The sequence below is a fragment of the Emys orbicularis genome, chromosome 20 (assembly GCF_028017835.1).
Source record: "Emys orbicularis isolate rEmyOrb1 chromosome 20, rEmyOrb1.hap1, whole genome shotgun sequence".
Lineage (NCBI taxonomy): Eukaryota > Metazoa > Chordata > Testudines > Emydidae > Emys > Emys orbicularis.
This window is the reverse complement of record NC_088702.1, coordinates 11,765,585-11,905,886: the sequence shown is the minus strand read 5'-3', so window position 1 is coordinate 11,905,886 and position 140,302 is coordinate 11,765,585. Positions and strand designations below refer to the sequence as shown.

The 140,302-nt window shown below is 56.2% G+C and overlaps 3 protein-coding genes across 4 annotated transcripts; all 3 read left to right on the top strand.

The window, feature by feature from the left end:
* The first annotated feature begins 7,986 nt into the window (after positions 1-7,986).
* Positions 7,987-15,222, top strand: LOC135892542 (dual specificity protein phosphatase 23-like). 2 transcript variants are annotated; one of them, XM_065420342.1, is made up of 3 exons: positions 7,987-8,039; positions 12,271-12,545; positions 14,473-15,222. In XM_065420342.1, exons 2-3 carry the CDS (start codon positions 12,276-12,278, stop codon positions 14,656-14,658), a joined length of 456 nt encoding a protein of 151 aa, XP_065276414.1. In that variant the 5' UTR covers positions 7,987-8,039; positions 12,271-12,275; the 3' UTR covers positions 14,659-15,222. The 2 variants fall into 2 exon arrangements, with proteins under 2 accessions (XP_065276414.1, XP_065276415.1); XM_065420343.1 differs by lacking the exon at positions 7,987-8,039 and adding an exon at positions 9,156-9,210.
* Positions 15,223-38,815: 23,593 nt separating this feature from the next.
* IGSF9 (immunoglobulin superfamily member 9) lies at positions 38,816-88,775 on the top strand. Its single transcript, XM_065420345.1, has 21 exons — positions 38,816-38,873; positions 40,032-40,223; positions 53,642-53,794; positions 58,453-58,604; positions 61,642-61,759; positions 62,229-62,370; positions 65,854-65,999; positions 66,558-66,700; positions 66,793-66,933; positions 73,433-73,549; positions 74,544-74,694; positions 75,684-75,807; positions 76,137-76,312; positions 77,461-77,711; positions 78,537-78,621; positions 78,919-79,089; positions 80,070-80,115; positions 80,480-81,132; positions 81,247-82,111; positions 86,920-87,065; positions 88,546-88,775. Exons 1-21 carry the CDS (start codon positions 38,816-38,818, stop codon positions 88,773-88,775), a joined length of 4,260 nt encoding a protein of 1,419 aa, XP_065276417.1.
* Positions 88,776-113,865: 25,090 nt separating this feature from the next.
* TAGLN2 (transgelin 2) lies at positions 113,866-128,668 on the top strand. Its single transcript, XM_065419842.1, has 5 exons — positions 113,866-113,949; positions 125,369-125,561; positions 125,970-126,144; positions 126,826-126,928; positions 127,485-128,668. Exons 2-5 carry the CDS (start codon positions 125,385-125,387, stop codon positions 127,624-127,626), a joined length of 597 nt encoding a protein of 198 aa, XP_065275914.1. The 5' UTR covers positions 113,866-113,949; positions 125,369-125,384; the 3' UTR covers positions 127,627-128,668.
* Positions 128,669-140,302: the final 11,634 nt, after the last annotated feature.

Here is a 140,302-nt window from a genome sequence, read left to right as displayed (position 1 = left end):
GCAACTCCAGTGTGTGGCCACAATAATTTAGGCCAATCCAATGGATCAGAGCTAGCCACTCCTCTCTTCTGCCCAGTAAAGCTTACCAGATGGTGACAACCAGCAGTAAGGGCAACCTATATCATGGATGGACAGTACTGTGTAGTAACTAATTACAATAAAATTATATATGAAGGCCTCATTTGTGATGTCACTATTCCAAATTCCTGTTTTACTCCTCATGTACATAGAACTGTGGAATGTATTGTAATAGTGCCTATCCCAGTTTTTCACAATGAATTTAAAACTACAACCCTCAATCAAAATCCCAGAAATAACATTCCCAGGCCCACAATAGTGAGATCAACTGACTGAAGGAAACTGTCCACAGATCATATGAGGGAATTTGCAGACCATTGGACACATGGGGCATGAATGTATGGATGGGCAAAGCAAAATGGCCATAAAATAGTGTTTAGCCCACTGGATCATTTTCATGTATTATGCTTTACCAGATGATGGGTAAACATTCTCCCCATAAAAAGACAAAAATCTGTGGAATGTAGTAGAGAGAGAGAGGCTGGAGCACTGGGCCTGATGCAAGATCTGAGGCCTGAACCAGAGGTTGTGAACCAGAGTCAGGCCATGTATTAAAGCAGATGCTTACAAGTTCACTATCCGTACAAGAACTTGTCAAAGTTACTGCTAATGTACTAGGCACTAGATACTTACATAAATATATTCCAGCTAGTACAGATACATCCCAATCTAGTACACGATAAGACAGTTTGACCAACTAATGAATAGGGATGTTATGTTCAAGATATCAGGAACAAGGGGAGATAACAAACAGATGTCATGAAATACATACAGTGGTACGTAGGTTGTTTATTCCAGTTGTTTGTCTCAATCTATAAATGTTGGAGTACCTCGCCTTAACCCTTTGTCCAACTGAGGGGGCAGCAGAGAGTCCCATTGCTGACTGAACTGACTCCATTGTAACAAGCATACATGTGTTAGTGTACGTGTAGACATAGATCCAGGGAGCTGGTTCCATGCTTCATTGACAATAAACCTGGCCGAGCACCTTCTCTACCAAACCAAGTCTATGGTCTTTTTTTATGAGTAACATTGAGGTCTGCTGAATGAGCAGGCTGCCTTATCTGCCACTAGTAGTGATAACATTGGAGCTCCAAGGACCGAAGCACTGGGCAGCCTGAATGACGTTACTGAGGCAACAACATTCCAGACTTCAACACTTAACAACAGAGATGATGGTATGTGGGTAGAAGGACCACTTTTCTCTTCTCTTAGTTCTCACAGTGCTCATCTATCTGGATGGCAAGGTCCACAAGGGCATCTAGGCCCATAGGTGTCTCTGCACAGGCCAGTTCATCTTTGATTTCTTCCTGCAAGCCCCACCGGAATTGGTACAGCTGCACTGCTTCATTCCCCTGAGTATCCGCTGTGAGGCAGTGGAAGTGTGCCACATAGGAGGCCACTGTGCCTGTAGGGTGATCAGGTGTCTGGTTTTCGACTAGAACACCTGGTCGAAAAGGGATCCTGGCAGCTCTGGTCAGCACTGCCGACCGGGCTGTTAAAGGTCCGGTCGGCAGTGCTACGTGACTAAGGCAGGCTAGTCCCTACCTGTTCTGGCACCGCGCTGTACCCCGGAAGCAGCCAGCAGGTCCGGCACTATTGTGGGGGGGAGCAGGTGGCCCCGCGCACAGCCCCGGCCCCAAGCACCGGCTCCGACTCCCATTGGCCAGGAACCGGCCAATAGGAGCTGGGGGGGTGCCTGCGGGCGAGAGGAATGCGTGGATATTCCTGCCCCTCCCCCCCACTAGCACCGGACCCGCTGGCCGCTTTGGGGCATGTGCAACCTGGTGTCAGGACAGGCAGGCAGCCTGCCTTAGCCCCGCTGCGCTGCTGACCAGGAGCTGCCTGAGGTAAGCCCGCACCCCAACCCCGAGCCCCAACCCCCTGCCTCAGCCCTGAGGCCCCCCAAACCTGGAGCCCCATCCTGCACCCCAAACCCCTCATCCCCAGCCCCACCCCAGAGCCCGCACTCGCAGTCAGAGCCCTCACCCCCGCCCGCACCCCAATTCCCTGCCCCAGCCAGGAGCCCCCTCCTGCACCCTGAAACCCTCATTTCTGGCCCCACCCCAGAGCCCTCATCCTCTCCCACACCCCAACTCCCTGCCTCAACTTGCAGCCCCCTCCCACATTCCGAATCCCTCGGCCCCACCCCCCAGCCTGAAGCCCCCTCCTGTACCCCAAACCCCTCATCCCCAGCCCCACCCCAGAGCCCACACCCCCAGCCAGAGCCCTCACCCCCACCCGCACCCCAAGCCTCTACCCCAGCCCAGTGAAAGTGAATGAGGGTGGGGGAGAGCAAGCCACTGAGGGAGGGGAGTGGGGGCAGGGCCTCGGGGAAGGGGCAGGGCTATGGTTGTTTGGTTTTGTGCCATTAGAAAGTTGGCAACTCTTTGTGCCTGGCCCCTACTGGAGCCTCCTCATAGCAACTTCAGCCATTAGAGCTTGGTGCGGGGCAACAAAGATGATTGATATTGACTGGAGAAAAGCATCTCAGTTTGACAGCACCAGACTGTGGCCTTTCAGCTGGGGGAGGCCCAGTCTAATGCATCTCCTGTCAGCAGGCTGATTACTGGCCAGAGGCATAGATTCAGGCAGGCATCAGGAACAGAAGGCAGCTTTGGTTCACGAAGACCCGGAATCACCGGCGATTCCCATTTAACTGTTCAGGTGAGGGTATCGTAGGCCCCTGTTCAGGGCAAGGCACCACAGGCTGTGCTCACAGCATGGCATTCTCAGCACTGAGCTGCCTCACTTGCCCCTGCAGCTGCTGGTTGCTCCCGATCAGCTGCGTAACTTGGGCTTGCAGGGCTTGATTATCCGCCAAGACAGACAGTCCATTCGGACGAGTCCCATGCTTCTGATGGCTGTGGCAGTGCGGTTGGGTCCATTGTTCTCATGCTGGGTTCAGTGCTGTAGGGCAGGGGTAGTCAATTTTCTTTGTCAAGGTCCAAATGTCTTGGTCAAGAAATAGTCAAGGTCCAGGCTCCAGAGAAAACAATTAAAAAAAATAACAAAAATGTTAAGTAAATTAAAAGATTTCAGGATCCGTTCAAAAGCGTTTGGCGGTCCGGATTTGGCCCATGGCCCGCCTATTGACTACCCCTGCTATAGGGTTACTGTGGTCCAAAAAAGCTGTCATGGCCAGGTCCTGAGCAGCCAGACCTAGTGATCAGAGCTGGGTCCACAGTCCCATGACAGGATTCCAGAGTCAGCTGGGTCAGGTTACCAGGAGATCAGAAGCAGAGACAAATTTGAGATCAGAGCCACGAGTCAGTAACCAGAGTCAGGCCAAGTCAAGATACTGGAGGGTCAGAGGCAGGAGACAAACTAGAGATCAGACTCACAAGTCAGATGCCAGGAAGTCAAGCTGGGGGAGTGGAAGCGGGAAGCACAAGGCATACAGTCCAGGGTGGAGCCCAGTTGTTCAGACAGCTTCCTGTTCCTGCTGCTGGCTTTCCCCCTTAGTCGTCTCTTTTCTGAGCTGAACAGTCTAATCTTTTTCATTTCATACCTTTGATGATCTTAGTCACCCTTCTCTGAACCTTTCCCAGTTCCACTATATCTTTTTTGAGATGGGGAGACCAGAACTGCACACAGTATTCAAGGTGCGGGTGCATCATGGATTTATATAGTGCCATTATGATATTTGCTATCTTATTTCCATCCCTTTTCTAATGGTTCCTAACATTCTGTTAGTCTTTTTGACCATTGCTGTGGACTGAGCAGAAGTTTTCAGAGGACTATCCACAATGACTCCAAGATCTCTTTCTTGAGGGGTATCAGCTAATTTAAAACCCATCATTTTATATGTGCATTTGGGATTATTTTTTCCAATGTGCATTACTTTACACTTACCAATGTTGCATTTCATCTGCCATTTTGTTGCCCAGTTACCCAGTCTTGTGAGATTCCTCTGTAGCTCTTTGTAGTCAGCTTTGGACCAACTATCTCAAATAATTTTGTATCATCTGCAAACTTTGCCACTTCACTGTATGCCCCATTTTCCAGATCATAGAATCATAGAACTGTAGGACTGGAAAGGAACTCAATAAATCATCTAGTTCAGTCTCTTGCACTGAGGCAGGACTAAATATTATCTAGACCATCCCTGATAGGTGTTTGTGTAACCTGTTCTTAAAAACCTCCAATGACGGAGATTTCACAACCTCCCTAGGTAACTTGTTCCAGTGCTTAACCACCCTGATAGTTAGGAAGCTATTCCTAATGTCCAACCTAAATCTCTCTTGCTGCAATTTAAGACCATTACTTCTTGTCCTGGCCTCAGTGGATAAGAACAATTTATCACCCTCCTCCACATAACAACCTTTTACATACTTGAAGACTGTTATCATGTCCCCTCCTCAGTCTTCTCTTCTCCAGACTAAACAAACCCATTTTTTTCAATCTTTCCTCATAGGACATGTTTTTTAGACCTTTAATCTTTTTTTTTTTTTGCTCTTCTCTGGATTTTCTCCATTCTGTCCACACATTTCCTGAAGCGTGGTGCCCAGAACTGGACACAATACTCCAGTTGATGCCTTATCAGTACTGAGTAGAGTGGAAGAATTACTTATTCTGTCTTTCTTACAACACTGCTACTAATACATCCCAGAATGATGTTCACTTTTTTTGCAACTATTACTTTGTTGGCTCATATTTAGTTACTGATCCGCTATAATCCCCAGATCTTTTCCTGCAGTACTCCTTCCTAGGCAGTCATTTCCCATTTTGTATGTGTGCAACTGATTGTTCCTTCCTAAGTGGAGTACTTTGCATTTGTCCTTATTGAATTGCATCCTATTTATTTTAGACCATTTCTCCAGTTTGTCCAGATCATTTTGAATTCTAATCCTGTCCTCCAAAGTGCATGCAACCCAGCTTGGTATCATCCACAGATTTAAATGTACTCTCTGTGCCATTATCCAAATCATTTATGAAGCTATTGAATAGAGTAAGACCCAGGACAGATCTCTGTGGGACCTCAGCTTGACTGTGAACCATTGACAACTACTCTCTGAGTATGGTTTTCCAATCAGTTATGCATCCAGTCTATAGTAGGTTCGTCTAGGCTCTCTCCCTAGTTTGTTTATGAGAAGCTCATGCGAGACAGTATCAAAAGCCTTACTAAAATCAAGATATATCATATCTACTGCTTCCCCCCATCCACAAGGCTTGTTACCCTGTCAAAGAAGGTGTGACAGTCTGTACCCTTATGTTCACCACTTTTACAAGACTATGATACATTTTGTACAAAATATGACTTGTAGGTATCATTTGAAAACTCATAATTTGCTGGTCATTACTGTCCTGGTAAAATATGTGTGACAACATTGTATGTAAAGTCATAAGATTATACTGTTTGACACTGCTGAGACATGTTCCAAGTTTAGAAAAGCAGGCTCAAACCAGTTCCTCAGAGACAAAAGGCAAACTGATGTCTCGGCCAGGTGCCAACATAAACAAATGGACTATCACCTGATTAAGCGGACATTCTTTGGCAGGAAGAAGAGTGTGAGTGGGAAATTTACATCTTGGCAAAGGAACAGCTGGGGCTTCCCATGCAAACAGACTTTCTGCTCCCGAACCTCAGCTGGAGATGACTTTTAAAAAGGAAAATAACTATAAGAAATGAGAAGAGAGGACACAAATCATCTCTCCCTTCATCCCTACTCACTGACAACACTTGAAAGACAAAGGAAGCATTACTGGATGAGGGAGAGAGATCCTGGCTGGAAGATTCAGCCAGTAAGACTGTAAGGAAAAGAGAGAGAGTTTCGCTTTGAATTTGCTTAGCTTGTTAAGTTAGGTATTAGTTTGTTTTGCCCTTTATTTCTTTGTAACCAATTCTGACTTTTATGCCTTGTAATCACTTCAAATCTATCTTTTTGTAGTTAATAAACTTGTTTTATTGTTTTATTTACACCAGTGTGTTTGGATTTAAGTGCTTGGGAACTTCATTTGGGATAACAAGATTTGTGCATATCATTTTCTATTAATGAAATGACGGGCCGGTTATTCATTGTTTTGCAGGGATTTGGGAGGCTGTTCATTTATTGGTGAAAATGTTTTCAGATGTTCCTGAGGAAATTAGCCTGGGATTCCCGAAGAAGTCTGAGAGAGTTTCAGTCGCCTGTGAAAATCCCAGTGTGAATGCACAATATTTGCATATGCAAATTTAAAGTAATAAAATTGGTTCACACACTCTGCACAAGCAACCCTTGTGAATCCATCCGCGGTCCCCACAAATACACCAACCCTGCACACCAGAGTCCATCAGCACTTCCCAGTCACCACCACAGGAATTCTCCTCCCCCCACAGGATGAATTAGAGGCCAGGCATTTAGGCCTCTGCCTAGAGCCCTGTTCCTCATGGCCAGCAATCACAGCTTTCCTTGGAACAAAGGCAGTTACTAGCCTTCATGGCTGCAAAGAAAAGCATAAACCTCACTTGAGTGTAACCAACACAGCGACGCTGCCTGAGTCTGCAAAGAGCCTGGGCCTGTCACTGTGAGAGTGGTGAAGTGCTCTCTGCATCTCAGAGTGGTTTTAACATCAATATCAGATATTCAGGGGGCCCTGAGAGGACGCTGTGTGGCAGAAGAGTGCACCAGCCCCCTGTGTACAGAGGCAGATATTTACAGGGGTTAGATCATGGAAGGGGGGAGAGAGAGCAAGCACATGCTGGGTAACATTTCCAGTTTGAATTAATTTCATGGCAGCATGGAGGTGTGTCTTCCAGGCAGGAGCCCTTCAGTCAGGCTGCAGGGATCCCTTTACAGAGTTAACTGAATTACTGTACTTAGAAAACAGAAAAATAACTATAGAGTCATGCACACTACAAACAGTGCTAGCCTGATGGAGACAGCTCTGGCCTGGGACTCCAGAGAGGAAGGGTTCTTATCTGGCTCTGCCAGTGGCCTGCTATGTGACCTTGGGCAAGTCGCTTCCCCGCTCTGTGCCTCAGTTTCCCCATCTGTAAAGTGACAAGAATGATACTGACTCCTTTTGTAACATGCTCAGTGGCTGTTATTATGGTACCTTCCTTCTCCTCCTGCTTCAGCCTCGTAGCGGATTCATTTACATGGAGTTTCTGGGGGGCTTTTCTTGCTACAGCCATTGCTTGCTTACTGCCCCAGAACTCCGGCTGCTATGGCCCTGCGTGGGCGCAGCAGGGAGCGGTTCGCTGCTAGGAACAGTCTCGCCTGTCCCACTAGTTGCAGGCTAGATAACTGGGTTCTGATTTAATCATAATCAAGCCATTTTTCCAGCCTCTGTCGGAGCCTCCCCCTGGCGATCAGCGATACCGACCAGACCCCCAGCCAGGGCCGGCTCTACTGTTTTTGCCGCCCCAAGCAGCGCGCCGAATTGCCGCCACGGACGGCAGGGGCAGTCCGTGCGCCGTTAGGGCAGCACGCGCGTTTCCGCGGTGGCAATTCGGCGGCAGCTTCAACCAGAAGACAGAAGCTGCCACCAAATTGCCGCCGCGGGCAGCTGAACATAGAAGCTGCCGCCGCGGAAACGCGCGTGCCGCCCTAAGGGCGCAGGGACTGCCCCCGCCGTCCGCGGCGGCAATTCCGCGCGCTGCTTGGGGGCAAAACCACACGGCCTGCCGCCCCTTGCAGGTTGCCACACCAAGCCCCTGCTTGGAAGGCTGGTGCCTGGAGCCGGCCCTGCCCCCAGCGCTGGCAAGTCGCAGCCATTTCCCAGTTCCCACCTCCCCAGCCAGCGCCGCCGCGGGGCTCCGGGGCTCGCAGCAGCCTGACGCCTCCCCCGGTTCCCGGGAGCCAGACACCCGCGGCTCCCACCGCACGGCCCCAGGTCACGCGTTGGCGGCAGCGGGGGACGGATCGAGGCCGGCCCGGCCCCGGCTCTGGCCAGGCCCAGGCCCCGCGCGGCCGGGGCTCTCGCCGGATAGCTGCGGAGAACGCGTGCGCGGTGCGCACCAGCCGGGCCGCCTTCAGGTACTGGGCCCGGGCGGGCTGGGCCCCGAGAGCGGCCGCGGCCTCCGCCTGCTGCAGCCCGGCCTGGGAGGGTGAGACGCGGGGGGCCCGGGCCCGGGGGGCTGCGGGACTCAGGGGGTGCCAGGCTGGGGTTTGGGGGGTGCCAGGCTCAGGGGCCTATGGGTGCCAGGCTGGGATGCCAGCTGTGCTGGACTGGGGGAGCTGTGGGTCCTGGCTGGGGGGTGGATGCCAGTTTGGGGGGCTGTGCTAGCTTGGGGGTGCCAGCTGTACTTGGCTCAGCCCTTTGCCCTGCTCAGGGGGTGCTGGGCTAGGGGGGTGCAAGTGCCAGATGGAGGGTGTGTGGGTGCTAGGCTGGGAAATGCCAGCTGTGCCAGGCTCAGCCCTCCACTGTACGCTCGGGGGTACCCATCCCCCACTAGGCATCACCCCTAACAGCCTCCTGTCTCATTGGCCTGCATCAAACCGCTAGCCACCAGGTTCGCAATGCTGAGGGAGTGTCCCGGGCTGTCCTGATCCTTGCAGACACTGCATAGTTAAGAGCAGACTTTGAAACCCAGTGTGTCCCATTGCCCACCCAGCGCCAGGATCACTGCCTGGGGACGCCATTCCTGCATTGTCCAGGCATCGCCATGGGCTGCAGGTGCCAGAAGCTGAATTCTGTGGTCATAGAGCCAAGTCCAGAAGGGACCTTTGTGATCATCTAGTCTGACCCCCTGTATAACACAGGCCAGTGAACTGCCCCAAATAATTCCTAGAGCAGATCTGTGTTGGGTGGCATTGAGCAAGGAACAGTGGAAAACACCTCCTTCCCCAGCTGCTATGTATGTGAGTGAGTGGATGGTGCGATAGAGCCCTCCCCTGACCACTGCAGTTAGCACAGGCACAGAAAGTCCTGGCAGGGCTGTAGTGGTTAGAGCAGGGGTTCTCAAACTGGGGGTCATGACCCTTCAGGGGCTCGCAAGTTTATTACATGGGGGGGGGGTTGCGAGCTGGTAGCATCCACCCCCAAACCCTGCTTTGCCTCCAGCATTTATAATGGTGTTAAATGTAAAAAAAAGTGTTTTTAATTTATAAGGGGGGGTCACACTCCGAGGATTGCTGTGTGAAAGGGGTCATCGATACAAAAGTTTGAGAACCACTAGGCTAGAGGTTTTGTGGAGAGATTTGAAAGGTGAGCAGAGGGGACTGGTAAGTCTTCTCCTTATTCCCCTCCCATAATACAAAATAAGGCAGCAAACCCCTTTTACAGTTACCCTGCAGAACTCACCGACACATGATATTATTGCAGCAAGTAATTAGCAAGAGTTTTAAAGGGTTAAATGTCTGTTATAATGTTACCTGGGCAGGGCACAGCCATAGGGCTAAGATGACATTTTCTAAGATTTACCCAAAATGTACAGGCTAAATAATTATTATGAGAGCTTGATGAAAATGATACTCTCAGCAATTGTACTGTGAAAATGTTTGATATTGGGTCTGGGACTCGCTGCTGGCTTATCCGTGATACTCGGTGTGAAACAGATGCTCTGCTTGGCCTGAGGAGCTATAGTGCCAGAGTGTTATCGATTCACCAACACCTTCCCTTGTGATGTTAAGTGTGTGCAGGGTGCAGCCACCCAGGGAGCTCCCTGGAGGTCAGTGAAGGCCAGTTTATTGTGTGGCCCGGCCGGGGGTACTGGCGCTCTGAGGCAGGCAGAGATGTACCTGAGAGTCTGGTGCAGGGAGTCTGGGTGTCTTTTTCTCCCACTCCGCCCACCCTCAGGAACTGAACACTGAAATTGAAGCTCTCCCCGTGCACCGGCGGGCTGAAATGTGAACATTGTGCAGTTGTCAGGAAATGGCTAGTGACAGTTCTGTGGCACCTGTAGTTCAGGTGTGTCCTGGGGCTGTGTTCCAGGCTGCTAGATCCCTGGGGTGAGCGTCTTCTGTGGGGCAGCTAAAATGAGGGCCAGGGTGTTGCACTAAATTAGGGCTCTTCTCCCCCAATTTAATCTGACTCCAAAAAGCATCCATCATTTCCCTAGAGAAGAGACAATGAGCAGGGTTTAAAATGACCAGGGCTCCATTTCTGTGCCTCAGGACTAGACTGATGGGGTGGGGCAGGATAGCTTTCCTCTGGCCCTTGTCACTGCAGGATCTGAGCCCCAGACGCACACAAGGAGCAAACAGGAAAAAACAGGATGTCAAAGTGCCCGGGATCCATGGGTGCATGTGGGGAAGAGGTGAGGGGGGGAACTGCTGCATGGAGAGCGCTTTCAAAAATCTGTCTTCAGTGGGTCCTCCTCCCAACACCGCAGCCAGAAGCATGGTTTGATCCCCATTTCACCCAGGGTACCAAGATTCAGAGTGGTTGGGAACTAACCCTACAGAACTGCCCAGTGACTGTGGGTGCCTTGGGGACCCCGGGTGGCTGAGGCAGGAGTCTCCAGGTGCCCCTGCACTGCCTGGGTGAGGTGAGGGCAGCAGGAAGGAACGCAGAATTGCCAGCCACTTCCTCGAGGGAGAGCCAGGAGAGATCACGGCTCTGACAGGTGCTGGCATCTGCACAGTGCTGCCAGAGTGCCTGGGGACTGGTGCCGCCCAAGGACTGGGCACCTTGCTCCCCCTTGTCTGTGACCATCTGAACCCCGAGCAGATAATCCTGCTTTTTCTGGGGCCAGTCTGCGGTGGGAGCAGCTCTGATACACCCTGTCACCTTCTTCCACCTCCCAGAGATCACATGCCTCTGGGACAAGGGACGTCTCAGGCCTGGAAGGGCATCTAGCAATCCCACAATGCCCCAGGCCTGCCAGGGGACCCAACGCTTCAGCCTTAGCACCCCCTTAGCAGATGTGGGGATATGAATAGGGCCCTGAATTCACAGCGCACTCTGGTCTCTGGCCCAGGCCCTGGTCCCCAATGAAGAGGTGTTCATGGATCTTCCCAGCCCAAGGGGGAGGCCACAGGAATTTATCCCAACTCCTCTATGGAGCAGGATTCTTGTGGCTGCCAGGTGCATTCTGGGATTTGGGCTCTGCTTCATGGCCCTAGGGAGTTTGCTCTGGGGGCAGCTAGGCCCGACCTGGGTCAGTGAGCGGGGGGCACAGAAGGGCTCTGCAGTGGGCTGGGCCATGCCCTCTCCACTGATCTAGGGTGACCAGATGTCCCGATTTTATAGGGACAGTCCCAATATTTCTTATATAGGCGCCTATTACCCCCCACCTCCCGTCCCGATTTTTCACACTTTCTATCTGGTCACCCTACCCTGACCCCAAGCCCCTGGCACTCTGGGGACAGAGTATGTTAGGCCTGGGGCTGGTGGCTGCACTGTCTGGGCTCTGCACAGCCAGCTCCTCTTGACTCCAGTCTCGAAGGGATGGGGAGTGGCCAGTCCCATTTGGAGTCGTGCAGGAGTCGGCACTCAGCTCTCTGCCTCCAGAGCCCTCCCTCTCCTCCTGGCACTGCCGGGGCTGCCACGTGACTGAGAGAGTGGAACCCTTTTGTTCCATAGCTTCCCAGGCTAGAAGGGACCATGGTGATCATGTAGTCCGACCCCGTGGATAACACAGGCCAGAGACCTGGCCTGAAATAATTCCAATCATGATCTAAAAATGGCCAGTGATGTCAGTCATTCCCGTGGCTCTTCTCTGACCCCTCTCCAATTTATCAGCACTTGGCTCCTGTGCCCCTTAATCCTGCGCAAGCTTAGACAACGTAGTGACTGCAGGTGGATCTGCCAGGGAGGCCAGGAGCTGGGGTGATGGCAGCTCCCCACCCAGCCCCATAGAATGACAGGTCGACAAGCCCCAGACTGCAGCCTTGGGTCAGGCTGTGCTCTTCACTCGGCAGCCCTGGCTTGTGTCTCTAGCCCTCCCACTGCTGCCCCGCGTGTGTTGCGGCTGTGCCAGCTCCGGCAGCTGGAGCCAGTGTCGGACTCGTGGGGCAGGGCTGGTGCCACCATGTAAGTGTCTGGCCCCATTGTCAGGCAGTTAATGGATGGGCTGCAGAGCACGTGGAGTGAAAAGGGGAGTGGATGGTGCCACCTTCCCCCTCCCCTCTGCTGCCCTAGAGCAGAAGGGGTTGGAGCCTTTGGGGCTATGGGGATGAAGCTGTGAGGGCCAGGTTGGAACCAGGAATGGGGATGGAGGGAGGCCCTGGGCCAGGTTGGAGATGGGGGCACAGGGGCAGCAGGGTGCTAGGAACGTGTCTCCCCACAGTGCGCTTTCTAACATGCTTCTGTGTCTGCCTGCAGCACTGATGACGTCGGCCGTCCCTCCAAACTTCTCCTGGGTGGTGCCCGGCAAGCTGGCAGGGCTGGCCATGCCACGGCAGCCCGCACACTACCAGTACATGCTTGAGCATGGCATCCGGCACCTGGTGTCGCTGACCGACCGCAGCCCGCCCTACCATGACACCTGCCCTGGCATCAAGCTCCATCGCCTCCGCATCCAGGACTTCTGTGCCCCATCGCTGGAGCAGATCAAGCACTTCCTGCAGATCGTGGAGGACGCCAGCACCAAGGGCGAGGTATGGCCTGTCCGTAACCTCTCCCCGCACGCATACACACCCCTGCAGCCTGATTGGCTGTTGGTCTGAGAGCTCCATGTGGCTGTGATGCCCAGGAAGTGCCCACACTCTCCCTGTGTGCTTCCCTTCCTGCTAGAGCCCGGCAACCTGCTGGGACCCAACCAGGAGTTGGGCTCGGGTCTGAAAACAACCCGACCCTTTGGGGCTCAGATCAGCTCTTATCACCTCCCCCTGCCTATGGGGTTGGCACGACAGTGGCTGCGTGCGCTGCTCTCGCCGGCCGCCCCCTCGCCACGCTGCGTGCGCTGCTCTCACCGGCCGCCCCCTCGCCACGCTGCGTGCGCTGCTCTCGCCGGCCGCCCCCTCGCCGCGCTGCGTGCGCTGCTCTCGCCGGCCGCCCCCTCGCCGCGCTGCGTGCGCTGCTCTCGCCGGCCGCCCCCTCGCCGCGCTGCGTGCGCTGCTCTCGCCGGCCGCCCCCTCGCCGCGCTGCATGTGCTGAGGAGTGAGTGCACTGAGGAGATGCAGCAACTCCAAATAACACAGCTGTGGCCAGAGACGGGTTGTGGGCACAGGGCGTGGGGAGCTGGGAGCCCCCACAGGTTGAGCCCCAAGGACGAGGCTGTGGTGTTGGAACGGGGAGGAAGTGTCACGTTTGGGGCAGGTCTGAAAAGGACTGGACGCTGGGGGCGGGTTTGGGTCGGCTGTGCCTGGGGAGGGTTCAGGTTGGGCTTACCTCTGCTTCGAGCCCAAACTCTGCCCGGAGCAGCAGGAAGGGCTCTGGGCCTACGGGTGGGGATTGCTGCTCTGGGGCAGGGCCCAGGAATTCCCCCTTCCTGGTGGGGCTGCTCATGCATTGTGCTGTGACCCAGCTCAGGCGTGTCCCCTCTGGGCCTGCCCCCCACTCAGCGATGGGAACAGCCCTGGTCCCTAGAGCTGGGGTCGTTGTGCCTCCCACTGTGGCCATGGGAGCTTCCCAGTGCTGGCTGGTATGGGACCCAGCTCGAGGTCCAGGCCCTGGCCACCTGCGTTGTAGGCAGTGTTGGGCCAGAGACACATGGCTGTGCCATTCTGATTCCATCCAATAGAGGGCAAGGCTGAATGCTGGCTAGCTCCCAGGAGGAGGCGGGAGTTGGTGGTGTGGGTTCTGCCGTGGGGACAGTAACAGGACTTTCCATGGCCCCACAGGCCCACAAACACGAGGACTGGCATTGCCTGTGCCACAGCAAATCTCTGCCTGGGGGCACAGGGCTGGCATATAACAGCCCCCTGCAGCTCTCTGTGAGCAGCCACATGGCCCAGGCAGCCTGGAACCGCCTTGGAGGGCCCTGGCGCAGCAGGTTCTCAAACGTCACCAAGGGTGCGGGGGGATTTCCCAGAGTCACCCCAACTCTGAGGCTGGCCGGGGTGGGGCAGATCTTACAGCTCCTTACCCCTCCCCTCCCCACTCCAGTGGGGCAGGGCCAAGTGCTGTTCTGCACCAGTGCCCAGCATGGATTCTGAGGGCACTGCACCATTTCCACCCTGCCACGCCCTCTGGGGGCCTGTAGTCCAGACACCCAAGCAGCCGTCACTGTGAACGTGGCTTATGCTGAGAAAAATGCTAGGGCAGAAGAGGAGCCTGCCAGCCCCTGGGTATTTCCCACTGCTGCTGTCAACCCAGAGGAGTGCCTGCTGCTGGGTGAGCAGAGGGCAGTAATTCTCCTTCAGCCTCATGGCATCTTTTCCCGCAGCACAACCAGGGCTTCTGACTACCGGGCCAGCCAGGGCACTCACGCTGGGGACACCCAGCTCTGCCACTCAGTCCCGGAGATGGGGGCAGGCCTCTCCTGCTCTGTGCGGGGACATTTACCTGCTCCCAGGCGGCGAGATGTGAGTGGGGGTGAAGGTACCAGGCCTGGTCTAACCTTGCCGTGTGCTGTTCCCCCAGGCCGTGGCGGTGCACTGCATGCTGGGATTTGGCAGGACGGGAACCATGCTGGCCTGTTACCTGGTGAAGGCCCAGAAAATCACTGGGGTCGACGCCATCCACGAGATCCGGAGAATCCGGCCAGGAGCCATCGAGACCCATGACCAGGAGAAAGCCGTGATCCAGTTCCACCACCACGTCAAATAGCCACAGCCGGCGGCGCCCCCCTCTCCCTGCGCGGGGGCGGAGGGTAGAGGGAGAGGGCTGCTCAGCTACACAGACACCTGCAGGAGGACCCTACTGGGCCTGTGGCTGGGCGTTTCTGGACCCATGGAGGGGACCTTCCCAACGCCTCTCAGCAGGGAGTGCCTGGCTGCTGAGGGGAGCAGGGGCTGGGCTCAGAGCCTGGGGCCAGACCCCATTCTTGGCAGCGTCTGCCTGCACTGGGCACGGGTTGCCCCAGCCCCCTTTACTCGAGGCAGAGAGGATGAGCTCTGAATCGGGGAGGGGCAAGGGGCAGCGACATGGAAGGGGGAGCCCCGTAGGGCAGCGTCTCCTCCAGTCCCCTGTGATCCTTGCCTTGGGAGAGCCAGGCCCCTAGACGGAGTGGGGCTTTGCCCTGCAGGGAGGCTATGCGTGCCTGCAGGGTGTGTGGGCTGGAGCCTGTCCAGCCAAGGGCTGTAGATGAGGCTGGACGTGTTGGGGGGTTTATTCTTCTGAGCTGCTGCAAACGTGTCCGCCCCCCGCCCTGAATAAAAGAAGCTGGCGTTGGCTCCCCTTGTGGTCTCTGTGTGGGGCACCGTGTGCAGGTCGTAGGGCAGGGAGGGATTTACACCCTGTGCTTCCTGTGAGTGTGTCCAGTGCTGCACAGAAGTGAAGGGGGCTGGGGAGCAGCTGGGGCAGGTCACTTGCTGGCCATGGGGGTTGTGGCTACATGAGAGGTGTCTCCCTGCTGTGCAGCCAGTGTGGGATTCTCCGTGGGTGCAGAGGCTGCGGGTCCAGGGCAGCCAGCTGTGCCATGCTGCACCAGGCTCCGTCCTGGGCCCCTGGGCTCTCGGTGCGGCAGGCCAGGCAGTGAGGGCATCTGCTGCTGCAAACCAGCTTTCCCAGCACACGGCCTATCTTCTCCAAGGCCAGCAAGAGACTGGGAGCCTCAGGCCAGACTGGAGGGGCACTTCCCTCCTGGCACCTGCGTCACTCCCTCCCGCAAGCCACGCCTGCTGCTAAAGCTGGAAAGTACCTGCCACAGAGTTAGATCCAGAGGAATGGCTGGAAAGCGCCCAAGGTCCTTCCCTTGCTGTGCAGAGGGGGCCTGGCTGTTAGAGGGTTCTAGGCCATTCCTTCTGCCCCAGGGCCCCCACACCAGACATCACAGCCTTAAAGCCACTATGCTTAGTACAGCTGTCCCGAGTGGGAGCAGGGAGCGGCCGTGCAGCTGCAGGGCCCAGGAGCTGAGCTGCCCCCGTAGCTGTGCCTGGCTTGTGCCAGCCTGGAGCAATAGCTGTGTGCCAGGTTGTTTGGCTGACGGTGGGCCCTAAATACAAACCAATCAGCTGGGGGCAGTTTGGAGCCCTGTTTGTGCTCCTCCCAACTCCGCCTAGGCAGGCTGCAGGATTTGTCAGTGCGGCTGAGAAGGGGAATGAGGACTTCCCACTCCTAGAGAAGGGAGCAGGCCTGTGTAAGCCTTTGCCCTTTTACTCCAGAGCTGCATTTGCCTTCATCATAGCAGTGCCCACTAGCCTGGGTCCTGGCTGTTAGTTAGCTGTGGAGTTGCAGTGGCTCCTAGAGGCTGCAGTCCTAGGTGCTGTACAGGCACATGACTAGCCAGTGCCTCCCCCAAGGCACTTACAATCCAAATTTTACATGTTGGTTGCCTCAAAGGCCTCCCCTGTAGTGCCCCAGAACTCAGCGGTTAATCTGCAGATTCACTGGGCTGTTGGGAATCAGGATTCCTTGTTCTGTTCCCCTCCGAGCAGAGTGTAGCCTAGGTCAGAGGCAGCATAGCCAAGCACTTAGCGTGGCACATTCCTTCTGAAAGGCAGCGTGGCCAAGTGGCTCTGCCAGACTGAAGAGGGTTCTATTCCCAGCTGTGCCAGCAGTGACCTCGTGCAGCTACCCCTTCTGTGAAATAGATGCATGGCACTTTCCTCCTGCTGCGGTGGGGCTCTGACACCTTGGTTGATAAGGGCTGTAAAGTGCACAGAGATATTAATGGCAGTTGGAAGAGCTGGGGCTGCTAGTCTCCACAGGTAGCTCTAGGCCAGACGCTGCGTTATAGGGGCCTTTTGCTCTGTTTTTCTCAGGAATGCAGGGCTGACTGGATGCACCATGCAAGGCGCTTGGCAAGACTGAAAAGAGTTTGGGCTGCTTTCCTCCAGTAGAAACCCTCCTGGCCTTTGCCCAGCGGTGGCCCCTGAAACCATGGCTTCACCGGGCATCAGCTCTCTGCCTTCCCTTTGCTCTGTGCAGGGAGCGGAGGGAGCTGTGTCTTGGGAGCCAGGGGCAACAAGTAGCTCTCTGGGTGGAAGCATCTGTCTCCTCCCTCGTCTGTGGTCTGTTAGTTTGTTTGCTGTGCACCTGCTGGATTGACGTTTATAGTGTGGTCTGATTGGGGGCCACGTGTTGAGCCAAGCGGCCTGCTAGGCAAGGCTGAGAGCTTCCCATGTCCTCTGATTTCTCGTCCCTTTAGGGTCCCTTAACGAGGGGGAGGGGCTACTCAGGGAGAACAGGGCATTAAAAAGCCAGCTCCTAAGTGACTACAGGCATTTCGCCAGCGAGTTTAGGGAGGGAATGTGGGAGCCAGATACACCTGATTAACAATCTGAACTCAGGCCAATTAACACCCCCCTCCAAAAAATCCCTACCAAGCCTGCAGGAGTAATAGGAATGCAGGCAGAAGTCCAGCGGGGGGGCTGTCCAGTTTATTGCACTGAATGCAGCATGTACGATTACCTGCCTTGTGGGCCGGTGGCCTGTGTGCTGTCAGTGCAAGGAGCTCTTGGCCTGCAGAGTGCGTACGGGACCCTGAGACCAGAGTGGCTGAATTGGAGGAGCTAAGGGAGTCAGAGAGGTACAAAGAGGCTTTCTGGGACACAGAAGAGTAGTCCTACGCCCAGTCTGACAGCACCTGTGCAGCTGAGGAGGATGAAAGTCTCAGGGAAGGAGAACATCAGGCTGGAGCAGAGGGAAATGATCCCATAGTTGGGACTCTCCTTCCAGATGATGTCATGGTATCCTCTTGCACTGAGGATACCTCTCCGGGGGAGGGGAGCCCAGTTATCAGGAAGAGACAGGTAATAGTAATGGGGGACTGGATTTTTCGAAATACAGATAGCTGGGTTTGTCATAACAAGGAGAACTTCATGGTGAATTGCTTGTTGGGTATGATGGTTGCGGATCTCACAAGCCATCTAGACCAGAGGTTCCCAAAATTTCTTATTGCATATCCCCTTCCAAATCTACCAGCTGCCCGCGGACCCCCTTCCAGATCTACCAGCTGCCCACATACCCCCTACCAGATCTACCAGCTGCCCCTGTACCCCCTTCCAGATCTACCAGCTGCCCGCGTACCCCTACCAGAATACAGGTTTTATATTTTAAGTCTTTTAATATCCAAGCAGTGTACAAAAGGTACAAATTATAATACACAAACACACGATATAAAGGACTATAATACATATAATTTACGATTTTAGTTTTAATGTATGCGTACTTTTGACCAATGTAAAGAATGGCTTAGTAGTACCGCTCACCATTAACATGACAGACAAGGTTGTTTGAGCACAGGCGTATAATGTTTGCCATGATAGGTGATAGTTTGAATCGTAAGTTGTTTTCTACACAGAGGCACAGACGATACTTTGGTTTCATTTCTGTGTGTGATGAAAATCCACTTTCACACAGGTGCATTGTAGCAAATGGCATCAAAACCTTGAACAGCCCCTTCTGAGAATTTGGGGAATTCTGCTCACATCTGGATCCAAAACTCAGCCAACTGCTTTTGTTCCAGCTGCAGAGCAAAGTACTGGCTGCTCATGACACGGGTCAGTAATTGAGTTAGGACATCATTGGCCATGTCATCAATTCGATGTGTTGTTTGATAACGGCACTAACTGAATTAATTTTTTGGCCTTCTCTCCAAGCATAGTGCTTACCATGTCTGTAGCCGCAGGTCATGTTCATTCCTCTGCTACGGTGTGAGGTTTCCTGACTTCACAACTCTGTAACTCACTAGTGATGCTTCAAGGGCCTTAAGATTGTCACCAGGAGCAGCAGAGCGCAAAACTTCCTTGCTCGCCATTAGCTGCACCCATGTCCGCTTGAAAAACGCCGGTGGTTTGCCCCTTGTGTTGTTCATGTTTTGTTTCCAAGTGTCTGCATAGAAGAGATGGTTTTAGGCTGTTATTTGACAGGACTTCACCACAGGGCGCACACTGCAGCTGAGGGTATTCACTGTCTCCAGCCCAAGTAAAGCCCATTTCCATGGACTTTTCATCATATTTACGTCTCTTTGATATACATCCTGTTTTGTCCCTGGTGTCAATGTTTCGCTTCACAGGCTGAGATCCACATGTTGAGTCAGTAATGGTCATCTCACCAGCGATTTCAGCAAGTGCATTGGTACTGGCAGGACAAATTTCATCCCTTCGCTTCTCATCATTGATACTTTGTATGTTCTTAACACTACCTGTTGTGACGGGTTGGATCACAGAAACCCCCTTGGGAACTGCCAACTGATGTGCCAAGACTACTTCTGCCCTTGCTTTCCCTGCCAGCTTGGGACTCCAGCACCCTGTCTTGTTGAGCTAGACATGCCCGTCTGCTCCAACACAGACCCAGGGTCTGAACCACGTGCCCCAAAGCTGCAGACTTAACTGAAAGCAGCTTAAGAAGTGTCCCTGTCTTTAACATTCAGATGCCCAACTCCCAATGGGGTCGAAACCCCAAATCAATCCATTTTACCCTGTATAAAGCTTATACAGGGTAAACTCATAAATTGATCGCCCTCTATAACACTGATAGAGAGGTATGCACAGCTGTTTTGCCCCCTCCCACCCCAGGTATTAATACATACTCTGGGTTAATTAATAAGTAAAAAGTGATTTTATTAAATACAGAAAAGTAGGATTTAAGTGGTTCCAAGTAGTAACAGACAGAACAAATTGAATTACCAAGTAAAATAAAATAAAACACGCAAGTCTAAGCCTAATACAGTAAGAAAACTGAATACCGATAAAACCTCACCTTCAGAGGTGTTCCAGTAGTTCCTTTTACAGACTAGTCTCCTTCTAGTCTGGGTCCAGCAATGACTCACACCCCCTGTAGTTACTGTCCTTTGTTCCAGTTTCTCTCAGGTATCCTTGGGGGGTGGTGAGGCTATCTCTTGAGCCAGCTGAAGACCACATGGAGGGGTCTCCCACGGGCTTAAATAGACTTTCCCTTGTGGGTGGAGACCCCCTCCTCTCTCCTATGCAAAGTCCAGCTCCAAGATGGAGTTTTGGAGTCACTTGGGCAAGTCACATGTCCATGCATGACTCAGTTTTTACAGGCAGCAGCCATTGACCACATGGTATCTTGAATGTCTCCATGTAGACTTATGTGGATTGGAGCCTTCCAAGATCCATTGTCCGTTAAGTGCTTCTTGATTGGGCACTTAACTTGCAAATTCCTTTCTAAAGAAGCTGACCAAATGCCTTACTAAGGTTATTTAAAATCAAACAAGTATACAGCCAATATTCATAACTTCTAATACAACAATGACACATGCATACAAATAGGATGAATGTATTCAGTAGATCATAACCTTTACACAGATATGTTACATGGCATATGCAGCATAAAACATATTCCAGTTATGTCATATTTACATTCATAAGCATATTTCCATAAAGCCTTATAGGGTGCACCATCACACCTGTCTTTAGCCGTCTGTCCATATTGCACTGTTACGTACAGATATAGTTACAGTGCGACATATACAACCAAAACATAACCCTTGACTAAGTTCTGGGCTCAGTTAGACTGGACACTTGCTAGGCAACTGAACCCGCGCTCTATGGTGATTGGAAGTGTGGGCTCTGTACATCAGCATCTCACAAACAGGGAAGAATTAGTAGGGGAAGCAAAAGTGGATGGGAACCTGGGAGGCAGTGACCATGAGATGGTCGAGTTCAGGATCCTGACACAAGGAAGAAAGGAGAGCAGCAGAATATGGACCCTGGATTTCAGAAAAGCAGACTTTGACTCCCTCAGGGAACTGATGGGCAGGATCCCGTGGGAGAATAACATGAGGGGCAAAGGAGTCCAGGAGAGCTGGCTGTATTTTAAAGAAGCCTTATTGAGGTTGCAGGAACAAACCATCCCGATGTGTAGAAAGAATAGTAAATATGGCAGGCAACCAGCTTGGCTTAACAGTGAAATCCTTGCTTATCTTAAACACAAAAAAGAAGCTTACAAGAAGTGGAAGATTGGACAAATGACCAGGGAGGAGTATAAAAATATTGCTCAGGCATGCAGGAGTGAAACCAGGAAGACCAAATCACACTTGGAGTTGCAGCTAGCAGGGGATGTTAAGACTAACAAGAAGGGTTTCTACAGGTATGTTAGCAACAAGAAGAAGGTGAAGGAAAGTGTGGGCCCCTTACTGAATGGAGGAGGCGACCTAGTGACAGAAGATGTGGAAAAACCTAATGTACTCAATGCTTTTTTTGCCTCTGTCTTCACGAACAAGGTCAGCTCCCAGACTACTACACTGGGCAGCACAGTATGGGGAGGAAGAGACCAGCCCTCTGTGGAGAAAGAAGTGGTTCAGGACTATTTAGAAAAGCTGGACGAGCACAAGTCCATGGGGCCAGATGCACTGCATCCGAGGGTGCTAAAGGAGTTGGCGGATGTGATTGCAGAGCCATTGGCCATTATCTTTGAAAACTCATGGTGATCGGGGAAGGTCCCGGATGACTGGAAAAAGGCTAACGTAGTGCCCATCTTTAAAAAAGGGAAGAAAGAGGATCCGGGGAACTACAGGCCAGTCAGCCTCACCTCAGTCCCTGGAAAAATCATGGAGCAGGTCCTCAAGGAATCAATTTTGAAGCACTTCGAGGACAGGAAAGTGATCAGGAACAGTCAACATGGATTCACCAAGGGCAAGTCATGTCTGACTAACCTAATTGTCTTTGATGATGAGATAACTGGCTCTGTGGATGAGGGGAAAGCAGTGGATGTGTTATTCCTTGACTTTAGCACAGCTTTTGATACAGTCTCCCACAGTATTCCTGCCAGCAAGTTAAAGAAGTATGGGCTGGATGAATGGACTATAAGGTGGATAGAAAGCTGGCTAGATCATCGGGCTCAACGGGTAGTGATCAATGGCTCCATGTCTAGTCGGCAGCCGGTATCAAGTGGAGTGCTCCAAGGGTCGGTCCTGGAGCCAGTTTTGTTCAATATCTTCATTAATGATCTGGAGGATGTCGTGGACTGCACCCTCAGCAAGTTTGCAGATGACACTAAACTGGGAGGAGTGGTAGATACGCTGGAGGGTAGGGATAGGATACAGAGGGACCTAGACAAATTAGAGGATTGGACAAAAAGAAATCTGATGAGGTTCAACAAGGACAAGTGCAGAGTCCTGCACTTAGGACGGAAGAATCCCATGCACTGCTACAGACTAGGGACCGAACTGCTAGGCAACAGTTCTGCAGATAAGGACCTAGGGGTTACAGTGGGCGAGAAACTGCATATGAGTCAACAATGTGCCCTTGTTGCCAAGAAGGCTAACAGCATTTTGGGCTGTTTAAATTGGAGCATTGTCAGCAGATCGAGAGACGTGATCATTCCCCTCTATTCGGCATTGTTGAGGCCTCATCTGGAGTACTGTGTCCAGTTTTGGGCCCCACACTACAAAAAAGATGTGGAAAAATTGGAAAGAGTCCAGCGGAGGGCAACAAAAATGATTAGAGGGCTGGAAAACATGATTTATGAGGAGAGGCTGAGGGAACTGGGATTATTTAGTCTGCAGAAGAGAAGAATGAGGGGGGATTTGATAGCTGCTTTCAACTACCTGAAAGGGGGTTCCAAAGAGGATGGATCTAGACTGTTCTCAGTGGTAGCAGATGACAGAACAAAGAGTAATAGTCTCAAGTTGCAGTTGGGGAGGTTTAGGTTGGATATTAGGAAAATCTTTTTCACTAAAAAGCAACAGAGGGTCCTGTGGCACCTTTAAGACTAACAGATGTATTGGAGCACACGTCTGACGAAGTGGGCATTCACCCACGAAAGCTTATGTTAGTCTTAAAGGTGCCACAGGACCCTCTGTTGCTTTTTACAGATCCAGGCTAACACGGCTACCCCTCTGATACTTTTTCACTAAGAAGGTGGTGAAGCATTGGAATGGGTTACCTAGGGAGGTGGTGGGATCTCCTTCCTTAGAGGTTTTTAAGGTCAGGCTTGACAAAGCCCTGGCTGGGATGATTTAGTTGGGGATTGGTCCTGCTTTGAGCAGGGGGTTGGACTAGATGACCTCCCGAGGTCCCTTCCAACCGTGATATTCTATGATTCTATGATTCTATTATCTCTGTGTATCAGGGTACTCATTGGTACATCTTGAAGTAAATTAACTACTGTATTTTATATAACAAATTCCCACTGAGTTTTAAATCTTCATCTGAGTAGCTTCTTATGAAAATGCAATAAAGAAAATAATTAATAAAATCCACCATTACACAATTTCTCCTACATACCCCCAGAGATGTCTTGCATACCCCTAGGGCTACACATACCACAGTTTGGGAACCCCTGATCTAGACAGACTTATGTACAGTGCTGGGGAGGATCTGGAAATTGTGATACACATAGGTACCAGTGACATAGGAACAGGTAGGATAGAGGTCTTGGGGGCCAAATTTAGGCTGCTAGGTAATGGATTAAAGTCCAGGAACTCCCTTGGCGCATTCTCTGAAATGCTTACAGTTCCATGCACTGGGCGAATTTCAGGCAGAACTTCAGGGTCTTAGTGCATGGATGGTATGAGGAGGGTTTTAGGTTTACTAAGAACTGGGGAGCCTTTTGGGAAAGGAGGAGCCTATACAGAAAGGATGGGCTCCACCTAAACCAATACAAAACCAGATTGCTGGCATGGAAAATTGAAAATGCCATAGAGGAGTTTTTAAACTAAAGGATGGGGAAAAGCCCACAGGTATGGAGAAGCACACAGTTCGGCCAGAGACATCCCATAGGGAAGGATTTATTAAAGGGTATTCTCTATATCCTTGTAAAGAGGAGAGGATAGATGTTGATAAAATACAGGTAGGAACCAAAGAGAAACAGTCAAATGAAAAAGAGTCTCATTCAATTACATCACATGAAGGCAGACAACTAAATATTGACAAATTTTATAAGCGCTTGTGTATGAATGCTAGAAGTCTAAACACTAAGACGGGTGAACATGAGTGCCTAATATTAACGACAAAGAGTCCTGTTAAAGACTAACAGATGTTTTGGAGCATAAGCTTTCGTGGGTGAATTGACGAAGTGGGTATTCACCCACGAAAGCTTATGCTCCAATACATCTGTTAGTCTTTAAGGTGCCACAGGACTCTTTGTTGCTTTTTATAGAGCCAGACTAACATGGCTACCCCTCTGATACTTAATATTAACGAGGATATTGGTATAATAGGTGGAATGATGATAATCAGTGGGACACAGGAATATGAGGCTGCAAAATATAGAGGATTGACAGAGTAGATCATGCTGGTGGGGGAGTGGCACTAGGTATGAAAGAAAGCAAAGAATCAAATATAGTAAAAATCTGAAATGACTAACAGTACCATAGAATCTCTAGGGATAGAAATTCCATGCTTGAATAATAAGAACATAGCAATAGGACTGTATTACCGCTTGGTAATAGTGACCATAATGTAATTAAATTTAATATCCTTGGGGGGTGGGGGGAAGACCAAAGAAACACATCACAATAGCATTTAACTTCAGAAAGGGGAACTACACAAAAATGAGGAAGCTAGTTACATGGAAATTAAAAGGAACAGTCACGAGTGAAATGCCTGAAAACTATTTTAAAACACCATAATATCTGCAGCGTTGGTACGTTCCAAGCGGAGCGGGAGGGGACGAGTGGCAGTTGGCCGAGAGAGTGGGCGGAGGGAGGGGGCTGGGGGACGTGGCCTGAGCGCACCCTCTGGTGCTGGGCGGTGGGGGCGGGGTCCAGGCGCACGCGGGGGAGGGGCCGCCCGGGGCCCCACTGCAGAGTGCGGTCAGTGTGCGCGAGGCAGCGGTCGGGGCGGCTTGTTCCTTTTTTTTGATCCGGCTTTTTTTTGGCTCCCCCCCCCCCCCCCCCAGCGTCCCGATATTTCACTTCTGTCATCTGGTCACCCTAACAGTAGGGGGAAAAGCCTGGGGACACCCATGCAGACACTGAACCCCACATCTATCTCTGGTCTCCAGTGCACCCTCCCCACACACATCCCACCACCTAGGTTCCCCTCCCCTCCCCTCCCCTTCCCTTGTGGGGCTGCTCTGCACGCAGCGGGAGCTGGGCCTGGGTGCAGGGCTGCACAGAGGAGTGGTTGCGCAATGTGCTCTGGGCATGGCGAGACCTGTCCTGGGAGAAGGGAGTTCCCCAGCCCCTACCCATAGCACGTCACAGGGGCTGGTTGGCGTTTGCTCTCCAAGGCGTATGCTGCGTCTAGATGACCAGCTGGTAAGGATCTACCCAAGGGACCGGGTGCTGTGCTTTGGTGATCAGGAGATCACTCCCCACTGACTGGACAGCGCTGGCATCTGCCCACGCCAGCACGTGTGGGTGGAAGCACTGTGCTGGCAGAGCTATTTGCTGGCCTGCCTGGAGAATCGCTCCTGGGTTTGTGCTACACCTCCAACGGGCATTTAAGCAGCACTAGTGGCCTGGCTGGAGCCTATCTCCTGATGTGTATCATCCATGGCTCTGTGTCCCAGGCCAGCGTGTCTATGTGTACCCTCCCAGCAGACACATTACTCTGGGCCTCTGCTTTCATACAGTCCATGTAGTCGCTGTCTGGCCTCAGGGGGCTGCTCCCACGGCAGGAAACACAGCTGGCTCCATTGCGTGTACTTGCTTTTCAAGCTAAACAGGTGCCACTTGGAAGTAGCGGTGCCCAGCTTGTGGTGTCGCTCTCTGGGCTTGGCAGAGAAGAAGCTGGGCTGCCATGTATTGACTTGTGAGATAGAACCCTGCAGCGGGACTGGGATCCCACAGGTTTTCCAGGACCCGCTGCCATAATAGTGGGAGTGGGTAAAATTTGCTTTGTTACGGGAGGGACTGAGTGGGGGGAAAAAACAGACTCTGGGAGTTTGCAGGGAGAACACTAAATCGCTCGTCAGTGTGTCATAAACAGAATTTCATCAATATTAAGCAAGTTTTTTTTTTTTTAAATAAAGGTTTCATTACTTAAATTTAAGTGAGGGATAGAAAGAGCCGATGTCTTTTATAACAGGAGTTAAAGTATTTTTACATGGCTTAAGCAAGAGTTGTTTTATTCTTTTAGTGATAAAAATTGTGTCTGAATTCTGTTTATAGATATCGTATATTAACCAACCATTGGTTTGGGTGTTTTTAGTAGCACGGGGGAATCCGTCTCTCTTGCGGGATTTGCAGGATCTAAGGGTTTTGCAGGTGGGAGCAGGATAAAACTGCAAGAAATGATGCGGGAGGGGGTGGGAGTGGGTATTGTGGGGTGGGACAGGAGTGGGATTAAATAAACAGTCCCGCGCAGGGCTCTGCTGTGAGGGGTAGGGTGGCTGGATGTTGCTGAGCTGGGAGTATAGCCCATGACAGGCCCCCTCTGCTGGGCCAAAGCCACATGCTTTCCCATGGGGTTTCTCTGTTCCCAGGATGAGGCTCCTGGGCACAGACCCCACCCCTCGGTTCCGTGCCCTGGGCACACAGAGGCAGTGCCAATCCCTGCTTGGCACACGCATCTCCTGCCCCCAGAACCTTGTGGATGCCCTGCCATTCTCTGGCAGCAGGGAGCCAGCAGCCAGGTAACCTTCCCCCTTCCCCCACAGACTTCAGTGTCCCTCTCCCCCAGAGAGGACGCTGATCTTTTGAGGCTTGTTCCCTCCCATTTAGTGACATCATAATTAATCCTGTGTCCACTGCATCGCAGGCATTGCCATGGCAGTGGGCTGTGATGTCACAGCCCAGGAGCTGTGACCTGGCTGAATGGATCTGGCAGGATGGGGAGGCAGCTTGTTGGCAGAGGGGCTGCTTCTGTTTAACCCCAGTTCCCCAGGCCATGTGCCCCGGGGGACCGGGCTTAGGGAAGGTGGTGACCGGAGGGAAGGCCGTGGGAAGGGCAGGGCTGAGCCAGGAGTCATTCCACAAGCAGCCTCTAAGCCCGCAGAGCTGCCTGACTCACATGGGCCGGGAGATGCAGGAAAGCTGCTTACCCGCAGTATTAGTTACTCTTAACTCCTCTAACTGGAGCTCTGTCCTTAATAGTCTCCTGGGCTCAGAGTGATGGGCAGGACGGTGACGCAGGGAGGGCTGGGCAGGGGCTGCTGCCCACTGCCAGGGCAAGGCATGAGCCACTGTGTGATGCGCCCCTGGCTCCACTCTCAGACCCGCCTGGCTGAACGGGGTGACTGGCTGAACGGGGTGTGCGGCCGGAGCAGCGTTACAAACACGGCCCGTTGTCCTGGAGCAGCCAGTGCCCACAGTTCACAACAGCTTCCACATCAATTCAACCCCAGCACCAAGCAGCGCCCGGCCCACACACGAGCACAGCCTAGCTGCCCCCCACACACACACACACAAACACGCCCCCCCACCTCCATCCTGCATGCACATGGACACACAAAGATGTGCAAACCTTCTGCGCACACACACACAATAGCAGTTCTGTTCAGGACCAGATCCTTTCCCTGTAACAGCTCCATGAGCAGGCCCTTGCATTTGCTCCACTGGCTGGATCAGAGCCCAAGGCCACACTCCCTCCCAGAACTGGCGCAAGAACTCAGGAATCCTGACTCCCAGCTCTCCCCTCCCCCCACTCCAATCTGCAGACTGCCCTCCTGCCTTTTGGGAATCCCTTCCTTTTTGCATCTGATGGGAAAGAAAGAAAGAAAGAATTGGGGGTGGGGGCTGAGATCTCAGTCCATCAGCAGTGGGGCCATCACTCCCACTTCCAGCCTCGGAGCTTCCAGCCCACTCACAGCTCCCTGGAGCACTTTGAACCCAGGTGATTGGGTGCCAAACCTCCTAGCTCTGCACCAGCGCTGTGCCCAGGGAGCCACTGTCAGCACCTGTGCCCATCTGTCCTGGTTGCTAGGCCCAGCAGGGTGGGGTGGAGCAGGAGCAACAGTCCCCTTTCCCCGCAGAGCCATTTAAGAGGGGACTATCCAGGAACTTCCTTGGGACAGCAAAGAGCAGTGAACAGGGAGGTGCGGCAAAGGGCATCGCACAGCCATTCACAACCCTGGGGACAGAGCGGCACTCACAGCCCTAGGGATGGGGGGCACTCACCGCCTAGGGCAAAGAGCCACTCACAGCCCCAGAGTCGGGGGGAGGGGAGGAACAATCACAGGCCCAGGGATGGGGGGGCACTACCATCCCTGGGGACAGGAGGGCACTCACAGCCCCCAGGGGATGGGGGGAGCACTCACAGCACCGGGGGGCACTCCCATCCCTGGGAACATAAGAACGGCCATATTGGGTCAGACCAAAGGTCCAGCTAGCCCAGTATCCTGTCTTCCGACGGCGGCCAGTGCCAGGTGCCCCAGAGGGAATGAACAGAACAGGCAATTACCAAGTGATCAATCCCCTGCAAACAGAGGCTAGGGACACCATTGCCATTGATGGACCTATCCTCCAGGAACTTATCTAGTTCTTTTTGGTCCCCTGTTATAGTCTTGGCCTTCACAACATCTTCTGGCAAAGAGTTTCACAGGTTGACTGTGAGTTGTGTGAAGAAATACTTCCTTTTGTTTGTTTTAAACCCGCCTCCTATTAATTTCATTTGGTGGCCCCTAGTTCTGGTGTTATGAGAAGGAGTAAATAACACTTCCTTATTTACTTTCTCTACACCAGTCATGATTTTATCGACCTCTATCATATCCACCCTTAGTCATCTCTTTTCCAAGCTGAAAAGTCCCAGTCTTATTAATCTCTCCTCATATGGCAGCTGTTCCATACCCCTAAATCATTTTTATTGCTCTTTTCTGTACCTTTTCCAATTCCAATATACCTTTTTTGAGATGAGGCGACCACATCTGCACGCAGTATTCAAGATGTGGGCATACCATGGATTTATATAGAGGCAATATGATATTTTCTATCTTATTATCTATCCCTTTCTTAATGATTCCCAACATTCTGTTCGCTTTTTTGACTGCCGCTGCACACTGAGTGGATATTTTCAGAGAACTATCCACTTTGAGTCCAAGATCTCTTTCTTGAGTGGTAACAGCTAATTTAGACCAAATCATTTTATATGTAATGTTGGGATTATGTTTTCCAATGTGCATTATTTTACATTTATTAACATTGAATTTCATCTGCCATTTTGTTGCCCAGTCACCCAGTTTGTGAGATTCCTTTGTAGCTCTTCGCAGTCTGCTTTGGACCTAATGATCTTGTGTAGTTTTGTATCATCTGCAAATTTTGCCCCTCACTGTTTATCCCTTTTTCCAGATCAGGGGTTCTCAGGACAAATTTTTAAGTGGCCTGATAGTGCGGCCACCAACTCCTGCTGGTGGCCACTCTCATTTTTTTCCTCCTAAAATACTTGATTAGCTTTAGGAAAAACTAATAAATATGCACATATACATGTCCAAATGATTGTAATTTATTCATTGCTAGCTAGTAAGTCTGTTGTGAAAAGTGATATTAACAAACATACAAGTATCACTTTTCACAGCAGACTTACTCAACCCTAGCAAGCCTGGGGACAAATTAAACCCTAGATGGGGGGCACTCAGCCCCAGAGACAGGAGGTACTCCCAGCCCGAGGAGGGGGCGCTCCCATTCCTGGGGACAGGGGGCATTCACAGTTCCCAGGGGATGGGGGGAGCACTCACAGGCCCAGGGATGGGGAGGGGCACTCACAGCCCCAGGGGATGGGGCCGCTCACAGCCCCCAGGGGGGACACTCCCATCCCTGAGGATGGGGGGGCACTCACAGCCCCAGGGATAGAGGCTGCGGCAGGGTATCACAGCCCCAGGTGCCTGGAGATCCACAGGAGGCGATCCTGGCCCCAGGAGGAAGGCAGGCTGATAAGGGTTCTGTGCTTCCCTGGTGCGCAGGACCAGGTGGGATGTGAGTCTCAGGGGCTGTCTGAGGCATACAGCCCTCCCGAGGCTGCAGCGGGGGAGCCTGCTCCTGCGGGCCTTACAAAGTGCTCAGCAGAAATGGGCAGCACCTGTCTCTGGTCAGAAACCCAAAGCCCTCAGCTGCCCAAGCTCACTGCCCCCTGCCACTGCTGCTCGGTACATCACGGGCTCAGGCTGAAATTCTAAGGGAAGGGATGTGATCTTTGGGAGTGGGAGGAAGCCAGCTGCCCCCTGCCTCCCACCTCTCCCCCCAGCCCTGCATCTCCTGAGGTAAGCAGGGCAAACCCCACTCCAATGCACCAAAGTAACCAGGGAGGGCACCCACTGCTGCAGCTAGGGTGACGAGATGTCCCGATTTTACAGGGACAGTCCCGATATTTGGGGCTTTTTCTTATTTAGGCTCCTATTACCCCCCACCCCCGTCCCGATTTTTCACACTTGCCGTCTGGTCAGCCTAGCTGCTGCCCTTGGGAGGGCAATGGCCCTGTGCTGCACTCCCCACCCTGGCAGAGGCAAGGGGAGGGCTGACCTCTCTGCAGCATGCTGACTCAGGTAGATCCAACCTGCCGGGCTTTGCTGTGTTCTGCGCTGCCCCGCTGGGGAGATTTGGTCATGGAACTCACTTCCCCTGAGCAGCGGCTTCTGAAAATTGAATCTAGCCTCTGCTGCTTAGACAGGCTGGCAGTGCCAGGAAGGATGCTGCTCCCAAAGTCACCAGGCCACATTGAAACGTTCCACCCGGGCCTGGCCTCACCTGGCCATTGCAGCCAAACGGCTGCAGCTGTTCCAGAACCCCTCCAAGGCCCAGTCCTGCCAAGTGCATGGCATGTCACGTGCAACCTGACACATTGCTGCTATCTCCCATCTCTGCTCTGGGCAGGAAAACGGGTCAAGGCTCTGCTGAGCACAGCACCTAGATCTACACTGGGAACAGCTGCTAGGGAGCTGACATTGCTGGAATGGTAAAGTTGCAACTCTGGCACCCTACCCTCAAGAGCAAAGATTCATGGATTCCGAGGTCACAGAGGACCAGTGTGATCATCTTCTAGTCTGAACCCTGTATAACACAGGCCAGAGAACTGCCCCCAAATAATTCCTAGAGCAGAGCTGTTAGAAAAACATCCAATCTTGATTTAAAAATTGCCAGTGACAGAGAATCTACTACAACCCTCCCTAAATTGTTCCAATTGTTAATTACCCTCACAATTAACAATTTACACCTTATTTCAAGTCTGAATTTGTCTAGCTCCACTTCCAGCCATTGGATCATGTTAGACTTTTCTCTGCTACTTGAAGAGCCCATAATTAGTAAATATTTGTTCCCCATGTAGGTACTTACAGACTGTAACCAAGTCACCCTTCATCCTTCTTTTTTTTTTTTTTTTTTTTTTTTTTTTTTAAACTGGGGGGAGGGATAGCTCAGTGGTTTGAGCATTGGCCTGCTAAACCCAGGGTTGTGAGTTCAATCCTTGAGGGGGCCACTTGGGGATCTGGGGCAAAATCAGTACTTGGTCCTGCTAGTGAAGGCAGGGGGCTGGACTCGATGACCTTTCAAGGTCCCTTCCAGTTCTAGGAGATGGGATATCTCCATTTAAAAAAAAAAAAACAGATCGAGCTCCTTGAGTCTATCACTATCAGGACTGTTTTCTAATCCTTTGATCATTCTCATGACTCTTCTCTGAACCTTCTCCAACTGATCAACATCCTTCTTGAATTGTGAACACCAGAGCTGGACACAGGATTCCAGCAGTGGTCACACTACTGCCAAGTACAGAGGTAAAATAATCTCTCTAGCCCTACTTGAGATTCCCCTGTGTAGGCATCCCAGGATCACATTAGCACTTTTAGCCACAGCATCGCACTGGGTTCTCATGTTCAGCTGATTATCCACCACAACCCCCAAATCTTTTTCAGAGTCACTGCTTCCCAGGGTAGAGTCCCCATCCTGTAAGCATGGACTACATTCTTTGTTCCTAGATGCATACATTTACATGTAGCCATATTAAAATACATATTGTTTCCATGTGCCCAGTTTACCAATTGATTCAGATTGCTCTGTGTCAGTGACCTGTCCTCTTCATTATTTATCACTCCCCCAATTTTTGTGTCATCTGCAAACTTTATCAGTGATGATTGTAGGTTTTCCTCCAGGTCATGGATAAAAATGTTAAATAGTCTGGGGCCAAGAATCAATCCCTGTGGGACCCCACTGGAAACACACCCATTCAATGATAATTCCCTATTTACAGTTACATTTTGAGACCTATCCGTTACCAGCTTTTAATCCATTTCATGTGCGTAATGTTAATTTTATATCATTGTCATTTTTTAATCAAAATGTTGAGTGGTACCAAGTCAAACATCTTACAGAAGTCTATTACATCAACACTGTTACCTTTCTCAACCAAACTTGTAATCTCATCAGAAAAAGATATCCAGTTATATCCACAGGATCTATTTTCCATAAACCCATGTTGATTGGCATTAATTATATTACTCTCCTGTATCAGCTGCTCCATTATCTTGCCCTGCTCCCAGCCAGCGCATACCACTGGAGAGATGGCTGCTTAACTAAGCCTGAGCTCGGCTTCCAGGGCAGTGACCCTGCTTCATGAGTTGCCAGAGCGCAAAGCAGCCCCATGGGGATGGCTCCTGAGAGAGAAAGAGACAGAGACAATCCCTAGGCACCCATTGTCTCCTCTGCACCCCGAGCCCTTTCCATGTATGCAACCAACAAGGACAGCTCCAGGGAAACATGCATCACCTTGAATCCCAGGCAGGGCCTAATACAGGGCAGATAGGCACCTCCTGGCATCAGTTCATACAATAGTGATTCCTCAGATATGGACCTCTGGAGAATATCTATCACCAGACACCTTCACTATCTATCTATCCAACCATCTATCCCAGGGGCGGGCAAACTTTTTGGCCTGAGGGCCACATCGGGTTTCATAAATTGTATGGAGGGCCGGTTAGGGGAGGGGGTCGTGGCCCGGCCCCCACCTCCTATCTGCCCCCTCCGGGACTCCTGCCCCATCCAACCCCCCTAGTTCCTTGACAGCCCCTCTGGGACCCCTGCCCCATCCACACACCGCCACTTCCTGTCCCCTGACTTCCCCCGGACCCCTGCCGCCCCATCCAACCCCTCCTCTCATTCCTGATGGCCCCCCGGGACTCCTGCCCCATCCAACCACCCCTTCTCCCTGTCCCCTGACTGCCCCCAGAACCCCTGCCCCAACTGACCCTGCTGCCCCATCCAACCCTCCCCCCCTTCCTGACTACCCCCCCAGGACCCCTGCCCCCATTAAACCCCATTTCCCCCCTGACCACCATCCACTTCCCCCTGACCACCACCCCGAACTCCCCTGCCCTCTATCCAACCTCCCCTGCTCCCTGCCCCCTTGCTGCGCTGCCTGGAGCACTGGTGGCTGGCAGCACTCCTCGCAACACAGAGACTGGGTCAGGTCGGGCTCTGCAGCTGCGCTGCCCAAGGAGCTCACAACCCCACCGCCCAGAGCATTGTGCCGGCAGCGGAGCGAGCGAGCTGAGGCTGCGGGGGAGGGGAAACAGCGGGGGAGGGGCCGGGGCAAGCCTCCTGGGCCAGGAGCTCGGGGGCTGGGCAGGATGGTCCCGCGGGCCGGATGTGGCCCACGGGCCATAGTTTTCCCACCCCTGATCTATCCCCTACACACCCATCTATCTATCCCTATACACCTCCTCTATCTCTATACCTATCTATCCCCACACCCTCGCTCTATTGGTTTGGTACTGGAGCACATCACTGTGTGATCCGAGTGTCGGAGAATATTCACACAGCGGGAGTCTCTGGAGGGGGCTGCAGGGTCATTAACCCTCATCTGTACATCACTGCTGCATCTGGCCTTAGAGTGAGTCTTAGGGGTTGGAAACTCAGGATGGGGAATACAGATAAATTTCAGAAATGTTACACCCCCCTTCTGGGATGCCACCTAATGTACTGGGGTTTCACTGAGCCCCTCCTGCTCCACTAGCCTGGATTCCCTCTCCCTGGTTCGCTGAATTAGGATCTCCAGCCTCTTGCAACACACACACACACACACACACACACACACACACACACACACACACACACAGGTAGAGCCACAGCTAGCTGCAGACACAGACTGAAGTCAGCTCTGTGTGAGAGGATTTACCCAGCACTCACATGCACAGCCCCTTTGGGGAATAAACCCAAAATAATACTCTCTTAGGGCTGGTCCACACTACCCGCCTAATTCGGCGGGTAGAGATCGATCTTCTGGGATCGATTTATCACGTCTCATCTGGATGTGATAGATCGATCCCAGAAGCGCTCCCCTGTCGACTGCGGAACTCCTGCTCGCCGAGAGGAGGAAGCGCTGTCAACGGGGGAGCCTGCCTGCGCCGCGTGGACCCGAAGTAAGTATTTTTAGTTCGATATAGGAAACGTCGACTTCAGCTACGCTATTCTCGTAGCTGAAGTTGCGTTTCCTATATCGATCCCCCGCCCCAGTGTGGACCAGCCCTTAGGCTGCATAGAAAGATCTGCACAGTGCAAGCTCATAAAAATTCGCCCTCTCCCTCAATGTGGAGAGAGATGCGCATAGCTTCTTGCCTCCCCACTCCCAGTTAGAAATTGCACAAACTGGGTTTAATAATAAACAAAAAAAATTTATTAACTATAAAAGGCAGATTTTAAGAGATTATAAGGGATAGCAAACAGAACATAGCAGATTGCTGAGCAAATAAAATAAAACACGCATACTAAGCTTAAGATCTTAAAGAGACTAGTTTCAAGAAGCAATAGAGAGTCCTGTGGCACCTTTAAGACTAACAGATGTATTGGAGCATAAGCTTTCGTGGGTGAATACCCACTTCGTCGGATGCAAAGCTTATGCTCCAATACATCTGTTAGTCTTAAAGGTGCCACAGGACTCTCTGTTGCTTTTTACAGATCCAGACTAACACGGCTACCCCTCCGATAGTTTCAAGAAGTAATTTCTCACCCTAAATGTTATTTTAGGCAAGTTGCAGAGTTTCTGTAGCTTAGAGTTCCAGTTATTTCTTCTTACAGACTGGACCCCTGTCTCAGTCCGGACTCAACCCTGCCTGTCCTCTCAGGCTAGTTCCTTTGTCCCTTCAGGTACTTTCAGCAGTCTTTCTTCTTGGGTAGGCAATGGAGGAGAAAGTCCTGTTTTCCTACTCCCCAGCCTTAAATAAGATTTACATAAGGCAGGAATCTTTTGTTTCCCTGTCTTGACGTCCCCCTCCTTTTAGTGGAAAATTATTAGAAGTCCAAGATGGTGTTTAGTACCAAGTGACAGGACCACCTGACCTAGTAGTGTCACAGCTACGTCCCAGGACACCTCTCAGGAAGGAGAGAGTATCTTTAAAGAATTATTGTTTCTTCCTAATGGCCCATCAAAGCTGATGGCCTGTTGTCTGGTGGGTGTCTCCCAAATACAAACACAGTTTTGATTGTTACATAGTCAATATTCCTAACTTTAGATACATGCATGCAAAATGGATAATTGCATTCGGTAAATTATATCCATTTATAATTTCCAGATATAATTTCCAATTATATCTTACATGAGCCATCTTGCATAAAGTATATCTTAGTTATGCCATATTCATATTTAACTATATTTCTATAAAGAATATGTAGTGTAACATCACAACTACGACTAGCACAGGGCATGGAGGAGTGTGCCCACTCAGCATGACAAGATGAGTGTGTGCAGGCTTGTAGTTGTGTTGGTCTCAGGATATGAAAGAGACAAGATGGGTGAGATAATACCTGTTCCTGGACCAACTTCTATTGGTGGAAGAGATAGACACAAGCTACACAGAGTTCTTCAGGTCTGGGCTGTGTGGTATCTATGCAAGAATGCAAGGTGCCATGAGGCCTACTGGGCATCAGCTTGGAGCAGAGGAGGAGCCCGTTCAGGGCAGCTGGGGTAGGAGAATGGGAGAACCAGAATGACCCCGTCCCGGATGGTGACAGGCAGGATGAGGGGAGATAGACTGGTCCCTCCTAAGCTTCTGTGATTCTCATGGCTAGGCCCCGAGTAGCCCTTGGCTTACCTTGGGGGCAGCTGGGTTAGAACATCCCCAGGATGGCAAAGCCCAGCTGGCTCCTCCCGTCCCCGTTCCTAGCTAGGCGAAAGGAGAACTCGCTCCTAATCACCAGTGTCTGGTTCAGTCTAGTTTCAAATGTCCCAAAGCAATGAGGCAGGTGGATAGTCTCCCCGGCCAGTGGGTGATCTCTCTGCCGGGGGGCTGTTCAGGGGTGAGCCCCCTGCATGGGGCTGGACCATCTACTGGTAACTCCCCAGCGGACAATGCAGCACTCTGCGGCTGGGCTAGGGGAGGCCGTGGGGTTTGACTGGGAACGCAGTCCTGGTGTAGCTAAGACCCCACTGCCCAGTGCTAGCAGGAATGCCTTCAGCCGCACACGCTCACATCCTAGCTCCCTGCTACAGTTGGGGAAGCTGAGGCACAGAGAGAGGACGCGCTTCCCCCGAAGTGCCAGTGCTAGGGCCCGAAGCCAGGAGCCCTGATTGGTCCCAGCACCGGGTCAATGGCTTCCCACGCTTAGCCAGGGGGTCCCGGCTGGCCGCGCTGCCACCACCTGGCTCAGATCGGAGACAAGCGAACTTCACACGCCAGCCTCTGCGCTGCCAGGGCAGCGATGACCGAGACCCCGGCCCGCCCCGCGGTGCTGGCCCGTCGGGTCCCGTGCGCGGCGAGCTGCGCTGTGCGCACCGCCCCAGAGGCGGTTTGCGCCCCCGCGCTGTGCCAGCGGTCCCCTGGGACCGCCCTGGGCTCAGACCCCGGCCCCGCGGCCCGCGCAGGGCGGACGCGGACACCAGGCGGAGCCCGGGACCGACGTACCCCGCCCGCTCCCGGAGCAGCAGGCAGGCCGGGCGGGCCCGGCGATTGGAGACGCGGAGGGCGCCCGGAGCTCTCGCAGGGCATTGGCTGTCCCCGTGGCAACGGGCGGCTTGTGGGGGAGCGGAGGCACCGCCCCCTATTGTATTGCTGGTTCCAAGCGGGCTGGCGGGATCGGGGCCACGGGGGACCTGATGAGCTCCCTCCTGCGCGTCTCAGCGAAGCAGCCGGCCCGGGCTGGGGATGAGCGCCGGGGCCCCGGGAGCTCGCGCGGCGCCGACTCGCTGCCCGCCTGATGCGGGTGCCCGGGAGAGGCCCCTGCCGGTCCCGACGCGTGTCCGGGCGCAGGCCGGGGGGACTGGCGACCGGACCATGGCGCCGAGGCTGCGCTAGCGCTCGGGGCGCCGCGGTGCCAGCGGAGGAGCCTTGTGTGCCCATGGCGAGCGCGCGTGCAGGTACCCGGGGGGCGCAAGGCGGTTGTGCTGGGGCCGGACTCCTGGGTTCCATTCTGGGCCTCGCGGGGGGAGGGGGGTGTCTCTAGGTAGCAGGGATGAGGGTTGGGAGGACTCCTGGGTTCTGTCCCTCCCACTGCCCCCTCTGTGCTTCCGCTTCGCCGTCTGTGACCCAGCCTGGGGGGGAGGCGCTGAGATCCCGTGGGAAGGGTGAACACAGGGGGTGCGAGGGAAGAGGCTGCGGTGGGGGGCGAGCCTGGCCAATGGGGGCTGCCCGCGCCAGACGCCACAGTGTTTGTTTTTGAATGTTTTGCACCGGCGATGGCAGTGGGGCGGGGCGGGGGTGGTTGGGCGTAGGCAGAGGCTGGACTTTGCCGTTGGCTGCAGGCACATTCGATCCCCGCAGGAAAGTTGGTTTGTTTTCCGCATAAAAGCAGGGAAGGAAATCTCCCTTCGGGGCCCTGCATGGCAATCGGATCCGGGACCTAGAACAAAGGCAGCGGCCAGGTAGGAGCTCTGCTCAGCGCTGCTCCCATTGCATGTGCCCAGGAGCACTGGGCCCTGGCAATGGGGCTGGCAGAAAAATGTCCTGGTGGCAAAGGACAACGAGATTCTCCCCTGTCGGGATCTGCCAGGCTGTATGCCCAGATCCCAGCACGAGGGCAGTAGGTCCAATGCTGCACCAGGGCACTGAGCGGGCACTGCACAGGTTCCTGCTGGGCATGTGCTTCTTATTAATGGAGTCATCAGCTGGGAAGAGCCCCAGCAAAGCAGAATGCAAAGGCTCCCAGCCGCCAGAGGACTGGAGGAGCAAGGCTTTCCCCCCACCCCCATATCCAGGGGTCCCTGGGCTAGGGATAGGTAACGTACCCAAAGGGGCTGGCTGGCTGAGGGCTCTGTGCCTGTCCCTAAGGGGGCTTTTGCTGTATCCAGAAGGGCACAAACTCTGGGGGAACTGGGTGAGAGAGAAGTGATGAAAAGAGAAGAGCAAATGAAGGATGAAAGAAAGCACCGGAGGGGAGAGCTGGGATGGGAAGGGGGGGGGGGGCTGAAACAGCTGTAGGCAAGGATCTCCCTTTGCAGACCCCCTCCTGCTCCCCCACAGGCAGCTGGCTGATTGAGAGAGGGGCTGAGGGACTCTCTGGAAGTAAGGCTAGCAACTCCCTGCATCCCATGCTGCTATTAACAGAGCAGGGGGAGAAAGGGGTGCAAATGGGAGCAGATGCTTTCTGAGCGCTTGGCTATGCTGTGTCTAATTGAGGCCGGGACATGCTGGGATTCCTGGCCCCCCTGCTCAGTCCAGCTGGTGAGCTGCTCCCTAAGGGCTTTGTGCTGGTTTATTTCCTAGGTGTTTCTTCGAGCTTCCCATAGCCCGCAGGAGACCAAAGGGCAGCTGGGAGCTGAGACAAGCTGGATCTTGCCTGGACTGCAGCGCCCGGTCTGTGCTAGCCAAGGGCTCTTGGTTTGAGGAGCGGCACTTTCCCATCAGGCCACCAGAGCACAGAATCTAGGAACGGTGCCAAGGAGTCTCCTGCACTCCTGGCCCTAACGGGCCCCACCTGGGGGACACCAGACCCTTCTGTCCCATTGCACAGCCATTTGGTCCTTGCCCCCCACCCCCAGCCTGGTCTCTAATTGGGCAGTGCAGCGAGCCGGAGGACTTGGGACAGGTGGTGCGACGCGGCTGTCAGGGGAGCTGTGCTATGAATTGGTGTTTATGGATTGCCTACTTCAGCCTCTTCACCAACAACTTTGCTGAAGGTAAGCGAGTGCACATGGCATGCTGTATTGTGTATTGTCCACAGCTGTACGCACCAGGGACCTGACCCGGAGCCACTGAACCCAATGGAGCCTTTCTGTGGGTTTGAATTGGATTTGATCAGGCCCCAGAGCTTGGGGTGTGCAGTGGGGAAGGTGCAGGAGCTGCTGAAGTCATGATTAGAGCAGCAAAGAAGGCTAATGTTCCTCTGGGGGACCATGTTCATGGAGAGCAGAGACAGTGATGCTGCTGAATTGCCAAAGAGGAGGGGGTGGGAGGGAATCCCAGACGTTCACCCCTTGCCGGGGAGGTGGTGCCCTGCCCAGATGCTCAGGCAGCAGGTTACATTAAGGGAGCTCCACTGGGGATGTCCAATCTCACTGACCATGACGACTGGATCCCTGAGGGCCCCTGGCGCTGCCCCCACTCTAGAGTTCCAGCAAGCAGCCTGCAGGGCTGTTCGAGAGAGTTATTTCCTGCTGCAGGGGGTCTGGGGTGGGGGATGCAGTACCCCCACACACACACGTATTCCATTCCTTTCCCTTCGGCCCTGCATTCTGCAGCGATGTAGATGTGGATATCCACGGACCATGTTTGCAGATCAGATGCAGATACAAACTTTGTATCCATGCAGAGCTCTAAAAAGGGGGGCGAAGATGGTGCCCTTCCTCTGTGAATGGTGCTGGGATGTGGGGATGGAACGCACTGTGTTGTTGTGGCACACACAGCAAAGCCAGGGCCCCAGGCAAAGCCAGGCAGGATGCAGTGTTAGCTCTCACCTTCTCCTGCTTTTGGGAGCATGAGCTGCACCCCGTGGGGCTTCCTCGTCCTCAGCAGAGCAGTGTGAGGCGCTCTCCAGGAGTCACTTATGGCCCCAGGAGCTGTTCCCTCTCAGGGGTTTGGATCCTGCTCTGAGAGCACCATGCCCAGGGTGCTGGGTGTAATGGGCCCTGCCTCGCTGCAGGGTATTGGGCTGGGCAGGGCACACGGGCTCTCCTTGCATAACCTGGACACCTGTGGGGCTTGGCTGGCTGATGCGGGGCCCATTGGTGCTGTGTCTGAGCTCCAGGACATAGCAGGGGCTCCACTGGAGACCAAGGGCTGCAGCTCATGGGACATCCTCCCCATGAGCATGAAATCTCCCTGTGCTGACCCTGCAGGTAACGGCCAGGTGGAGTCTCAGGCTGTGGTTGGGCGTGTTGGAGAGAGCGTGATCCTGGGCTGTGACCTCCTGAATGCAGAGGAGGCGCGCCCCCATCTCTACGTGATCGAGTGGGTCCGCTTTGGCTTCCTTCTCCCCATCTTCATCAAGTTTGGGCTCTACTCCCCACGCGTCGATCCGGAGTACGTAGGTGAGTGCATGCTGGGACAGCAGTGGAAAGGTGAACCCGTTGGGAGGACCTGGGGGCTGGGACGTAGCAGAGGGGATGTTGGTGTATATTGGGGGTGGGGCTGGGAGGTAGTGGAGGGGACTCTGGTGTATATCAGGGTAGGAGAAGTCCGGGGGGGCTGGGACGTAGCAGAGGGGATGTTGGTGTATATCGGGGGTGGGGCTGGGAGGTAGCGGAGGGGACGCTGGTGTATATCAGGGTAGGAGAAGTCATGGGGGGCTGGGAGGTAGTGGAGGGGACGCTGGTGTATATCGGGGTAGGGGAAGTTGGGGGTGGGGCTGAGAGGTAGTGGAGGGGACGCTGGTGTATATCGGGGTAGGGGAAGTTGGGGGTGGGGCTGAGAGGTAGCGGAGGGGATGCTGGTGTATATCGGGGTAGGAGAAATCCGGGGGGGGGCTGGGTGTAGTGGTGGGGACACTGGTGTATATTGGGGTAGGGGAAGTCAGGGGTGGGGCTGGAACGTAGTGGAGGGGACGCTGGTGTATATCGGGGTGAGGAAGTCGGGGGGGGGGGCTGGGACGTAGCGATGGGGGCGCAGGTGTATATCGGGGCAGGAGAAGTCCGGTGGGGCTGGGACGTAGCGGAGGGGATGCTGATGTATATCCGGGTAGGGGTAGCTGGGGGTGGGGCTGGGACGTAGTGGAGGGGACGCTGGTGTATATCGGGGTGGGGAAGTTGGGGGTGGGGCTGGGACGTAATGGAGGGGACGCTGGTGTATATTGGGGTGGGGAAGTTGGGGGTGGGGCTGGGACGTAGCGGAGGGGATGCTGGTGTATATTGGGGCAGGAGAAGTCCGGGGAGGCTAGGAGGTAGTGGAGGGGACACTGGTGTATATCGGGGTGGGGAAGTTGGGGGTGGGGCTAGGATGTAATGGAGGGGACACTGGTGTATATCGGGGTAGGCGAAGTCGGGGGGGCGGGGGGGCTGGGATGTAGTGGAGGGGATGCTGGTGTATATGGAGGTAGGGGAAGTCCGGGGCCGCTAGGAGGTGGCTGAAGGGACACTGATGTATATGAAGGTAGGGGAAGTCGGGGGTGGGGCTGGGACGTAGTGAAGGGGACGCTGGTGTATATTAGGCTAAGAGAAGGCTGGGGGAGGAGGAAGGCTGGGACATAGCAGAGGGGACGCTAGTGTATATCGGGGCAGGAGAAGTCTGGTGGGGCTGGGACGTAGGAGAGGGGATGCTGGTGTATATTGGGGCAGGAGAAGTCGGGGGTGGGGCTGGGATGTAGCGGAGGGGATGCTGCTGTATATGGAGGTAGGGGAAGTCGGGGGCACTGGGAGGTGGCTGAGGGGACACTGGTGTATATTGGGGTAGACGTCTGGCAGGGTGAAATGTAGCAGAGGACATGCTGGCATGTCTCAGGGCTGGAAGCTCCCTAGGTGGGACACAGCGATGGGGGAGCAGTAGGGCAGTGGCTGGTTCTGTGGCATGTGATCCAGTGGCTGAGGTGCAGTCCGGGGGCTGGCCTTACACAGCTGCATGGTGTTTGCCTTCCCTGAGGCGAGCCGAGCCCATCCCACCCTGGGGCCCAGAGGAGTTTCCTGGCAGGAGCCCTGGGTTCCCTCCCGTGGACTTGCTCTGGGTCTTCCTGTATGTACAGCGCACTGGTGCTCTGCCTGCCGCAGGCTCCTCCCTGCCCCCCCAGCTGGGCCCCAGCCCAGGGCTGCTGCTGTCAGGCTGCATTAGTCACGCCCCCATGGGCTGCCTGGTGCAGCAGGCAGGGCTTTCCCCCTGCCCACAGCAGTTGAGGGAAGGGATGGCCATGGGGCAAGGCAGGGAGGTGAAGGGGTCCGTCCCTGCAGCTTGGACTGACTGGTTCGACCCTCTGCACTGGTAGGGATGGGAGTGTGGAGGAGGTGGGGGGAGGGTGTGTATGTGAGGGGCTGCATGGCACCAGGCAGGGTTCCCTCCCCCACCCTCTTATGTCTAAGGCTCTGTGCTGAGGGGGGTGGGGAGGCAAATCTGACCTCAGCCACACACAGCCCAGCCGATGGCTGAGTGTGGGGGAGGGGATGGGGCTGTGCACACAATAATGGGCACCTGCTGAGGCAGGAAACTCCCATAGCCTGACCCTCCCCTCTTGATGTGCTGGTGGCCTCTGCTTGCCAGGAGACTCTCCTCCCTCCAGCCTGGGAACAGGCCTGTCTGGGGCTGCGTGAGACAGGTGCACTGCCAGGCTCTGAGCACGCGTCCATGCACTGCGTCGTCTGCACTGGAGTGGGAGTGTTTCAGTGGCTCGGTGGTACATCTTTGCCTTGCATCGGAGTGTACTAGTCTCTCCTGGTCTGTCTTGCTGCCCAATGTGCATGCATCCTGCTCGGCACAGGGCAAGGGGGAACCAGGAGGAAGCGTCTTGCCCTGCCCTTCCCCAGCCAGAGCTGCCAAGGACCCACATTGTGGGAGCTCGGCTCCAGAACAGCGCAGTAGGCCACACGGGGAGCTGGACTACCTGCAGCACAGAACCTTGCGGGGGCATCGTGGGGCTGGGGCTGCTGGGAGAAGGGCAGGCAGCAGATGAAGGTCCAGGCCTGAACAAGCCGCTGGCCCCTTTGTGCTGTGCGCAGGAGCTGGGTGCCTCGGGCCTGGGCCACACAAAGGCTCTTTCTTGCTAGGGTCAGAGGTCAGATTGACGCTGCTCCTGGGATCTTTGTTCCATTCTAATCCCATAATCCTAACTGGGGCCTGCTGCTGCCGGGGGAAATTCATGCCTGGGAGCCAACTGCCACCTGGGCCTCCTGGAAGTTCCTGGGGATGAGCTGGGATCCCATGGGAGCCCTTGGCACAACCTTGAGCGTGGACTTGTGTGTGACGGTCACAGCCCCTTCCCTTCCCCAACTGCACTGCTCCTGCATCACAGCCCCCGGTCCCTGTGTTACCACCCTCCCCCCCCCCCCCCCCGCCTTCTCTTCACAGCCTCCTGGCTCCTGTTACAACCCCTGAGCTGCCCCATCCACAGTGCCCTGTGTCACAGCCCACCTCCCGAGTCACAGCCCCCCAACCCCATCTACACTATACCTGCATCACAGCCCCCGGCTCCTATTACCATCCCCACACCCCATCTGCGCTTCTCTTCACAGCTCCCCCATCCCTGGCTTCTGTTACAACGCCCCCCCCCACACACACTGCCCTGTGTTACAGCCCCCCCACCCCATCCACACTGCCCCTGTATCCCAGCCCCTGCCCCATGCGCACTGTCTGTGTCACACTCCTCCGCCCCATCCATGCTGCCTCATATCACAGTGCTGCCCATCAGCTGCACCTACCCTGTATATCCAATATGCCCTGCTCTCCACCCCACCCTTGTTACCCTGAGTACCAGACAGCTCCCCATACAGGAGAGGACTAAGTCCTACAACACCATGGAACTGGTCACTGTCCTGCCTGTTCAGCCCCAGCCAATCGCAGCTATGAGAGTCGCTCAGTATTTGGGGACAAACCGAACTAAAATCTCCTTGGGAGACACGGGGACAGACACACACACACCCCTCTCCCTCTCTCAGGCCAGCCCTGGGTTAGGATCTCTGTGTCTGAACGGTCCTCTAACACCCCCCCCCCCACACACACACACACACTCACTCACACTGGGGCTGAGCCAGCCTTTCTCCATACTTTTGTGGCTTGACTGCTGCTGGAGCCCTGGGGCTGTGTGCGCTGCCTACTCAGCCCTGCCTGGTGGGTCACTTGAAGGTTGAGCTTGGGGAGGGGATTTCGGCAAAGCTGCTAATTGGCAGTACTGGGCGGAGTGGGATTTGGAGCGAAGCTGCTGGAGAGGGGACAGTGGCGTGGGAGTGGGATGTTCTCCTACTCAGAGGGTATTTAAAGTGGAACAGTGGCAGATTTTCGGGGCTCTTTGCAAACGCAGAGGCGTGAGCAACAGGATCTTCTCTTAATGAAAGGGAAAGGATTGGTGCCTGTTGCAGGGAATGCTGAAAGCTTTGGCTTGGGGCGGAGTGGGAGGGCTGGCTATGGGGCTGGAGACTGACAGCCCTGCAGACCAGGGCAGAGACTGGTGATGCTAACACAAACCACATCCCAGTAAAGATCTGTTACAGCCAGGCTGCAGGGGGCAGGGTGGGACAGAGCTGGGGCACCCAAACTTTGCCCAGGCAAGGCTGCATTGGCAAGCTATAGCAGGAGGATCCCTCCAGCGTGAGCAGGGCTGGCTGCAAAAATATTGCTGGACTTTGTTTCAAAAGCAAAAATAAAAAAAAGTAAATCCCTCCTGTGCCCAAGCTGGCCAGTGAGAGCTAGTGTCTTGGACACCAAAATGCAGACCAAGAAAAGCCTGTGGCCAGCAGGGTGGCCCTGCACCCACAGTAATCGCAGCTTTCAACATGGGTTGAGGTGGGGAGGATTTAGGTGGAAAATGATCATTATATTTCAGCCAGCTGTAAGCGTGGGAGAGACACTGCGGTGGGGGTGGGGGGAGTTGATATAAACTATTTATCTGAAAAGCTTGGCCCAGCTCTGCTGCTCAGCTGACAAGTATGGAGTGCTGCCCCCAGGCTCCTGGGCGAGTCCCACTCAGATCACCCAGCAGGAAAGACTCTGCCTTCCCAATGGAGCTAATTCCACCTTTCTGTCTCCTAATGCTTTTAACCCCATCCCCACTGCCAGGATGAAGCACAAGCCAGACTGGAATCCAGCTCCTCTCCTGTGGCTGTGCTGACTCTGCAGGGCTAATGAGGGAGCTGATGGGACTCTGATGCCTGGATAAAGGGAGCGATTTGCCGAGTAGCAAGATACTACTTTGAATAGCCAATCTTCAGAGCAGGAGTGTGTGCACATTAATATTTAGGGGCTTGCTCCCATCATGCACTGCTCTGTCCTTGGTTTGGGTGGTTGAGCTGCCCTCTGGGCTGGGGCTGGGCTGTAGAGTCCCCGGGACAGGCTCTTTCCTGGCAGCAGGGACCACACATGGTTCAGCTTGCTCGTTCTGCACTGCTGGCCATGGGAGGGGAGCCTATGCCCTAGCTGTTCACAGTCCTGCTTCCCCACCAAGACCCTGGCTCACAGCAGCTGGCCAGGTTACTGCTGGGCAGGTGTGCACCTCCCCAGCCGGGGGGGGAGGGGGTGTCTCTGCCTCCTGGTGCTCACTTGTGGCTGGGAGATGGTCTCGCATTGCCTTTTCCCCTGCACTCTGGCCTAGTTTCTGTAGAGATCAACTATTTCCTCCCCACACCTCTCCAAGGCCTCTGGCTCCAAGTCTGCCCTGAGGTCTGGTTTCTGGGGATGTGGAAGGCATTCCTGGCTGGCCGGGCTCTGGGATCCAGAGGCACCACCAGCCCTGTTGGCTCCCTGGTTGGAGAGCTGCCCCAGCTGCTCCACTCAGCCTGTGGCTCGGAACTGGCTCCTTTCTCCCTGCAGCCGTGGCTGCTGTTCCTGGTATGTGAGCTGCTGAGGCCAGGGGTCTCGCCAGGGCCCTGGAAAGCAGGGTTCAGTGCTGCTCGTAGGCATCTCTACAGCAGTGAGGGGCTCCCCTGATGCTACCTACTGGCCAGGCCTGAAAGCACAGCAGCTTGTGGGGCCCCTCAGGGAGAGCCCAGCCAAGGCTCCCAGCATGCTACAGGCATGTTTGTCATTGGTTAAGAGCCTGGCTTGGCCTAGCTCCCTGGAACCATAATGCAATGCCAACCTGTCAATGCCTCATCCTCCCAGGGCACGGTCCTGGGCCTGTAGGTCTCTTGGAGGAGGATTTAAAAGCCTTGAGTTCTGTCTGCTTTGTATAGGCAGTTCAAGATCCCAGGCAATTCCTTTTGACACTAAATGTTTGCTGTGTTGACCAGTTGCCACCTCCCCAGAGGTGGCTGCACTTCAGTACTTCTGTGTGAATCAGCCCTAATGCAGGTGCAGTGCCATGCACGGAAGCGTGCTCCAGCGGCAGAGACCACGTGGGGGGGATGATGTATTTCTGGGTGGACTGGGATACTGACAGGGTGTCTCTGCTCCCAATAGTGACTGCAATAACAGCACATTTCCTCCCCGCCCCAGCAGCCCTGCATGCTCCAGGAGCCACTCCTGTGGGCGCAGTGGCAACGCAACTGGGGAGAAGTTGCAGTTGGCCACACTGGGGCAAAAGGGCCACCCAGGGGAGGACAGTGAGAGGTTTGCAGAGCCCCTCTCCTGGTACTGATGAGGGAAAGAGATGAGCCTGTTTTGACTCATAGAGTGCATGGAGGGAGCCTGGGGGCTGGCACATGGAAAAGCTGGTTGGCTGGATAGATACTGACCAGAGGGACCCAATTAAGGGCAGAGGGGGTGCAGCTGTGAGGTCACTGGCCAAGGCAAAGTTGCACTGGGAGTGTGTGTGGGGGGGGTGCTGCCAGAGGTGCTGGGCCCAGAGATGTGCTGGGGGGAGGGTGTTGGGCCCAGGGCTGAGCCATGCTGGCGGGAGGGGGCAGGGCTGGGGGCTGGACCCAGGGTAGAGCCAGGAGTTGGGAGGGGAGGGCTGGGCCCAGGGCAGAGCCATGCTGGGAAGAGGGGGACTGGGAGGGTGCTGGCCCAGGGCAGAGCTGTGCTGGTGGGTGGGGGCTGGGCCCAGGACAGAGCTGTGCTGATGGGAGGGGTGGGGAGGGCGCTGCGCCCAGGGCAGAGTCCTGGGGCTGCTCAATGACACCCTTGTTCCCATGGCAACAGGCTGCTTATTTTCAATCTTCCCTGGGGGATGGGGGTGAGTTAGGAGCGGGGTGGGGGCGGGGCCTGCCAAGGGGAAGCGCCTGTGGTTTCATCAGGGAGGTCAGGCTGGGATTTCAGTCCCGTTGCCACAGTTCCCATGTGGCGCTTTTCAAACAGCTCCAGCCGTTGGTGGGAGCAGCTGGACGGGGGCCAGGAAGAATCTCACATACACCCCCACATGTGGCATGCCCCCCTGGGCCCGTGAGCAGGGGAAGGCAATCGGTCAGGATGCGGCGGCTGCTGGTGAGGCCTGGGGCAGGCCATGACTCTTGCTGTCTCCTGGAAGGCTGCTTCCTCCATGCTCCCATGTGCTGCTAGTCAGGCTCCCTGTGAAACCAAGGTGGGGGCCTGGGGGCCGGGAGTCACTCTCCCTGCCCAGAGGCCCAAAGACACAGGATCTTACTCCTCCGTCCCTCAGCCACCCTGCTTTGCCCTCCTCTCCCAGCCCTGACCTGCCACTCCTGCTGCTAGACACAGAAGCAGCTAATGGGGGGGGGCTGCAGCCTCCCTTGTATCCCTTTGAACAGTGGTTGCTAAGCAATGGGAGGCTGGGGTTGCTAAAGTCAATGATGTTTTGTTGCCAATCCTCTTGGTGAATGAGGGGGAAGGAGTGGGCAGAGCCAGTGCAGGGGATTATGGAGGGTTGGGGGAAGGGATCGGGGAGGGGTCCCCACTGCAGTCTTTTTGCAGGGTTTAGTTCCTTCCAATGGGGCCTTTGTTTAGGAGCCTGGCTGCTGCTCTGGGGTGGGGGAGGGGATTCCCCTGGAGCTCCCCCCCCCCCCCGACTCTGCTACCCACCCCCACCTGGCCCTGCCCATGTGTGATACCCATCACCCCTCCGGCCTTTCAGCAGGCAGGCACAGAAAGGGCAGAGTGGGATGGGGAAGAAGGGGTCTCCTGGATTCCAGGCAGCCCTGGGCCTACATATGGGCAGTCCCAGGAGCTGCTCTAATTGACCCAGGCTGCAGACCAGAATTGCTGGAGCATGTTCCCCTTTGCCAGGCAGTTGCGAGGGGCTAGAAAAGGGGACACTGGGCCCGTGCTGCACCTGCACTGGGCACCGTTACAGCAGGGCTGGGATCTGGCCCCTTGTCCTCACTGGCAATTTGCCTCAGCTCCCCCAGGTGCAGCCCCTCTGGCAATCAGTCGCAGCTGGGGGAGCACTAGGCATATCAGTATGACCGACTCACCTGGGCCTGCTCTGAGCAGGGTTAGGCCATGTGGCAGTTAATGCGCTACTGGCTGGTCTACGCTGGTGCCCTTCGCCATAGCAAGTCCGGTCGTGGAGTTGAGTAAACTTGGGTAAACTGAGTTTACCCACCTCTCGTTTGGGGACTGTGGAGTTTAGTTTAAGTTAGGTTAGCCACTTCATTGTTTATCACTACAACCCTGCACAGGGGCTGGTGCAGGGACAGGGAATCCCAGCAAAATGCTGGTGTGTACCCAGCCTGAGAGGGGATTGTGAGCGTAAGGCTTGGGGCAGAGGGCTGGTGAGCACACACATGTTCATGAGAGTGCAGGCAAGTCTGGGGGGTGGGGGAAGCCAGGGGAGTATGTAGCAACCTGCCACCAGATCAGGAATGGGCACAAACCCCAAACCCAGCAGGACACCCTCCTGGTGCACATCTAAGCCCTGTGACTGGGGTCTCTGTGACATGCTGGCTGTGGCCACACTAGAAAGGGTTTGCCAGTCGAGGGTTAGAATCATAGGGTTAGAAGGGACTGCAAAGGTCATCTAGTCTAACCCCCTGCCAAGATGCAGGATTTGTTGTGTCTAAACCATCCCAGACAGATGGCTCCAGCCTCCTTTTGAAAACCTCCAGTGGAGGAGCTTCCAGAACCTCCTGAGGCAGTCTGCTCCATTGTCCTACTGTTCTTACCATTAGGAAGGTTTTCCGGAGATTTAATCTAAATCTCTATGCTCTAGTTTGAACTCACGGCCTTTGTCCTGCCCTCTCTGACAAAAGAGAACAACTTTTCTCCATCTTTTTTATGGCAGCCTTTCAAGTATTTGAAGACAGCTATCTTGTCCCCCCCTTAATCTCCTTTTCCAAACTAAACATACCCAGTTCCTTCAGCCTTTGTTCAGATGGTTTGCATTCCATCCCTTTGATCATCTTTGTCACTTGCCTCTGGATCCTTTCCAGTTTCTCTACATCCTTTATATACACTGGTGACCAAAATTGGACCCACTACTCTAGCTGAGGCCTAACCAGTGCTGAGTAGAGCAGTTCTATCACTTCCCGTGGCTTGCATGCTATGCTTCTGTTAATGCAACATAAAATTGCATTTGATTTTTTTGCAACAGTTTTGCATTGCTGACTCCTGTTGAGTTTGTGATCCACCACAACTCCCAGATCCTTCTCAGCAGTGCTGCTGCCAAGCCAGGTATCCCCCAGTCCGTATTTGTGCATTTGCTTTTTCTTCCCTACGTGTAGCACCTTACATTTATCTTTGTTTAATTTCATTTTGTTGTCTGTATCCCAGTTCCCCAATTTTATCAAGATCCTTCTGAATTTTAGCTCTATCCTCCAAAGTGTTGGCAACCCCCTCTAGCTTTGTGTCATCTGCAGATTTGATCAGTATGCTATCTAGTCTTACATCCAGGTCATTGGTAAAGAATTAAACAACACTGGACCCAGAACAGATCCCTGTGGAACCCCACTTGAGACCTCACTTCTCTCCAACATCATTCCATTAATGCGATTGTTTAACCCAGTGGTTCTCAAACTGTGGGTCGGGATCCCAAAGTGGGTCGCAACCCCCTTTGAATGGGGTCGCCAGAGCTGGCTTGGACTTGCTGAAGCCCGAGTCCCACTGCCCAGGGCCGAAGCCCTGTGTGGCAGAGTTCAGGTTGCAGGCCTCCTGCCTGGGGCTGAAGCCCTTGAGCTTTAGCTTTGGTCCCCTTTCCCGGAGTGGTGGGGCTCAGGCTTTGGCCCCCCACCTGGGGCAGTGGAGCTCGGGTAGGTTCAGGCTTCGGTCCCTTCTCCAGGGCTCGTGAAGTAATTTTTGTTGTCAGAAGGAGGTCACGATGCAATGAAGTTTGAGAACCCCTGGTTTAACCAATTATATATCCACTTAATGGTAGTTCTGCCAAGCCCGCATTTCTCCAGTTTACTTATCTATCAGAATGTCATGTGGGACTGTGTCAAAAGCCTTGCTGAAATCCAGGTATATTTTGTCCACCAAAGAGTTACCCTGTCAAGGTATATAGACCTTACCATGTCTATATGCATGGTATATAGACATTACCATGTCTATATGCATCCGAAGAAGTGGGCTGTAGCCCACGAAAGCTTATGCTCTAATAAATTTGTTAGTCTCTAAGGTGCCACAAGTACTCCTGTTTTTTTTTCCCTGTCAAGAAGGAAATCAAGTCAATTTGGCATGATTTGTTCTTGGTAAATCCATGCTGACTGCTAGTGATCACCCCTTCATTCTCCAGGTATTTGCAAATTGAATGTTTTTATGTTACTCTAGTAGCTTCCCAGGTATTGAGGTCAGTCTGACTGGTCTATAATTCCCTGGCTCCTCCTTTTCCCACTTTTTAAAGATGGGGACTACGTTAAATAAATTAAATTAATGGAGATATCCCATCTCCTAGAACTGGAAGGGACCTTGAAAGGTCATCGAGTCCAGCCCCCTGCCTTCACTAGCAGGACCAAGTACTGATTTTGCCCCAGATCCCCAAGTGGCCCCCTCAAGGATTGAACTCACAACCCTGGGTTTAGCAGGCCAATGCTCAAACCACTGAGCTAGCCCTTCTCCAGGCTTCCAGGACCTCTCTTGTCATCCATGAATTTGTGAACATTTTTACCATTGGCTCCAAGATTTCTTCAGCTAATTCCTTCAGTACCCTCGGGTGAATAGCATCTGTCCCCACTCGTTTGAATTCATTCAGATTGGTCAGAAGATCTCTGATATGTTCTTTACTTATCCAAATCTGCATCCCTTCCCCTTTTTTGTCTATGGTAACTTCGCTAGTCTCAGTTCCCCAAACCAAATGAACTACCCCATTGAAGGACTTTTTGGACAGTATAGCTCTGTCTACACAGGGGCTTTTGCCAGCACAGCTGTGTTGGTCAGAGGTGTAGGATGGTTTCCACCCCACACTCCTAACAGACACGGCTGTGCCAGCAAAACTTTGTAATGTGGACCTGACCTTTGATAGCTTTTTAGGCCAAGGGAGTCTTGTGGAGGGATTGTGCTGAGGTGGTGGAGAGTGTTTCTCCGTGAACTGTGCAGTGAGCCCATGTTGCAGAGTGTTCCTCACAACCCGCAGAGGCCTAGTACAGAGCCCACCTCCATGTAGGAGAGGGATTGGGTGATGACCTGTAGCGCTGGAAGCTTTGTGGGGCTCTGGGGTGTGCCCTGGCTTGGGGCAGGGGAGGGAGAGCTCAGTGGTTTGAGCATTGGCCTGCTAAACCCTGGGTTGTGAGTTCAATCCTTGAGGGGCCATTTAGGGATCTGGGGTAAAAATCTGTCTGGGGATTGGTCCTGCTTTGAGCAGGGGGTTGGACTAGATGACCTCCTGAGGTCCCTTCCAACCCTGATATTCTATGATTCTATGAACCCATGCAGCCCGAGTCAGCACCATCGTTCAAATGGACAAGCCTCAGAGACTGCAAGGGGGGGAGGCCAGTGTGGGTGTGAAATGAGGGATAGTTGAGCAGTGACCTATGTTGAGAGAAAGTGTGTGTGTGCTCATACATGTTTATATGGGTGTGTGCAGGTAGAGGTATATGTGTGTAGGGATCCTGGTGCGTACATAAAACATGGCTACCACTCTGATACTTGTGTAGCTTGCCATGCCAATGATGTATTATTGAGTTGTACTGTATGTGTGTGCATATCAGTGTGTGAGCATAAAGACACGGGTCTGTATAGGTGAACAAGGTGTGTGGTGTGTGTTAGTATGTGTGTTTTAGGGTGTGTGTGTATATGTCTGTACCTGTGCATGTGTGTGTGTTGGGTCGATGGATAAGATATTGGTGTGTGTGGGTATATGTATCGGGGTGCGTGTGTATCGGGAATGTAGCAGTGTGTATTGGGGTAACTATGAGGAGGGTGTAGCAGTGTGTATTTGTGGGGGGGGGGGAATGTAGCAGCGTGTAGTGGGGGTAGCTGTGTGAATTGGTGATGTGTAGCAGAGTCTAGCGGGGCGTGTTTAGCAGTATGTATTGGAGTAACTATGTATGGGAGGGTGTAGCAGTGTCCATATGTGTGTGCTGGGGGGTGTAGCAGTGTGTATTGGTGTGGGTGGCGAGTAGCAGCGGGGTAGCTATGTGTATTGCGGGGGGGGGTGTAGCCATACGTAGCAGGGTGTGTGTACACGCAGTGCATCACAGCCCCTGCGCTGAGCCAACTGCCCACTGCGCTCCTGAGCCGATTATGGCTCTGATAATAGCCCTGGGGATTAGGGGGTTGCATTTGCTGCTTCTTTAGGGTTCTTAGCCTCCTGCTCATGAAAGAGGCTGTGCACTGGGCCACCAGTTGGGCGCCCTGCAGCCCCAGACAGTGGGACTGGGGGCAGCCCCTGCACCTGGCTTGTTGACTCCTGCCAAAGGGCCCCCCCCCCAAGTCCCGCCCCAGCCTAGGGTGTGTATTCGGGGACAGGGAGGTTGGGACGCAATGCTTGAGGCCTGCAACCCCCACGGGGAGGCTGGGTGGGAGATGGGGTCGGGCTGGGAACCAGCAGCTCAGGTGGTTGGCAGGGGTGGGGACTGCTGGGGGAGGGGAGATCCTGGGGGAGGCAGAAGTTACTGTAGTGGAGAAGGGGAGGTTCAGACTCACAGGGGTTCAGTGAGGGCCCAGGGATATCGGGGGGGGGGGGGGCAGGGGAGAGTGGATTGGCCAGAGCTGAGGCAGGTCGAGGAGCAAGAGCTTGCTGGGGGGGCCCCTCAGGCTCACGGGGAGGTGGGGTTAGCAAGGACTGCGAGGGGGAGGAGCAGGCCGAGGATGGGAGGCGGGTTTTGGGGGGGGATGGCACTGGTGGTTAGTGGGGGAAGGGGGCTGGAGGGTGCTCCCTGAGGAGGCAGCAGCTGCTGGGGAGGGGGCACTCAGCAATCTGCAGGACTTGTGGCCGGGGTCTCCCATGCCATAGCAGGTAGAGAGGCCGGTACTAGGGGCGGGGGCAGGCCCAGGTGGGGATTATGGAGCTGGGGATGATTCTGGGGCCCCTCGTTAGACCCTCTGCCCCAAGCCCCCTTTCTGCATCTCCCCTCCCCCGCTACCTCGCCCCTCCTGCCCCGCTGGGCCAGCGGCGATGTGTCTAATGCTGGGTCTGTGTATCTGCCCTCCGACCCGGTCCCCAGCCAGGCATTTGTTTGCCTGGCAGTTCCCAGCTCCCCTACCCCAGCCGGGAGCAAGAGCAGGGCCGGGAGGCAGGGAGTTGAGCTGTAGGGCCTCAGCCGGGACCAGGAGCCAGCTGGCCCCTTTGGATGGGCTGGGGAAGAAGCTGGGGTGCTGTGCTGGGGGAGACCAGGATGTGTTGAGTGGGGATTGGATAGAGCTCACTGCTCCGGAGCCTAGGGGCTGTGAGATACTGCACAGAAGGGGTTGGCGCAGGCTGGGCATGTGCCCTCTAGCACACGGCTGGCCCAGGCAACTGCCCTCAGGTAGGGGGTGTTCCCCTGCTGGTGCCTGGCACTGCCCCCAAGCAGCTCGGTGGCTGAGTGACAGGCTGGCTCTGTGTTGGCAGGTCGTGTGGGGATCCAGGAAGGCGCCTCGCTGCGGATTGACCTCCTGCGTGCCAAGGACCAAGGCTGGTATGAGTGTCGCGTCCTCTTCCTAGATAGGCACAGCAATGACGACGAGTTCCAGAATGGCACCTGGATCCACCTCACTGTCAACTGTATGTGCCAGGCCAGGCGTCGGTGTGCTCTGGTGGGGAGGCCGGGCAGTGCCATAGGGAGACAGGGAGAGATAGAGGCAGTGCCAGCCGTGACCAGCCTCCCCCATGCAAGGACACTTGGGATCTTGGTGCCGGCTGTGACCAGCTCTCCCCTTGCAGGGGCGCTCTGGGTCCTGGTGCCAACCATGACTAGTCTCCGCCATGCAGGGACACTCTGGGTTCCGGTGCCAGCCGTGACCAGCCCCCTGCCCCTCATGCCAGACCTCTATGGGTCCTGGTGCCAGTGAAACCAAATCCCCCCCTTCCTGGGGCATGTTGGGTCCTGATGCCAGGCATGATCACCCCCTGTTCCTGTGCCAGGGCACTCTGGGTCCTAGTGCCAGTCGTGTCCAGCCCTTGCCTGTGTTGGGGGTCTCTGGGTTCTGGTTCCAGGCATGACCAGTCCCTCCCCTGTGACAGGGCACTCTAGGTCCCCATGCCAGGCGTGTCTAGCCTTCCTCCATGCAGGGGTGCCCTGGGGCGTGACCAGCGCTCCCTCCCCATGCTGGGCACAAAATTTGCCTGGCACCAGCAGCTATTACGGCATTGGTAGGTACCTGCACTGGCACTGGTCTCCCCAGCTCTGTGTGAAGGAGGCATTGCCTCCCCTACGTAGTGCTCTGGGTGCCTGCCTGCACTATGGCAGGGGGCAGTGCTGGGCAGGGCCTGCTGGGGCCATCGTGGCCCCATGCCGTGTCTCGGGCTGGGCCTTCTGGCATTCCAGGGGGATTGCGGGTGTTGGATCCCAGTTCTTGTATTGGAATGGGGTAGGGGGGGCTCCCAAACCCTGGGGCAGACTCGAAGCAGCTGTGACATGGTGTTCGATGCAGGTGGGGCCGGATGGGCAGCGTGCAGCGAGGGCTGAGTGTGCTGGGGACACTGGGGGTGCAGACTCCTCTACATTTGGACGGGGCTGGGCTTTAGACTTGACACCTCTCCCCACTTTGGCTGGTTTGGCAGCAAGGCGTGTCCTAATGGCAGTGGGGCTGGCATGGTTGGTGCCGACGTGTGTAGGGCTGCTGAGGAGCAGCGTGAGCTGGGCTGGGCCATGGCAGGGAGTCCTGGCGCTGCCCAGGGCTTGCTCTCTGCAGACCTTGGTCCCCTTTCCCCCCTGCTGTAAATCTCTCTTACCAGCCGTGTGTGACCCTCACCCTGAAGCCTACGCTGGGAGGGCAGGGGAGGCACCAGGCTGCTTACAGAGAAGCACAGCAGTGAGCTAGCCTCTAGCAGGGCAGGAAGGGTGCTTGCGTCTGCCCTTCCCTCCTTCAGCTCTTCCCTGACCTCACTTGTGCTGTCCCTTAGGGGCTTGTTCTGGGTCTGATTCTCCTCCCCCGGGTATACACTATGCTCGGGGTCTGATCTCCGCTCCCCAACCCCCGCTGCACTCTGGGTCTGATTCTCCTCCCCCGGGTATACACTATGCTCGGGGTCTGATCTCCACTCCCCAACTGAACTCTGGGTCTGATTCTCTTCCCCTGGGTACACACTATGCTCTGGGTCTGATCTCCGCTCCCCAACTGAACTCTGGGTCTGATTCTCCTCCCCCGGGTACACACTATGCTCTGGGTCTGATCTCCACTCCCCCACCCCCCACTCCCGCTGCACTCTGGGTCTGATTCTCCTCCCCCGGGTACACACTATGCTCTGGGTCTGATCCCCCCCCCCACCTCCCACCCCCGCTGCACTCTGGGTCTGATTCTCCTCCCCCGGGTACACACTATGCTCTAGGTCTGATCTCCGCTCCCCAACTGCAGTCTGGATCTGATTCTCCTCCCCTGGGTACACACTATGCTCTGGGACTGATCTCTGCTCCCCACCCCCCCGCTGCACTCTGGGTCTGATTCTCCTCCCCCGGGTACACACTATGCTCTGGGTCTGATCTCCGCTCCCCGCCCCCCCCCCTCCCCCCCCTGCACTCTGGGTCTGATTCTCCTCCCCCGGGTACACAGTATGCTCTGGGTCTGATCTCCGCTCCCCACACCCCTGCTGCACTCTGGGTCTGATTCTCCTCCCCAGGGTACACACTATGGTCTGGGTCTGATCTCCGCTCCCCAACTGCACTCTTGGTTTGATTCTCCTCCCCCGGGTACACACTATGCTCTGGGTCTGATCTCCGCTCCCCACCCCCCTGCTGCACTCTGGGTCTGATTCTCCTCCCCCGGGTACACACTACTCTCTGAGTCTGATCTCCGCTCCCCCCGCCCCCCCCCCCCCGCTACACTCTGGGTCTGATCCTCCCCCCCGATTCCCCAAGTATGCTCTGGGCCCAGTTTCCCCCCTCCTTCCTCCCAGTACACTATGGGCCAAATTCCTCCCCACACTGGGTGAACCCAACACTCTGGGTCCAGTTTTCCCTCCACCCCTCCCCCGGGTACGCTCTGGGCCTGATCCCCTCCCACGGATATGCCCTGGGCTCCTCATTTAGCCCTGAGCAGAATGAGCGCACGGTCAGGGTAAATGCAGCCGAGTAGAGTGAGACCATCACGGGGGTGGGGGGGGACAGCAGCAGTGCGAGGCAGGAAGCAGCCCAGGGATCCTGCTGTGCTTGGTCGGTTGCACCCAGCCCACCCCACCCCAGTTTGCGCTGCCCATGTGGTGTCCCCAGCCTCCTTACGTGAAAACACACAAACTCCTGGCCAGGGCTCAAGGCCAAAGTGCTCTGACATGGTCCCAGACTGGGGGGCCTCAGTTCTTAGGAGCCCAACTTGAGACTCTTCTGGGAACCCTCCGCAGCCCCCGTTAGTGGCCCCTGGTGGACGTGTGGGTGTAAATGTCCTGTGCCCACTGGCAGTGCTAGCCCTGGGGATGTGGCCATCACAGCCCTTGGCTTCAGTGTTCCACACTGGATCTGACCACGTGGGCCCCATGGCTGGGTTGCAGGGTCCCATTCCAGTTCTGTGCGGCCCAAGGAACTCAGCATAAGTGTGGGGGGGAGCTGCAGGGGATCATCCTGCCTTGGCCCGAGGATACTGTCCCTGGAGCAGACACAGCCTCTGCAGGGCCCTGACCTCCGCTCCCCTTCCCCATATGCCTTCCTGGAGAAGCCTGTAAAGGGACCCAAACCCGCCCTCCTGAGTAAACACTTGTAAAAGGCCCAGCCTAACTATTAAACCTCCAAGGGGGTGGGCCCTGACCCTTGGACCCCAGGCAGCACACAATAAGCCTTTGTGCTGAGCCTCCTCTCCGTTTATAGCATCAGGGGGTGGGGACTGGGAGGCCTGGATCCCCGGGCAGGACCCTCCCTGCCCTTGGCCTGCAGGAGCAACCATGACCCTGTACTTCATGCCTTGTGGGCTCTCCCATCCCATCCAGCTGGGGAGGCAGAGGAAGTACCCGAATGCCTCTTTTCCGGCTCAGCCCAGCAGCCCTGGCCTGGGGGCTGCAGGCACCCTGCCATCAGCACAGGCCCAAGGGAGCGAGCCCTGCTCTCCACGGGACGTTTCACAGTCTGTGCCTCCCCTCCCCTTTGCCACAGAAACCCAGCGGCTGTCCCAGGGGCCCAGCAATCCCGGACCCATCAGGACCAGCAGAGCTGTGCGCCTGGATGCAGGCTGGGCCTTGGGTGTAGTATGGACAGTGCCCTGGGCACTCTACAGCTGAGTGCAATGGACACAGGCCCTGCCCCAAGGAGTCTGCCATCTCCCTGCAGACAGGCCCTGCCCCGCAGCTGGTGCCACCAGCAACGGCTGTCCACCGCGTGTGTCAGTGTTCTGCACTCCCGCGGGAGGAGTGTTCAGCACCCACTGCGCACAGCAGGGGCAGGGCGTGTGTCTGCACCAGCTGCTCACTTTCCTGAGGGGCTGCCTGACCCCAGCTCCCCTCGCGGGGGTGGGATGAGCGCAGTGTTCCTGGAATTCAGGATCCCAGGGACTTAGAGGCTGGCTCATTCACTTCTTCAAGCTTGTGTGCACACATGCCCCTCCCCCCTCCTCCCCACACATCAGGGCCACTCAGGCTGCTCAAGGTTATAAGGGGCTGCTCCTCCTGTGGCCCTTCATTTGGGAATCTGGCCCTTCGTTTCCTTTGCTTTTATTTAAAAAAAAAATACTTTAAAACATCTGGGAACAAACAGTCTCATTCCATGTCGCACAACAGACTTTGTTAACTCTGAAACAAATCTGTCGACTTTTCCCATTCGCTGATGTTTCTCGGTGTTGACAGTTTCGGTTTGGGCTGAATCGAACTTTTTCCAGTTTATTTTTTTCAGCACTTCCAGTGAATCCCCCAGTGAAGCCCCCATTCTGCTCCTCACTTCCCCACATGCTCCCTGCACAGCACTGCACTGAGGCTGGCAGGGTTACTGGGGGGAGGGAGAGGAAGGAATTTGCCCAGCACCACAGACAGGATCAGACTCCAGATCTCCCGCCCCCTGTCCATACCCTCCCAGCACCCCTTCCCTGAGCCAGGAATGGAACCCAGGAGTCCTGGCTCCTAGCCCTTGGCTCTGACCCTCAGATCACACTCCCTGCCCTGTGCTGACGGCCCACCAGGACTAAGCAGAGCGAATGCCTGCGGGCTCTCTGCAGCAGAACCAGCTGGTGTGGCTGCATGAGGGAGCCCAGCTTGCCCTGGGGCCAGCAGCTTGGTTCTGAAGCACTGTTTCCGCGTCCTCTCCGCAGCTGCCCCCACCTTCGTAGGGACCCCGCCAGCTCTTGTCGAGGTGCCAGACAGAGAACCCCTGAGTCTCACCTGCTCAGCCGTCGGCAGCCCCCAGCCCGTCATTGTCTGGAAGAGAAACGACCTGGCCATTGAGAGTGGAGACAAGGTGCAGGTAAGGGAGGGGCAGCCCCAGAGAGGGAGGAGATCGGGGAGCTTTCCCAGGCTGTCTCCTGCATCTCCCCAAGTGCTGCTCACTTGGGGCTTCCTCCCCCAGCAAGCGCTAAGAGTGGGTTGGGGCTCATGCAGACAGAGGGGTGGCATTGTGTGGGGAGGAGAATCCTCCTGTCACCACTGCAGAGTTCTCCCAGCCCGGGGGGCGAAGCTTTCGGGGGGGGGGAGGTAAGTGCACCAAGGGCCTGCTTTGTTGGAGACCCAGGCCTGAGCTGAGCCCCTGAGGCATGGGCCCCTCTCTGCCTGCCCCGGAGCTGCCCAGCTCAGCACAGAAACCAGGGTGGGGCCAGTCCCCACAGGCCACCTGCCCCAGGCACTGGCCACAATCCCCTCTCCCCCCAGCAGGGCAGAGTAGGGAGAGCCATTCTGCGTTGCCAAGGCTCTCATGTCCTGACACCACACTGACCCCCAGTGGCCACTCCGCAACAGGCAAGAAATTCCTTCACCTTCTGCGGCTCCAGGCTGGGGCTGGCGAAGGAGGGACGGCAGGACTATTTTTTAATCCTGCTCCCATCCCGCCCTGCAATACCTTTATCTTGCTCCCACCTGCAAAAAACCTTAGATCCTGCAAATCCCCTCAAGAGAGACGGATTCCCCCGTGCTACTAAAAAACCCCAATGGTCAGTTAATATATGATATCTATATAAACAGAATTCAGACATAATTTTACCACTAAAAGAATAAAACAAATCTTGCTTAAACCATGGGGGGGGGAAACTTTAACTCCTGCTATAATAGATATCACATAGCTTTCTATCCCTTGCTTAAATTTAAGTATTAAAACCTTTATTTTAAAAAAAAGAAAGAAAGAAAAAAGAAAAACTTGCTTCACATTGCTGAAATTCTGTTTATGACACACTGATGAGAGATTTAGTGTTTTCCCGCAAATTCCCACAGTCTGTTTTTTTGCCCACCCAGTCTCGCCTGCAATAAAGTACATTTTACCCACTCCCCCTATTACGGCAGTGTGTCCTGCGGGACCCATGGGATCCTAGTCCCACTGCAGGGCTCTAAACCACAGTTCTCTGCTGGCGTTACCTGCTCCAGTCAGCAGGGCTGCATCACCAGGCACCCCCCGGGCTGAGCAAAGGGTCTTGTTTGTGCCAGGCAAGTGCAGCCTGAAGGGTGCAGGGGCCGGAAGTAGGGTTGCCAACGTTGTATTTAAAAAATAAGGGACGGTTTTCTTAGCACCCCCGCCCCACCCGTCTTCCCGATATTATTAGTATTAATACTAAGCAGTACTCACCTACATTCGCCAGGGGTATTTCTTGCTGCTTTTTTCAGTGCTCAGCAACTCCTGATCTTGTTGTACACAGATTTAAAAATAAGGGACGTCCCTTGTAATAAGGGACTGTTGGCAGCCTGGAAGGCACTACCTAGTTTGCATAAAAAGGAGAGATAGTTGCTGGCCTTATCGGTAGAAAGAGAACCTACAGGACCCAACATGCACTGCTCCATCTTGAGCCGCAGGATTATGACTACACCATTCAGTGTGGAGCATTGCATGCTGGGAACTGTAGAGTGTAGGCTGCTCTGCCAAAGGGGAGGTGAAGTGTTCTCAGGCCCCATTCCAGAGCTGGCAGGCTGCCTGCCACTACCACTGACCCTGCCTCTGCCACAGGGGCTTTGCAGCAGGTGCCCCGTGGTCAGTGCCTCCCTTAGCTGACAGGCTGAGCAGGCTCAGGTGTGAGGAGTGGGGTGGGGATCAGTAGGTGGCGCTGTCCCCTCTGAGTCAGCACCGACCCCGGGGTGCTGTAGTGAGGAAGCAGAGGCCCTGACCACCTGGGATCACTGGGGCCCCAGAGTGTTTATCCCAAGAGCTGGCTGGGAGCCATGCTGATCCACACGCATCCCAGCTTGTCCTGGCTGCTTCCTATCACAGATCCTCAGTCTGTTGGCAGAAACCCTTCGACGGGCCAGGCTCCCAAGGGTCTCACTGTTCCTTCAGGGTCACCTCCTGAAACTGACCCTCCGGGCTCCAGCACTCCTGCTTCACGCTGTGAGCTCTGCTCAGCATGTCGACTGAGCCGGACTCCTGGGAGAGATTTGTCCACTCTGCAGGGATTAATGCACCTCACCCAGCAATCCCAGTGACGCTCACACACCGTCTCCAAAACAGCCGGGTTTATCAGGCAGCTGGAACACAGCAGCGGGAGGCCGTAGGTCAGCACAGAGACAGGAAGCCATTCTGGTCAGTCCAGAGCCCAGCCACGCTGTAGTGAAGCCCATGTTCAGGCTGTCTCTGTCTCTGTCTGACCTCCCCAGTCAGTTCCCAGGTCAGAGAGCTCCCAGCTTCCTCCAGGAGCCAGCACTTATCCCCCCACCTCACACCTTCCAGTCATTTGTTCTCCAGTTGGGCTCTTTGCTCAGCTTCCCTGCTGGTCTCCTTGTTGATCTGGGTCGGTTTCAGCCATTTCCTTAACAGACTCTTCATTCCACCCGGACTGAGTTGTCTTAGCCTGTCCTGAGAGCAAACGTAGTCCTCTCCCCCCTCACCCCACTGGGTAGCCATGCCAAATATAGGGGAAACTGAGGCACACACAGGGGTCATACAAATAATTCCCATTTTGTCACACTTCCGTTCTGCCTCCCATTCTAACCCACACTGTAGATTCAGTTGAATACAGGAGTCTTCTTCATTTCTTGTCCTGAGCTGCTGTGTCATCTTGCTGTTAAACAGCCACCATGTTCTGTCCCAGAGGTGGCTGTGTTTTTGTGCTGGGCAACATAACTCTTCTGTATAGGACAGAATATCACCAGGGAAGGGGAGGTGAAATACTGGCCCCATCTTGCAGCACCGTGCTGGGGTTGGCACTGTGAGCCTAGGGAAGGCAAGAGATTCAGGAGCAGAATTCTCCTTGGGATGTTGAAATGGCCTGTACAGCTCATAAACCCGAGCCCTGGTCTGCTGCTAGGCTGGGGGTGCCTGAGGACATCCTTCCCTGCACTCCCGCCTGTACTGCCTTGTGCCTTCATAGGTGAGCAATGGGACGCTGAGGATCACCAGCGTGGAGCGGGCCAGCGCTGGCATCTACACTTGCCACGCCTCCAGTAAGGAGGGCTCTGTCACCCACACCACCCGGCTGCTCGTTCAAGGTAAGGGGGGAGCTATCTCTGGGGCTCCTGATTGATCAGGGGCGATCTCCATAGTCAGTGAGGTCCTGTCATCTGGGCACCTCTTACCTCCCACTGCAGAGACCAGCCTGTCAGAGCAGGAGCTGGGTACGTGTGCGTGTGTTTACACACCCGGACACACGCACATGCAGTGAGATGTGGGAGTCTGCTAGCAGAACGTGGCCTCTCTCTGCACACACTTGACCCAAAGAAGGATCTTGCTGGGGTAGTCCTCCCCCTTGCCCCTCCCCCTCAGGCCCTGTTAGCCCCCCACATCCCCCGCAGCCGGACCCTGCTCACTCCCCTCTCCGAGTCTCTGCAGAGGAATTGAAGCCTCTCTGGGAATCTGTTCCCCATGTCCCATTGGTCCAGTCAGCGCTTCCCCTCCCTGTCAGAACGAGCTGGCGCCCCCTTCTGCCCAGAGCCTCACTCTGTGCCCTGTGTGTGCCAGGGCCACCGGTCATCGTGGTGCCACCACAGAACATCACGGTCAACATCACCCAGGATGCCTTCCTGGCATGCCAAGCCGAGGCCTACCCTGGCAACCTCACCTACAGCTGGTTCCAGGGCAGCAGCAACGTCTATCACCTCAGGTACACAGCGCCGGGAGCCAAGGGGGTGGCACGGGGGCAGCAGGCAGGGGCAGAACGGCCTCTTGTGGGGATGGGCAGGAGCTGCGGCAGGGAACTGGAGGCTCCACATACACATACACATCCATACCTGCGCACTCACTGACACGCACACACCCATTGCACTCACATCACCACACGCACACACTGCATTCTCACACTGCCGCATGCACACACCCATTGCACTCACACTGCCGCACACGCACACACTGCACTCTCACACTGCCGCATGCACACACCGACACACACCTGCACACTCACACATTGCCACGTGTGCATACACCTGTGCACTCACATGCTGCCACATTCACACATATTGCACTCACACACTGCCACACGCCACACACCTATGCACTCACTGACACACACCCGTGCACTCTCACACTGTCACACAAGCACACACCTCATAGATGTTAAAGTCAGAAGGGACCAACATGCTCATCTAGACTGCACATTACAGGCCACCACTGCTTAATTTGTAATGAAAGAGTTTCCGGGGCTCAAGCAATTTTTTTACATTCATAACTGATGCAGCAAGCCCAGAGGCGCCGGGGCTCTGAACTGCCAGGCCCAGAGGCGCCGGGGCTCTGAACTGCCAGGCCCAGAGGCGCCGGGGCTCTGAACTGCCAGGCCCAGAGGCGCCGGGGCTCTGAACTGCCAGGCCCAGAGGCGCCGGGGCTAGGAACTGCCAAGCCCAGAGGCGCCGGGGCTCTGAACTGCCAGGCCCAGAGGTGCTGGGGCTCTGAACTGCTTGGCACAAATTAAGTACTGCAGGCCACAGAACCTCACCCACCCACTTCTGCAATAGGCCCATAACCTCTAGCTGAGTTACTGACGTCCTCAAATCATGGTTTAAAGGCTTCAAGTTACAAAGAATCCACCATTTACACTAGTTTAAACCTGCAAGTGACCCGTGTCCCACGCTGCAGAGGAAGGTGAAAACCCCCCAGGGTTTCTGCTAATCTGACGGGGGGGGGGGATTCCTTTCCGACCCCGAATATGGTGATTGGTTAGACCCTGAGCATGTGGGCAAGACCCAGCAGCCAGACACCTGGGAAAGAATTCTCTGTAGTAACTCAGAGCCCTCCCCATCGAGTGCCCCATCTCTGGCTATTGGAGAGATCTGCTGCTAGCAGTTGCAGATGGGCTACATGCCATTGTAGGCAGTCCCATCACACCGTCCCCTCCAGAAACTTATCAAGCTCAGGCTTGAAGCCAATTAGGTTTTTTGTCCCCACTGCTCCCCTTGGGAGGCTGTTCCAGAACTTCACTCCTCTGATGGTTCGAAACCTTTGTCTAATTTCTAGCCTAAACTTGTTGATGCCCCACACACACATCCACTGGCTCACCGCCACACACCTGTGCACTCACACACTGCCCCCCCCACACACACATCCATTGGCTCACCACCACACACCTGTGCACTCACACACTGCCCCCACACACACACCCATGCACTCACTGACCCACACCTGTGCACTCACACACTGCCCCCCCCACACACACATCCATTCGCTCACCGCCACATGCCTGTGCACTCACACACTGCCCCCCCCACAAACCCATGCACTCACTGACCCACACCTGTGCACTCACACACTGCCCCCCCCACACACACATCCATTCGCTCACCGCCACATACCTGTGCACTCACACACTGCCCCCCACACACACACATCCATTGGCTCACCGCCACATACCTGTGCACTCACACACTGCCCCCCCCCACAAACCCATACACTCACTGACCCACACCTGTGCACTCACACACTGCCCCCCCCCACACACACACATCCACTGGCTCACCGCCACACACTTGTGCACTCACACACTGCCCCCCCCACATATCCATTGGCTCACTGCCACACACCTGTGCACTCACACATTGCCCCCCACACACACCCATGCACTCACTGACCCACACCTGTGCACTCACACACTGCCCCCCCCCACAAACATCCATGCACTCACTGCCACACATCTGTGCACTCACACACTGCGCCCCCCCCACACACACACACATCCATTCGCTCACTGCCACACACCTAGGCATTCACACACTGCCCCCCCCCACACACACACACATCCATTCGCTCACTGCCACACACCTAGGCATTCACACACTGCCCCCCCACACACACATCCATGCACTCACTGACCCACACCTGAACTCCCCTCAGATACGCACACTTTGGCACATGCACGCACTCACCATACACAGACACACACGCACTGATTCATAGAGAAGTGTATACACCATGAGATATACACCTGTACACACACACACACACATAGACACTGACACACAAACACAACACAGAGGCGGAGGCACTGCTGCACGTGCACACACGGAATGTTGTGGAGATGTATGCATGCAAGCACACAGTGACACACTCAGATGCGCACACACACCTGAAGAGACGTGCGCACACAGGTGTATAGTTGCTGACACACATGACGACATCAGATACACACCAAGAGATGCAGGCATGCACACAGTCCTACAGCAAGGGAGATGCTCAGAGCCCCTAAGCACACGGATACATGGAAGAGGGTTACGTGCACACGGATACCAGCCCACGCACTGCTGTGTGGCAAGGCTGATGCACACAAGCAGAATGGTGCTGGCACTGGTGACAGGAGCGGTGGCCCCAGCTGGGCCCCTGTGATGTGCCAGTGCTGGTGGGAGTGTGGGGGCTCCCTGTTAGGCCTGGTGGTGCTGAAAAGGGGACTCAGATCCTCTGGTGGCCTGACAGCTCAGACACGGGTGGTGATGCACGGCCTGTGATGCTGACAGCGCTGGCAGCACATGGAGCCCGGGGCTGGAGTAGAGTAGGGGGAGGAGATTGGGGCAGGGACCCCCCCGCAGCACCATCCAGATCATACACACCTGGCCAAGGGCTTGCGTGGTGAGTGCTGAGGGGGTGATTTGATTGGCTGGTGGCGGGAGGGTAAAGTGGTGCTGCTGGAGTCATAGGAGTCAGCGGGACAGTCAGCAGTGACGAGAGTGTGGACAGGGCTGTGGTGATGGCAGCTGTAACGAAGCTATGGCGGCCATGGCAGAGCTGTGGGACTGTGGGGAGAGTGGTCGGGTCCCAGTGGCGGGGCCATGGCCTGGCTGGCCCCAGTGGCCATGGCTGGACCGTGGGGGTTTGGCTGGACAGTGGTGTGGCCGTGGTGGCAGTAGCCGGGCCCCAGTGTCAGGGCTGTGGAGGCAATGACTAGGTGCCAGTGGCAGGACCGTGGGGGCAGCGGGCAGGGCCCTGGGAGCTGGTCTTGGGGGTGCTGCTGAGCCGATGCGAGTGCTGGTTGTGATGTGTTGGGATCAAGTCGCTGTGGATGCGCCCTGAGCCCTGCAGTGGGGGCTGCCAGCAGTTTGGGTGCTGGCTCTTTGGGGCAGCTCCTGCTGGGCTCCTGACTCTGCCCCCCTCCTTCCCTTCCTTCCAGCCACCTGCAGTCTCGTGTTCGTGTCCTGGTGGACGGGAGCCTTTTGCTCCAGAAAACGACCCCAGACGACGCTGGCAAATACACCTGTGTTCCCAGCAATGGGCTGCGGAAACCACCCTCTGCCTCGGCTTTCCTCACGGTGCTGTGTAAGGTCCCACTGCCCCTGCCCTCCCTGTCCTATGTAAGAGCCACCCCTGCCCCACGCCGCCCTCTCTCAGGGACCCTGCTGTACCCAGACATCCTGGCTCCTGAGCTGAGCCCTGGTGGTCCCACTTGTTTGACGGGGGCAGGGAAATACTTCTGGCCTGTGACCTCCCCCTTTGTGGCCTGGAGCCTGGGAGAAAAGGGCCCATCCCCTGCTGTGGGCCTCAGCCGGCCTCCCCATCCGCCTGCCTCCCACCTGGCCCAGGTCTCTGAGCTGAGGAGCCCATGTGACCATGGCCCAGATGCACCCAGGGGAGCAGCGCTGAATTGCCAGGAGCTGGGCTTACTCCGCGGGCAGATCCAGGGTGTCCCTAGCTTTCCAGGGGCTCTGCCATGGACAAGCCCATCACATAGAGAAGGCACAGCCTCTGGTGCTGCTTGTCCCAGCCCCGCGGGCTGGCAGCATATTGTGCATATGGCTGCCGCACCCCACTCCTCAGCCCCTTCGCTGCGGAGCTCACCCAGGCCTTGACTACATCCTGCCTGTTGGTACCTTGCAGATCCAGCCCAGGTGACCACCATGCCACCGGAGACCCTCTTGCCCATGGGGATGCAGGGCATGATCCAGTGCCCCACCAAGGCCAACCCACCTCTTCTCTCCATCAGCTGGACCAAGGACGGGCATCCCCTGGAGCTTGATAAGGTACCGACTATGCCAGGCCTCCCTGGAAACTCAGCCTCTGCCACACACCCGCTGGCAGGGGGCCGCATTCTGACCTGTCTCTCCCTCTGCAGTTCCCTGGCTGGTCCATGGCACCCGATGGCTCCATTGTCATCACCACGGGGAACGACGACGCCTTGGGGCTTTACACCTGCACCCCCTACAACAGCTACGGCACGGCTGGTGCCTCAGCACCCACCCGCGTCTTGCTCAAGGTGAGAGGGGGGGCAGCCTGCCCTCCACACTGGCTGAGTAGGGGCATGGCTGGGGCTGGGGAGCCCTTCTCTGGTGCCCTCACACAAACATGCACCTGGATGTATTAATTCTGGTGTAACAAGTGGGCCCAGAGAGTCAAGGTGTGAACGTGGCCCTGTCATTTTACAACACTAAACATTCAAACGTGGTCGGGGCTTTTGAGTGCAGAGATCTCGGCCTGCTTATGGCAAATTCCCAGGAATATTTTTAACCATGTATTACAGATAGATAAGAAAATAAAAAAGAGTTACTTAATATTTCACATTTCAAATTATTAAGATTTTCATTTTAATAATAACTCTTGTACCCTTCCCATTTAGCTGTAGAGAATTTTTACCTGGAAAAACATCTTTGTTTGACATTAAAGATGGTGATAACTGTCCTTGGGGGAAGGAAAAGAAGTTAGCTGAGATGGGCTGGAGCTGTTGCTGCTGCTCTTAAAATCCGATCTTTCTTCCTTTAAGACAAAACAAGACAAGCGCACAAGAGGGGAGAGAAAAGACCAGCTTCTGTCTCTGGTGCTGACTCTCACTTGCAACCTCACTGCTGGAGAAACACAGGCCTAGCCCATCGTCTGATCAGCTACTCCAGGCCCTGGCAAACTTGTACGAAGCCATTGCTTTTAGATACCTCTCTGGTCATGGGCTTACAGCAGTGTTGCAAAAAATGCCATTGTCTTGGTCGGCTGAACCAGACTCTTGTTAGAAGGTGAAAGAGAGAGTGAGGGCTTATCTATATGAACACTTAGGTTTTCCAAGCCGTTGCCCCTATGGGTGCTCCATGTGAGGATACCCTGCCCATAAATTCTCGATCAGAGGTTTTTTTGCTAGTAGTGCCTGGTGCACCCTCTTCCCCGAGAAAGGGACCCTAGAAGGCAGCAGATGTTTGACCCAATAGCCCTGGCGAGACCACCCATGGGGTCTAGCACCTTTCCCTTATGCCCCTCCACAGTGGGCTTTCTGGAAACCTGGGCTTCTTTTGGGGACCAAGTCTACAGGGTACCCTCATGTGCAAGAGATCCTATCGGAGTCTCTTCCACCAACAACAGGGAGCCTCCTTACTCAAGAGGAGCCATCAGTGCATTAAGAGTTGAGAATTGATGGGGAGGTGCCATCATCCTCTTTCTCCCCAGATAAGGCAACTGTGCCCCCACTGCCATCCAATGTGGATGACGTCAGGGCCTTTCCAGGCTTGATGAAACGCATAGCAGAGGCTTTGCATAATCCCTTGGAGGAAATCCAGGAACAGCAGGACTCCCTGGGTGGACATCACACACGCCTCTACCCAGGGCAAGGTAGCCTTACCTATTAATTAAGTCCTCTTGCCAGCCCACACAGCGTGGCAAGACTTTAGCCAGCATCCCATCCACCTGTAAGAGGGTCGATAAAATGTATTGTGTCCAGCCAAGGGCCCAGAGTTCTTGTTTACTTATCCCACGCCCAACTCCCTGGTCATCAGTGCTGCCAACAAAAGGAGTAGGCAACATTGTTTCAAGGCAACAATATCTGACAAGGAACTCAAGTGTCTGGACCTTCTAGGACATAAGAGCTACAGTTCCAAGGCACTTGCTCCCAAGCCCTGATGGCGAATGTGACTTTACCAACTAGAGTAAATTTTCAAAACTGTATTGAATTTTTGCCTTAGGACAAGACAGGGCTGTTTCGTGCTCTTATTACAAAGGGCCAGACAATAGCCAAAGCCCTCCTGCAGCCTCCCTGGATATGGCCTCTGTTTAATGGCTACTGCCATAGTTGTGTGTTGGGCCTCCTGGCTACAATCCTCCAGCTTGCCCAGGGAAATGCAAAACACTGTGGAGGATTTGCCCTTTGAAGGGCCTCAGCTCTTCAGTGGCACTACGGATGGCTCTCTTCGCTCATTCAAGGATTCCAGGGTGACGTTGCGTGCTCTTGGTATCTACGCTCCAGCTACAAAGAGAAAATACAGCAAGTCTCAGACAGCACAACGCTGCCCCAGAGAACCGCTGAGCTACCTGGAAAGAGGATTAGGCCATACAAGAAAGGCCCATCCTCCACTGTCACCTCCCAGGTGGCTGCCTCATCCAAGCAACCATTTTGACTCCTTGGTTGAGGCCCACAAACCCTCCCTATTGGATCTTCAGCTACATCACTCCATTCACCCACCCTTTGGAGACCGTCTTGCCCATGTCTTCCCTTCTGCCCAAAGCCCTGGCTGGGATGATTTAGTTGGGGTTGGTCCTACTTTGAGCGGAGGGTTGGACTAAATGACCTCCTGAGGTCTCTTCCAACCCTAATCTTCTATGATTCTTGGGAGCGTATCACCTCAGACAAATGAGTACTGGCAGTAATCTTGACTGGCTATTCCATCCAGGTCAACTCCATTCCCCCTCCCTGTTCGTATTCAGGAACCCCTCTCAGGAGAGGCTCCTTAAACCAGGAGGTAGAATCCCTCCTGCTTCCAGGGGTGGTCAAATCCATTCCTTCAGACTTCATCAGTAAGGGTTTCTTCTCCTGGTACTTCCTGGTCCCAAAGAAAAAAGGAGGGTGGAGACCGAGTGCAGACCTTCCATCTCTAAACACTTTGATTCACATGCAGCACTTGCAGATGGCCACCCTAGCTGCATTCTTTCTGTTGTTAGATCTTCGTCACCCTTGACTTCCAGGATGCCTATTTCCATGTAGCCATATACCCAGCACCATGGTGTTTCCTCAGGTTTGTAGTGGGCACTGACCATCACCAGTACCGTGCCATGCCTTCTGGACTATCAGCTGCCCTGAGCGTCCTGACGAAAGTCCCCTCCATCATCACAGCCCACCTTTGGCATCTGGGAACAGTAACTTTTCCGTGTCTGGACGAATAGCTCTTCAAGGGCCATCCTTCCGTTGAAGGTCAGTCCGCCACCAAGAGGGACCTAGCTCTGTTCCACTCCTTAAGCCTTCGCTTCAACATAGATAAATCAACCCTGTGCAACACATAGACTTTATCGGGGCCGCCCTGGACTCTGGCAGCTAAAACCTACCTGCCTGTGGACAGGTTCACCTCAATGTCTCACCTGATCTCCGCATGACAGCAGAGCCACAAACCGCGGTGTGGGCTTGTCTTTAGCTCCTGGGATGCATGGCAGCCTGCACTTTCATAACCCCCCATGCAAGCCTGGCTTAGGACAGCCTACACTCCCCGCAAGCACAAGCTGTCCAGGGAGGCATCAGTCCCTTGGATGGCACCTGACTCCCTCGGTGGAAGGACCCTCAAAGAGTCTGCGTGGGAACCCCCCTCACATCCACCTTCCACATGTCATCCCCACGGACGCCTCCCTTCTAGGCTGGGGCGCTCACCTACAGAATCATACAGTGCAAGGCAGATGGACTCCTTGAGAGTTGTCACTGCACATCAACATCCTCAAACTTTGAGCCATCTGTGATGCCTGCCTTTGCTTTCTCCTCATGTGGGGCCAGTCAGTCAAAGTGAGGTTGGACAACCACCAGGAGGCCACGTACTATATAAACTCCCAAGGAGAAGCAAAATGCCAATTCTTAGGCGAAGGGTCACTGAGACTATGGAATTGGTGCATACCCCAGTGCACAGATATCGCCGTGATCTATCTGCCAGGATCACAGAACACCATCGCACATTCGCTGAGCAGAATTTTCCATCAAGACAATGAGTGGGAGCTGACCGATTTATTCGTTGAAGAGATCTGCTTTACCTGGGTTCTTCAACAGATAGACCTCTTTGCCACATCTTCTAACTCAAAATATCGCTACCTATTCTCGGGGGGGGCGGGGAGGGGGACATGGTCATGACTCCCTGGGAGATGCACTCCTTGCCTCTTGGCCCCAGGGTCTATTATATGCCTTCCATCGAACTCCACTGATCCACAAAGCCCTGCTTAAATTGAAACAAGAGAAAGCAGCGCTCATTTTTATGGCTCGGGTGTGTCCGAGACGGGTGGTTCCCGACCATGATCCATCTGGCAAAATATCTGCCTCTGCAGCGTCCTCTAATGACAGACCTCCTGACCCAGGAGTTGGGCTCCATAACCCACCCTAACCTATCATCCTTGCACCTCAAGGCCTGACTTCGCAATGGTTCTCGGGCCTAGAACAGGAATGTTCTCCTGAAGTTCAGTCAGTTTTACTGAACAGCAGGAAACTAACCACATGAAGGACTCACCTGCGGAAGTTGAAGCGCTTCCAGATCTGATGCACCCACCACTCTATATCCCCTGCTGATTTTTCCCTTGGCATCCATCCTCACCAGCCGACTAAATCTGAAATCTCTGGGACTGTCCCTGCGCTCTGTCAGGGTTCATTTAGCTGCCATCACAGTATTCCATTTGCCAATCAAGGGTTTCTCGGTCTTCACACATCCTATGACAGCAAGATTCCTTAATGGCCGCCTTAAATTGTTTCCTCCAGTACAGGACCCTACCCTACCCTGCAACCTCAATTTAGTGCTTAACGCATTAAGAGGACCTCTCTTTGAGCTCGTGGCAACCTACTCGCTACTCCATCTGTCCTTCACTTTGTCCTTGTGAAAGTCCCCTCAGCCAGAAGGGTAGGGGAACCAGCTGATCTGCTGTAGACAGTGCTTTATCTGGACAACATTATGCTGTGTCCTACCCTCACTTCCTCCCTAAAATGTCATCAGAGTTCCACATCAATCAGGACGTTCAGCTGCTGGTGTTTTATCCCAAGTCCCACTCATCCAGAGAATAGACCCACTCCATACACTGGGTGTAAGATGAGCCTTGGCTTTCTGTCTTCACGGAAATAAGCCCTTCAGGGTTTCCCCCGGACTTTTCATTTCCTCTGAGAGCACGGGGCTCACTCAGTCACCCACTGACATAGTCTGAGGAATCAGCCTGTATTTTGGCAAGCTACAAGTCCTCTTGGATGCATCCCCTCTGCTCACTCCACCAGGGCTCAATCCATTTTGTTGCCCTCCTTAGGAAGTTACCCATCAAGGACATTTTCAAGGCAACCACGTGGTCCTCTGGTCACACATTTTCACAACCTTACTCCACAGCCTTTGGTGAAACTGTTCTACACTCTGTACCAGATCTGCCCCTTCCACATTAAGGTACAGTTCTGGAGTCTCCACGCATGAAGCACTCAGAGGGACAGTAACTCTGTGCTAGGTAAGTAACCACAGTTCCTGGAGATGTTTTATCCCGATGGGTGCTCCAGTACCAGCTCTCCTCTTGCCTTGACTTGAAAGTTTTACCAAGCTCTGAGGCTGAGAAGGGACTGTGGTGGTGTGGGTCCACCCCTCCCTATATGCGCTCGTACTGGAGCATGAGAGGCGTAGCATGCAGGTGAGAAGCTCTGGGCACTGCTAGCAGAAAAATCGAGTGCATGGGCATACACATCCTCACTTGGAGCAGCCATGGGGACAAACCATCTCGAACTGCGGTTGCTGTGCAAGGTAAGTAGCCTGTCTTTTGTGGCAAGCTGGGGTGTAAGTCTGTCCTGCACTAGCCTGCAGGACACTAACTGGCTGTGTGGTCCCTGCTGCAGTGCACTAGAAGTTCCCGAGTGCACGTGGATCTACCCTGCTTTGAAACAGAAGTAGAGTAAAGCACACTAGGGAATCTTTAGTGCATGGCACCACGGTCCACATGGACACTTAATGCAGGGTAGAAGTATACCCCAGCCAGCCATGCATGACCTATGTGTTCGTATAGACAAGTCCTGAGAGATAGGAAAGTGAAGAAGTAAGGGGTGGAAGGGAAAGGGAGGGGGCGACAGCCAAAGGACTTGGAGCTGCCATGGTCAGGATTCAGGTAGAGGGGGTGATGCCCTCGCTCTGGCCTGCTCTGGTGAGGACATCTCAAGGTTAGAACAGTGAAGGCCCAGTGGAGTCACAGCAACTCCCAGGCTCCCCGGAGACGGTGGGAGTGGCAGCCACGATGGGGAACCTCGCTCCTGTTGGTCCATCTCCCAGCCAGCTGCTAATTTCATTTGAAGGACCTCAAGAGGGGGTTGGGTGGAATAGCTCATCCCCTCCTAATCCCCAACACACCCATTCTGGTGCATTGATTTTTGATCCCATGCTCCTCTTGTTTACCTCCAGCAGGAGGCCTTTTTACTTGTACTAATCCAGCCTGTCTGTCTCCCTCTTGTACCTTTCCCCATCAACACCCATGGTTACAGGTGACTGGGCCATTCTGTAACCTTGGATTAAGCTCACAATTGGGGTAGGCCTTCCAGGCCCCAGTTATTACAGTACCCACCCCATCTGTGCACCCCACAAAGCAAGTTGGGTAGCAATGCTCAGGCTGGTCTCTTCCCTGCCCTGAGTGCCACTGTGCAGGGCCCTCTGTCTGCTCTGCTCCCTGGGCCTGTCGGATCTCTCGCCCATGAGTCCAGGCCAGCGCCACCTCCCGCCTGAGCTGCCGAGCCCTGACCCCTTTGTCTGTCTGTCTCGCTCCCCCTGCGCCCAGAGTGGGGTGCTGAGCTACCCGTGTGTCTGTTCCAGGACCCTCCCGTGTTCACCCTGCGCCCCAAGGAGGAGTACTTCCAGGAGGTGGGCCGCGAGCTGGTGATCCCATGCGCCGCCCAAGGAGACCCCCCGCCCACGGTCACATGGGCAAAGGTAGGGGGGCTGCAGCTCTGGGTTCAGATGGGGGGAGGGACTGGGGAGCATGGGTTCCCCATGGCTCAGGGACTGTGGCTCCTTGGCATCACACCCTCACTTCCCCCAGCCTGTGGTTTGGTGCTGGCTCTGGCTGCCGCTGGCGGCAACGGAGCTGTGAGTGCCCAGTGCCCTGGGACTTGGTCCAGGGCTCTGCTGCTGGCCATCCACATGGCAGATTCCCCTTGGCAGTGGGGTGCAGCCCAGAGCTTCAGGGCTCCACAAGCAGGACCTACTCTGGCCCAGGACTCGGCTCTGTGCTGCGGGGGGAGCCAGCCCCACATGGCCCAGCTGCCCCATGCAGCTCCTGCCTTATGGACACATGCCCTGAGAGGCGGAGCCCTGGGGATGGGGGTCATTCCCTGGGTTATTCATTCCTCAGGCTCGCCCTGTGCAGAGACGCCCTGTGCAACAACCAGAGCCCTCGGGGGGGGGGGGGGGGTCTCCTTCCGGGCAGCCCCCTCCCTCTGAGAAAGTGATGATCCAGGACTCTGGGGTTTTGTTCCTGTTCTGCCCCTGGATCTCAGTGAGACCTCGGCCCAGTCGCTGCCCCTCCCTGTGCCTCACCTTTCTCACCCACCACTGGGGCGACAGGTTCAAGGCTCTTGGAGATGAATGCGGCCCTGCACTGGTGTGGTGGGAAGCAAGCTCAGCTTGGTCGCTGGCTGGATTGCTGCCTAGAGACTCTCCTCAGCCCCGATCTATGCTCCTGGCCCCCCTTTTCTCCCCAAGCTGCACTCACCCAACCCGGCGCCACCCAATCACCCCCCCAATCTGTGCACGCCTGCCGCCCGGCCCCCCACGGGCCCCCAGTCTGCACGGGCTGGGCCCTGCCCCCCTCAAATTTGTGCTCACAGCCCAGCCCACTTTAGTCTCTCCCCCGGTGGTAGACAATGGCAGTGGTGGGGGAGGGCTGGGCTGCCGGTGTCAGTGTGGCTGTGCCTTTGCTCTGCAGCTGGGAAGCACAGGGAGGAACGATGCCCAGGTGGATGGGAACAGCAGCCTTGTCTTCCGGCCACTGGTTAAGGAGCAGCATGGGGCCTGGGAGTGCACGGTCAGCAACCGGGTGGCCCAGATCAGCACCATCACCTCCGTCTACGTGCTGGGTGAGTTGGGCTACGCCAGCCCCACCACCAGCTGCCCATGGTGGGTGGGAGGCCTGATCCAGGGCCACTGGGCTCTGAGGGGGGAGCTCTGTGTGTGTATGTATGGGGGGATGCATTGGCAGTGTGTCTATGGGGCTCAGGGTGGGGGAGGGTGGTTGTGTGTGGCGGGGAATGGGGCTCAGGTTGGGGCTGGGCAGCTCTGTGTGTGTGTGTGAGGCTCGGGGTGGGTGTGGGTGGTTGCGTGTGTATAGGGTTCGGGGTGGAGGTGGGCGGCTGTGTGTCTGTGTGTATGAGGCTCGGGGTGGGGGTGAGTGGTTGTGTGTGTATGGGGTTCGGGGTGGAGGTGGGCGGCTGTGTGTCTGTGTGTATGAGGCTCGGGGTGGGGGTGAGTTCTTGTGTGTGTATGGGGTTCGGGGTGGAGGTGGGCGGCTGTGTGTCTGTGTGTATGAGGCTCGGGGTGGGGGTGAGTTCTTGTGTGTGTATGGGGTTCGGGGTGGAGGTGGGCGGCTGTGTGTGTGTGTGGGGGGCTGAGCTGCTGTGTGTCTGTGTTTGGGACTCAGGGTGGGGGGCTTTGTGCCTGCTGAGTGGTGTGTGTGCACTGGCTGTGCATGGGAATGCCTGGCAGAGTGTACATGAGACAAACACCCAATCTCCACGTCCCAGACCCCGTATTGCTCTGGAATCCATGTTGGATTCAGCCTGTGCCCAGCTCCATTGGGCACTGCCAGGGACCCTGCCATGTGAGGCCAGTGTGCCCAGGTGACCAGCATCCCAGCCGCTCTCCAGAGCACAGCAACTGCCCATTGGGAGCCCACAGATACAGGTGCCTCCCCTGTGGATGGTGCCTGCCCATTTCATCTGTGGGGAGGGGCGTTCGTGCTGGCCAGGTGGTGCTCTGCCCCCGGCAGCTCCCAGCCAGCACCTGAGCCCTGGGAGGGGCAGATCAGAGATGGCCCCTGACTCACGCCTCACCCGACTGTCTCCACCAGGCACCAGCCCTCACGCTGTCACCAACGTCTCGGTGCTGCCACTGCTCCTGGCAGCCAACGTCTCCTGGCAGCCGGGGTTCGACGGGGGATACTTCCAGAGGTTCAGCGTCTGGTACACGCCACTGTGAGTCCCATGCCGGGCAGGGCTCTCAACTCCCTGGGGCACCCCCTGTCTACCAGCTCTGGAAGTGGGCTGGCGCGGCCACGGGGGCACAGCCCATGGCCCAGGCTAGCCCTGGGTGTGAGCGCGGGATCCCTGCCCCATTGAAGACAGACACAACACGGGGAATTCCCAGCTCTCAGCACAGGTGGAGGCTGTGTCCCTGCGCCCTCATGAGGGGTGAATGGGGGGGCTCTCAGGCACAGGCCCTCACTGAGGGGGGCGTATGGGGAGGGCGTGGGGGGGGGTTGGGCCCCAGTGCTGGCTCCAGCTCACCTGCTCTGTCTCCTCAGGGTGAAGCACCTGAACCGGCCCCATCATGACTGGGTGTCACTGACGGTGCCTGTTGGGGCTGGGTACCTCCTGGTGGAGAACCTGCAGCCGGCCACTGGCTACCAGTTCAGCGTCCTGTCCCAGAACAAGCTGGGCAGCGGCCCCTTCAGTGAGATCATCACCTCCTTCCCCCTGGGTGAGAGAGCCTCTGGCACCCCCTCCCCATGAGTACCGCCCCCCCCCAGCACCTGGGAACTAAGTTTACCTCTTCCCCCGCCTGCACCCCTGAGAACTGGGCCCTCCATGCCAGCTGTGGGAATGGCCCCACCACCGCCAGCACTCTAGAGAACCACCCCGCCACCAGTCCCAGGAATGGCTCCCCCACTGCCAACACCCCGGGAGTGTCCCCCCCACCCACTGCCCACACCTCTGAGAACCAGGCTCCCCTCTCTCCACCCGCCAGCCCCAGGAATGGCCCCACCACCGCCAGCAACCCTGAGAATCAGCCCCACCACCACCAACCCCGGCAATGGGCCCCCACCAGCAGCACTCCCCCCCCCTTAGAGAACGGGGCTCCCCACTGCCCGCACCTCTGAGAACTGCCCCTCCCGAGCCCCGGGAATGGCACCCTCACTGCCAGCACCCTAGAGAACCGCCCTCCACCCCAGCCCCAGGAATGCCCCGCCCCCGCCAGCACTCCCTCCCTTCAAGAATGGGGCTCCCCCCCACCAGCCCTGGGAATGGCTCCCCCACTGCCAGCACCCTGCCTCCTGGAAATATTCTCCTCTACCTTCCCCCAGCCTCTGGGAACAGCTCCCCTACACCTGGGAAGAGCTCCTCCACCTACAAGAGGGACCTCACCTGTAGGGCTACCCTCACCTTTGCCGGCCCCCCAGAAGGGGCATTCCCAATGGCCACCTTTTGGGAGGGATCCCCACCCCCTGAACTCCTGGGAAAGGAACCCCCACCCTTCAAGTGATGCCTGGAAACCCCCCGGGCTCTGGGGCTGCCCCTTCCCATGTCCCCTCCCCAGAGCTGGTCCCACCCTGTCCCCCAGGGAGGTTTCAATCACGAAGGGAGGAGCATGCTTCCCAGCCACCCACCCGAGCTCACATGCCCTGAGTGGCTGCCCTGGGGCTCCCCCCAGCACCCCCCTGAATGGCTGTCCTGGGGCTCCCCCCCGAAAGGCTGCCTGGGTTTGCCCCTCTCCCTGAACGGCTGCCCTGGGGTTCCCCCCGGAAAGGCTGCCTGGGGCTGCTCCTCTCCCTGAATGGCTGCCCTGGGGCTTCCCCACTCCCCAAATGGCTGCCTGGTTCTTTTCCTCAGTGTCTCCTTTCCCTTCAGGTTTCCCGACGACCGAGGTGCCTCCCGAGCTGCCCACCACAGCCACACACGTCTTTCTGTCCCCTCCACAGTCCCTGACGGCCAATGAGACATCGCGTGGGGTCCTGCTGCAGTGGGAGCCCCCGTTGCAGTTCTCCGTGGCCCTGACAGGCTACGCGCTGGAGTTACGGCAGGACCAGGGCGGCTGGGAGGGGCTGGATGGCTCCATCCCCAGCACGAAGACCCAGGTCCTGGTGCCAGGACTCATCAAGGTTGGCAGGGGGTCGGGGGTTGAAATGCCAACCTCTGGGTCTTGCATTGGATGTTTCTGCACCAGGTCTCCGCCTGCTGCTGCTGAGATTGGCAGCCCGAGCACCTGGCACTGAGCTGTGAAGGATACAGCCCTAGGCTCGAGGAGCAGCCCCTCCCTGGCTGGGTGGCGCTAGCTAATGGCACGCTGGGCACGCTTCATGGCCTCCTCATTAGCGCTGTGGTGATGTACCCGCCCCCGGCTGGCTTTGTGGAGTTTGGAGACCCCCGCCAGGCGGGACCCCCGGGCAGGGAGGGGAGAGTGGCTCTGCACAAGCAGGGGGCTGGCAGCCCATGGGCCGAACAGTGGCTCCAGGCTGGTGCCTGGTGCTCCCTCAGGGTGGGAAGCCCTGGGCCCTGACTCACAGGGTTCGCTACGGAGCCTGTGCCCTGGCGCTGCAGGCTTCTGAGCTCTCAGGACAGCAGCAGGCCCCAAAAGGGCTAGAGGGGCCCAAACAGGCCAAGGTGGATCATGGGAGTGTTCTCTTGCCCAGCAGTCCACTGGGGGTGGAAATGGGGCTCTGCTCTGCTCCAGCGCTGGCCCCCTGGTGGTGAGTACTGCGTGGACGGTTCTGGCTGGAAGGGGCTCTGCTTGTCCCCAGGTGTCACTGCACCTTTCAGAGGTGCTTTGGGACAGGGTGCGTCTGGTGCTGGGATGGAAGCCCTTAGCTCACTGCACACATGGCTGCGGGTCCTTTGGCAGGAGCTGCCTCTGGTCTGCGCCCCACGTCATGGGGGAGAGCCGGCAGGCGCTGGCCGTAACGCTAACGCAGCCTCTGCTCTCCCAGGACGCCTGCTACGAGTTCCGCCTGGTGGCCTTTGCCGGGATCTACATGAGCGACCCCAGCAACACCGTGAACGTCTCCACGGCAGGTAAAGCTCTTTGCTGCCCCGGACAGCCAGCCACGCCCTGGCGGGGCCCTGGGTCTCCTTGGAGTGCAGGGGAGGGGGCCTGTACTGCCACAACTCCTGTGCTGCCCCCTCCATGCACCGAAGCCAGGCCAGCCTGGGTGTGACAGGGGCAGGAATGGAACTGGCCATTGTGCCCAAGCAGAGGGCCCCTCCCCACTGGTAGGTAAGTGTCTATGGGCTGGTTTCCCCCTAAGGGAGAAGCACGGTATCCCCTCACCCTGCTGGCTGTCTGAGGCCTCTCCCCATCACCTTGCCCAGGTATGGAGGTGTATCCATCCCGCACTCAGTTGCCTGAGCTCCTGCCACAGCCTGTGCTGGCTGGTGTCATCGGGGGCATCTGCTTCCTCAGCGTGGCTGTGATCTTCAGCACCATGGTAGCCTGCATCATGAACCGCCGGCGTGCCGCCCGCCTCCAGAAACGCAGGCAAGGTAGGGACCCAGCCCTGGCACGGACACGCAGCTGCCGAGGCCGGGAGCACAGCAAGGGGATGGGATCTTCGCTGGGCGGCCCAGAAACACAATGGAGGATGGGGTGAGGTCTCTCAGTGGGGTCAGGGGTCATTCCCTACATGGGGTAAGGGGTTGTAGCCCAGGTGGGGGGCACAGGAGGTTGTAACCCAGGTTGGGTGACAGCCCCCTCTGGGTTGGTTGGGTGGGACGAGCCCAGAGGAGCGGGGAGCTGAGGTCAGGCTGGCATGGGACACTCAGAACCCCAGGACTAGTGCAGCCAGAGGGTGAGTTCAAAGTGGTTCAGTTAACTGGGTGCCCTGTTCGTGGGGCTGCTCTGACTTTGGTTTGACCCAGGCTAGTGCAGGTTAGCTACAGCCATTAGGAACCAACGTAGGCTAAAAAGCAACCAGCCACCGTGGTGAGCCACAGTCCCCGGGGGCTGCCTCGAGGTCACTGAACTCCCAGGGTTACACCAGTGCCACTTTCCCCGGTCGACAAGGCCTGGGAATGATGAAGGTCCCTTGATCCCAGCCTCTCTGCCCCTCCCTTCATCTGCTGCTTGCTCCTGGAGGAGCAAAACCTGGCCAGGGCATGTCCCCCTGCTGGGAACGGGGCTGTGGGGAAGGGGAGCTGAGAAGCGCAACACCATTAGGTCAAGGCACTGGCTGGGTCAGCAGGGTGGGAAATGGGACACGGGGCCTTTCCTTTCTAGGGAGCACCGATTCTGATCCGGCCCCAGGGCAATAGGGACTATAACCCATCCCCCGATGGCTGTCTGGTGGCCCCTGAGTGCTGGTGGGTTTCATGCCGGTTGTCACAAGCAGGTGATCACCCCCCCAACCCGTGGGGGCCCTCAGGGCTCGGCTGGGGGCCAGGGGTGGGCGTGGGCCACTGCAGTCTCCTCATCTCACGTTGAGTTGCTCGCCATGTGATCCCCTTGTGTTCTCATGACCTTCCAGATCCACCAATCGTCTTCTCCCCCAACAAGAAGCTTCCACCTCCGCAGTAAGTCGCGCCATTCCACGACATCTTCCTGTCTCACCATGCTCTCTGTGCCATGCTGTTCTCCTTGCTTTCCCCATTCGCTCCCCGCTGGCTCAGGGTGGGGCTTCGAGTGGGAGGGAGGGGGGCTGGGTCCTGACCGCTGGGGTGAGGCTGTGGGAAACGGGCCACCCCTCCATTGGCCATGTTCTGGTGTGGGGCTAGCTCCCCAGCAGTGCACTTTGACCCTTCCCTTGGGGCTGGGGGGTTGTCCTCAGTTCTTGGAGTGAATGTGCAGGCCAGGGTGGATGGGGGGAACAAGTAGCAGGGGCTGCCCCGTGGCATGAGGCAGGGGGATCCCCCCATTAATTCCTCTCTTTCTCTGCAGAAATTCTCGCAGCTCTGGTAGCCCGGACAGCGCCATGAAGCTGAAGCTGCAGGCCTCCCCGTACCAGAGCTTGCGCCGGACCCTGCTGTGGGGGGAGAAGGCTGGCACCAGTCTGGGCCTCAGCATCGCTGGCGGCCCTAGGACCAGCTCCAAGTACACGGTGTACGAAAGCCACATTGGGGATATGATGCCCCTGGAGCGCATCTGCCGAGGCCCCGATGGGCGCTTTGTGGTGGAGACGGACAGGCTGCCCCGGGAGGCCTCCCCCTGCGCCCTCGAGACGGAGCTGTTCCCCGAGCTCCTGCAGCAGGATCCCTCCCCCACCCCGCCTGAGCCCAGCCCGCCAGCACCCTACCTGCAGGTGTATGCTCCCCCAGAGGCAGAGGAGCCCGTCTGGAAGAGGGGAGTGCCGCTGCGGCCCAAGGCCACAGGCCAGGCCCGCAGAGAAGCCAGATCCTCTGGCTACCGCCAGGGACGCTACTTCAGCTACTGCAGCAGCCCCACGGACGAAGCCAAGCCCTTGTGCAGCATCAACCTCAGCCCTGTGGCCTCCCCAATGCCGCTGCCCCTCAGCACAGTGGAGGAGCCGCGGGACGGCATGTGTTGCGAGGGGCACTGCCAAAGCACTGTCAGCACGCTGCGCAACTCCCCAGGCCCTGGGGGCTCCCCAATGCCGCTGCCCCTCAGCACAGTGGAGGAGCCGCGGGACGGCATGTGTTGCGAGGGGCACTGCCAAAGCACTGTCAGCACGCTGCGCAACTCCCCAGGCCCTGGGGGCTCCCCCGTGCTCAGCAGGCTGCTGAGCGCCCCAGCTCTGGCCAGCCCCAAGCCACTGGGCTCTGGGTCTCCGAGCAGCCAGCAGAGAGCCAGCTCCTCGGCCCAGAGTGGGATCCTCCAGTACCTGAGCCTGCCTTTCTTCAAGGAGATGAGCGTGGATGGGGACTGGCCACCCCAGGAGGAGCCCCGCGAGCTCCAGGCCCTGGGCAGCACGGAGCCCACCCTGCTGGGGGAGGAGGGTCCCATGCAGAGCACGGAGGGAGCGGCCTGCCTGGACTACATGGACACGCGTGGCACTGCAGAGTCTCCTCTGGAGCAAGCGCCCAGCAAGGCTCTCCTCAAACCACCAGAGCCACAGATGGGCCCTGCCAAGGCTGCCCTGCCTGGGAGCACGGTGTGGCCAGGCTACCTGGGCCCCAGCTCCGACCCACTCCTGGCCAAGGAGCAGGCCCCCTGGGGCCGGGGGCCATCGCCCACGGACAGCAGCAGGACCGAGCTGATGTACACAGCCGTCTCCTCAGACTCCAACTGGGCCTTGAGCCTGCCAGGGCAGCCGCTGCCTGCAGAGCTGCTGGAAGCTCAGGTGCCTGAGAAGCACCAGGCCCCAGGGACCCTCTGCCTGCAGGGGCCACCTGCTGAGAAGCTGCTGCGGGGCAGCCTGACCAGCCAGAGTAGCGGCCGGGGCAGCGTGTCCTTCCTGAGACCCCCCTCGTTGGTGCTGTCATTAGGGGGCACCTACCTCAGCTCCCCCCTAGGGGAAACAGCGGGCTGGCAAAGCGAAAGCGAGTCCCGGGGCTCCATGGCAGAGGAGGGCAGGCCAAGGAAGGAGCTGGTCGTCGCCACTGTCAGCAAGAGGTGAGCCACATGGGTTGGGATGTGGGGGGTGGAAGAAACCCCAGGACTCCTGGGTTCTATTCTGCTGACTCATGCGGTGACAGGGGGATAATAACCCCAGGGCCTGCTTTGCAGCGTGGATGCTGAGAGCCCAGGGCAGTGGCTATGGGGAGCTATTCGAGGGAAACCCAAATCTGGCATTACCAGCCTGGAAACCAGCTGCACTTACCCACCCAGACCCCGAACACCCTCAGCTCTGCCCTGCCCTGGCTCCTGGGGAGAAGGAGGGATGAAAAGCCCTTCTCTGTGTAATGGAATCGGGGATTGTAAAGTGCCCCCCTTGGCACTGCCAAATGCAGGGGCTGGAGATGGACCTAAGCTGCTATGAGCAGAGTTCCCACTGGCCTCTCCCCTCTTGTGAGTGATTCTTTTCTTCCTGATGTTCACATGAGCCGATGCCCAGCTGCTAGGCTGTTGTCCCCTGTGGCATGGAAGGGTGAGGGAGGTCCATGCTGCCATCGGCTTTGTTCTGGAGCAGGGCGTGGGAGCCTGCCAGACTCCTGCAGAGAGCAGCAGACAGTGCTGGTGACTGGTCCATGGGGTGAAGAGGGAGCTGAAAGGCTGTGAAATTCCTGGAGACCTGGCATGGGACAGTCTGCCCTAGACACTAAAAATAATGGACCTGGCAGAGATACTGGATTGATGGCTTATTACAACGATTTGTTTCCCACTAAGAACTCCCCCATCCCCAGCTGCTTTCCCCCGCACCTTCCTTTCCTCCCTAGGCTGGAGGGGGGTAACCAGCCACTTCACCTTGAATGGTCCCTTGATGTGTGTTAACCACTTATGCTAAACTCTCTGGTCCCCCTTGTATTTTGCTGTGACGCTGGGGGTACCTCTCCCAGCCCTGTGTAGCTCGAAAGCTTGTCTCTCTCACTAACAGAAGTTGGTCCAATAAAAGATATTACCTCACCCCCCAGATCTCTCGAACATCCCCAGAACAACCGGTTAGAGAGGACTGGGGGGGCAGCATAAGACCCGGGAGGGTAAGAGCCATCAGCCTGCAGCGTGGCCAGACAGACTGATGCTGGTTCTTAAAGTAGTTTCATGTTTGAGCTCCAGAATCTCTTCATCGCTATGGGAAATGTCTGAGCCTCCTGGCTACCAAGAGCCTTCAGGCTGGCCACTGTTGCTCTGCAGGCCGCCTGGACCGATAGCTCTGAGAGCAGGGGGACTGTTCTAGCTGCCTCAAGGTGGTGTTGACCCTGAACCCTAACAATGGCACGTCACTGCTGATTGCTTTAGCAGCAGCCCCCAGTTAGGGTGCATTCCCGAGACTGCTGAACGCAGTGTCAGATACCCAGCTGGGAGCAGCTTGTCAGTGTCAGGGATCGCGGGGAGGGGACTAAGGAATTCATATGTCCCTCCCCTGAAATCTCCAGGCCTCTTTGTCCTGATCCAAGCAGGCGAGGAAAGGAGGGGCTCTTCCCTTCCCCCTACCAGAGCTTCTGAAACCACTTCCCAAGCCCTCCAGCCCCTCCACCCCCACCCCCCAGCGGCTTTGCAGTTCCGGGGGCTGGGCATGGCCCGGCCCGCACCATGGGAGATGTACTGGGCCAGGGGAGCGAGCGGGAGGGAGCTCTGGGGGTCCTGGCTGCATGTCAGGACGTGCTTGTGGAGCTGGCACATGCCCAGACCTCGGGGCTGACGCCGTCCTAGCAGCCAGCTGCATTGCGGGCCTCACTGGGTGTGTCGGGGGAAGCCCCTCAGCAAATGGAGCAGAGCTTATATCCATGCCCTGCACGCCACCCCCCAGCACCGGTCCCCTGGCAGACCATGGCCTGCTCCCGCACAGCCAGCTCCCACCAATGCTGGAGGTCAGTGGGGCCATTGGGTGTGCAGGCCTGTGCTGGATTGTCACCAGAGCATCTGTCGCCCCCCAGTGGCCACTGTGTCAGCTGCTGCTGTGTGCCTAGCTTGCTCTGGGCTCCTGTCTTGTGCTACGGTTGCAGGGGAGCGGGTCAGGTCTGGCCCAGGACGCGCCAGGCCAGGCCAGGCCAGCGGTGGCACCGGGCTCAGGGACACTGTGCGGCCCCGTTTGGGGTGTGTAATGGGATCACACCTGAGCACCTTCTTGTGGCCAGAGGTGGCTCTACAGCCCCTGCCACAGCTTTCCCCTTTTTCAGGGCTCCTCAAACCCAACTCAGGCCAAAGGAAATTAAAATATTTCCCATTGGGCTCCACTTGACTCAGTCCTCAGCTGTGTCCTGGCCCTCCAGTGTGTCTCTCCCTTAGCTGGGGGGTTCCCAGAGCTGGGCACAATTCAGTGTCTCTGCAGGAGCCGGACGGGCTCCCTGTAGCCACTGCTTCAAGCCAGCTACAGCTCCTCAGGCTTCTGGCCCCTGAGCATCCCCCTCGCTGCAGCACCTGCTGCTCTCTGCTCACCCAGGTGCCCCTCCTTTGGGAAAGGGGGCTGGCTAGCCACAAGCCTCCAGCCCTGCAGGGGGGGCACTCCGTGCCCGGCTCGCTCCCCCAGGGCGCTGTGAGGGGGGGCACTCCGCGCCTGGCTCGGCTCACTCCCCCAGGGCGCTGTGGGGGGGGGCACTCCGCGTCCGACTCGGCTCGCTCCCCCAGGGCACTGGGGGGGGGGGGACGGACGACGACACTCTGCGCCCGGCTCGGCTCGCTCCCCCAGGGCGCTGTGGGGGGGGGGCACTCCATGCTCGGCTCGCTCCCCCAGGGCGCTGGGGGGGGGGGCGGGACACTCTGCGCCCGGCTCGGCTCGCTCCCCCAGGGCGCTGTGGGGGGGGGGCACTCCGCGCCCGGCTCGGCTCGCTCCCCCAGGGCGCTGGGGGGGGGGCACTCTGCGTCCGACTCGGCTCGCTCCCCCAGGGCGCTGTGAGGGGGGGTGCACTCCGCGCCTGGCTCGGCTCGCTCCCCCTGGGCACTGTGCTGCCAGTTGTCGAGTGTTATGGGCTCCGGCTCATCCCGGATACCTGGGGTTTTGTGGCTCAGAGTGGCAGATCTAGCTGTGGGGCAGTGAGTGACCCCTGTGTGGCCCACTGAGCAGCATGTGCACCCCATGGGGAAGGGAGGCTAGAGGTGACCCCAGCAGCCCAGGCAGAGTCACCGCCCCAGCCCTGGGGCTCTGCTATGTAGCCTTGTGCCGTTGCTGACGCCAGTGCACAGGAAGGCCCATCTCTCCCATGCTGGGGGGGATGCTCGCTCGCTGGCCTGGGGACCCGAGCAGCAGGGAGAGTCCAGACCAGTGAGCTGGGAGGAAGTGAGGAAGATGGTGGGCTACATCACAGAGCCAAGGTCAAGCCCAGCGGCAGGCTGTGCTTCTTGAGCCTGTCCATGAGGTGTTGCCCTGGGCCCAAGCCATGCCCTGGGTCTGGGATGGATGGGGCACTGGGACCTCGCTCCCATCCTGCACCGCATGGCCCCACCCTGCTGGACCCAGGGGCGGCCAGTCCCTGGGGGCCTGCTGGGTGCAATACCAGGCTCAGGGCCCTGGAGTTGGAAGGTCGCTTGCCACCCCCTGTGGGAAGCGTGAAGCTTCCCTGGGACAGAGAATCACAGAAGATTAGGCTTGGAAGGGTCCTCAGGAGGTCATCTAGTCCAACCCCCTGCTCAAAGCAGGACCAATCACGAACTAAATCATCCCAGCCAGGGCTTTGTCAAGCCGGGCCTTAAAAACCTCATGATGGAGATTCCACCAATCTCCATAGGGAACCCATTCCCGTGCTTCACCACCCTCCTAGTGAAATAGTGTTTCCTAATATCCAACCTAGACCTCTCTCACTGCAACTTGAGACCATTGCTCCTTATTCTGTCATCTGGTACCACTGAGAACAGTCTAGATCCGTCCTCTCTGGAACCCCCTTTCAGGTAGTTGAAAGCAGCTATCAAATCCCCCCTCACTCTTCTCTTCTGCAGACTAAATAATCCCAGTTCCCTCAGACTCTCCTTTTAAGTCATGTGCCCCAGCCCCCTAATCATTTTCATTGCCCTCCGCTGGACTCTCCAATTTGTCCACATCCTTTCTGTAGTGGGGGGACCAAAACTGGACACAGTACTCCAGCTGTGGCCTCACCAGTGCTGAATAGAGGGGAATAATCACTTTCTCGATCTGCTGGCAATGCCCCTACTTATACAGCCCAATATGCTGTTAGCCTTCTTGGCAACGAGGGCACACTGCTGACTCATAACCAGCTTCTCATCCACTGTAATCCCTGGGTCCTTTTCTGCAGAACTGCCGCTTAGCCAGTCGGTCCCCAGCCTGTAGCCGTGCCTGGGATTCTTCCGTCCTAAGTGCAGGACTCTGCAGTTATCCTGGTTGAACCTCATCAGATTTTTTTTGGCCCAATCCTCCAATTTGCCTAGGTCACTCTGGACCCTATCCCTACCCTCCAGCGTATCTACCTCTCCCCCCAGCTTAGTGTCATCTCCTACTAGGGTCACACCCTGTGTCCTGACAGCCTCAGTCAGAGCATTCGCAACCTGAGCCTGCTCCCCCCTCCCCCCCCACCAGCAGCCAGCCCCATGTCAGCATCCTCTCTGGTCTCCCTTCACCCTGTGCTGGGTATGGCACTGGGGCAGTGTCCCCCCTGCTCTTGTCTCCCTGACACTGAGCATGGCAGTGGGGTAGCCAGCCCTGTGTGTCAGCATCCCCCCTGCTTCCCCCCCCCCCCCCCAGTGGTGCTGGGGATGGCAGTGGGGCAGCCAGCCCCCCTGCTCTCCCTTTTACCCCTGCCGCCCCAGCACTGGGCATTGTCCCACATCAGTGCCCCAGCTCCTAACACCCGCTTTTGCCCTCTGCCTGGCAGGAGGAACACGTCTGTGGATGAGAATTACGAGTGGGACTCGGAGTTTGCGCTGGAGTCAGACATCCTGGATGCTCTGCAGCTGTACCGCAGCGGGGACCCCAAGAGACCCGTCTCCACCATCGCCGTGCAGGAGCTGGAGCGGCAGAGTGAGTGAGCAGGGCCTCGGGCGGTGCCATGCGGGGCTGCAGGGTGCTCCTGCCTGTGGGCTGGCCGCCCTAGTCCCAGAGTCCTGCCCCCCAAGCCCTCCCTGATGTTCCAGGTCCCTAACTCTCTGCCCTGGACTCCTGTACAGGGGCATGAGGGTGTGAGTATAAACAGCTGCCCCATCCTACTCCAGAGGTGGCTGCATCTCCATATGGGAGGTGAGCAGAATCTGTATTGTGTTTTGGGATCCAAGGGGTTGACACAAGCCCTCCCCTCCAGGATGAGGCATGCAGAGAAACAGAAAGTTATAGCATGGTCCATCTTGGCCAGCACAGAGACCTCTGACCCCTCTTTAGTCCCAGCCCAGGAGCGTCTGCTGCTTCCAGCAGCCCACACTTAACAGCCCCACCGGGCCTTTGTTCTCCAGCTGGTCACACCTGGCTGGCTTCCTGCAGAGGGTGGGCCATCCATGGTCGTTAGTTGCTAGGTGCCAAATGTCCAGGCAGTGGGAGAGGCCATTGTCTTCTCAGTCTCTCCATGGGCATGGGGCCCCAGGCCCCACACAGCCAGGCATCAGTCACACCTGGATCTCTGCCAAGTAAGTAGAGACCTGTCAGCTGAACAACCCTTTCCCACCTCCTAGTTAACCATGCACCACCTAGGGGAAATTGAGGCACATACAATATTAATACAAAATATTACAAAAAATTCCCACTCTGCCCCAGGGCTGGCTTCAGACCAAGCCTCCCATGTCCCTGCTCCAGGCCTAGCAGTGGGGCAGCTGGGCACAGTGTTGTATTCCCACCCCACCACACAGGAGGCCACCAGGCCCAGTCTAGCTCCTCCCCTATCCCCCGCTGGAGTCAGAGCCCCTCAACCCCACGGGGCTGCTGTTTGGTGCTGCTCAATCCCAGCCAGGGACCAGGCTCACCAGCTGTTACCCCAGCCACAAGCAGGCACCAAGACAGGTCTGTGAGCAGTAACTCTACATCCAGGAGGGACCCAACCCATGGGTGAGCCGTGCTGAGCCGGTGCCAGACGGGAGCCCCCATGGGCGGGCCTGTGTGAGCTGTGCTGAGCCGGTTCCAGCCAGGAGCCCCCGTGGGTGGGCCCGTGTGAGCCGTGCTGAGCCGGTCCCAGCCGGGAGCCCCCGTGGGCGGGCCCGTGTGAGCCGTGCTGAGCCGGTCCCAGCCGGGAGCCCCTGTGGGCGGGCCCGTGTGAGCTGTGCTGAGCCGGTGCCAGCCAGGAGCCCCCGTGGGCGGGCCCGTGTGAGCCGTGCTGAGCCAGTCCCAGCCGGGAGTCCCCGTGGGCGGGCCCGTGTGAGCCGTGCTGAGCCGGTCCCAGCCTGGAGTAATTCTTTGCTTCCCTTCCCCCAGCTCTGGAGCAGCCTCCTGGGGAGTACGGTGAGGGAGGGCAGGACTGGGGTGGGGGGTACTTTCTGCCCTCCCTTCCCTTGACACTGTCCCCTTTGCTGGCTTGCAGGTGCCAAAGCTCCCGGTGACGGCAGTGGCTCCCCGGGGAACTCCAAGTCAGTGGATGCCCTGGAGGCGTCGGGCTCACTGCAGCCCCTTGCCAGCCCAGAGGCTCGCTGCGTGGCCCTGAGGGAGGAGTTCCTGGCATACCGGCGCCGCAGGGAGGTTGCCCAGCGGCGCAGGCAGAGGATGAGCAGCCACGGCTACGATGAGCGCTTTGAGCAGGCCACGCTTCTGTGAGAGGACACACCCCCACTCTCCGGCACGGCCTGGCGCGGCTGGGCTGGCAAAGAGTCTGCCAGGTGCCAGGTGCCAGGGCATCCCTGCAGCGCCCTGGCTGGGCAGAAGCCACGCCCCACCATGGGCTCATCAGCGCACTGGGGACAGGACTCAGGAGGCCCCTGCAGTGGCTGGTCTGCCAGGCTGTCCTAGGGCCTGTGATGGGGGGAGTCCAGGCCTGGCACTCAGCCTGCCAGGTGCGGTTAGGCCTGGTCAGCCCTTCATACAGCACCTGGTTGGCCAGCTGTGGGGACCGAGCTGAGCCCAGGCTCCGCACCCACAGACAGCACTTGCCATAGGCTGCTTGTCCCTTCCTGCTGGCCCCAGGAGCTCCCATGGGCCAGGCCAGGGAGCACAGGGAGTGGGCCAAGGGGTCCTCGCAGGGGATGGGCGGAGGACAGAGGCATTTGTAACAGAATAAAAAGAGAATTGCACAGACTTTAGCCCCCATGTGCGTGACAGACCACGTCGGAAGGGGAGACGGGCCAATGCCAGGCGAGGGAGCCTCCACCCCATCTGCCAACTCCCCCCACCCCCCGTCTCCCGCCGTCGCCCCGCGCCCACCCCCATCTCCTGCCCCCTGGCCCTGCAGAGCACCCTCCCCCATCTGACCCAGGCACACACTTGGTATCAAGCCACTTTTTCTTGCAGGTCTGGCCTGTGGTTGCTTGGTCCTGCGGCAGACCCCGATCTAGTTGGCACTGCACCGAGTGCAGGAGGCACTATGTCCCCCCAGGGCCAGCCTGGCGCTGATGGATGAGCTTAGACCCTCCTGCCTTTGCCAGCTGTGCCATGCCTGATGCTGCCGGGGGGCACTAGGCTCCTGCATGGTGCTGGGGCAGCTGGGAGTTGATGAGAACCGATGACAGTGCAGGGCCCAGGCTCCCTGCCCATCAGCCTCACTCCTGGCCTGAGGCTGTGCCCACCGCAACCCTCCTGGGCTAGGTAATGTGCTGGCCAGGGGCCACGCAGCCTTTCACTTCCAGCTCCCTGCTGCTTCCAGCCGCTCTGGCTCCGGCTTGTCTCTGGTTGGCAGGCGCCCCCCTCCCCTGTGGCACTAGCTGCTGCAGGCCCTGTGGGCAGAGGGGCAGCAGGCTGACCGGGCCGTGGAGTCTGTGTAGCCCCCAGAGCCTGGCCGCGTGAAATCCAGCGAGGCGGCTGCTGCAGCAGCCAGCAGGGCCTGTTGGGGTGATCGCTGGCCAACACCCAAGTGAGGGGCAGGGCTGTGGTGCAGCCCCTGCCGTGGGGGCACAGGGGCTACAGCCGGCTCCGGAGCAGCGCCTGGCACGGGCAGGATTAACAGAGGCCACGCCTGGCTGCCGGGCGGATGGGCTGCACTTCCTCTTTCCCCAAATTTGGCCAGGCTCAGGCAGTCACTTGACTGGGGGAGGGGCTGGGGCTGGGCGCTCTAGAGACTGACTAAAACCCTGCCCCATGGACCCCTCCCTTCCCCATTCCGGCTGCCTCCCTCAGCCCTGCCCCATGGACTCCTCCCCCATGCTGGGTGCCTCCCCCGTCCTGCCCCACAGACCCCTCCCCCATGCTGGGTGCCTCCCCTGCCCCATGGAGCCCTCCCTCCCCCACACTGGCTGCCTCCCCTGGCCCTGCCCCATGGACCCCTCCCTCCCCCACATCGACTGCCTCCCTCAGCCTTGCCCCATGGACCTCTCCCCCATGGTGGGTGCCTCCCCCAGTCCTGCCCCACAGACCCCTCCCTCCCCCACATCAGCTGCCCCCCTCAGCCCTGCCCTATGAACTCCTCCCTCCCCCATGCCAGCTGCCTCCTTTGGCCCTGCCCCCCACACCCCTCCCCCATGCTGGGTGCCTCTCTTGGCCTTCCCCTCCACGGACCCTTCCCCACAAACTCCCCTGTACCATAGACCCCTCCAAACTCCCCCACCCCATGTGCCAGCCCTGTCCCGGCACCACAGACCTCCCACCACTGCCCTGCACCATGCGCCTCTCTCTGCCCTGCTCCCTCCACACCCACCATGGACCCCTCCCCATCCCATCTCTGCCCCTGCCCCATGGTGCTCCCCAAGCCCACCTCCCCCCCCCCCATACACCTCTGCACCATGAACTCTGCATGGCATCCCTCTGTCCCCCCCGCCCACTACTAACCCCTCCCCAGCATCCCTGCCCCAAAGACCCACTCCTGCCCCATCCATCTCACACTCCTCCCCCAATACCCCTCTGCCCCTCCCCCATACCACAGACACTTCCTTGCAGCTCCCCCTGCCCAGCCCCCACTTCCTTTGCTCCCACTGCCCTGGGATCCTGCCACCCCCCCCCCCCCACTGAGCCAGGACAGGAGCAGCATGAGGGTCCCTGGGGGAAGAGGTGGTTTGGGGTGAATGAACTCAGGCAGCCCTGACTGTCCCCCCAGAATGCCACCTCCTGTGGGCACTGCTCAGGCCCTGGTGCTGCTGTTGCTGGGTTTGTAGCTGCCCCAGAGCTTGCTGCCTGCAAAGACCTCATGGGCGAGCGCCTTCCCCCCCCCCCAGGGGTGACGGGGGGGGGGGGTGCTTGGCCCTGCTCCGTGCTGCTGTCCGGCATACACTGGGCAAGGACTCTGCCAGGCTGCAGGCACCAGGGGACAAAGGGCACCCATCACCGTGTGATCAGGGAACTGCTCCCTGGCTCATCCTCACTGAGGCTGGGAGCTGCTGTGCCAGCCCAGCCCACAGGCCCCAGGACGCCGTGGGAGGGGAGCAGGGGGTTGCCCTGGTTGCTGGGACAGTGGACCCAGGGGAGCAACAAGCCTCCATGGGTGAGAGTTGGACTCCCCCACCCCCGGCTCCCATAGGCTGCTCCCTGGCAGCACAGGCTGGACACATCCTCTGGGAGGGGGGCTGTCTCTGCTCCCTCCACTCCCCCCGCACAGAGGGGCCTGCTGGCAGGGGCATCAGACAAACTCAGCATCTCCCATGGAAGGGCACGAGCATGGAGCATGAGCTGCCTGGGCACAAGTCTCTGGCCAGCCCTAGCACCATGTGCCCTGGGGTGCGGGCGCCCCCCACGTCATTGCCCGCTCAGCTGGGCTGGGGGGCAGGGCCGGGGGAGCATATACCCAGCCATTGCTCTCGCTGTATCCCCACACTGCCCGCTCCTGTCAGACACAAGCCCCAGTGCTCACCACAGCATGAGCGTCCCCAAGCTCCTGCAGCTGCCTCAGCACCTGGGACCTGTTCACAACTGCCGCTCCATGGGGCTGCCTTCCCTCAATGCCAGGGCACCTGGGGGGCTCCATGGGGCTGACCCAATCTGCCCCCAATGCCAGGGCACCTGGTGGGACTCCATGGGGCTGCCTGCCCCCAATACCAGGGCACCTGGGGGGCTCCATGGGGCTGACCCAAGCTGCCTTCAATGCTAGGGCACCTGGGAGGACTCCATAGGGCTGCCTGCCCCCAATGCCAGGGCACCAGTTGGAGTCTGGGCAGAGCTCAGGAGATGGTCATACCAGTCCCTCTGGCCTTGAATCTAAGGTGATTCCCCCCCATCACCACGTGTGGCCCTGGTGGGGGCAGCAATAGGAAGGGGGCTGAGGGGGATGGGGGCAGAGAAGAGATGGGTTGAAGGGGAAGAGAAGGGGGGGCAGGAGACTGGTGATCAGGAAGGGGGGTGCTGGTGTGATGGCCAAAGGGAAAGGAGTTGGACCCCTCCCCGCCTTGGGAAGGGGGGGAGCAGTCCAGGCAGTGGAGATAACACCTGCGGTTTTACATGGGCATTTAAGGTTGAATTCTGGCCCTGAAATCTTCCCTGCAAACAAAGACGGCGGCTGCCCCCAAAGGCTCGAGTTGTGCCAGAGCTGGGGATGGCCGCGGGCATTCGGCTCTCAGGTACCGGCAGCACCTGCCTGGAAACTCTCCGAGCACCAGTGACTGCACCAGGAAGCCAGTAACCCAGTGACTGGACGCTGGGCGCCTGGGCCAGCCCTGCCTGAGCTCAGCCATGGGGCAGGGGCGACAGCAGGGCCTTGGAGTGGCTGGGCTGAGCAACAATTGGATTGTGCCCAAGTAATTCTTTTCATTTTTAAAACGTTTTTTACAATCTCTACTATCGTATTCACCTTTTCCACCTCCCCTCCTTCAGCCCTGCCAATGCACATCAGCCCCCTCCTACCTCAGCCCTGGCATCCCTTTACACACCCTCCATCCAGACCCTCTGCCCCCTGCCACTCCAGCCCTGGGTTTCCCCCCAGCTCTGCAGAGATTCCTCAGTCTGGAGCCTTGCACCCCGCTCCCCCATCCTCAACCTCTCTGCTGATGCCCCCCAAACCCTTGTTCACCTGCTACTTCATGCCTGCACCACTCTGCAGGCCTCCCCCTTGCCACCTTCACAGGATGTCCCAGCCTGGGGCTGTGCAGGCGTCTCCTCCTCTTGGAGCAGGACAGCGTGTCAGGACTCGGGACAGGCCTACACTTAAAACACTGCAGCACTTCAGTGAAAACAATCCTACACCGTTGGGAGAACGTCTCCCATTAGCACAGTGGCTATTAACCTTTCCAGGCTACTGGCCCCCTTTCAGGAGTCTGATTTGTCTTGCATCCCCCAAGTTTCACCTCACTTAAGATCTACTTGCTTACAAAATCAGACGTAGAAATACAAACGTGTCACAGCCACACTACTACTGACAATGTGCCGACTTTCTCATTTTTACCTTTGAATTATAAAACCCATTGATTGGCATATGAATATTGTACTGACATTTCAGTGTGATACTTGAGCCTGTTTTTCACGTGAGAGCCTTGGCTGAAGCCCGAACCCAGGCAGCACGGCTGAAGCATGTAACTTAATTTTGCGGGGCCCCCTGTGGCGGAAAACCCTGAGCAATTGTCCTGCTTGCTACCCCCTAATGCCGGCCCTGCACTTGCCTCCCCCCCCATCCCTCGACCCCCCCTGGAGCTGCAACCCCCAGACTGAAAAACTACCTAGATGAGTTGGAGAACTCTGAGGTCTTCCAGGGGTACCCCAGGGAGAAAGGTATCCCGGTTGAGAACCACTTTGCAAGAGGCAGTAGCTCTGTTGACAGGAGAAGCCCTGTGGATTTTTCACACCCCTGAGCAAAGATATGAGTTTATAGTGCAGACCTGGTCTTAGAGGGAAACCACATTAGTTGTAGCCATATGAGCCAGTGTGCTTGGGTGGCTAGAGCAGGTGCTGGGAATCAGGATGCCTGGGTCCTGGCCCCAGTTCTGTGACCTTGGCTAAGTCCATGACCCCAAAGCACTCAAACAGGAGCCCTTCTAAGAGGCCTGTTTTGTAGAAGAGCTGAGTTAGCCCATCCCAGAAGATGGGGCATCTGCTCCCCCGCCACACCCCATTTCCAAATGGATCCTGCTGCCATTCAGGTATCCCTTGGTGGGTGCAGCACCCCCGTAGTAGCCCTTGGAGCTGGCTGCCCACTTTGTGCCTGGGGCTCCCAGGGCTCAGACCCAAAGCTGGATCCCTGGCTGACCCCCAGCCTGCCTGGCCAGCTGCTCTCTGCCTCCTTCAGCTTCCCATGCCACCGATAGTCCCCAGCTGGGCTCTGGCTGGGATGCTCAGGACCCCAAGCCACCATCACACGGGAGCCAACTCAGCCCAATGCATCTAGGGCTCCCACCCTGGTGTACTGGAGAAACAGGTTCCCAACTCGCTTCCTCCTGGGATGGAGCCTGCAGTGATGGCCACAGCCACATTGTTGCCATAGAAATGCCTGCCCCCCCCCCCCCACACGCAAACGTCTGGGATCAAACAGCAGGAGAGGGTGGGAGCATGGCAGGGAGGGTGGAGTGGGGCAGCAGGAGGAGTGGAGCAGGAGGTTCTTTCCTTTCCAGCAGAGCATGAATGGTGCTCCGAGTAGGGGCCCCCCATTGACCCAATCCCCAGAACCAGCCCCCAAGGGAACACTCACCCCGAACAGGGAGCAGAGCCAGAGGAGCTCCCGAAGGGCTAGGACATGGATGGTGCTCAGATACCACAGCTACATCTGCTCTGCTGACTCAGGCTCGCAGGGCTTATGCTACGGGGCTAAGACGATCAGTGTAGACGTGCCCACTCGGGCTGGAGCCTGGCCTCTGAAACCTGGCAAGGGAGAGGGTCTCAGAGCCTGGGCTCCAGCCCGAGCCCAAACGTCTACAGTGCTATTTTCATCCCTGGAGCATGAGTGCCACACGCCCAAGTCACTTGGCCCAGGCTCTGAGACTCACTGCCACGGGGGGGGAGAGAAGGGGTGCAGTCTAGACGTACGCGTAGCGATGGGCCGCAGGAGAGACCCTCGGGGTTAGCGTCACAAACCGACACAGGCATTGGAACACTCAGCATCGCGGTGGCTAACACTGGGTGCCCTGCCACCGAGGGGAATCTTCACTCCCTCTACCTGCACAAAGTTCGCTGTTACTCACACACTCTAGGACATCCCACCTCTACCTAGTTCCTAGGGCTCAAGACGTAACCCGGTTAATTTAGGCACCCCCCAGCCTTACCCCATTCCTAGGGCTCCAGACGAAAGGCACCTAACTTTACCCCTCATGGGCTCCGGGCTCTGGGTAAACACCCTTTCCCTGTGGACTCAGCTTAATCTTTTGCAGGTTTACAGGGTCTTTTACCAGTGAAAGAGCCTTACACAGTAATATACTACTTAACCTCTATTTATTAACAAGCACCAAAACAGACTGCACACACTACACATACAGTGCTCACCACTCCCAATAAGGCACATGAACTTTTCTTGATGGCCAGTCAGGATCAGGTCCATCTGGGGGACTCCAGTTTCTGCACGGCATCATTGGCAGAGTGTTAAGGTCTGGCAGCTCTGAGCTTGGGCTGTGTCCTAGGGCTGGTCCACACTAAGCCCCCAGTTCGAACTAAGATTCGCAACTTCAGCTACGTGAATAACATAGCTGAAGTCGAAGTATCTTAGTTCGAACGTAAAGGTACTTACCGCGGGTCCACACGTGGCAGGCAGGCTCCCCCGTCGACACCGCCTACTCCTCTCGCGGAGCAGGATTACCGGCGTCGACGGCGAGCACTTCCGGGATCGATTTATCGCGTCTAGACAAGACGCGATAAATCGATCCCAGAAGATCGATTGCTTGCCGCCGAAACAGCGGGTAAGTATAGACGTACCCCTAGAGTTGGTTCCCAAGAACTTCTTTTTAGACCCCAGTTGATATAGTGAAACTTAAGTCCTGCTTAGCTGTACCTTAACCAATCATTTTACTAAAATTTTACTAACCAATCCTAACATAGTGTAACAAAATTCTCTAACCAATCATACCCCACCACCTTAATTGATTTACACCTAGCAAAATTAATTATGTAACAGACAGAAACAATCAAAGAACCAGACAGAGACCATACAGACAAACAATAGGGAAGTGGGGACCATAAAGACAAACCAATAAAGAAATGAGGGTTTCACAACCACAACTCTTGATAAGTGCAAAAATAACAGGAGTACTTGTGGCACCTTAGAGACTAACAAATTTATTAGAGCATAAGCTTTCGTGGGCTACAACCCACTTCTTCGGATGCATATAGAGTGAACCATATATTGAGGAGATATATATACACACACATACAGAGAGCATGAACAGGTGGGAGTTGTCTTACCAACTCTGAGAGGCCAATTAAGTAAGAGAAAAAAAACTTTTGAAGTGATAATCAAGATGGTTCAGTACAGACAGTTTGATAAGAAGCAAGTGTGAAAATACTTACAAGGGGAGATAGATTCAATGTTTGTAATGGCTCAGCCATTCCCAATCCCTATTTAGCCCTGAGTTGATTGTGTCTAGTTTGCATATCAATTCCAGCTCAGCAGTCTCTCGTTGGAGTCTGTTTTTGAAGTTTTTCTGTTTTAAGATAGCCACCCGCAGGTCTGTCAAAGAATGGCCAGACAGGTTAAAGTGTTCTCCCACTGGTTTTTGAGTATTATGATTCCTGATGTCAGATTTGTGTCCATTAATTCTTTTGCGTAGAGACTGTCCGGTTTGGCCAATGTACATGGCAGAGGGGCATTGCTGGCACATGATGGCATATATCACATTGGTAGATGTGCAGGTGAACGAGCCACTGATGGTATAGCTGATGTGATTAGGCCCTATGATGGTGTCACTTGAATAGATATGTGGACAGAGTTGGCATCGGGCTTTGTTACAAGGATAGGTTCCTGGGTCAGTGTTTTTGTTCAGTGATGTGTGGTTGCTGGTGAGTATTTGCTTTAGGTTGGGGGGTTGTCTGTAAGCGAGGACAGGTCTGTCTCCCAAGATCTGTGAGAGTAAAGGATCATCTTTCAGGATAGGTTGTAGATCTCTGATGATGCGCTGGAGAGGTTTTAGTTGGGGGCTGAAGGTGACAGCTAGTGGTGTTCTGTTATTTTCTTTGTTGGCCCTGTCTTGTAGGAGGTGACTTCTGGGTACTCGTCTGGCTCTGTCAATCTGTTTTTTCACTTCAGCAGGTGGAAGCTGGAGGCATGTAGGTAAGTGTAGCGGTCAGTAGGTTTCCGGTACAGGGTGGACAGTATCCCCGATAATGTCACAGCTAACCTGGTGGCTGAACTCTGTGACTTTGTCCTCACCCACAACTATTTCACATTTGGGGAGAATATATACCTTCAAGTCAGCGGCACTGCTATGGGTACCCGCATGGCCCCGCAGTATGCCAACATTTTTATGGCTGACTTAGAACAACGCTTCCTTAGCTCTCGTCCCCTAACGCCCGCTACACTTACCTACATGCCTCCAGCTTCCATCCAGGACACACCACACGATCCATTGTCTACAGCCAAGCTCTAAGATATAACCGCATTTGCTCCAATCCCTCAGATAGAGACAAGCACCTACAAGATCTCTATCAAGCATTCTTAAAACTACAATACCCACCTGCTGAAGTGAAAAAACAGATTGACAGAGCCAGACGAGTACCCAGAAGTCACCTCCTACAAGACAGGGCCAACAAAGAAAATAACAGAACACCACTAGCTGTCACCTTCAGCCCCCAACTAAAACCTCTCCAGCGCATCATCAGAGATCTACAACCTATCCTGAAAGATGATCCTTTACTCTCACAGATCTTGGGAGACAGACCTGTCCTCGCTTACAGACAACCCCCCAACCTAAAGCAAATACTCACCAGCAACCACACATCACTGAACAAAAACACTGACCCAGGAACCTATCCTTGTAACAAAGCCCGATGCCAACTCTGTCCACATATCTATTCAAGTGACACCATCATAGGGCCTAATCACATCAGCTATACCATCAGTGGCTCGTTCACCTGCACATCTACCAATGTGATATATGCCATCATGTGCCAGCAATGCCCCTCTGCCATGTACATTGGCCAAACCGGACAGTCTCTACGCAAAAGAATTAATGGACACAAATCTGACATCAGGAATCATAATACTCAAAAACCAGTGGGAGAACACTTTAACCTGTCTGGCCATTCTTTGACAGACCTGCGGGTGGCTATCTTAAAACAGAAAAACTTCAAAAACAGACTCCAACGAGAGACTGCTGAGCTGGAATTGATATGCAAACTAGACACAATCAACTCAGGGCTAAATAGGGATTGGGAATGGCTGAGCCATTACAAACATTGAATCTATCTCCCCTTGTAAGTATTTTCACACTTGCTTCTTATCAAACTGTCTGTACTGAACCATCTTGATTATCACTTCAAAAGTTTTTTTTCTCTTACTTAATTGGCCTCTCAGAGTTGGTAAGACAACTCCCACCTGTTCATGCTCTCTGTATGTGTGTGTATATATATCTCCTCAATATATGGTTCACTCTATATGCATCCGAAGAAGTGGGTTGTAGCCCACGAAAGCTTATGCTCTAATAAATTTGTTAGTCTCTAAGGTGCCACAAGTACTCCTGTTATTTTTGCGGATACAGACTAACACGGCTGCTACTCTGAATCTTGATAAGTGATTTCTTGCCAGACAGAATGCTATCAAACTACATTTTCTTTAACCATCTTAAGATCTGTTTCTTTATCTGGTGATAGTGGGTGCTATTAGGACAGGATCTCCTTCTTAACAGCCTGATATTACAGTGTTTTAATGTAATTTAGATGGAATGTGAGGATGTGACTTCCTGCTTCTTAGCTAATGGCTGCTGCTCTCTTAATATGGTTACAGGAAAAGGCCTGATCCTTACGCCCTGTCCGCCCAGGCTTCCCGTACAAAGCACAGGGAGAGAGAGTTGGATGTCCAACAATGGGATCCACAAAAGCCAGCCCCTGGAGCTGCCTACGCAAGCCACTGGGAGGTGCTCTTGAGAAGGGTGTGACCTAAGCTTTACCCCTCAAAGGGAGGCAGGTGCTGAGGATCTCTGCTGTGAGCCTGCTCCTGGGGGTAGGCACCTCAGCCTTCGTCTGCAAGAACAGGGACCACAAAGGGGCTGTAACCTTTACCTGGTGGTTAGAGCCCTCACCTGGATTGTGGGAGCACCAGGTGCAATCGCCCCCTCCCTGTGGGCCGTAGCAAAGGGATTGAGTTAGGATCCCCCACCTCTCTGCACAGTGCCCTAGTCGCTGAGCTAGGGGATATTCAGATATGGGGCTCTAGCGGTCGCTCCTATTGGAGTTGTGCCATGTCTTAGAAAGACTTGAACGTGCATTGGGCCAGCGAGAGAGAAGAGACCCTATAGCCCTGTTGTGCAGGCACTCACCTGGGATGGAGGAGATGTGGGGTCTAGTCCCCCTGCTCCAATGCATGCTTAATTATTTAGACACAGCGGAAAAGAGCTGTAAGAAACCCACCCCAGAATACTCCATCATTTGGAGGGTTGCTCCAAACGGAAATCTCTTCTCCACAGGAGGCAGAGGCAGGCATTGAACCTGGGCCACCCACAGACCAATGCCTCACCCCTGGTACAGGGAGGCTCCTCCTCAGGCTACTCTGGTGTGGGTTCATGCATGCTCTGAGCACGCTGTGTCAGCCCTGCAGGTGAGATAGGCATGAACTAAGTGCCCAGGAAGCTGCCCCAAGAGCAGAGTGGTTTCTTTAACAGCTGATACTTCAAAGGGCTTAAAATCCTGCAGAAAAGGACCTGGGGATTACAGTGGACGAGAAGCTGGATATGAATCAGCAGTGTGCCCTTGTTGCCAAGAAGGCTAACAGCATATTGGGTTGCATTAGTAGGAGCATTGCCAGCAGATCGAGAGAAGTGATTATTCCCCTCTATTCAGCACTGGTGAGGCCACACCTGGAGTACTGCATCCAGTTTTGGGCCCCCCACTACAGAAGGGATGTGGACAAATTGGAAAGAGTCCAGCAGAGGGCAACAAAAATGATTAGGGGGCCGGGGCACATGACTTATGAGGAGAAGCTGAGGGAACTGGGCTTATTTAGTCTGCAGAAGAGAAGAGTGAGGGGGGATTTGATAGCAGCCTTCAACTACCTGAAGGGAGGTTCCAAAGAGGATGGAGCTCGGCTGTTCTCAGTGGTGGCAGATGACAGAACAAGGAGCAATGGTCTCAAGTTGCAGTGGGGGAGATCTAGGTTGGATATTGGGAAACACTATTTCACTAGGAGGGTGGTGAAGCACTGGAATGGGTTACCTAGGGCGGCGGTGGAATCTCCATCCTTAGAGGTTTTTAAGGCCCGGCTTGACAAAGCCCTGGCTGGGATGATTTAATTGGGGTTGGTCCTGCTTTGAGCAGGGGGTTGGACTAGATGACCTCCTGAGGTCTCTTCCAACCCTAATATTCTCTGATTTTATAATTCCACATGCCTACACAGATTTGAAAATCACTGGGTCTCATCAACTCCAGGCATAGCGTTAGTGGGGGAAGTCTGGGGTCATGTGGCCAAAGGGTTCTTCAGGTACAGCCCACCCACCTCTCACCCCACATCAGTAGCAGAATTTAATATCCACGTTGCTCTAAGACCCAGGAGAAGAGCTCTGTGTGGCTCAAAAGCTTGTCTCACCCCCACTGGAAGCTGGTTGGTCCAGTAAAAGATATCAACTCACCCTCCTTGTCTCTCTAAAAGCCACGTGCACAGGAGTGTTTATATGAGTGCCACAACAGAGACGGAGGGAGCAACAGTGCAGGGCCGGCTCCAGGCACCAGCTTACCAAGCAGGTGCTTGGGGCGGCCACTCCGGAGAGGGGCGGCACATCCAGCTATTCGGCGGCAATTCGGCGGACAGTCCCTCACTCCTGCTGGGAGCGAAGGACCTCCCGCCGAATTGCCGCTGCAGATCGCGATCGCGGCTTTTTTTGTTTTGTTTGGCTGCTTGGGGCGGCCAAAACCCTGGAGCTGGCCCTGCAACAGTGGGGGAAATCTGTGGTCATTTTATGGAGAGGCAGCTCCCACTCTGCAATATGAGCTGCTTTTAATGTTCGAAGTGCTCTAAAATCCATGTGCAGAGGAAGACTGGCATGGCCCCCCAGGAGCGGGGAAGAGCGGGTGGGTTGTTTGTCAAGGGGTAGCAGAGAGATAGCCTCCCAAAAGAACTGCTTTTCCCATTTTCAGCTTCTCAGAACTATTTCTGTGCGGCGCTGGGGGGAAAGGGAGGCTCTGCCCCTCGCAGCAGGTAGATCACTGCCCAGCCCCTGCATTCTGCTAGTCACTGCTACCATAGGACATGGCTAGAAAGATTTCAAAAATGTTATCACTTCTGCCTACAGGAGGTTTATGTCTATGTGGCTTCTTCTGAAATCATGGAATATCAGGGTTGGAAGGGACCTCAGGAGGTCATTTAGTCCACCCCCTGCTCAAAGCAGGACCAATCCCCAGACAGATTTTTACCCAGGTTCCCTAAATGGCCCCCTCAAGGATTGAACTCACAACCCTGGGTTTAGCAGGCCAATGCTCAAACCACTAAGCTATTCCTCCCCCGCAGTAGACTCATAGACTCATAGACTTTAAGGTCAGAAGGGACCATTATGATCATCTAGTCTGACCTCCTGCATGATACAGGCCACAAAATCTGACCCACCCACTCCTCGAATAATTCTCTCCCATGACTCAGCTGTTGAAGTCCCCAAATCATGATTTAAAGACTTTAAGTCGCAGAGAATCCTCCAGCAAGCGACCCCTGCCCCATGCTGCGGAGGAAGGCGAAAAACCTCCAGGGCCTCTGCCAATCTACCCTGGAGGAAAATTCCTTCCCGACCCCAAATATGGCGATCAGCAGATCCCCGAGCATGCGGGCAAGATTCTCCAGCCAGACCCACATTGACCATTGATACTAATTACCAGCGATGGCACGTTATTGACTTATTGACTAAAATCACGTTATCCCATCAAACCATCCCCTCCATAAACTTATCAAGCTTAATCTTAAAGCCAGAGAGGTCTTTCGCCCCCACCGTTTCCCTCGGAAGGCTATTCCAGAACTTCACCCCTCTGACGGTTAGAAACCGTCGTCTAATTTCAAGCCTAAACTTCCCGACGGCCAGTTTATATCCATTTGTTCTCGTGTCCACATTAGCACTGAGCTGAAATAATAGTAAAGACATGTCCTGAGCAGTCTGCCTGGCTGGTGGCTTAGGGACCAAGCCTGCCTCCAGAATCAGGGATGCTGAGCTCCAGTGCCCGGTTGCTGTGTGTGCTGTGCACATTGTTCTCTTACCCTCTGGGTGGTGGCTGGGCCCATACTAGGCTCCTTCTGGAAGTGAGAGCGGTGTGTTCACTTTGGAGGAAGGTCAGCAACCCACAAATGCCCCCCCACTGCCATCCACCCAAGTCCTGCCCTGGGCCCCTCCCCAGGCTCTCCAAGCTTACCAAAGGTCTTGAGTGGCAAGCAGGAGCACAGAGCTGGTAGCCGAGTGGTGGAGAGCTGTGCCCAGGAAGTCCCCCAGTAGTGTCCTCTTACATACCAATTTTTCTTAAAAACAGGGAAATTCACTGCCCAAACTGTTGTTAATGCAGCGTTTGGGCTGGCCAGCATTGCCAGGCCCTTCCAGAACATCATGTGCACGTTGACTTAAGCTCTGAAAACCAGAAAGCAACCTTGATGTAATAGACTTTGACTTCTGTAAGGTCTTTGACCTGGTACCACATGACACTGATTAAAAAACCTAGAAAGATTAAAACGAACATGGCACAGATTAAATGGAATAAAAGCCATCTGATAAGTCCCCAAATGTAATTGTAAACAGGGAATCATCATCAATAGGGGCTGTTTCCTGAGGGGTCCCCCAGGGATCGGTTCTTGGCCCTACACTATTTAACATTTTTATCAATGACCTGAAAGAAAACAAAATCACTGATAAAGTTTGCAGATGACACAAAAATTGGGGAGTGGTAATTAACGAAGAGGACAGGTCACCGACACATTAACAGGCTTTCTTGGTAACTTGGGAGCAAGGAAACAATAGGTGTTTTAATATGGCTAAATGTAAACAGCCAGGAACAAAGAATGTAGTCACACTTACAGGATGGGGGACTCCCTTCTGGGCCTGAGAAAAATCTGAGGGTTGTGGTGGATAGTCAGCAAAACATGAGCTCCCAGTGCGACACTAGCAAAAGAGCTAATGTGATCCTGGGATGCATAAACAGAAGCTCATTTTGGAGTAGAGAGGTTATTGTACCTCTATTTGGCACTGGTGCGACTGCTGCTGGAATCCTGTGGCCAGTTCTGGTGTCCACAATTCAAGAAGGATTGTTGATAAATTGGAGAGGGGTAGAGAAGAGCCACGAGAATGATTAAAGGATTGGAAAACAGGCCTTATGGAAGATAGACTCAATTTATTTAGCTTAACAAGGAGCAGTTAAGGGGTGACTTGATCACAGTCTAAGTACCTACATGGGGAACATATTTAATAATGGGCTTGCAATGGGGTGCAACTTACCACTGCACAACCCTCCCCCCCGCTGGATGTCCTGGGGATCAGCTCTGCTAGCCAGTGCACCCTCTTCTGGTGGCGTCTCACCACCGTCACCTCTGCTCCAAGGACACACATCACTCCCAGAACCACGGTGTGCTCTTCACGACACAGACCTCCAGTTATGCCACACTCTGTGCTCCCCACTTCTGGGGAACCTACTGTCCACTGTCCAGCCACTTCCTCAGTGGTGAGGACTCAGGCCCACTCACTACTCCGGTTTCCAGCCCAGGGACCCTGTAGATGGCTGCTGCTTGCAGCACCCCCTCCAACTTATCTGTAGATCTCCCTGGGCCACATCCCCGTGGTCTCAGCACCCAATTTGCCCTTGCCTCAGGGCCTCAGCCTGTGGATCCCTGCAGCACACCAGGAGCTGCCTTTAGCTCCCTGGGTCTCTGCCTGCAGCACTGCTCTGTCCTAGATGCTTGCTGCCTTCAGCCTGCAAGGCAGCCAATCCTCCTCCCTCCTCAATCTTCAGGGAGTGACTGAAGCTGATCTGTTCTGCAGCCCTTTTTATATGGGCCAGCCCAGCCCTGATTAGCTGCCTCCTGCACAGCCTCCCAAGGGCTCTATTAACCCCTTAGAGCCCAGTGTGGGGTAGGTGCCCCATCACACACCTTCCCCACTTAAGACCAACCGCTGGGGTGGGGGGTGGGGGTCATCTCCCCTGCTTCCTCCGCAGCTGTGCTCGCAGGGTGTCCCTCTCCTGTCTCAGGTTCTCCACTAAGAAGACCAATTTGTCATTCTCCTCCGTGGTATTCCTAATTTTCCCTGTCTCTGCCTCTGTGCCATCTTGCTCTATTCGTAAGGCGAGCTCAGTAGCTTTCAGCCTCTCCCATAGCCCTGGCCCTTGCTCCGCTGGCTCCCCCAGTATCCCTTCTCCCAGGGTCTGAGTTTCCACTCCCTTTGATTGGTCTCTGTATAAGTCCCCACATCCTGCTGGATGTCTAAGGGACTCTTCCTTCTCTCCTGTTTCTCCTTTCTCTCCTGCTCGGCCCTTTGGCCTTCTCCACCATTTTGGTGCACCCCCTCTGGGTATCTGGCACCTCTTTCTTTCTCCCTTTCCCTTCCTCCTGGCTTGGGTCCCCTTTCTCATCCCCAGTCGGGATGCTGCCCTTCCCTGGGCTCCTGTTCTGTCAGTGCCTCTTCACATGCCCTGGTTCCCCAGAAGTGAAACAAGCATCCCCCTTTCCTGTTCTCTTCAGAGGTCATGGACCTTGGGGTTTCCCTGCTCTCTTTCCCTTGATGATAGGCTTCTTCTCTTCCTGATAGGGGCACCCTCTCTTGAAGTGTCCCATCTGCCTACAGGCATAACACTGCCCTGCTCAGGCTTCTAGTCTGATCCTGGGACCTGGCTTCTTGCCCCAGGCTCTCTGGCCCCTGATCACCTCCTGGAAGGTCTTGAGCAAATAATGCTGCTCTTCTGCTAGTTGCCTTAGGCATTCCTGCAAGTATCTCTGTGCCTCCCTGGAAAACCAGTGGCAACAGTGGGTCTGCCTCACCAGGGCCTGAATCCCCCCTTGGTTGCTCTTTAACCCCCTTCAGTGGAAGCAACAACTCCGAAGTCCATCCTGGGAAGGTACACCTGCCTTCCGCCAAAAACACCTCTGTACACAGCAGCTCCATAGTCCCTTTAATAGTCTTCCAAACTCCCCTTCTATCGGGGCAGCTGCCAAACAGTCTGAGTTTCTCACTCTTCCCTCAGGGGCAACCAAATGCCCGCATTCTCTACCACGTGTGCCAGGGTGCAACTCACCACTCCAGTGCCTCCTGCTGGCTGTCACACAGATTAGCTTTTCTTGCCAGTGCACCACCTTCTGGTGGTGCCTTGCCGCTGTCACTTCTGTTCTGGGACCCATGTCACTCCCAGGACTGCAGCGTTCTCTTCAGTGACACAGCCCTCCAGCCATGTTATGCTCTGGGTTCCCCCCTTCTGGGGGGAAGTATCACAGTCCAGTCACTTCCTCAGTGGTGAGAGGGGGAGGGCACCTAGGCCCATCCACTAATCTGGGTCCCGACTCCTAGCCCAGGGACCCTGTTGATGGCCACTGCTTTCAGCGCTGCCTCTGACTCCTCCTTGGGCCACTTCCCCACGGCTCCAGCACCCTCTTTGTCCATGCTTCAGGGCCTCAGCCTGCAGATCCCTGCAGCCCACCAGGAGCTGCCTTTAGCTCTCCAGGTCTTTGCCTGCAAGGCCTTATTAGAAATCCTGGGAGGTGGGTGGGCACAAGCCTGCCCACGTCTAAAGGCCCCTCCCCCAGCCTTGCGGGAGGGACCACTGGACCCAGGAACCAAATGAAGACAGGGGACAACTAAGGAATAACAAGGTCAGGAGTGAAGGTCACAGGTTCAAAACTAGGGATCCAGAGGGGGATACCGAGCAGAGAACCCCCGACAGCACCCATTGCTCCTCAAAGCTGTCTAGGGAGCCTCAGGAATGGGGGTGAACCATGCCAGGTTACACACCCGTGCTCATGGCTCCGTTAAAGAGCCGCCAACCGATATCCCCGGTGGGCTGTGGGACCAGGGTGGAACAGATACTGGCCCACCGGGGCTCCTCACTCTCCACAGGTGGTAAATAGTCCCGCCATTTGGTCTCGGGGCGGAACGGGAGGGTGAGGAGATGCAACGTGTGGAGCACGAGCATGTACAGTTCGTCCCTGGGTGCGGTTCAGAAGCAAACGGCTGCAGGGCACGCAGCTGGCTCGAAGTATGGGAATGGGGAGGCCGCGGGGGCTCGTGGAACAGGGGCCTGATAAAAAGGTCCAGAGGGCCCGGGGTGACGGGTGGGCGGGGAGCGCCCTCTCACAGGGCCCGCTGCAGGAAGACGAGAGAAATGGGCGATAAGGCCATCCCCACCTCCTGGAGTATGCGCAGGGGGGTCGGAAAGGTGGAGAGTCCCATGCACCAACCAAGCGCCCGGGGATCCACCCAGTCCCCCCATCGTAGTCCAGAAGGTCTCCAACCCTGGTGGTTTCTGCCAGGACCAACCTCCGGCGCACCGAGGGAGACTCCGCCACCTGCACACGTAGACCGGGGTTGTGTAGCAGGGGCTCCGTGAGGAGGTCCGTCCCCTCGGTGGCCACAAAGGATCTGGTCACCGAAAAGAGCTTCCAGATCTGGAGGAGGTCCTGGTAGAAGGCCAGCAGCTCAGAGAGGTCTCCCAGAAGGCCCCTTGGGTGGAGAAAAAAGAGCTGCCGGTCATATCGGAGCCCTCGGAGGTGGCGGAGGAAGGCGTGCGTCAACGTGCTCCATGCCAGACTACCTGCACCATAAAGGAGTCTCTGCAGGGCCTGGAGGCGGAAGACATGGACCTGGCTACGAAGGCAGACCAGGCCCTGTCCTCCCTCCTCCAGGGGAAGACTCAGGACCTCTGCAGAGACCCAGTGCAGTCCTGGCCAGAAAAACTCCAGGGCTGTCCTCTGGAGCCTAGCCAGGATCCCTGGGGCCGGGCTCAGGGTGTTGAGCCGGTGCCAGAGCATGGACAGGACTAGGTAGTTCAGCACCAGCGCCCTCCCTCACGGGAAGAGACACTGGAACAGTCCTGTCCATCTGCGCAGCCGCTCACCCACCGTGGCCTCCAAATCCTGCCAGTTCTCTGGCGGAGAACGATGTGTGGCGGAAAGGTAAACACCGAGATAGAGCAGCGGACCCGCGCTCCACCGGATGGCTTGAAGCATGGGTGGGAGGGAGCTTGCCTGCCACCCGTCCCCGACCACCAGGCCAGAGCTCTTGACCCAGTTGACCCGGGCGGAGGAGGCCGCCGAGTAGATTGCCTGGCAGGCCTCCACCCCCAACAGGTCGCCCAGGTCCTGGACCACAAGGAGCACGTTGGCGGCGGACGCTGACAGGACCAGCCGCAGCTCCAGCTCCCAAAGCACCAACCCCGTCAACCTCCGGCGGAGGAGACAGAGGAAGGGTTCAATCGCCAGAACATACAGTGTTCTCGTCCATCCTCCCTGTGCAAGGAAAAGGCCTGGGTAGAGACCGTCGAATCATGGAAGTCAACGAATGGCTACGCAGGTGGTGTCGGAGAGAAGGCTTTGGATTCTTCGACCATGGGATGGTGTTCCAAGAAGGAGGAGTGCTGGGCAGGGACGGGCTCCACCTAACGAAGAGAGGGAAGAGCATCTTCGCCAGCAGGCTGGCTAACCTAGTGAGGAGGGCTTTAAACTAGGTTCACCGGGGGAAGGAGACCAAAGCCCTGAGGTAAGTGGGGAAATGGGATCCTGGGAGGAAGCACAAGCATGAGAGTGCAAGAGGGGAAGACTCCTGTCTCATACTGAGAAAGAGGGACGATCGATGAGTTATCTTAAGTGCCTATACACAAATGCAAGAAGCCTGGGAAACAAGCAGGGAGAACTGGAAGTCCTGGCACAGTCAGGGAACTATGATGTGATTGGAATAACAGAGACTTGGTGGGATAACTCACATGACTGGAGTACTATCATGGATGGATATAAACTGTTCAGGAAGGACAGGCAGGGCAGAAAAGGTGGGGGAGTTGCATTGTATGTAAGAGAGGAGTATGACTGCTCAGAGCTCCGGTATGAAACTGCAGAAAAACCTGAGTGTCTCTGGATAAAGTTGAGAAGTGTGAGCAACAAGGGTGATGTCGTGGTCGGAGTCTGCTATAGACCACCAGACCAGGGGGATGAGGTGGACGAGGCTTTCTTCTGGCAACTAGCAGAAGTTGCTAGACCGCAGGCCCTGGTTCTCATGGGAGACTTTAATCACCCTGATATCTGCTGGGAGAGCAATACAGCGGTGCACAGACAATCCAGGAAGTTTTTGGAAAGTGTAGGGGACAATTTCCTGGTGCAAGTGCTGGAGGAACCAACTAGGGACAGAGCTTTTCTTGACATGCTGCTCACAAACAGGGAAGAATTAGTAGGGGAAGCAAAAGTGGATGGGAACCTGGGAGGCAGTGACCATGAGATGGTCGAGTTCAGGATCCTGACACAAGGAAGAAAGGAGAACAGCAGAATACGGACCCTGGACTTCAGAAAAGCAGACTTTGACTCCCTCAGAGAACAGATGGGCAGGATCCCCTGGGAGAATAACATGAAGGGCAAAGGGGTCCAGGAGAGCTGGCTGTATTTTAAAGAATCCTTATTGCGGTTGCAGGAACAAACCATCCCGATGTGTAGAAAGAATAGTAAATATGGCAGGCGACCAGCTTGGCTAAACAGTGAAATCCTTGCTGATCTTAAACGCAAAAAAGAAGCTTACAAGAAGTGGAAGATTGGACAAATAACCAGGGAGGAGTATAAAAATATTGCTCAGGCATGCAGGAGTGAAATCAGGAAGGCCAAATCAGACTTGGAGTTGCAGCTAGCAAGAGATGTTAAGAGTAACAAGAAGGGTTTCTTCAGGTATGTTAGCAACAAGAAGAAAGTCAAGGAAAGTGTGGGCCCCTTACTGAATGAGGGAGGCAACCTAGGAACCGAGGATGTGGAAAAAGCTAATGTACTCAATGCTTTTTTTGCCTCTGTCTTCACACAAGGTCAGCTCCCAGACTGCTGCACTGGGCAGCACAATATGGGGAGAAGGTGACCAGCCCTCTGTGGAGAAAGAAGTGGTTCGGGACTATTTAGAAAAACTGGACGTGCACAAGTCCATGGGGCCGGATGCGCTGCATCCGAGGGTGCTAAAGGAGTTGGCGGATGAGATTGCAGAGCCATTAGCCATTATTTTTGAAAACTCATGGCGATCGGGGGAGGTCCCGGATGACTGGAAAAAGGCTAATGTAGTGCCCATCTTTAAAAAAGGGAAGGAGGAGGATCCGGGGAACTACAGGCCAGTCAGCCACACCTCAGTCCCTGGAAAAATCATGGAGCAGGTCCTCAAGGAATCAATTATGAAACACTTAGAGGAGAGGAAAGTGATCAGGAACAGTCAGCATGGATTCACCAAGGGGAAGTCGTGCCTGACTAACCTAATTGCCTTCTATGATGAGATAACTGGCTCTGTGGATGAGGGGAAAGCAGTGGATGTGTTATTCCTTGACTTTAGCAAAGCTTTCGATACGGTCTCCCACAGTATTCTTGCTGCCAAGTTAAAGAAGTATGGGCTGGATGAATGGACTGTAAGGTGGATAGAAAGCTGGCTAGATCGTCGGGCTCAACGGGTAGTGATCAATGGCTCCATGTCTAGTTGGCAGCCCGTTTCAAGCGGAGTGCCCCAAGGGTCGGTCCTGGGGCCGGTTTTGTTTAATATCTTTATTAATGATCTGGAGGATGGTGTGGACTGCACTCTCAGCAGGTTTGCCGATGACACTAAACTAGGAGGCGTGGTAGATACACTAGAGGGTAGGGATCGGATACAGAGGTGTGACGTTGTGCAGTCTATATGGTTTTATAAAAATATAAGTGAGTATAATGTAACTGGGATATGCTTCATGCAAAAGGTCTCTTGTAAGGTATCATTACAAAGCTCATAATCTACTGAGTGTGATCATCCTATTTGTAGAAATGTACCACTCTTGTATCTAAAACTAGAAATATAAAATGTAACTCTGAGGGCCTATTGTAATTATGTAAAGTGTGGGCCATTAATAATGGTTTGGAATCTTGATGACTCCCATTGTCTGCAGATGGCTGTTTACCTGTGAGTCTCCCTGTATATGTGTGTGCTGGCAAGTGAGTAATGAAGTCTTGCAGTGACATGTGATCATGTCACCTGAACTGGAATCCATCTTTAACCTGGTGCTTTTCCAGTGAGGGGAGGGGGTGGAAACTCAGAGGAACAAAGGGTTCCCGCCTTATGCAAAAGATATATAAAGGGGTGGAAGAGAACTGAGAGGGGGAGAGGAGCCATCATGGAGAATCCCCTAGATAACACCTAAGCTGGAACAAAAGCTGTACCAGGGGAAAGAATTGTGCCCAGGCCTGGAAGGTGTCCAGTCTGAGAAAAACTTACTGAAGCATCTCTGAGGGTGAGATTATCTGTATTTAGTTTGATTAGGCATAGATTTGCGCATTTTATTTTATTTTGCTTGTGACTTACTTTGTTCTGTCTGTTACTACTTGGAACCACTTAAATCCTACTGTCTGTATTTAATAAAATCACTTTTTATTTAGTAATTTACTCAGAGTATGTATTAATACCTGGGGGAGCAAACAACTGTGCATATCTCTCTATCAGTGTTATAGAGGGCGAACAATTTATGAGTTTGCCCTGCATAAGCTTTATGCAGGGTAAAACGGATTTATCTGGGTTTAGACCCCATTGGGAGTTGGGCATCTGAGTGCTAAAGACAAGCACACTCCTGTGAGCTGGTTTTCAGGTAAACTTGCAGCTTTGGGACAAGTGATTCAGACCCTGAGTCTTTGTTAGAGCAGACAGGAGTGTCTGGCTCAGCGAGACGGGGTGCTGGAGTCCTGAGCTGGCAGGGAAAACAGAAGCAGGGGTAGTCTTTGCACATTAGGTGGCAGCTCCCAGGGGGGTTTCTGGAGGCGTGGTAGATACACTAGAGGGTAGGGATCGGATACAGAGGGACCTAGACAAATTAGAGGATTGGGCCAAAAGAAACCTGATGAGGTTCAACAAGGACAAGTGCAGAGTCCTGCACTTAGGACGGAAGAATCCCATGCACAGCTACAGACTAGGGACCAAATGGCTAGGTAGCAGTTCTGCAGAAAAGGACCTAGGGGTCACAGTAGACGAGAAGCTGGATATGAGTCAACACGCCGGTAACAGCCCCGCACGCCGGCCACAAGTGTGCTCTTGTTGCCAAGAAGGCTAACGGCATTTTGGGCTGTATAAGTAGGGGCATTGCCAGCAGATCGAGGGACGTGATCGTTCCCCTTTATTCGACATTGGTGAGGCCTCATCTGGAGTACTGTGTCCAGTTTTGGGCCCCACACTACAAGAAGGATGTGGAAAAATTGGAAAGAGTCCAGCGGAGGGCAACAAAAATGATTAGGGGTCTGGAGCGCATGACTTATGAGGAGAGGCTGAGGGAACTGGGATTGTTTAGTCTCCAGAAGAGAAGAATGAGGGGGGATTTGATAGCAGCCTTCAACTACCTGAAGGGGGGTTCCAAAGAGGATGGAACTCGGCTGTTCTCAATGGTGGCAGATGACAGAACAAGGAGCAATGGTCTCAAGTTGCAGTAGGGGAGGTCTAGGTTGGATATTAGGAAACACTATTTCACTAGGAGGGTGGTGAAGCACTGGAATGCATTACCTAGGGAGGTGGTGGAGTCTCCTTCCTTGGAGGTTTTTAAGGCCCGGCTTGACAAAGCCCTGGCTGGGATGATTTAGTTGGGAATTGGTCCTGCTTTGAGCAGGGGGTTGGACTAGATGACCTCCTGAGGTCCCTTCCAACCCTGATATTCTATGATTCTACAGCTGACCCGAGACGGGGCACCCCTGCCGTACTCCCAGCCCGAAGCTGACCGGCTCGGTCAGGGTCCAGTTGAGCCTGACCAGACACTCCGCGTCAGCGTACAGCACCTGGAGAAAGCCCACAAACTGAGGCCCGAAGCCAAATGCTTGCAGAGTGCCCAGGAGATACCCATGGTCCACCCTGTCGAATGCCTTCTCCTGGTCCAGGGACAGGAGGGCGATGACAGACCATCCCTATGCCCCAGCTCCAAGAGGTCCCTGACCAAATTCAGATTGTCAAAGATGGTCCAGCCTAGGACGGTGTAGGTCTGGTCGGGATGGACCACGTCCACCAGCACAGACCTCAGCTGCAGCAAGATGGCCTTCGCTACGACCTTATAGTCCGTGCTGAGGAACGAGATGGGACACCAACTCCGAAGGTCACGGGGGTCCCACTTCTTTGGAAGCAAGGCGAGCACAGCTTGCCTGCACGAGAGAGGGAGGACCCCGCTTTTCAAGGACTCAGCTCAGATGGTGACTAGGTCCAGGCCGAGGACATCCCAGAACACGTGGTAGAACTCCACGGTCAGCCTGTCCATGCCTGGGGATTTATTGGTGGGCATGAGATGGAGGACTTCTGAGAGCTCGGCCAGAGAGAGAAGCAGCTCCAGCCGGTTCCGGTCACCTGCGCTGACCGTTGGGAGCTTGGTCCAGAGCACTCTGCAAGCTTCGGGATCGGTCAGATCTGGGGAGGAAAGGCTCACGTCGAAGGCCCTGGCCCTCCTGCGTATCTCCTCCAGATCCAGGAGGGTGGGCACCATCCTCCACCAAAAGGCAGGTGATGTACTTTTTCGCCCCCCTCCATGCGGGGAGGGGTAGAGGCAGAACTGAGGTTGAGCATGGGTAGAATATTCTCTGGGTTTGGTTTTTCAGAGCATGGAAATAGGGGGGAGGTTAAGGCTGAGCCAAGACCTTGATCCTCCCTTCCCAGAGTTCTGTATCTGGGGATTGTAGCCAGGGGCGGCTCTATGTATTTTGCCACCCCAAGCACGGCAGTCAGGCAGATTCGTCGGCATGCCTGCGGGAGGCCCGCTGGTCCCGCGCCTTTGGCGTACCCGCCCCCGAACTGCCGCCAAAACCGCGGGACCGGCGGACCTCCCGCAGGCATGCCGCTGAAAGCCGCCTGACTGCTGCCCTCACAGCGACCGGCAGGCCGACCGCAGCTTGCCGCCCCAGGCACGTGCTTGGTGCGCTGGTACCTGGAGCCGCCCCTGATTGTAGCTGGACCCCTGCCTGGGGGCTGTGAAAAGCTACAATAGTCTCAGGTGTGTGTCAGTAACTGACAGTTACAGCCTGGCCTCTAGGGCAAGGGGGCAGTGCTTCTATATCCTGATGCCAACTTTTCCCAACCTAGTGGTAAAAATTTCCCAAATCTGGTGAAAAATGTCCAGATAAAGTTTTTTACAGTGCTTCTATATCCTGGGAAATTTCCCAAAACCTGGAAACTTGTGAGTAAAACGTTTCAACTTGGGAAATCGGGAATTTTCATTCAAAACATTTTACTCAAAAATTCCCCAGGATATAGAAGCACTGCAAGGCGACCGGGTGGGTTTTCCCCAGTGGCTTCCCGCTACACGGCCTCCCTGAACTCAGCGCCCTGCTCCCCGGAAGGTGCCGCAGGGGTGAGGGCGGCTGGGCTCGACCCAGGGTAGGGGAACGCAGCGTTGCCAAAGGCAGGTTCAAAGCATGTAGCTCCTGCGAGGGCCCGGTAGAACCCAGGCGGCTCCAGCCCTGAAGGGCGCCTGGCACCACCGCATCCGCCTCACTACAAGGCGGGGCTAGCGCCTCCCGGCCCTTTAAGTCCCTTCCCCCGGCACCGCCCCCGTCCCCGGACGCTGACATCAGCCCTCAAATAGCCGCGCGGGCTGGGTGCGGCCCCATCGCATCGCTCTAGCTCCAGGCCGTCGCCAGCAGGTCAGAGCCGCGTCGGGGATGGGTGGGGCGCCCCCAACTGGGGGGCTCTGGGCCGGGGCCGCTCTCTGCAGGGAGGTCGGGGCCGGGCGCGAGGGGAACCTGCCTTGTCTCACGCTCGGGGGCGAGCGCGGGGCCACTGGGGGCTGCTCCCGCTCTTTCCCGGCTGCTGTAGGTGCCGCGCTCCGGGCAGCTCCCCGCGGGACTGGGGAGTTCCCGAAGTCTGGTCCCGTGGGCGGGCCGGGTGGGTTTGGGTACTGGTGAAAGTGGCCGGCGTGCGGGGCTGTTACCGGGTCCTGCCCGTCCGGCTGCTGGAAGCTGGTGTCGGGCCGCGCAGTGGGGCCAGGTGCGCTGCCTGCCCCTCGTGCGCAGCGAGCGTTATGCTGCAGTTCCGCGGGCTGATCGAGCGGTCGCGGCCCCGGCGCAGGCTTCCCACGTGTCAGAACAGCAGCCGGCCGACCTGCCCCGGGTCTGGGGCTGGGGCTGGGCTGAGCCCCTGGCTTGGTGTGCCTGGGACCCGGAGCTCGGCCGTGCCACTGGGTGGGTTCTTAAAAGGGGTGGCTTTGCTCGGTGCCGCTGCCAGCGAAGGCTGCCCCAGGACTCCCTGTTTGATTGCTCGGGGGGGGAGGTGCTGTTAAATCTGTCATGACTGGAGCGAGCGCACCAGAGGGGAGCTGGATAGGCGAGGTAGCTGCTTCGCCCTCCCAGAGATGGCCACTGGCGAAGGCGCTCGGGTGCTGTGGGGAAAGTCTGGGTCGCTAGTGCAGAAACTGCTGTCTCCTCGGGGATCGTGACCCCTCTGCAGCCGGCTGGAGCTAGCAGCTTGTTGCTACAACAAACTTATAAATCGGGGAACTTCTGCAAACTGGCTGCTTGTGCTGCTGCTCCTGGCGCCAGGCCTGCTCTCCTCCCCCTGCCATGAGCTCCCTAGCTTGGCAAGCAGCACAGTGCTTACAAAGGCCGGTGCGGGGCTGACGACTTCATGCTCAAAACAGTCTCCCGGCCTGGGCCCTCTTTTCTCTCCAGAAAAGGAAAAACTAGCCGCGCTTCTGGGTCTGACCCAATTCTCTGGACGCTGGTCCGTTTCCAGGACTCTGCTTCTAAAATGGAGCATTGGAGACATATGAGGCCTTTGCCCTCCCCTGAGGGACCTGCCACTTAGAACAGCCACAGCTGGTCCCTCAGGCAGGCTAATGCTGCTTTGACCCAGAGTGCAAATAATGGGTGAGCTCTCCAGCTCCTAAGTCCTTTCCCTCCAGCCGGCTGGTCAGGGTGTGGCCATGCCTGGCATCCACTCCGTAGCCTCCTGTTGGCCAGTGCGGTGGCTGCACTTCATCCATAGCCTCCAGGCTGCTTTTCTCGGGCTGTGGTGTGAAAATTCCTCATTGAAGAGCTTGGGCAGCCCCTGATGAGAGGCAAGGAAGGCCTGGTCTAAGGCAGTAGTTCTCAACTAGGGATGCGTGTACCCCTGGGGGCATGCGGAGGTCTTCCAGGGGGTACATCAGCTCATCTAGATATCTGTCTAGTGTTCGAACAGGCTACACAAAGCACTAGTGAAGTCAGTGCAAACTAAAATGTCATACAAACAGTGAGTTGTCTATACAGCTTTATATACTATGCACTGAAATGTAAGTAATTATATTTATATGGTGAAAATGAGAAAGTCAGTAATAGTGTGGCTGTGGCACTTGTATTTTTATGTCTGGTTCTGTAAGCAAGTAGTTTTTAAGCAAGGTGAAGTTTGGGGTATGCAAACCAATCAAACTCCTGAAAGGGGGACAGTAGTCTGGAAAGGCTGAGAACCAGTGGTCTAGCAGACCGTTTGTACCAATGTAGCTGTGCTGGATAGGGTGGGGCTCTGCAGGAGCTAAATCAGCGGTGGATGCTGCGCTGCTGGCATAGCGGTGCCTCCCCTGCTGGCATAGTTAGTCTTGTATGACCAGGCTGCAGCTGCCCCTTTTGATCAGTAGAACAGCAGCCACTGGAGTGGTACAGTGGAAGTGGTTCCAGTGCTGTGTAGATCACTCCTGTGGAATGGCCGAGGGAAAAGGCCTTGTCCAGCTCCCAGTTTGGCAAGCTCCAGTGTCAAGGTACAGCAGGCCTGGGCTCGTGAAGGCTTGGGGGAGGGTGGCAGCATGTCCTGGGGCAGCAGATTAATAGCGTGTTAACAGCCTGTGCTCTTGGGCTGGAATGTTTTATGGGAGTCTGCTCACAGCTGAATTGAGCGCCTCCATAAAGTGAAACTACCCCATAAAACAGCAGCTGCTGTTCATGTGAATCGACCTGCTGCTTGCTGGCACCACTCCAGGGGCAGGCAGAGCTGGCATTTTTATTCCCATCTGTAATGAGCATCTCTCTGCAGCTGGCTGAGCCCCTGAATTGGGGGGGGGGGGGAGTGCCTTCTAAAGTTTCATGAGATGCCGATCTGGCTCATGCCTCCTGCCTTCACCACATCCTCCTCTGCCTCCAGGGTGCTCAGTTCTGGAAACTGCAGGTTGGAGTGGCTCCTGTCTAGGGACCCAGAAGAGCTCTCTTGGGCGGGGGTGCTAATCCTGGGCGGCCCAGCTCTGAGCAGGGAGAATCTGCAGTGGGGCGGGGGAGAGACTCTACACCCCCCCCACCCAGTAATCCCTACTGCCTCCCCCACTAGTCCATCTGCGGCTCCCCCTCAAGCCAACAGGCTCCAAAGAGCTGACCTGAAAGCCAAGAGAGCTGCAGTGTGCATGGCTGAGTCTCCTTGTGGCTTGCCTGCTTGGGTGCTGGGGGCCCTCCCAGCTGGAGCCAAGGTCAGTGCCCTCAAGAACATGGGCTGGAAGTGAGTGGATGTGGGGGTGGCAGGAGGAGGGGTGTGAGTAGTGTGGCTTCTAGGGTGGGGCCTTTTCTCCCTCCTGACTCCCCCCCCACACCTTGGCAGTCTCAACAGCTGAAGCTGCAGACTCTGTTGGCTCCTCTTGGAGTTACTACCTTTGAAATGCAAAAATATCAGCACCCTCCAAGTAAGCCTGCTGCACCCCCAACCACAAGGCAACTCCGCAACCCCCCTCCCTTTAACTGCCACTTATAGTATCTAGAGAGAACACAGAGAGAGAAGATTGATAACATCAATTTCTTACTTAAACCCCAGAAGTGGGAACACTGAGCATCCTTAGCTGCACACAGACACTGTTAACATTTGACAGTCCTGTGGAATAGCTCATCTTTAGACCCACACTTCATTTAATCTGCTGCTTTTTTGGGGGCAACTGGCAAATCCATTACAAAACCGGCCAAGCCAGTCTGGCACCAACCAGGTGGTAACCCTAGCTCCTCCCCCTGGGCTCTTGGGGGTGGGGGAGTGACAGACAAAAACAGAGCTGGTCCAAACTCCTGGGGAGGAGAGCGGGGTGGCTTTCCTTCCCTGTCCTGAGCTGCTGCTCCCCAGCCAGGCTCTCTGCCCAAGGGCCCAGCATGGGGCTTGTACCCTCTTGCTGGCTCGCTCCCCTCCTTGGCAGCTCTTAGCCAGAGCCCTTCATGTGGGGTGTCTCTGCCCAGACACGTGCCTTGTGGAGCCCTGTACTCTGGTGTGCCCACATGAACATGCTGCCCTCATGGGACCCAAGTATGGCAGTGCCCCTGCACTTTTGGTGCCCTTGGGTCTGTGGCTGGCTTGTGTTCTGTTGCCATGGTAACATCCCCAGGGGACCTGCCCACACTTCCAGGGGGTTTCCTGTTTGTGGGGATTTCAGCAGCAGCAACTCCCCCCTCCCTGCTCAGATGGGGCGGGGAAGGGGGGGGATCAGTTCCTCTGAGGGCTTATCGCTTCCTGGCCACCTGGGTGCTAAACTCTGGTGGCTGCTTTCTGCTCTGCGGGATTCAGTAGCATCCTCTCCCCTCCCCCAGGGCTGGCGCTCTTGTCTTCCAGCCTCCCCCTGCAGAGAGAGTGCTCCTGTCTCCAGCAGACTCCAACTGTGGCAGGAAATCAGGCCTGTCTCCACCAATTTCAGTTACTGCTGATCCTTGGCCCGGAGCCCAGTGCTGCTAATGCTCCTGGGGAGCTGCCTTTCACAGCCACTCCAGGCTGGGCCTGATGGCTGCCCTCTCTGCAACCACTCTCCAGAAGCTCAGCTACCTCTTCTGTGGCTTCCCAGGTAGGGCCACTGACCTGGGCACGGGCCCTTCCAATCCCCCTTCATGCCTTTTCTGGGGCCTGTCCTCAGAGAATCCTTGCCAAGAGCCTCTGGCTAAGCACCAGAGTCTGTCCCACTAATCTTATGGGAAGTGGGGCGCTCTCCCTCCCTCTCAGCCCTCTTGCTGCTGTCTGAGCCCTGGTGCAGGCCGGGCCCCACTTGATGTTGCTCTAACTCTGCAAAGCTTCACTGCCGCTGGTGAGCGGAAGTGGGCTCTGACCCTTTGGGGTGCTCGGCCACCCCTCCTGTCTGCCAAGGACTGATCCAAGGCTTGGCATGGGGGTGGGGGGCTCTGGGGACAGCCCTCCTCAATCAGCTTCTCAAAGTGCCTGCAGGTCCCACTTGGGGGCAGGTGGAAGCACAAATAAGTGAGTGAGGGCATGTCTGTATCCAGAGAATGTAAATGATGCAAACAAATCTCCAGCCAGCTTGTGGGTTCTAGCAGTGGCTGCTCGCAGCTACCTTACTGCCTGGATGGGACAGGTGCTGCCTCCGCCCATGTTCCCAGTGAAGGGTGTGGCATAGCACACTGGCTTGGAGGCAGCTGGCCCAGTCCCACTGTGCAGAGTGTCCAGTTTGCTGCCCATGTCCAGACTGTGAGAGAACAATGAGCTAGCGTAGCCTGATGCTCTCCAGACAACAAGACCCAATTAAAGCAACATTTGCCTAGATTTCAAGACCAGAAGAGATGGTTGTGATCATCCAGTCTGAGTGACTGCTTAGCACAGGCCAGAGCCTCCCAGCCAGGGATTCCTGCCTCCACCCAGAACTGCCAGCCGAGCTCAATGTCAAATCTCCATGTGATGTCAAATCCCCACATCCCTTGCCAACTTACTTAGTGGCTAATGACCGTCACTGAATCTGCTGTTGCTTTTCCGTTAGCACTTTGCTGATTTCAGTTTCCAGTCATTGGCTGAGGTTGCTCACCTGGCTGGTTAGATCTGTAGGTACAGGATGTTGCCTCTGTGTCAGTGTCTGAGCACTTTGTGAAGCTAAATACAGTAAAGCTTTGTTATCTGGCATGTTGGGGCGGGGGGGAGGGGTGCCAGTTAGTCAAAAATTCTGGTTAACTAAGAATTATACTTGCCAAGGAAGGGAGTCTGGGTGCGGGAGGGGGCTCAGGGCTGGGGGGTGGGGTGCATAGGCCATGTACAGAGGTAGCACCCCTTTTCATCATGCTTCATGACCCTCCTGTGTGTGTATCCCATGTACACATTGAGAGTACATGTTTGGGAAGGGAGCCTCGTGAATAACCAAGTCCCTGCCCGCCAGCCAGCTGCCCAGCCTGCAAGGGCACCACATCCTCTGGTCCTAGATATGACCGTGCACTTGGCTGTGTGGCTGAGGCAGCCTGGCTCTAACCCTGCCTGTATTACACCGGTGGGCATGCTCACATGGCGCTGATGGCTCACAGGTAGGGACTGTTCTGGGAAATGAGATGATGTAGGTTTCCTTCCTCCCTGACATGCTGGGACAAAGCTGCCTTGTGCCGTCAGCTCTCAACACCTGGCAGGATGAACTGGAGAATTGGTGGCACCAGCTCCTCTCCTGGCTCAGGTCCAGTTTATGGCCAACTGCTGGCCTGGCATGTACCAAACAGATGTAACCCCTAATGTAGGGAAACCAAACCCTGTCTAAGCAGACGTGTTCTCAGAAAAGTAGCCATATAAGGGCTGGACTGGGCAGACTTCCCACATGCCCTGGATTGTCCTGAGCTTGAGAATGTGAAACTAATGAGGGGGGGGTGCAGAAGTTAAACCCGGCTCAGTGAGTTGGTGATGAGCAGTGAGTCAGGCAGCATCTGGCCTCCCGTTAAGTGGCCCCTTCATGGTTCAGCGAGCATGTGCCTGAAAGGAGCTAGATCTGCATAAGGGCTGAGGAGGTGCTGGCTTCCCAGGAATACTGCCTGACAGTCTAACCTGCATGGTGCAAGTGTGGGCATGAGATGCTCTCTGCAGAGCTGATCTAGTAGGGAAGGTGTCTATTCCCAGTCTTGGAGATGGCAGGGAGTCACCTCCTAGCAGCGCTGCCCCAGGTCTTCCTTTCTCCTCTTCTCTTCTCTCTCCTTCTCTTCCCCCCCCCCCCCCCCCCAGGAGCTGTACGCTTGTGCTCCTGGACTGCATGCCACAGAGGAGTGTGGTGGACACCAGGCTGCAGTGACTTCCTGGAGCCTGGCTAGGGCTGACCTGGGAGGATGATCGTGGCTCTGCCCATCCTGAGTGAACTGGCTGCTGTTGCCCCCTAAACAGGCTGGGACCCAGGGGTGAGCTAGCCCACTCCTTGTCTTGAGTGCTGGTTGGGAGACCTGCCTAGAGAGTTGGGCTCCCTGCACAGGGTGGTGGGGAAGGGGGAGACAATCCACCGGCTGCAGTGCAACCTGAGGAGCTTCTGGAACAGGCTGAGACAGGACTTGCCACCGTCTGTTTCCCACCGTGTGGGTGGTTCTGGCCAGCTGCACTGAACTGGAAGGAGCTGCCTGCAGCATAGAGGGCTGGGAGTTGGCATGTGGCAGGGAGGGGCTGGAGCCCTCAGGGCTGGCTCCTTTGTGTGAAGGGCTCCCACCTGGGTGTGTCTGCACCCCCTCAGACTGGCTCTCCTGCCTCACACCTGCCAGCTGTGGGGAGCTGCAGAGGCAGGGTGTAGACCCAAAGCAGCAATTCCACTGCTGCTGAGCTGGGTCTCCCCCCTCCAACCTGTCAGCCATGCAGGCACCTCGCTGGGGGCAGATGGTCTCTGCCTCAGTAACACTGGCTCTGTGCTTGTGGATGGCAGCCACTGACACACCTGATGCAGGGGTGAGCACTGGCTGTGGCTGGGGTTTTGGGGACTGCCGAGGACAGGCAGGGGCCATCGATCAGGAGGGTTGGTAAGTCTTGTGCTGGGGGGAACAGAGCCAGTGGGATGGCAGGCTCATACTGCAGCTGCTTTCTCAGATCAGTTTGGGGGTGGCTCAAACCTTCCCCTGTACCCAGCAAGCTGGGTGAGTTCTCAGGGGAGCTATAGTGAAACCCAACAGCCCCAGGCCTGGTGGGATCCACAGTGCTGGGGGTTCAGGAGATTACTGGCTTCATCCCCACCCTGCCTGCTCAAGTACCTCTGGAAAGAGCATTTCAGGCCACCTTAGCACAGAGGCTCAGGCCCCTTCCCCAGGCATCTGTAGCCTGGGGGGGGGGGGGGTGTAGAGTGACTGGCCTTCCAGCTCTGGAATAGTGCCTCTCCCTCCTGTGTGTGCCTGGGAGCCCCTGCCTGGATGGGTGCATGTGCCATTCTGTCTAGGGGAGCACTCTCACCCCTCCCTTGCCATATTGGCACCAGACCTGCTGGGGGAGGGCCTGCTTCCTGCCCCAGGAACGGTGCCCAGAGCTGCAGCATCCCTGGCTTGTGGCATCCTCTCAGCTGCTAGTCTCACAGTGACACTGAGGGATAAGGAGGGAGGCTGGAGGGAGCCAAACTACTGACAATCTCCAGACCTGATTAAATCGCCAAGTTGCTCAATAGCAATTGTCCCTGGCTGGGAGTGATTCACCCCTCCCCTCCCCTGCTTGAGTCTGGGCCCCAGAGCCATTTCCCAACCCTGCAAACATTCCACAGGAGGAGTGGGTGCTGGGTCCACTGGGGGCCTTGCAAGGCCTGCTCCATAGTGACAGGTGGGGTGGGGAGCCAGCTGCTGGGTGCCCCTGTGCCTCTGGGTTGTGCTGTTCCCTTGTTCAACCAGCTGAGGGTCAGGATTATAAGGAGCTCCCCCTGACTGAGCTGCTGGGGAAGTGGTCAGGGAGCAGTGGGGCTCTATAAATAATGGGGATCCCTGGAAAGGCCTCACTCCCATCTGGCACCGGGGCAGGGACCAGCAAATGCTGATTATTTCCTTCCCAGCTGACCCCCTTGGAGCCTCTCCTTGCAGAATGGCTGGGGGAGCTGAAATAACCCCTTCCCTGCCCCACCACCACTTCCTGCTCCCAGGGTGGGGCCTGTGAGTGGGGCCTGCCATGGACACTGGGGAGGGGTTGCTTGGATAGGAAATGCCCTGCAAGGGTGAGAAGTTGCTATCCAGGAAGTGCTGGTGCAGCGTCATGGTGGGGGCTGTTGGCTCAGCCCTGCCTCAGGGCTGGGGAGGGGGGGGGGGGCTGGCCTGGCAGGATCGTTTATTGGGGCTTGTCTGTTCAGATCCCAGCCAGAGGCAGTTCCCGGTTTAATCTAGAGGGTGGTGGCCGTTGTCCTGTCCACTGTGTCCAGCATGGGCCAAAAGTCCCTGCAAGGACCAGCTCAGCTGGTGCTTGCGTGCCCTCTCTCCCCATGACTCTGCTAGAGCTGCCCTGCAGGCATGGATGGGTACCCAGGCTTGGCACATCAAATGCTGCTGTTTGCTCCCTCCAGGAGTGTCAGCAGAACTGCCCATGTTCACATCCCTGCAGGGGCCTGCCCAGCACCACCAGCTGCCCTCCCTACAGTCCAGCCTTCTCCTCAGCTCCTGGGCATGGCCCCCTCTGCCTCCATCTTGCCCATGTGCTTCGGATGCCTGGGTCCTGTGTTGAAGGCCAGCAGCTGCTCCATTTGCAGCCTGCACCTGGGGCAGAGCTTGTGGCTTCTCACAACATGGGAGTGAGAGGCAGGAATCCTAAGTCTCTCCTGGCCAGGAGAGCCCTTGGCTGAGTGCAGCATTGTATGGCACCATGTGCAGTCTCCCTCTGCTCCTAGCAGCTGTCACTGCCTGGCCAAGCAACACTCCCCTGCTCCAGGTGGTGATGACACTGGCAGCCCTTGCAGAGGCGATGTGGTCTCCTGGCTGAGAACTCCAGCTCAGGCCTCACCCAGTGGTGCAAGCATGATTCAGCAGTGGTGGGAGGTGGAGCAATGGGGTGGATTGTATCAGAGTTGCAGCTCATTCATCCCTCTTCTTCCCCAAAAGCCTGGTCCTAGCTGAGACAGTAGCCTGCCCCCAGCAGGCCTGGGCAGAGGGAGCAGAACAAGTGGAATTGAGATTAGGGTGACCAGATGTCCCAATTTTATAGGGACAGTCCTATTTTGGGTCTTTTTCTTATATGGGCTCCTATTACCCCCCACCCCCTGTCCTGATTTTTCACGTTTGCTGTGTGGTCACCCTAATTGAGATTGACCATCCCAGCAAGTAGGGAGGGGGGCAGCACCTATCCCCTTACATGGGGTGTCAGCTGAGAGTCAGTGAAGGGCTGGACTGGCAGCCCCAGCCAGAGGCTTTGCCCTGGCCTGGCTGCATCTGTCCTTGGGCCCTGGTTCCCCCTAAGGCTCCGTATAGCAGCCTGTGGGGCTGGGCAGCTCCCTTGCCCCTGCAGAACAGCTGCTGGGCTCCTCAGGCAGCTTGGGGCTGGGCTGAGGCCCTGGCGCGTCCTGCTTGGCCCCAGCACATAGCTGCGTTCCAGAGATTAGGGCTGGAATGTGCCTGGACGGCAGGGCTGTTGACGTTCCTGATACGGCACCCAGTGTATGGGGTGGGTGGGAGAGACTGGCTCTAGGACAGGCACTTTCCCACCATCTGGAGAGAGCCTGGTCCCAGCCGCAGCCAAGGCAGCGGCAGCTTCTTTTACAATCCTGACCCACCATATTCTCGTCTCCTCTCCCCTCCTGCCCCAAAATCCAACTGCCCTGACCGTGCAGAGTGGGCTTCCACCCAGGGAGGGGGTTTGGGTGGGGTGGGGAGGGGCTGACATGCTGAATCTGAATGCCCCTGACCAGAGCTGACCCTACAGTGCCCCAAAAGCTGAAGGGATCCAGTCTTGGAATAGCAGAAGCAGGCACTGGGTGTGGGGAGGGGGAAGCCATGTCTGGAGCCATCCCCACCACACAGCATATGAAGTCTGACCGTCCCTCAAAGGAAATTCCAGCAGAGCTTCCTTCCCCTGGGGTAAGGGCCTTCCGAAAAGGCAGCCCTGGGCTGGGGGAGGGGCTATACTGAGTGAGGGAGCACATCCCTCTGCCCTGCACCTTGCCAGAAGACAGAAAGTCTCCAATCAAGGCCCCTGACAGTCAGCTCTAGGGTGGGGCCTCCCTGGGGCTGGGAAATGCTGCTGTACACTGGATCAGCAGCCCAGGGAACTGTAGGAGAGCCTCCCTCTTGCTACTGGTGCTGTGGGGAGCTGGCTGCTGGGAGTGTCTTTGGAGAGACCCTGTTGGGCTGGTGCTGGGCACTGGGGGGTGCTCAGTGACCCACTGCAGAGCTGTGATGGGGTCCAGCAAAGGCTGGGGGTCCTGTGTGGGCAGGGTGACGGGTGGGTGGCTCCATGGTGTTTCTCTGTGTGCAGTGATTGGTCTGTGGGTGGAACCTGGGTGCTGGGCTTCCCTCTGCAGGCTCAGACCGCTCCCAATCTGACTAAATGCAGGATTGGCTGTGGGTGGGTTGGCCCCAGCTCTTATTGCTGTCTGCTCCCAGCCAGGGGATGTACAGGGCTCCCTCTATCTGGAAGGCCCACCAGGTGGGGCCAGCCCTGTCATGGTGTGTGCCCCTTGCAGACCCTGGGGAAGGGGGACACAACCTGGCAGCAGCACTTGCATTGGGGCTCAGAGCTGCAGGGGAGGGAGGAGCGCTGCTGTGCTCTGCCCTCTGGAGAGAACGGTGTGGGGGTGCATGCAGGATGCTGTGCTGGGGACTAGGCTCAAGAGCTCAATCAGCTGAGCACAGGATCTCCTCCCTGCTGGCTTGATGAAGTCTTGAGCTGGATGGGAGATGCTCAGCACCGCAATCACAGGCCCAGGGCTCTCCTCCCCACCAGGAAATGGGCCTAGAGCATGTGCGCCTCTGCTGGGAGTGGACAGGGCTTTCTGGCTGTACCTGTGCAGAGTGGTGCAAATGCAGATCCGGCCTGGCCTGGCCTGGGTGCCCACTGCTTGTGGAGCTGGCTTGCCGGGAGGATGCTGCAACCCCTCTGACCAGCCCCAGCACATGCTGCTCCTGCTCTGGGGAGACCTAGCTTTGGGACTGCAGAACAGAGCTGCCTCCTGCAAGCAGGGGAGGTCTCTGTCCCTGGCCTTTGGCAGGCATGCCCCACTGTAGTAGAGACCCCCAAACTCAGAGTGGGGGGAATGTTCTCTGGGCAGCCTCTAATCCACAGCCAGCCAGGATCAACTCTGCCCTGGGATGCCCAACAGTGGCCAAAGGGGCTGGGCCCTTGGTGCCAGTTGAGTCTGGCTGATGGCTCCTGGCTCCCCCAGCCTGTGCTGCCATGTCATGGCTCAGACTGTAGAGGGCACCTCACTCACCTGCCCTGTCTGTGTTGGCCCTGCAGACACTGCACCGTTGCCATGGCAAACAGGGGACCAGCCTACGGACTCAGCTGGGAGGTTCAGCAGAGGATCGACAAGCAGTACGATCCAGAGCTGGAGCAGATCCTCACCCAGTGGATCCTGGCGCAGTGTGGGGGCATCCAGCCGCCTGAGCCCGGGAAAGAGAAATTCCAGGAGTGGTTGAAAGATGGCACAGTAGGTATCACTGGGGTTGGAGGATCCCCCGTGTGCCCCAGCAGCTTGGGCTTTCTCACATGAGCTGGGGTGTCCCTTCCCCTCCAGAGAGCTGGAGCCCCAGGCAATTCCCCCTCCTTGATGGGGCAGTGAGATACAAGCATCCTCCAGGGTCTCTGTGTGGGGGCAGCACAGCTTTATAGACCAGAGGCACCAGGTCCTTCCTACTGCCCCTTGAGCCTCCCCCAGCAGGGCTGGAGCACTCCAGGGCACACACTGGCTATGCTGAGCTAACGAGGGGTGACTCTGCCCTGAAGTAACTCCTGCAGATGGTCCTGTCCCCAGATACAGGGTGCTGTGGAGACTGCTATCGAGACTAGCCTAGAACACTGGCTGAGTCCTGGGTTTATCCTTGTCCTTCCTGCCCAGGTGCTCGGCAAACTCATCAACAGCCTCTACCCAAAGGGCCAGGGGCCTGTCGCCAACACTGATCCCTCAAACAAGGCCTTCAAGCAGATGGAACAGATCTCCCAGTTCCTGCGGGCTGCTGAGCAGTATGGCATTGCACCCACTGACATCTTCCAGACTGTGGACCTCTGGGAAGGTAGGGAGAGCTGGGGGGGAAGGGTTGGCCTGGCACATAACTGCCCTGGCTCATGTGGTAGGCTTAACCCCTAGCATGGGGATGAGCAGGGAACCTTTGAGTTAGAAGCTCCACATGAGCAGCCTGCTCTAGATCCAGCCCTTGTGCTGTGTAGAAATCCAAACTCACCCCCTTCATGGGGTCTGGCTTCATCAGCAGAAGGCTGCCTCCCCAGGTTCTGCTTATCCTGGGGATCCTCCTCAGGGTGACGCAGCCCATGCCCTAGATCTTCTCCCGCCTCCCTTGTATCTGGGTGGGGCAGTGGGTCTCCTGCCTCTCTGAGTTAGCAGAGCTCATTTGACCCTTCCCCAGCAGGCTCCACACCTGCTAGCGGGGGTCAGCAGATGCTTCTGCCAAATGCAGCCAGCCTGGCACATCCAAAGGCTGTGCTTGGACCCAGGAGAGGGGGATGGTATTGCCACCATTCTCTGGAATGGCTGCTTATCTTGAACCCTGGCCAGGGCTCTACATGTGGGCCAGAGAGCTTGGGGGTGAGATGAGCAGCAGGCCCCACTGGCAGGTAGGGTTGGGTTATTGACCCCCTCCAAGTGCTGCCTGGGCTCGCTGTAGAGGCTGGGCTCTGTGCTGAATACACCTAGGTCAGACCGCAGCACATCACTCACAGGCTCTCTGCCCTGCCAGGAAAGAACATGGCCTGTGTGCAGAGGACCCTGATGAACCTGGGGGGCTTGGCTGTCACAAAGCAAGATGGGTTGTTTGTTGGAGACCCCAACTGGTTCCCCAAGTAAGTGGCTCTTGAACTTCTGAGAGTAACAGAAAACCAGCCCCTCAGGCCAAAGTGGTGGGTGGTCAGGCCAAGTGGGTGTGGCCCAGCCCTGGGTGCAGTCAGGTTTGGGTCTCCCTGTCTCTAGCTGACTTGGAGCCACTGGAAGTGGAGCTGGGCAGCTTCGCTGTGCAGGAGCTGCCTCTCCCAGCAGGAGGACTCGAAATGATGCAAGCACCTCCCAGTGCTCTGCTGCCCCCTCTCCCCCAGCCTGCAAGAGGGACTCTGGGGCTCAGTCTGTGACTGGCTTGGGGACTTGGCTACATGGAAGCAAAGTGACTTAGGTCTCTGTCCCTCTACAGAGGGACAGGATGTCAGCTCATCCAGCCTGACTGTCCTGGAAGGTCCTGTGGTGTAGCCAATATAATGAAGGCAGAGCTGTCACTGGGCCCCGCTCAGCTTCCTTTCCACAGTGCAGTGTGGGCCACTCCTCTTCAATGCTGCCTAGCCATTAGGTGCCACCCAGATGCTTTCCCTGTGACCTCTCCGGTCTGACTCATGTTTTCCTCACCCCCAGGAAATCCCAGGAGAACCGCCGCGACTTCTCTAAAGACAAGCTGAAGGAGGGTCAGAATGTGATTGGGCTGCAGATGGGCACCAACCGGGGTGCATCGCAAGCGGGCATGACAGGCTATGGGATGCCACGCCAGATCCTCTGATCAGCCCAGCTTGGCAGCACTCCCTCTCCACCATCCCTTCCCCCTCCTCTCTAGGGTTTAATATATTTGTCTACAGTCTAGAAAATTGGAGTGGTGCCTTGAACACCCCCTGCAAACCGCCACAGTGAAACCTGCCAGGGCCTCGTGCCCTGAAAGTCTGCATTCAAAGCTCCCCATCCCAGCACCTTGGGGGGGGCCTAGCACCCAGTGTGCAACACTGGGGACAAGACCCAGAACTCCCCCAAACTGTTACACCCTAGTTCTGTAGGGACCAAACTCCATTTCCATACAGACCAAATGACTGTCTAGACTGACATTGGGACCAACCAAGGCTGCCCCCTCCCACCCTTCCATCAAAGCCAAGTGCCAAAGCCATGGCTGCTAGCCAGATCTCTCCTCCCTGGGGCTTGGGGCTCTGTCTGAAGCAGCAAACCCACTTCTTGCATTCCAGATACCCAGGCCAGTGGCTCTTGCTGATCTGTCAATAGTCTTAGGACCAAAAATCTCCCTTGCAGGGCTCGGTCTAGCTGTTCAGCTGTAAGACCTGCTAGCAAGTGTCTTGTGTCTAATCCTGCGCTTGTGCTGCAGAGCTTTCTGTATTGTCTCTGCGTAACTCTCCTGTGCTAGTAACGAAACATGTAACATGATGTTCCAGGCTCCAGTAGCTGGGATGGAGGCAGAATGCTGCCCAGCTGGGGCGGTGAAGAAAGGGCTGCAATACCCTGCCCTGTCGCCCCTGGCACTTGGGACAGGGCATTGTCAGCCAGCTGATGGTCTGCCCTCCAGGTTAGGAGCAGCTGTGTGCTGGGCTCCCTCCATGGGTGGAGGAGCTAGGAAGTGCATTGCACCTGGAGCTAGCCCCACTGTTACAACAGCATTGCTCCTGGCTGACTTGTGGCTTGACCCTAGCTGGTCCAGCAGTGCTGCATGGCCAGCTCTGGAGCTGGGCCGCAGCTGTCACCTGTGCTCTGATGACTCTGACTGTGGAATGTATCTCTGAGGTCACCAATCAGAATAAAGGTCACCCAAATCTTGTTTATAACCCTGAGTCCTTGTGTGTGATGGGCTGCCCAGCACAAAGCAGTGGGGGGGAGGGGCACTGGGCAGCTCATGCAGGGTTGGCTCAGCTGGTGATTCTCACGGATGCTGTTGGGGCAGCAAAGAGTGAAATGACAGGGCAAGTGAACAGCCACCCCTGCACAACCTGCGGGAAAGGGGAGCACAGAAAGGGATAGTGCCTGGGCTGTGTTCAGGCTCGGGTCCTTCTGTGCTGGAGGGAGCATGAGTTGGTGGAGACCAGCTGGCTGCTCCTATTGGCCCAACTTCCCGTCTGGGATGGCACCAGAGGCCCCCTGAAAGGGAGTGAGGCCAGACCTTCACTGGTGGGAGTGGCTTGCTGGCACTAGGCCCTTACCCCAGCTGGGCCTCCCCTCCTGTACTGAGGGGCAATCCACAAAGGATCAGGTATGTCCATGCAGAACAGCCTGTGCCTTCAAGCAGCTGGACCGAGTGGGTAGGCTGGCGGGTCAGGGGTGGGCCCTCTGCCTTGGCTGTGCCATGACCTGTGACCTCTATAACAGGATGAAATGGGCAAAGGAGGCAATGGGGTAATTACCTGAGCATGCTGTAGGAGCTGCAAGCAGCAGCCTGCTGCCCAATCACTGTTACAATAATGGCCAGACAGCAGCAAGCTGAGCATGGTTTGTGTTGCTCATCCCCTCCCAGGACTCTGGGGAATCCAGAAATCAGGGTCCCTAGTTTTGGAAGCCCCTATTGGGGGCCCCTGGATAACGAGGTAGCTCCTGACAGGAGTTACCCCCTCCTCAGCCTGCTGGCACAGGGTCCCCTGAAGCCACAGGGCTGGGGGGGCAGGGTGATTGTAGGCTCCCTGAAGTGGCAGGATGCTCTTGGTGGTAGAATGGGTGTCTGGCTGTAGTCCTTGGACTTCTCATGGGCTGTTCATCTGGGTGGGTTGCTCAGCACCAGGTGTGGAAACTAGCTGTGGTGGGGCATCAGCTCTGCTCCCAAAGTACCTGGAGCTGTTTCTGCTTCTCCCCTCTGGGCTGCTTTGACCTAGGGGTGCTAGGTGGCCCATCTACACAGGCACATCTACTGTCACTGGGTCTCATTGACCTTTACAGTGGGCAGCTGGCTTAGGAGGAGCCAGTCACCTGAGGCCCTGGCAGTGTGTGTGGCAGGATCTTCTGCCCTTGGGTCACTCGCTCCCTGCTGTTCAGGGGTTGTCCAGCTGTGAGAGAAGCTGCAGAGTTAATGCTGCTGCTGCAGTCAGGATGAGCTGCTCAGAGCAGAAGCCAGTAGGCCCACCTTGGGCAGTAGAGCTGGTCGTTCTGACTCTACTTTGGAGCTGGGAGCAGCCCACTCTGCACTGCTGAAAGCAGCAGTTTGGGCTCAGGTAGAGTGGAATCTGGTTCACTAGTTAATGTCCTAGCCAGGGCAGCAGGAGATGTAGCGCCTCCCAGCTCTGCACGTCTTGTCTGTCTGTACAATGGAGGCGATAGTGACCCTGGCAAGGGCCTGGCCCAGCATGGGCAGGGCTCTGCTCCGAAGGGCAGCCCCAGCCATTGTTGGGGAGCGGAAGGTTAATGATATTAGCAGAACTGCTGCCCACACCCTAGCTCTGGTGGGAACAAGGCTTGCATTGTAGCCAGGGCAGGCCCAGCTCCCTGCCAAGAGCCTGCTTCGATCAGTGCATGTACTGCCTGGAGCTGAGTGCTGCAACAGCACCAGCAGGGCTGTCTCTTCCGGCACCTGTCTAGGAGCCCTGAGTTCCTAGCAGTTGGTGAGAACAAACTGGGCCCACACAGGCTCTTAACCCTACCCCCAGCAGGCAGGCAAGCAGCCCCTTGGCCCTACTTAGCCACAGCCAGTGGAGCCAGCCCCCACCTACCCACTATGGCTCAGGCCTCCCAAAAGACAGGTGGGTGCTGGGCCTCACCCCAACCATGGTGTAGTGTACTGAGCACTGTGTGGGAATTGCAAGCTATCACTTTACGACTGGGGTGGTGGGGGCACCTGGTCCTGCTTGCAGGCTCAGGAGCAGAGTCAGTCTAAAAAGAGTCAACTTGAAGCAAGTTGTGCCTCACTGCCTTCCACCCTCTGATGAACAGGAGTGGGTACCAGGGGGACCCTGGCACAAGCTGGCAGCCTGGGTTCTCGGTCTTCTACAGGCTGGGTGTGGAGGTCTGAATTCTAGGAAGCAAAGTGGTTTACAAAGTTGCACCACTCCCAGAAAAGCATTTGCCTTGATCCAATCTGTCTGCATGTACGCTGCACCATAACACTAGGCAGCCCCTGGCCCTGCCCACACCCAGCCATAGCCAGTCCAGGAGTTCCAGCTGGACCACCCCTGATCCCTCAGCCAGGCACAGTGAACACACCAACTCCCATGGGACATGCTATGGGCACACACCCCGCTCCCCTGAGAGAGCGGGCAGGCTGGCCCATGCTCAGACACACTGGGCACATTCTGGGGCCTTTACAAGCAGCAGTGAACATGCCTTCGACACCCTGGAGTGCAGGCACCCCACCCCCTAAGGCGCTGCAGTGGCCACACCTAGAGGGGATCCCAAGTCAAGCTGGCTATGTGCCCCTCACCATACACCTGTGTTCCAGTTTCCTGGATCTGGGAAAAGCACAGCCCAAGTGGCAAGTGCACCCTCCCAGCGTCAGCCCCTGCAGTCACTGCACCCTCCTGCTGGCACACTTTGTGCTAATTGTAGATTCTGATACCAAAGGCATTTGCAGCTCTCTCAAACCACAGGCTCAGGCTGAACATGGAGCCACCTCCCAGAACAAATATTTACTCTCTGTTGCTGCCGTGTTGCCTTAACAACTGACCAGCCTGGGCCGGGATCCCTACAGCCATCAGCCAAAATTTGCTTGAGCAAGAGCCCCTGCTGGAAGGCTCTCTCTGTAGGGGCCCGGGCAAGGCCACCCCTAGGAGTGGTGTAGCCTGGCCCTAGGGCATGGTGCTGAGGAAGAGGCCAGCCATGGAGAAGGCCTGCTCTGGGTCAGCACTGTTAAACCACCCTGGCAATCAGCATCACCTGCACCAGGCAGGCCTGTCACTGAGCTGTGGGTCAGGCAGGATGTTCGCATGTTGGCCTGATGCCCTGCTCCTGTTGTCATCATATCAGTGCCAAGGGCATGCAAAGCACCATCCTGCTGACTTGGCAGTGCTTTGCATGGCTGTGAATACCTGCACATGGTGTGGGTGGAGGGCCCAATGGGAGCAGGGGTGTGGCCCAGGGGGTGGGGAGGAGGTCAGCCCCAGGCCCCATTGTGAGATGCAGGGGAGTAGAGAGCCAGGCCTGGGGGTGGGGCAGCTTCTCCCCTCACTTTAGTCTTGACTCCAGGGACTTGTGTGCCAATAGGGTGACCAGAGAGCAAGGGTGAAAAATTGGGACAGGGGGTGGGGGGTAATTGACACCTATATAAGACAAAGCTCTGAATATCAGGACTGTCCCTATAAAATCAGGACATCTGGTCACTCTGTGTGCCAACATGGGGCTTTTGCTGCAGCGTTTGGGCTGGCAGACGGCACCCGCTGCATGTGTGAGTGCGTGCTGGGGGGGCAGGCTCAGACACGGCCCTATGCTGCAGCAGACAAGGGTGATGGCAAGGGGCGAGGCAGGGTTTGTCCTGTTTTTATAACTTTGAACCCAGCACCACTGGACCGGGCCGGCCTCTGGTGTGGATGCAGCTGTCCTGCAGTGAAGGGCCATGTGCTGGTGCTATTCCTCTGCAGCATACGCTCGGCCAGTAGAAGGCCCCTTTAGCCTACTCTAAGTCCACATGGGGGCTGGGCCGATTTCACTCAGTAACACTCACACCCCACCCACCATCATGCCATCCCTACGGAACCAGAACCGGGGTGCGGGCCTGTCCTGAGACTGATGGACCCTTGCTCCAGCCCTGGAGAGGGGGCAGACAGCAGGGAGGAGAGACCCAGCTGGGATGAGGGGTGATGGTGGAAGGGAACAGAAACCTGCAGGGTCACAGCAACAGGATAGGCACAGAGCTGACCCCCTCCTTACAGGCTCCCCTGGCTGAAGTGAGACCCCCCCAACTCCAGAACAGCTGACAGGAAGACTGTAGGGCTGGGGCGGGGGGGGGGGGCAGGCCATGGGGCAGCATGAACAACACAGGGAGGGGGAGCGTGAGTACAGGGCAGGGTGTTTGCACTCAGGGGGTGTGTGTGTGGTGGGTGTCAGGGTGTGTCTGTTTGCTCTACTGTCATTGGTGCACGTCAGCTCACCTATGCACACTGGCCAGACAAGGAGACCAGCTCCTAATCCTGTCTAGAGAGCCACTGGTGTGAACCAACATTCGGGCTGGGTGTGAGGCCGGGAGCAGCGCAAGGAGGTGACACAATATCCCAGTGAGTCATTTCCCTTCATTCGCGAAGTGGAAAATCATTGTCAAGGGGCTGTGTCCGGGGCGGGCCCTCAGATCAGAGGCACTCGAGCGTATCGGAGCGAATGAGACATTCCCAGTGCAGAATGTGGGGGTGGGGAGCCGAGGGAGGATATAAAAGGACACAGCTCCAGCTTACATGTGTGTGCTCATGTGCGTACACACCGTGACCCAGCATTCTCCCAAGGACCCTGGGAAAGGGCTGGGCCTCCGGCCCCAGGGAGAAGAGGGGCTGATATTCCCACCTGCATAGGGCTGTCAGGTTTCCTCATCCCCTGCAGTCAAGAACCAGCTCTGCCTCTTGGCAAGGGGCAGTGGGACGAGCCCCTGTTCTCAGTTGTGCTGGATCTGGCGTTACCCTGCGGTCCCCCTGGCTACCTCTACACTGCAATAAAAGACCCACTGCAAGGCTGCAGCTGGCCCGGATCAGCTGACTCAGGCCTGCAGGGCTATAACATTGCAGTGAGGCTGTTTGGCCTCAGGGCTCTGGGACCCATGGTGGGGAAGGGTCTCAGAGCCCAGGAGTTTGCCCAATAGCTACGCTGTGTAACCATTCCCCCTCAGCACAGCACCACTGCACTGGCCAGAGGAGGCGCTATCTGCACAGCCACTGCTTCAGGCTGGGCTGGGCTGAGCTGCCTTTCGGGGGATGCTGTGCTTGCTAGTTTTAGACCTTCGGCCTTTTAAGAAGCTAGCTACAACCGGGGTGGGGGAAGTCGCAAACCCTGCTGAACCAGGACAAGGATTGGCAGGGAATTTTCCTGGCTTGGGCTGACATTTCTTTGGCTTCTTTAGCAGCATCTTGTGCTGGCCCCAGTCACTGACCTGACTGGCCTCATTAGGCCACGCCACCCTTGTCTCTTTGGCACATTCACAGGGGGAAGCCACCTCAGCAAAGCAGTGGCTGGGATGCCTAGGGAACAGCAGCTTGCTATGGGTCAGGGTGCCCCTCCATGGTCTCAGACCAGGGGACACAAGGAATACCCCCTTGCTCTGGGGTGAACATGCCTGACTGCTTGCTGACAGGGGAGCGGGGTCTCATGTTGTGGCACTTTGCAAGAAGGTGAAGGAGATGGGATGGAGTCAGCCTCTTGTGGGGAGAGCTCAGCCTGTTTATCCCCAGCATTTGAAGGGTTAACAGTGCACCCTATTCCCTCCTGAGAGCTGGCCGTCAGCACAGGGGCTCTGGAGCACTCAGCCAGAGCACAGAAGCCAGGGTCCCAAGTCACCCATCGCTAGGTACCTGCCCCTCATGCCTGTGATACATTCAAGGAGGCAGACACCAGCTAAGGCCATGCAAGACCCAAGGAGTTAAAGAGAGACCGGGCAGCTCTGTCTGGGTCAGTCAGGACCCTATGATCCAATTGTTTGGGAAGATCCTCCACTTCCCCTTGGAACAAAAACTCCATGTTGTTTTCAACCTGCTTCTAGGGCGCGAGCTTCATAAGACTCTCCAGAAGCAAATGCCATGGCCCTGCCCCAACCCAGAGCATTGCACCCCATCCCCCCAGGAGCCAGGGAACCTCGACTATGGGCATTTATGAGGCATCACCCAGGAACTGAATTCCCTAGCCTGGGAATAGAAATTGTACGGCGGGCCATGAATGCTGATAAAATTGAGGTTGGAGTGTGTGTGGGGGGGTGAGGGCTCTGGGGATGAGGAGTTTGGGGAGTAGGAGGGTGCTCTGGGCTGGGACTGAGGGGTTTTGGAGGGTGGGAGGGGGATCAGGGCTGGGGTAGGGGGTTGAGGTGTGGGAAGGGGTGCAGTCTCTGGTTGGGGGTGCGGTCTCCAGGGTGGGGCCAGAAATGAGGAGTTCAGGGTGCGGGAGGGGGCTCCGGGCTGGGGAATAGGGTGCAGGGGGGTGCAGGCTCTGGGGATGTGGAGTTTGGGGTGCAGGAGGGTGCTCCGGGATTGAGGGGTTCAGAGGGCAGGAGGGGGATCAGGCTGGGGCAGGAGGTTAGGGCGCAGGGGGAGGCTCAGGGGTGCAGGCTCAGGGCGGCGCTTACCTCAAGCGGCTCCCGGAAGCAGCGGCATGTCCCTTCTCTGGCTCCTACGTGGAGGCACGGCCAGGTGGCTCTGCACGCTGCCCCGTCCGCAGACATCGCCCCTGCAGCTCCCATTGACCGTGGTTCCCAGCCAATGGGAGCTGTGAGGGCAGCGTTTGGGGTAGGGGCAGTGTGCAGAGTGGAGCCCCCTGGCTGCCCCTATGTGCATGAGCCGGAGGGGGGCCATGCTGCTGCTTCCTTGAGCCACATGGAGCAGCCCTCGACCCTGCTGAAGCGGGGCAAGCCCCAGACCCCGCTCCCCAGCGGAAGCTCGAGGGCCGGATTAAAACGGCTGGAGGGGCCCGTAGTTTGCCCACCCCTGCCCTAGCCTCTGCACTTTTCATAGATACTAAGGCCAGAAGGGACCATTGTGGCCTCCTGGATACCACAGGCCATAGGAGTTCCCCAGAATAATTCCCAGAGCAGAGCTTTTAGAAGAACATCCAATCTTGATTGAAAAGTTTGTCAGTGATGGAGAATACACCATGACCCTTGGTAAGTTGTTCCAATGGTTAATTAGTCTCAGTTAAAAATGTACATCTTAGTTCCAGTCTGAATTTGTATAGCTTCCATTTCCAGCCATTGGGTTGTGTTAGACTAGGGGTGAGCAAACTTTTTGACCTGAGGGCCACATCTGGGTATGGAAATTGTATGGCAGGCCATGAATGCTCATGAAATTGGGGGTTGGGGTGCAGAAGGGGGTGAGGGCTCTGGCTGGAGGTGTGGGCTCTGGGGTGGGGCCAGAAATGAGGAGTTCAGTGTGCGGGAAGGGGCTCCAGGCTGGGGCAAGGGGTTGGGGTATGAGGGGGTGGGTGAGGGCTCTGGCTTGGGGTGTGGGCTCTGGAGTGGGGCTGCGGATGAGGTTTGCGCTGCAGGAGGGGGCTCTGGGCTGGGACCAAGGGGTTCAGAGGGCAGGAGGGGGATCAGGGCTGGGGCAGGGGATTGGGGCGTGGGAGGGGGTCAGGGGTGCAGGCTGCACTTACCTCAAGCAGCTCCCAGAAGCAGCGGTATGTCCCCACTCCGGCTCCTACGTGGAGGCGCAGCCAAGCAGCTCTACATACTGCCCGGTCCACAGGCACCACCCCTGCAGCTCCCATTGGCCGTGGTTCCTGACCAATGAGAGCTGCAGGGGTGGCACTTGGGGTGGAGGCAGTGTGAGGAGCCCCTTGGCTGCCCCTACATGTAGGAGCCAGAGGGGGGACATGCCACTGCTTCCAGGAGCCGCGCGGAGACATAGTACACGTGGAGTGGGGCAAGCCCTCAACCCTGCTTCCCGGCAGGAGCTTGAGGGCCAGATTAAAATGTTTGAAGGGATGGATGCGGCCCCTGGGCCGTAGTTTGCCCATCCCTGTGTTACACCTTTTTTGGCTAGACTGAAGCCCAGTGTCAGTCCCCATGTAGGTTCTTACAGATTGTAACCAAGTCACCCCAGAACCTTCTTCTTGTTAATTAAGCAGTTGAGCTGGGAGTGGAGCCAGGGCTGCACGTGCTGGAGAATGGGGATTTCCAGCCCAGCAGCAGGACACTCCCTTATGATAGCCGCAGCCCTATTCCATCAGCCAGACCCTGTCACAGACCAGAACAGCTCACTTAGGGGGTTGGGATGTAGCAATCAGGACAGAAGTTAGCAGCAGCAAGGCCCCAGCGCAGCTGTTTCATGCAAGGAGGATGAAGTCTGTTCCAGGCAGGCCCTGTTCACACTGGGAACACAAGATCTAGGCTCCTTCCTCTCTTACCTCTGGCCACTTCCCTGCCCCTGAGAGGAAAGGCAGGCGTGGAAAGTGTGGGGAGCTCTCTGCAAGGTGGGTCTGAGTAGGGGTTCTGCTAAGCTTTCTGTAACCTAGCACAGGTAGTGCTGACATCTCTGCAGGCCTGGCAGGACAGAGGGAGTGCAGCTTGAGGGCCCCATATTCTTCTCCCTGAAGGGGAGGTGTGGGGTGTGTGTGATTTGAACCCAGACAAGGAACTTAATCACAAGACCATCCTCTCTCCTTAGGCACATGAACTCTCCAGGATTCAGAGCCTACTCTGTCACCCCCTCCTTCCTTTCTAGATATTTGTTTGGATTCCTGAAGCCTTTAGGGTTCAGGTGCTGGCTCCCTCATACCCATCTCCCTCTCCCCCAATATGCCAGCAAGACCCAGCAGTGATACCATCTGCATGGGTAAGATCAGCGGAGGCACTTGGGCTAACAGCCCCCAGGTGTAGATGCAAGGATTTGGGGATTAAGCATTCTTGGAGTGCCTGCTCTCCAGGGCCAGATGAACTTTTTGTGGGCCCCCATGGGGAACGATTGTATAAGACAGCAGAGCGACACAGGAGTTGTCTTTCATACAGCGGCACAGGTTTTATTTACAATATTTACAAGTTTAAGTTGCAGATGGAGGTGGCTGCCACTAGGGCTCCAGCCATGGTAGCCCTAGAGCAGCGGTTCTCAAACTGTGGGTCAGGATCCCAAAGTGGGTTGCGACCCTGTTTTAATGGGGTTGCCAGGGCTGGCATTAGACTTGCTGGGGCCCGGGGCTGAAGCCAAAGTCCAAGTCCCACGGCCCAGAATGGAAGCTGAAGCCAGAAGGATTTGGCCCTGGGTGGTGGGGCTCAGGATAGAGCCCCCTGCCCAGGGCTGACACCCTCAAGCTTTGCCCCCTACCCTGCAGGGCGGTGGGGCTCGGGCTTCAGCCCTGCTACCCAGGGTGACGGTGCTCAGGCTTCAGTCCCCCTTCCCGGCATAGGCGCCGACTTCCCCTTTGCCCGGTGGGTGCTCGACCGCCTCCCCCCCGCCCCTGACCTGTCTCTTCCCATCCCACCCCCATTTCACCCCCTCCCCTAAGTCCCCGCCCCTGCCCCACCTCTTCTCCGCCTCCTCCCCTGAGCGCAGCACATCGCCGCTCCTCTCCCTCCCTCCCGGAAAGTCCAAAGCGCCGCCAAACAGCTGTTAGGTGGCAGGGCGGCAGGAAGCGCTGGGAGGGGGAGGAGCGGGGACGTGGCGCACTTGGGGGAGGAGGAGGCGAGGAGGGGTTGGGGGGAACTTGGCTGCTGGTGGGTGTTAAGCACCCGCTAATTTTTCCCCATGTGTGCTCCAGCCCCGGAGCACCCACGGAGTCGGCGCCTATGCTTCCCAGGGTCCTGCAGTAATTTTTGTTGTCAGAAGGGGGTCGCAGTGCAAAGAAGTTTGAGAACCCCGGCCCTAGAGCAAAAAGTGCACACACAAGTGTACATCAAATCCATTATAAAAGAAAAAAATACAAAATAAAACACAGTGGGTAACAAAAGCCAAAGCAGTGAGTGGGCGGGGGCCATGCGACAGGCGACACAGAGGAACCCAGCCGTCTGCAGAGCAGCCAGAAAACCCTGACTTGGGCCTGCTGAGCCACTGTGGGGGTACGAGCCACTGGGGGGAGAGAGGGCCAGACAAATCGCACCACCTCCCGCTCGCTGCCTCTGGTGTGGCAGAGCCGCTGTGCTCCCCTGAGCCCTTCAGTCGGTGTGAGGCACTGACATGCTCCATCTTCAGCTGAGGGACAGACAGACAGACATCCCCTGGCTCCCCCCAGCCTCTCCCCTGCTGCCCTCACCACACATCTGATCCAACCGTCCCCTCCTATCCCCCCAGCCTCATGGAGAGCTGTGAGTAGTCAGGGGAGGGATTACGGGCCCCTTCCTGAGTGTGGGCCCCGTGCCACGGCACTCTTGTTAACCTGGTATTGCTGCTCTTCCAGGAAACCTGTGTTTGCCACCCTTCAGCTCTTGCTGTAGCTCTCTATACAGGCTCTCACCTCACGGAATGGCTGGTGTGGGAGAGAATCCACAACCCTCTTCTCAACCACTGAGGTGAAGGGGAATCTCCTGTAGGAGCCACCCATTCTAGCCTCTCTTCTCAAATGGACACACATTTTCAAATCTGTCCTGCAGGAGGCAGCATTGCATGCAGCCTATGGAGCCCTCAGGGAGCAGCCAGGCATCTTGGTAACCAGAGTCTGTTTCCTGCCAGGGCTCTTGCACTCTGGAAGTTAATTTCACAGCCCGAAATGCCTGAGGCGCAGGGGCCCTGTTCCACACCACACCCACAACGTGGGGATGCAGTTCAGCCCCGTGCAGGAGGTGTTAGAAGGCCAGAAGAACCGTCGTAGGACCCATGCCAGGGTCTTCTCTACCCCCAAATACCCCCCCCCCAAAGATGACTATGGGCAAGACTTAATACAGCGTTCTGGTGCTGTACCTTCTGCCCCTGTACTGGTGCAACCCGGTGTAAGAGATCCTTCTTCATTATGAAGTAGGGTCCTGGTCCCTGGGTTTTCCCTTCCACGGGGACCCCATCTATTTCGGTCACCTCCTTCCTAATGTTGTCGTACCTTGGGTCTTCTGTCTGGTCCCGTACAAAATTTCCTCTCCCGGGGCTAATCTGCCCGAGATCTAGGGGCCCAGTTTCTGTTGCCTCTACTGGTTCAGAGGCGTTAGGGTGTGGGTCAGACTCGGGTGCTTCTCCCTCCTGGGCGGCCTCCTTTTCAGCTGCTCGGGTCCGCCTACCTACGAGAGCGACCCTCTGGCTTTGGGTCAGTATTCGGATTCCCAAGGCCTTACCTGCCCTTCTTTCCTTTTTCGTCTTTCTACCCTGTCTGGGAGTGGGGAACAAATCTGGGGATATTTCAGAGAAGATTGGGGGTTGACAGTTTGCTGTGGATGCCTCACTAATTTCAGGGTTCCCATCTTTCTCTAATCCCCCTACTGGGAGTAAGTTTCCAAACCCTGGGAAGTCCCTCCCTATGAGCACCGGGTATGGGAGTTTAGGGACTACACCTGCTGCTACCTCAGTAGTGTTCCCTTGTTCCCAGTGTGGAGGTACTGTGCGTCCTGCCCAGAGTGTCAGCTGCACAGTCCCCGTCCCCACTTGAGGGCACCTTTAGTAGCCCTTCCCATCATAGAGGTCCCCTTCGAGCGAATAGCCATGGACCTAGTGGGACCCCTGGAGAAGATGGCTCGGGGCCACCAATATATACTTGTTGTTTTGGACTATGCTACTCGCTACCCAGAAGCCGTCCCCTTGCGGAACACGGCCTCTAAAACGATAGCCAAAGAGCTGGTGGAGATCTTTGCCCGAGTGGGGCTACCGAAGGAGATATTAACAGACCAAGGAACCCCATTTATGTCAAAGCTAATGAAGGACCTCTGTACGCTGCTCCATATACATACCCTG

What these genes read in the sequence shown, in the direction of transcription:
- LOC135892542 (XM_065420342.1), top strand. Translation starts at nt 12,276, where the DNA reads ATGACGTCGGCCGTCCCTCCAAACTTCTCCTGGGTGGTGCCCGGCAAG. An exon ending in ACGCCAGCACCAAGGGCGAG is followed by an intron (nt 12,546 to 14,472) that starts GTATGGCCTGTC and finishes CTGTTCCCCCAG; the next exon opens with GCCGTGGCGGTGCACTGCAT.
- TAGLN2 (XM_065419842.1), top strand. Translation starts at nt 125,385, where the DNA reads ATGGCAAACAGGGGACCAGCCTACGGACTCAGCTGGGAGGTTCAGCAG. An exon ending in GACTGTGGACCTCTGGGAAG is followed by an intron (nt 126,145 to 126,825) that starts GTAGGGAGAGCT and finishes CTGCCCTGCCAG; the next exon opens with GAAAGAACATGGCCTGTGTG. An exon ending in GACCCCAACTGGTTCCCCAA is followed by an intron (nt 126,929 to 127,484) that starts GTAAGTGGCTCT and finishes CCTCACCCCCAG; the next exon opens with GAAATCCCAGGAGAACCGCC.
- IGSF9 (XM_065420345.1), top strand. Translation starts at nt 38,816, where the DNA reads ATGAATTGGTGTTTATGGATTGCCTACTTCAGCCTCTTCACCAACAAC. An exon ending in CACCTCCGTCTACGTGCTGG is followed by an intron (nt 74,695 to 75,683) that starts GTGAGTTGGGCT and finishes TGTCTCCACCAG; the next exon opens with GCACCAGCCCTCACGCTGTC. An exon ending in GTCGCCACTGTCAGCAAGAG is followed by an intron (nt 82,112 to 86,919) that starts GTGAGCCACATG and finishes TCTGCCTGGCAG; the next exon opens with GAGGAACACGTCTGTGGATG.